The following is a 144,179-nucleotide window of genomic DNA, read 5'->3' as shown; positions in this document are numbered from 1 at the left end:
AAGGGATGGTTTGACCATAAATGTTCCAGAGCTCATAACCTGCTCATGAAGGCTCTCAAAAATAAACCTAGGGATAAACTGCAAGTGGCGTTGCTCAGGAAGGGGTATAAATCCATAATACAGGTACGCAAAAAAAGAAATTAAGAAAGAGGCCTGGGTAGCACTGATGGAAAAGGCAACAATGAGGGATAGCTCTAAGTTTTGGGCAATTGTTAACAACCCGTTGTTTACCGGCACTGAGAACTCCTTGCTAGAAGTTAACATCTCAGAGAAGGACTAGTTAAGTCATTTTGAAACAATCTATGGGAGTAACCACAAGACCATAATTGTAGGTTTAAATGTTGTGACCCTTTTCACGACTTTGCACGTATCTGCATGGAGCAGCCCCACATCGATCGACAGTGCGTCTATGTTCCACTCCAATGCTGTTCTAGAATCCGCGGTAGCCTCCTGCATGGCTGCATGGGTTTGCTCATCCTCCCGTTCCGGGGCCTCCACTCCCAGCTGCCGTTGGTGTAGGCTCTTGCGATAGGTCCCTGTGGGGTGGTGTACAAAGTAATGGTGTTGACCTGGTACCCTTGGCTGACTTATCTTCCCATCATCTTGAGATGTCCGGGTCAAAGAAGAGATCCCCGCCCTCAAAACGTCCTGGTACAGACTATATAGCACTATTCAGAGCCACACTCTGTGAGCCAACCATCTGCCACAACACAGAGTGAGTCGAGCAACAGGCACAAGTCGAGCAGTCCATGCCCCATTCTCAGTCAGCGCCACCACTCTCTGGAAGCCTCAGCCTGTTCAGCTACCCCGGTGGCCCACGTGCACCCAGATTTTCAGGATTCAATGGTTCAGTCCAGTAGGAGGACCCTCAGCCAGGGACACTACTTCACCTTTTAGGGTAACCGCCGCAGCACACTGCTCCAATGCGGCCTACTCCAGCCCTTTGGCCCCAGTGCCCCTCAGTCCAGTCCAGGGCCAACCATAGAGCATCAGACATTCCTCATTTCCCATTCTCATTGCCAGGATGCCGCTTCACTCTAGGTGGAGGCCGTCCTCATTCTCAACCAGGCTGTTCATCAAGCCATAGCCCTCCATGCAGCGTTAATATGCGGACTCAGTGCAATTCATTGGCCCCACCTCACCTCAATGCAGGCATTACAGGTTGACCGGCCAATCACTGCTGCCCTCTCTGAGCTGCTCTTTGGCCATGGCCATGTTGTCAGTTACAGCACCGCTCACACCACCATCAACTGCCATGCTGCTGCAGCTGACCCCACCTCCTCTAGGACTGTCACGGGCCACAGCCAAACTTAAGCTTCCATTTCTCATCTGGACACACAGGTGCCCACCTGTGTGCATCAGGCCACTCTCACTAGGCCCAGGAAGGCCCTCAGGCTCCCTTGGAGGTGTGATCGCCAGCAGTCTCTTGCAGCGCCCGGACTCCCACTCAGGGTGCTCGAATGCCTCCAGGGGACAAAGTTCCGTTCAGCGGGTCACTAGCCAAATAGTAAGGATGATCATGGCTATGCAGTATAGGACAATAACTAAGGGCAGCACAGTGCTCTAAGAGTGTGTCTGATTGGCCATCTTGCCTGGCCATGCCCCAGGCTTGAGAGGATACAATTACAGATATATTTGCACCATGAATTTCTAAAGTGTAGCCAAAGCTGGATACGAGCACACAACCTTCAAAAATGAAGGTTCCAAAATGAACAAGGGACGTTGTGGCTCTAATCACTCATTTCAGATCTGCAGACTCAATGGTTCTAATTGGCTGGCTACTAGATAAAAAATGTTTGGCTGCCACCAATAAAGAAAGCGGGATTCAATGAACTTTCCCTGAAAAAATGAAGAGCCACAGGGGTAGCTTACAGTGAGCCACTGACTCATGTTGGACTGACCCAAGGGAACCCTTAGTACTACAATTAAAACAAATATTTTTTGATGCATGGTTTGTTAACCCAAACACCCATTTTAAGGTTCATGAATGTAGAACCTTGGTCTGTAACCCCCCCAAAAATAATAAAAAGCATAGCAAATGAGAATAGTAAATTGGTGATATAATCTTAACAAAAGAGAGGGGGACCTCTATGTATGAATGGCTGTGCACAGGTCCTGGAGCCTAGCTTTGCTGTGCATGGTTAAAGGTAAGGCACAGCAGGAGTTCGGTACCCACTGTAGGTTAAAGACATGTGTGCAGCATGAGATGGCCTCTTATCCAAGATGGGTGCAGGGCTAGGCCCTGTGGCTAATCACTGTTGTGTATAGCTGAAGGCACGTGTGGCAGGGTTCGGCTACCTACAAATGTTAGTTGGCTTTGGAAGATAGGTGGAGATTCTTGCCAAAGTTAAAAGCACTTTAACAAAGGATATTTAGTTAATATTTGGAAATATATATTAATTTAACCATAACTCCAATTAACTGTATTTTTCAGTGAGTACATATACTCCTAGCTACACAAAGCAAACATAACCTCAGAGTACGATGTATGAGCCTACAAGTCAACTTACCTACTACAAGACAAAAAAATTAGAGGTGTAGGTAGTATTTGGCTGTACATAGTGAGCATGGCAATCACATTAACATTCATGAGTCTGAAGGCCTGACTTGAGACCAAACCTTATGCCACACCCGGCACCAGGGGAAATACTAGGGTAAGCTCAACCTTAGGTTGTGAAAAGTGAGCATCAGCATCAAACACAATCCATGAACCTTGAAAGTACATCCTGTGGCCAGACCTTATGCCCAATGTACCATAAGCCATTAGGGTTACTATGGCCATCAAATCGACATTGGTGAGCCTAAAAGCCTAAAAGCCTAGTTGGCGACAATTGAATTGTGGGTAAAATCACCACATAGATTCTAGAGGTTTTTGATACAGAGACTAAGGCATGCAAGTTTCTTGAAACCTGCGCATTTCCAATCCAGGTGTACAGCTAGACCCAAACGTTTTACCATATTGATGCCCGGGTTTCATAAAGGGGATAGGTTCAAGGTCTGGTCAGGGTCCAATTGTTGTCCCAGGGAAGTAAAACAATGTGTAGGGGAGCAATATGGAAGCCATCTTGCGGTCAGGCAGGGGACTGTACTGTGCACTGGTACACTGGTGGCCATCCTAAGGTTAGGCATCAGGGCGTTAAAGTCAATATCCAGGACAGCGGCCTCCAGAAAATAACAAATCCAGCGTGTACACACCATCACATGCACAGACATGCACAGGCACACACTCTCATATGCACACGGACGCACACAGACAAGCACATAGCTAGAAACATCCAAGAACATAAGCACACACAAAATCCCATGCTCTAATACAAAAACACCCAAATACATGCACACACAAACACCATCACATGCACAGACATGCACAAGCACACACAAATGCGCTCACTCTCATATACACGCAGACACGCACAAACAGAAACTATCAACTAAAAACCCTCCACAATCACACATACAATCACATGCTCCAGAACAAAAATACCCAAGGACGTACACACAAATACATGCACACACACACACCATCACACGCACAGATATGCACAAGCACACACCAAATGTGCGTGCACACTCTCATAAGCGAATAGAGGGCGCACATACAGAAACATCCACAAGCACACATACAATCACATGCTCTAATACAGTAACACCCAAATACATGTCCACACCATCACACGCACAGACATGCACAAGCACACACAAATCTGAACATAGTCTTTCATACATGCACAGGCGCACACACACACGTGCGTCCGCACACACACCCTCATACACACACAGACTCCTGAGGCGTAGCGGGGACCACACATGCACAGCCGGCTTGGATGCAGTCCATCCACACAAAAACGATTCCCCAAAGATCAGGAGGTTCAAGCTTCCAGGTGGCAGGTAGACATCAAAAGAGCTCAATAGACTCCAGCCGCATGTTACTTACTGCACCCACAGGCCCTCTAGCAGCATCCCACAACACATTCACTTCCACTATCTGGGAAGTTGCAGCTCAAAGGCTAGGGTAGAAGTGGCTAGAAGAAGCAGTTCTGCCTTGCAGGTGATATCAATGAGCAGATCGACGCACTCACAGCCGCGGGTAGCCAGCCAGGATCCCGCAGTATCAGCACCAAGCCCAGTTTTGTGGGGAAATTAAAACTGGTACACTTTTCCCCAGGTTGCAAATGTAGTGTGGTGCGCGTACAGTCCCAGGCCCCAGAATAGATGAACGCGTGGCCATCAATTCCAGATCACCTCCCTGGAGCCAGCAGTGCAGCGCAACAGCCCCCTCCACCTCCAAGCGCCTGCCAGCAATTCACACGAGGCCGACAGAGCAGGGGAACAGGGGCCAGCCAGGGCAGGAAGATCAGTCCTCTCGTCACCGTGCCGCAACCAGGTTTTCCCCAGGGTGAGGGAGCTTCAAGCGGCGATGAAAAGCAGGCGCATACAAGCCGCGCAGGCAGGCGGCGGGCCACGACCCAGACCCCCGGCACACACCCACCTCCGCAGCCGTGGGTCAAAGCTTGGGCTGCACCCACCTACCTTAGCCCACTGCAGGCGCAGATGCACATCGACCTCCGGGGCCAGGAATCACCAACAGGCCTCTCAGTCTCCCACAGCCGTGGCAAGGACTTCAGGCCAGCAGCACCAGGGCAGCGAGCAGGCCGCAGTGAGGAGCAGTCGCGTCACCATCCCAACAGCAACAGGTTACCCTCTCCCATTTACATGTAGCAACGGCAGCGCGGAGGGCTGGCAGCAGTTAGTAGTACAGGGTCCAGGCGCAGGTGACACAGGATCGCCGCTACCTCTCTCCTAGCACCAAGTAGTGGTCTGGCTTCTCCCACATCAAGCTTAGGCCACCATCTTACACTCGTATGAGGCTGAGCACACTACGTCAGTTTTTAAGGCGTCACAGCGCTCGCCAGGCTCGCTTTCAGGAACAATCTGTAGTAAAGATGACACAGCATTCCTGTCTGCCAAAAAGGAACTTGGATGCCTCCAAATATTGGGCAGTTGGGGATCAGCCGGCCAGAGCTGCACTAAAGTGCCCACACAGACCCTAAACACTCAGTATGCATTTGGGTTGCTAGCCTGCACTCCAGTGACACAGAAAAAGGGGCTGATCCAAACTATGGATTTAAAAAAACACGGTAAGCTGCCACCATTGCTCTATATGGTTAACTCACACAGGGACAGTAGTCCACTGTCAGTAAAAAACATGGTTGATGCACCTTCCCAGTATCAGTGAGTCCTGTAATGGACAGGGCTAGGCCTCTGCGCACACACTAGGTTACTGTTAGGCAAGGTCTGAAATAAAACATTAAAAAAAAGGATACTAGATCCAGTCGGGCAGGGGATTGAGGTAATTGAAATTTTTATGGTCAAGTATGTCCCCTATCGTGTACCCCAACGGCTCCATGTACGTGCTTCAAGTACATGTAATTTCCCTCCATGACCGAATATGAAGACGCAAATACATTTGCGTCCAACGTTAACATGTCCTCTTTCAGATCCACCATGAATGGATCGATAATTCAGTTCCTAACCATACCATGCCAACGTCTTTACATGGTACACTTTTACGTTTCTCCTGGCTCTGCCGAGCTAGGCCCTGATTTCTGTCTCCGAGCCCTTTCTGCTTTCCTGCCTCTGAAAGCTGCAGCATGGACACGTATCCCTGACCTCTGCCTTACTTCCTGCCAAGCGAAGCGGTGCCTGGCTCAAACTGGCCTTCCTGCCAAAACCGTATTTTGCCTTCAAGTTATCTGTTCAGCCTCCTCGAAAATACATTCCTGTCTAGTGATTTAGGTAAACATCTCCCCGGCTGCAGAGCAAAGAGCAAGCCTTCCTGTCTCCATGCAAGTAATTTACAGTTCCCGTTGCCATAGTAGGCCCATGGCCCCTGCACGTAGACACGCAGACATATATGCACGCACTAGTATTCAGTATAGATTAGCCTCTGCCCGAGAGACCTTTTACTCCAGATAATACGTCCTCCAAACATAAGATACCAGATATGCTATAGGTCCAGGTCGTTCTGACATCCCAGACTTCTGTCTCTTCTACTAGTGTTAAAGTTCTCCCCAGTTACACATCTATGTCACGTCATGCTAGTTGCGCGCGCATCCGCACTTTCTGCTGATTCTGCAACTTTCTCTATGCACCCACCCACATGTAACGATTCTTGTGATGTTTCTCTGACATGTACATTATATGCCTCCGTGTACGCCTATTACACGCCTTCTTTCACGCCCCTTGTTACGCACATGTGTTCTTATCTTCTTCTCTTCACCTGTTACGCCTACTGTATTGGATTCAATGATGTTACTTTACTATATATAATGTGTTCTGTTAATAAAACGTTGACTGTCCCTTCCCGAACCCTAGTGGTGACGGAACATGATCTCCAGCCTCGAGGTTTATCCCCATTAAACCCGTATGACTCAGATACCATGGACTCTGCCTCTCATTTTTATGAGCTGTCTTGTAATGATAATTATACGGAAAAATTGACTAGGTGAAAATATTTACCACATAATTTGGCGCCCGAACAGGAACCCCTCCCCCACCCCACGCGCCGGCGATGCGTCGCAGGCCTTGTCCCCTGCCACAGCTGTGACGGACACCTATGCGCATCTGCAGGTTTTCCTGTATCTCCCTCAGGCCTACGGAGGTGACGGAGACTGCGGTCGACATCCAGACGAGGCGGTGAGGAGTGCGGAGGATCCCGACCAGAGCCCAGCCGAGAGTAGCAGTGTCCGAGGTATCCAGAGGCCCACCTGTTCCGAAGCACCGAGGCGCATGAGTAGTAGCAGTAGCGGTCCAGTCCAGAGTCCAGTCCAGTCCGAGGCCTTCAAGTTCAAGTTCAAGTATTGCTCCCGGTGAGTACCGTTGCTAGGGAAGCATCTAGACGGGTGCATTAGGTTGTGTCCGGTAAAGACAGGTCTGGGTACACAGTCCTGGTCCGTACGTGTTCACTTAGGTGAGCGCGGTATGACGTGTCTCTTTATGGGACCGTTCTGTACTGTTTAGCAGTGCATCTAGTAATTCAGGGATTCAGTGTTTCAGTATTCAAGCCTTCAAGCATCATTTCACGTGATCCCAAGTATTGTGTTTTATGTACTAGACAGTATCTATTCGAAATGTTTTGATGTGTTTTATGTCGTGGTATGAATGACTGTTTGCTTTTCATTACTGTGTCTATCGTGTTCGAGTCAAAGTCATAATGCCGTTATTCACAAAATTGCGTCAGATAGGAACTAGGAAAGGGATACTCGAAGAAGCAGTGCCTGTCCCGCCTAGGGACACTCCAGGATATTTTATGTATCACAAGCATGGCTTAGACGCTGTGTTGTATTTAGATTTATGGGTGGATTATACTAAGAATCTGGAAGAGAAGTATAGATGGCCTGTTTCAGGAACATGGGATGCTGAATGCATCATGAGAGTAGAAGAAGCATTATGGAAAAAGAAAGCCAGACAATCTCAGAAAGATGCCATAGAATTGTGGCGTAAAGAATCGCATAGAAGAACAGAAAAAGAATTCAGAAAAGCAGAGAGAGTTAGAGAAGAGTCCGAAAAAGCCAAAGAAAAAGAGTTACTAGAAGAAGAACAGGTCAGATCAGAACAATTAGACCGCCAAAGAAATGCACTTATTACAGGCATGTATCCAGTTCTTGCCGAGGGCCTGCCCAGGGCGACCCCGGAAGTACCCAGTAACCTGCCACCACCATTGGTTCCGACTAAAGTACGTCACCATAAGACCGCAGCAGATATTTTCCTTTCTTCCTATTTGGATGATGTAGCTCCCGCATATACCCATGTACCCGTACAACCCACTAATAATAATCTGCCACAGCATATTCCTGCTGATCAAGTCACGACCCCTCCACGTCAGCAAATTCCCGCATCTGGTATCACTTCCTCTACTGTTACCCCAACTAATCCTTTTTCGACAGATGCAGCCCAAGGTTCAATACCCCTTCAGCCAGGTTATGCCCATGCTTCCGCCTCAGGAGGTGCCACAGGAGGTCCCTATCACACCCCGCCACAATTACAGCGACTGACAATGAGAGAATTAGCTACATTGCGTACCCCGAAAGCGACCCCTTCCGAAACGCTTAAACAATATCTTACAGATTGTAGGTATGATTCAGTACCTGGCAAGACAGGACCCATGATGTTAGCCTCGTTACGTTTAAGACGTGTTGCAGATTACCTGGTTACACTACCAGGAATGCCCGAACAATTAGACAGGATATATCGTTTTATTCAAACGGGAGAAGGCCCTGAATGTATTCGTGAAGCCATGGCATATCAGAAAGTTGATACACAAGCTTTAATATTACGGTTCTTGATTAATTGTTTGATAAGGGAACGAGATCGACCAGGTTTTGATCAAGAAGAAATGAATGTATTGACTAAATGGAGTCAGAATATTGCAGATTGTAAGCATGACAGAGAGAAATGTATAGATGCCATGTCTAGAAAAATCCGTAAAGCAATAGTGGCAATGCATGCCCGACGGGAGGCTGATAGGCCTCTCGAGTCAGACGATAAAGAATCCTCAGAGGAGGAGGAGTCAGAGAATCCAGCAGCATCTCAAGATATAATAGCGTATGTATGTAGAACAAAACTTCCTAAACAGTATTCTTTAAATAGTCCTTTTGACAGACCCATTCGTCCAGAAAGCAAGAAACGTTACCTTTCCCCGATACCAGAGCTATGTTCTTTTGAACATATTTTCCAAGTTACTGACAAAATCCTGAAAGAAAGAATAGGTTATCATGAACTCACTACCTTACGCGATCAAGAACTAGCCCGGTCAGCGGTCCAATGGGCTGAGGATGACAGTATATATAAAGATGATCTAGTAGTGCAAACGTTTTTAAGTCTTACTCCAGAAGAACAGCGATTAGCTGGTATATACATGACCCAACATCTCATTATCCAGTATGAAAACCAACAGTCTGATCCAGGTCTGCTATATAATTTACTGCAAGACTTACTCCTGAGAAGATGGAGAGGTCTAGGTACCGATTTAATTGATATCATTCTAGAACAACGTCACAAATATAGTACGTTCCAGACTCCACGTCACGTTTCAGTCCCACCCCCAGCAAGACAACCATATCACCTAGACAGACAGAATCCCTTACGAGAAGTACATCCAATTCGCAAGCCAGATGATACGCTTGGACGTGTATTTGTATACACTCCCTTAACTAAAATGGAATTATTAGAAATGAAGAAAATTGTACCTTGTCACGATAAAGACCCTGCAGGGTTTCACCGTGAATTAAAAGACATGTTACTGATGGGGGATTACACATATACCGACATTCTTAAAATGTTAAAAGTATTGTTGCCAGCAGGGATCTATGAAAAACTGAAAGAGAAAGATTGGGAGGTGGGAGATAAAAAGATTAATTGGACCGAATTAGAGGACGAAGAAAAAGGACGTACCCCAGGTTTAGGTCTTGGGGATAAAACTAAAGCATTACCAGGATTATTAGTACAAGTCTTGCCTAGATTATTGACAGTTAAAAAGGAAGATTGGGATGCAATTTCAGCCTGCAAGCAGAAACCAGACGAAGACACTAGTGATTTTTATTCTAGATTTGAGAAATGTTTTATTATTAATAGTGGCCTGAAAACAAGTAGCGAGTCATTTCCACATCTTTTTGTAACCAAATTAGTTGAGAATTCCTTATCCCAGGTTAAGAACAGAGTATTGAAAGTCGAAAGTACATGGCAAGCAAATACGCCTTCCCAAATGTTACAAATGTTACAGTACCACCAGAATAGAATCAGAGAGGAGCACGATCATGAACAAAGGCGCATGAAAGATACCAAAATGAAAGTATTAGTTGCCCAGTCTGTTCCAGCAGATGGTCAGAAGAGGGGTAACATGCAGAATACACAGACTAGTCGTCCTACAGGTCCTGTTAAAGGAAATTGCAATTATTGCAAACAGCCAGGTCATTTTATTAGTGATTGTGCCGTTCTGAAACACAATATTGCTACAGGCAAAACTAAAGAAAGACCACGTCAGCCTAGGCCAGAATATGTTCAACAGAATATTCATCAGAATCTGCAACCTGCTCCACAACATGCACAGCAACAGACAGTAGCTGTTCCGCAATCTCAACCCATTGCCGCAACACAACACATCACACAACAGATGTACCAGTATGCACAATCCGAGTATCCAGATTACCAACAGTATTCATGAAATAGCCTAGAGAGGGAAGTAGGTTTGCCTCTCATCGAGATTCCTGTAGATCAAGAGGGTCCTTATGTACATAGTCAGGTATTAGGAAAAGACAGAAAGTTTTTGATTGACACAGGGGCAAGCAGAACTACCATTAGTCATGACGAGGTTCCAGGGGCACCCCTCTCAGGCTCACAGAATGTTTCCCTTGGATTTTCAGGAAAACCTATTGTTAATGAAGTGTCGAAACCAGTTCCCCTTGCAGTTGGTCCATTGTCCCGTACTACAGATTTATTGCTTACGAAGTCATGTCCAGAGAACCTGCTAGGCATTAAAACGCTGAAGGCTCTAGGAGCTGTAATTTGTTGTTCTCCGGAAGGAGTGAGATTGTTTTTGCGTGATTTTAAGGGTCACTATGTGTTGAGAGATTTTGATCCCCGATTACAGAATGTACCACAGCATTTATGGGCACAAGGTCCGACTGATGTAGGTTGTATGCATGTTACACCATATCGTGTTACACTCAAGCCAGGAGTTGTTCTGCCCAGAATCCGACAATACAAATTGCCACCTGAGGCTGTAGTAGCCTTATTGAAAATCATTGACGAGCTCATTGCTCAAGGAGTAGTTGTAGAAACCGACTCCAATATTTGTAATTCTCCAATCATTCCGATTCTTAAACGTACTGATCCAAATGCACCTCCTGTATATCGTCTAGTGATTGACCTCAGAGAGCTTAACAAATGTATCATACCCCAGTTTCCAGTAGTTCCAGATATTTCATCCCTATTGACAGCCATTGATTCTGAAGCGGTGTTCTTTACTGTAATCGATCTCAAGAATGCCTTCTTTAGTGTTCCCATTGATCCGGAAAGCCAGTACCTTTTCGGATTCAGTTTAAATGGCCGAAGCTTTAAATTTGCACGTGCACCTCAAGGGTTCACGGAAAGTCCGAGTATCTATAGCCAAGCCTTGAAAAGACAACTTGACAGTTTCCACATGCCTGCTAACACTGCCCTACTTCAGTACGTCGATGATCTATTGATCACCGCCCGAAGTGAACAAGAATGTGAACATGCATCTCTGACAGTCCTATATTTTCTGGCCGACAGGGGACACAAAGTGTCTCCTTCGAAGCTGCAATTCTGTGTTCAGCAAGTTGTGTACCTTGGTCACTTGCTGTCCAAGAGGGGGAGACAGCTTACACCTGATCGCATCCAGTTAATTGTACATATGTCACAACCCAAGACACAAAAGGAAGTACGGGCCTTTATAGGCCTCACCTCTTACTGTAGACAATGGACCCCTCAGTATGCATATCTAGCCAAGCCCCTTATACAGTTGACAACCCAGGAGGCAGCGACATCGACTGTCCTCCCTTGGACTCAGGAACATACACAAGCTTTTGACGACTTGAAGAAAGCCCTATGTCAGCACCTGTTTTAGCGACACCATGTTACAGCAAACCTTTTACACTTTTTGTCACAGAACGCGAAGGTACTGCATTGTCAGTACTCACCCAAGATCAAGCAGGTTCACACAAACCATGTGCTTATTTTTGCATATCTAGCCAAGCCCCTTATACAGTTGACAACCCAGGAGGCAGCGACATCGACTGTCCTCCCTTGGACTCAGGAACATACACAAGCTTTTGACGACTTGAAGAAAGCCCTATGTCAAGCACCTGTTTTAGCGACACCATGTTACAGCAAACCTTTTACACTTTTTGTCACAGAACGCGAAGGTACTGCATTGTCGGTACTCACCGAAGATCAAGCCGGTTCACACAAACCATGTGCTTATTTTTCCAGTACATTAGATCCAGTAGCCCAGGCTCTGCCTGCGTGCTTGAAATCAGTTGCAGCAACAGCTCTAGCAATCAGACAAAGTGATTCCATAGTATTAGGACACCAATTGACAGTACAAGTTCCACATTCCGTGGAAGTTCTTTTAAACCGTACACAGACTCAGCACTTGACTATAGCACGACTGACAGGTTATGAATTGACGTTATTCCAGCCACACATAGAAATCAGACGTTGCAACACACTGAATCCTGCTACACTTTTACCGTTAAGTACAACAGACCCTATGTCACATGACTGTGTGGAAGTCATTAACACTATGACAAAGCCCAGACAAGACTTGACAGATATCGCATTACCAGATCCAGACCTGACACTTTATGTGGATGGTTCATGTATGAGAACAAGTACAGGAGAGTTAGTGGCCGCGTATGCAGTGACCACTGAAACTGAAATCATAGAAACACATCGTATTGACACCCTGTCTGCCCAAGCAGCAGAGCTCATCGCTCTGACCCAAGCTTGTATTCGAGCCAAGAACCTGAAAGTTAACATATACACAGATTCCCGTTATGCATTCGGAGTTGTATACGACTTCGGAGTCCTCTGGCAAGAGAGAGGTTTCTTAACTTCACACGGGGCCAAGATACAGCACGGTCCCCTCATTCAAGCTCTGTTAGAAGCAATACATTTGCCTACCGCCATAGCCATCATGAAGTGCAAAGCACATACGAAAGTCACAGATACCATTTCCCAGGGTAACGACCTGGCAGACCGAACAGCCAAACATACAGCTCAGACTCATACTCAGATTGATATGACAAAGACAGTAGTTCCAACACATTGCATGACAGTTAGGGATCCCGCACTAGATGTAATTGACATACAGACACATGCCACTCCAGACGAAATCATGAAATGGACAGAATTAGGAGGGATCCAGACAGAACAGGGATGGATGACGAAGGGAAAAGCCACATGGTTTCTCCCCGACTCTATGGTCCAAGTTATCATTAACACAGCACATAGTCCTGCACATTTAGGAGAAAAGGCCATGTTAGACAGTATTCAAAACCTCTGGTTCAACAAACATTTACGAGCAGCAGCAAAACAGAAAGTGCGTACTTGCATGATCTGTTGTCAGTTCAACCCAGGTAAAGGCATTCCCGTAGAGCAAGGTGGATTTCATCCTCCTGATCACCCTTTCGAAGTCCTCCAGATGGATTATATCCAGATGGACCGTTGTCGAGGATTCAAGTACGTCCTCGTAGTTGTATGCGCACTTTCCCGATGGACAGAAGCATATCCAGTCCCAGATTACACTGCCCCGACCACTGCCAAGCAGTTGGTTCGTGAATTTTTCCCGAGGTATGGTTTGCCTCGTGTCGTGTATTCAGATAACGGACAGCCATTCTCGTCCGAGCTCATGAAGCAGGTTTCCCTTTTGTTAAGTTACCAATGGAAATTACACTGTGTTCGGCATCCCGAAGCAGCTGGATTAGTAGAAAGACACAATCAGACTCTGAAAACACGTCTTGCCAAGATCTGTGCAGAAAAAGGAGTAGACTGGATAATGGCCCTTCCAGTTGCTCTCTTCTATATGCGAATGGTAGCTCATTCTAGGACAGGGCTATCCCCGTATGAGGTGGTTTTTGGCCGGCCACCGAATATGTGGGGGACGCCTCTGCCCCGTAAATTAACTGATGTTGACAGTAATATGCTGACAGATTACCTTGCTTCCTTGATGTCTGCACTACAATCATGTCGTTCACAGGTCGCAGCAGCCTTTCCAGACAACACCGAGGTGAAGCCACCAAGATCGTCCCTGGTGATTTTGTGTATATACGTAATTTGACCTGTCGAGCCCTCTGAAGCCCCGTTGGAAGGAGCCAAAGATCGTTTTGATGACCACAAGGACTGCAGTGAAACTCGAAGGGAAGAAAAATTGGCTCCACTCGAGCCATGTGAAAAAGTGCTATGGACTTCCGCCAAAAACTGATTCCCAGGACTGCCACATTCCAATCGTTGATACTAAACTCCCCCTGGTAGAGAAAACTCCGTCCCAGGAGTACCGATCAAAGTTGAGGTCTAGTAAGTCAGACAGTTTAATTGTTTAAGTCCCCCCCTGGGTGAAGCGGTTAGACAGGTTCCTGACATGTATAAGATAGACCCCAATAGTGAGAGAGATAGACAGGAGATTAAGAAACAGAAATATTGCAAGAATCTCCGAAGTAGATGTATTGTTACTTTAATTGTCATGTTTTTTCTGAGTCTTACGATTATATGCCTAAGCTATGTGTTACACGTATATCTTCCTATACAAGCACATTCTTCTTTCAATGACACTGCAGATCACACCTTTAGTGATCTGCCCCCGCATGAACTTTCTTATCGACTTGCACTGCGTAACAATTCCTTCATCCGTATGTTACATCATTCCCATCAGACCAGCAATGCCACTAATTGCTGGGTATGTGGCCGACTCCCTCCCTACCAGAATATGATGGGAGCCTTGCCTCTTTTTCCTTACCCATTTACACATAATGGTTCATGTGGGGCATGGTTTACATTGATGTCCTCGTTAGATAGTAAGTCCAAAGTTTCCCAAGGTAATTGGATATGGGGAGACCTGAATACAGTTATGAATAAGGCATGTTTCCCTGACAAGGAGGGTCTTCCCCAAATGACAGGTACCGATCTAGAAAATGAAGTATATGGATTAGGCAATTTTACACTTAGCCTCATGATTTTGAATGTTCAGTCAGAAACTAGTTCGAACTTACCCTCGATATCAGTTTTACCAGTGAAGGGTGACCTATGCGTTAGAAAGAAAGGTTCAGTACATTTAGGCCACAGCGATTGTAATACAGTTATTGACTTTAGTGATAAAGGCAAGTCTACATTCAAAGCTTCCCGACATTCCTATTTCATTTGTGGCCATACAGCTTATATAAGTTTGCCTCCAGACTGGGATGGTACTTGTTACATTGCATTCCTACTGCCACCTGTATTTCTAGCCCCACCTGATTACCATAGAAATTCACATCTCGTTAATATTAGACCCAAGAGAGATCTCCCGATTGTCGATTACACTGAAACCACATGGGAACAATACACAGATTTCAATAAAGGATTCTTCCCTTATTTAGGCACTGTCTCAAATAGTAAACTGATACGTAAATTGACCAGAACCCTTGAAGCAGTAGTGAATGAAACTACTTTTGCCCTAGGAAACTTAACAGACGAACAGTCTGCTATGAGACTTGTCGTTCTTCAAAATCGTCTCGTCCTTGACGTCATCCTGGCAGATAGGGGCGGGGCTTGTAGAGTCATCGGATCCAGTTGTTGTGTTTTCATTCCAAATAACGCACCGTCCGTATATAGAGCCATAACTCGGCTCCACAAGATTGCAAGTCAGATACACCAGAATCCAGGCACCTGGACTTGGTCCGGTTGGCTCTGGAGCACCATATCAGCCTGGGAATGGAAAGTCCTATCCTTCCTTGGAATAGCCCTCCTCATAGTATTTAGTTGTTGTCTGTGTCTACAATGTGGGCCAGCGATTTTTGGCTTGTGCGCTACATCATGTATTCCCCATCCAAGTCCACATTCTCATGCCCGAATGAACAAAGATGAGCAAATGATGTTATATGAACAGATAGATGGACTCATGAAGATTGATATATCATGAAGGGTCCGTAGGGGACAAGGAGGGAATGAGGTAATTGACATTTTTATGGTCAAGTATGTCCCCTATCGTGTACCCCAACGGCTCCATGTACGTGCTTCAAGTACATGTAATTTCCCTCCATGACCGAATATGAAGACGCAAATACATTTGCGTCCAACGTTAACATGTCCTCTTTCAGATCCACCATGAATGGATCGATAATTCAGTTCCTAACCATACCATGCCAACGTCTTTACATGGTACACTTTTACGTTTCTCCTGGCTCTGCCGAGCTAGGCCCTGATTTCTGTCTCCGAGCCCTTTCTGCTTTCCTGCCTCTGAAAGCTGCAGCATGGACACGTATCCCTGACCTCTGCCTTACTTCCTGCCAAGCGAAGCGGTGCCTGGCTCAAACTGGCCTGCCTGCCAAAACCGTATTTTGCCTTCAAGTTATCTGTTCAGCCTCCTCGAAAATACATTCCTGTCTAGTGATTTAGGTAAACATCTCCCCGGCTGCAGAGCAAAGAGCAAGCCTTCCTGTCTCCATGCAAGCAATTTACAGTTCCCGTTGCCATAGTAGGCCCATGGCCCCTGCACGTAGACACGCAGACATATATGCCTGCACTAGTATTCAGTATAGATTAGCCTCTGCCCGAGAGACCTTTTACTCCAGATAATTTGTCCTCCTAACATAAGATACCAGATATGCTATAGGTCCAGGTCGTTCTGACATCCCAGACTTCTGTCTCTTCTACTAGTGTTAAAGTTCTCCCCAGTTACACATCTATGTCACGTCATGCTAGTTGCGCGCGCATCCGCACTTTCTGCTGATTCTGCAACTTTCTCTATGCACCCACCCACATGTGACGATTCTTGTGATGTTTCTCTGACATGTACATTATACGCCTCCGTGTACGCCTATTACACGCCTTCTTTCACGCCCCTTGTTACGCACATGTGTTCTTATCTTCTTCTCTTCACCTGTTACGCCTACTGTATTGGATTCAATGATGTTACTTTACTATATATAATGTGTTCTGTTAATAAAACGTTGACTGTCCCTTCCCGAACCATAGTGGTGATGGAACATGATCTCCAGCCTCGAGGTTTATCCCCATTAAACCCGTATGACTCAGATACCACGGACTCTGCCTCTCATTTTTATGAGCTGTCTTGTAATGATAATTATACGGAAAAATTGACTAGGTGAAAATATTTACCACAGGATCATGACTGTACACCAGCATGGGACATTCCTATCCGAACAGCTTTATTACTATCATGCTGCCATTAGGGGCCAGAAACGTGTTGGCTTGGTTGACTCCTACTGGGCAAGATCTTTTTGTGGACTACTACTGAAGGGGGTGTTCTTCTCAGCAACTTCTAAATTTAGACTACATCAATATCCTAGTCTGTCTAAGTTTGATGCAACTCTGGAGATTATATAACTAACTTTGTAATTCTAAAACGATTTAAGATTTTACCTAAAACAGGGTTCTCCAAAGTCGGTTCTGATGGGCCGGATCCACGCCACATTTTTAGCATATCCCCATTTAGATAAATGTAGTTATCTTTTACCCGTTATGCGCTGATGACGGAACCGATCCGCCATCAGCCTCGGTAGGGCTGTGCTGATGACGGACCGGGTCCGTCATGGCCCGCTCGCCGCACCTGCGCGGCGCGGATTCCGCACCTGCGCTGGGCGTTCTATTGAGCGGGCGGGGCCATGACGGAACCGCTCCGTCATAAGCACAGCGGTACCGAGGCTGATGACGGAGCGGTTCCGTCAACAGCAGGAGAGTGCCGCACGGCCCCCCCTAGGGCTGAGGCGGAATTGCTGCCGCAGCGAAGGGGTTAAAATGTGGCATTGATTCCACCCCCAGGCCAGAATTTGGAGAACTATGACCTAAAAAACACACCAACATGCTAAGCAGCAGCTTTGCTGAGTAACTACTATATTATTTTCCCATCTAAATTACTACATGCTCAGAGGACTCCCCACACAATCTCAACCTAGAAGGATGGAGGATGATTTAAGGCATATATGTACACCGAAGAAAAATACACTGTTCTGCAGCAGTGGCGTAGCTTGGCCTTTGGCTGCACCTGCGTGTTCCCGCCGGGGGAGGGGGTGCTGGCAATTCTTGCGGTCGCTCCCAAAACTCATGTTACCTGAGGCGGACCATACCCAACCCCGCCCCCTCCCCCCTCCACCCTCCCTCTTTCCCAGCTACTGCTACGCCACTGTTCTGCAGGTTACATTGTTGAAAACTTGGCAGGACCGCTAAACCTTCTGAAAGCGGAACCTGAATACAGCTAATTTAGTAGCACAAGAGGGGTACAAAGTTCCCCAATGGGAAATATAAGACACAAGAGTGCGTGCAACATAGAGGAAGGTAAAAGGGAAAAGGGCATTTCCCTTTTTGGAACTAAAACCCTCACACACCTAGCAAGCTAGATGTCATGCTTCATCATATGGGTTCTGCTCCTCGTCAGACTGGCGCTGCATTGTCTGACGGGCACCCGTAAAGGGGCTCTTTATCAGAGATCTTTTGTTGCGGCCATATGGTGCATGCGGGTGAGAGGGCGAGTGAAAGTGTAGTCGTGAAGTAGTGGTGAATTAAAAAAGGTCGGTCAGTCCACAGGGAACTTTATTAGAGTGGCTGACACCCTTGGTTAAAAGGGGTGGGAGGGGAGATATGTACTGGAAAAGTTACCAGCAGGGCATCTACGACCCTCTGGTCAGGTCAACATGTTTCTTGCCGTCATGGCAATTTTTCAGGACCTAAGTGCTCAGTACTACACAGTGAAAATGAATGTAAATTACAACCTTATTGCAGAAGGTCAATAAGATGGCAGGCCAGCAGGTCCTGCTGTAGCAATGCGACCCTAAGTGAATCCCTAAGGTGCCTCGCAGTCTGCTCCCGTGGGACCTGCACCAATGTGTCTGATACCTGATACGCGTGCACGGTCTCAACCGTCACAACCTAGCCCCATGAGCCTGGTCTGGGCGCCAGAGCGACTGCTAATTTAGGTAATTATTACTAATACACCGAGTAATAATTTATGGAAAATAAAATCCAGTCAGTATTAACATCTGAGTGGTGAGAGGCTGGGTGTGCCAAATTCGTGTTACCTCTTCTGTGGTGTTGTGCATTGCCATTTTTTTGCCCAACAGCCCCCCGAGCAGAAGAAAAATTCATGTCCCTGCTATCACTGCACCTCCTCAGCCACATCTCATAGTCTCCTTCCTGTGTCAGAAAGATATCTCTCTGTACCACCTAAAATCAACTAACGGTTCAGCTGGATGTCATCGAGAGCAGCACATATTTAGTTCTGACAGTCAAGGTTTTTCAGTAGCATTATTACTGAGTTTAATAAGAATAATCTGTGGTTTAATTAGAAGTAAAACATGGATTAAATGCTTTGGGTATTCAAGACAGTACCACCATAACGCTATTTGGCAAATCAAAAGAAGTGGCGTTTTTACAATGAAAATCGATGGTAGAATCAGCATGATGATACTGCTAGTGAAGTTTTGAAGTATGTTGATATGAAGATATCGTATTTATAGTCTGAATTGAAAGTGCCGATACAATCAAAATAGGGTCTAGAATCTATTTTACTCCCTAACCAAGATAGTGCATGTTCTTTGAAAGTGGGAGAAGCGATTTCCTCTTTCAAGAGAGCTGCTGGACTTTTAATGGGAACTATTCAATGAGACTCCATGCTTTGAATAAAAGCGAGGAAGACTTTCATAGAATGACTGCGACATTTTACATTGGACAATGCTAACAATTAGTAGAGCAGCCTGAGGTATATTGGTATGCAAGCTACACTTTATTACAGAGCTGCTGCATTTTAATTGGGGCGGCATGACCTCCTCTCTCAGCATGCCCTCAGTGAAGCAGTGCCTGACCTTCACAGCAGCCCTTCAGTGGGGAAGTTGGAGCTCTTCCCATTAGGAACCAGGGGCCTTATTTTCAAGAAAGTGATGCAGCGCGGCACTCCAAGCCATTTGGCTGCGCCGCGTCACTTTCAAATCACAGGGATGCATCATATTTACAACAATGTCTCATATCCCTTTGCTTTCCCCTGCGCTGGCACACAATTGGCTGCCATGCGCCAACGCAGGCACCCTTGCGTCATGGTGCAAGGGTGACTGCGTTTTAGGGGTGCAGGAAGGACACTTTTCTGAACAAAAACAATTGTATGAGGTGTTTTCCTCTTTCTATGCGTGCTGCAGAATGCAGCACGCATAGAACGAGGAGAAATAGAATTATTTTTCCTCGTTGTGCCTCCGTAGTCCTCCCCTGGGGAGGAGTAGGATTTTGATGCTTTCCCAAGTTTAAGAAATGTTGTAAATCTGGAAATGCCTCAGAATCCATGGGTGTTGGGTGGGAACACCCAATGCACGTCTCTTTCAGGCAAAGTGCTGCTTGAAAAGGGGGTGTATTTACAAGGCCATGAAAAGCCACTCCGGCATTACATGGCTTTGTAAATATGGAGCACCAACCCTGCGCCACCAGTGTGTCAAAAAAGTGATGATCCGGCGGCGCAAGGGGCTTGGAAATATGCCCCAATGTTTTATTCTGCCATTTTCAGCAGTACTGCAATACTTGTAGTGGGACATTACAATCCTCTCTTAGCGGTGTGACTGAAATTTGTTTCAACAATATGGGTAATGTCCAAAAGGGATGCTTTATATGTAAGAGCACACTACATAACATCCCAGTATGGCAGCTATTCACTAAGCGGACAGTGTCACAGCTTCTAAGCATTCTCTTGATGAATACATAAACATCCCAGGAGGAATCCCATTCTTTTCAAGATGCTCAGCAGAGTTGCTGTACCTTTAATGGTTCAATAGTGAAAGTTTTTGCCTTCTTAACAATATTTATTGGGCATGGAGATTTCTCTCTGTAAATATCTGAGCAGGTGTTATGGGTAATGGTATGGTCTATGCAAAGCACCATCACAGCCAGCCTATCTCACTTAGTTCAGTTACAGGAGTGGCGGCCGGCTCAGCTAAGCATGGTGGGGTTGGAGGTTTGGGGCAAGACAGGGCAGGGTATGGCAGGGGGGAAGCCGACAGACAACAGAATAGGTAATATTTATTTAATAATAACTATTGCATCCTCTGTCCACTATCCACTCCGACCCCGCACTCCCCCACCGTCTCACCGCGTTTACCTATGCCGGCTGCCGCTGAGTTACAGCATAGGTAGGAGCGATGTAGGCTTCATACAGGAACAGCGAATCTAGCACAGACAGCAGAAGTATCTGCTTACGTCACAAACTTAGAACATGTGCAGCAGCTATGCATGCATCAGACACACACAGCAAATACGGTGCAGGGACCAACAGTGCCAGAGACCGACCTGGGGGGTGACCACCAGGTAGCAGCAGGATAAGTTCAACTCCATGACAAGTGTAAATAGCTGATCATGTCCAGTTACTTTCTTTGCTCTTGTCTCACATTTCACATGTTTGTTACGCCTTTGATTGCAGATTTACATATACAACAATACACATGGAATGGAAAGAATGGTCCACAGGAGCTGTCTTGACATTTCTGAAGCATTTGCAAACCATGCAGCAGACTATATATTTGGGTAGCAGTTAGCCTAAAAGGAGCATTTTTGTTTTCTTAATACATTTTGGCATTGTTTAACGAATCTGCATGACACTTCCTAAAAATAAGTTCATCTGCCATAGTGCCTTCATGAAGTTTCATGACGATCTGTCAAGCGGGGACTAAGTAACGGGTCTTAGGGTCCCAAAAGTAACCTTTCACATGTTAACCCCTATGTGAAATTTGGCTCTCCGACATAGAAAAATCATGGCTGAAAATGGACCGTGTTCTTTCACTGAGAGGGACTTCCGCCCGTCGCGTTGTGAGCCAGTTCGTAATATTGGCAGAATTAGACGATAATAAAAGATCAAGGAAGACGTGTTTGAATCAATATCCCGCAAAGATATCTATATCATTGTTCTTGGAATAAAAGATACCAGAACAAGACGAGGAACGCTAGAAAGTGTTTTTGGACTGCATATAACACTGCCAAGGTCGAATATTCAGACCAGTGTGTTAAAAGGGTCATTGCTATATGCAAAGTTTGTTGTCCTGAAGATGGTCTGAAGGAGTCACACGATAGAAGACCGAAACGTTGACTACACAGTCCATTTCCCTACGTATTAATGTATTCTAAGTGACTCTTTTATTGATGAAGACATATATCACTTTTCTGATTTTATTAGGAAGGGATTTTTTTACAGATGATATATAGGTTACAATGTTTTGTACCTTTTTCATTTTGTAAGCATTGAAATCAACCTTAATTGTTTATTGTCCCCTATCAATTTTTGAAACATAAATAAGAAAGATAATATCAAAAGATAATCCCATGTTTGTTGTTGTGGATTTGATTCTCACTGCATTGTTTGCCTGAAATGGTAGAAATTAATTTAGGATGTTTCACAATTTATTCAGATTGGTTCAAAATTGAGAGATATTGAATCTTATTAATTTTAATCTGACAGAAAAATCATTTTTTGAACAAAACCCCTTGTAGGCACCCTATACCTGATATTATTAACATTGCCCAAGCCTCCAAGGGTATATTGGGTTCTCCCACCTTATCATAGCGTTAGTAGGCTTGAAGCACTTATTGTGCCACCCACTTAACTAGCCCTTTAAACATGTCTCAGGCCTGCCACTGCAGAGCCTGTGTGTGCAGTTTTAAACTGTAATTTCAATGTTGCAAGTTCACATACTTGCTAGGCCCAAAACCTTCCTTTTTTATTACAGATAGGTCACAGCTACCCTAGGCCATGGATAGCCCATGGGCAGGGTGCAGTGTATTTAAAATGCAGGACATGTGCTTTTAAGGTTTACATGTCCAAGTGGTGAAATAGTCTTAAACTTGTTTTTTACTAGTCAAAGGTCTATGAGGCATATGTATGAAGAAACCATTTTGCGATTCTCAAATTGCGATTTTTAGAGAATCGCAATTAGAGACTTGTAAAATGCAATATAAATAGGATTTGCTAAAAATGTTGCGAATTCTACATATTCCTTATTTGCGAATCGCAAATTGAGATTCGCAAATAAGGAATACCTTCCCATTTATTCCTATGGGCTAGGAGGATCATAGGAATGAATAGGAAGACATTCTCAATTTGAGAATGCAATTTCAAGGGTGCCAGGGTGTCAAAAAGACACCCTGTTGCACCCCTGAAATGTGCATGTGTGCACATGTGGCACACATACATGCCCTAAGGGCATATATGTGCGCCACATGGCACTTTGAAAAATGCAAAAAAGTGCATTTTTCAAAGAAATCGCAAATTACCACCAACTTGAAGTTGGTGGTAATTTGCAATTCCTTAAGGTCAAATTGCACTTTTTCTGTGCTTCTTACATTGCATTTAAGGAGTTGCAACTTGTGATTCCTTAAATGCAATCACAAAATAGGGAACCACAAATTTTGCGATTCCTTATTGTGCGAGGCAGTTTTTCTTTCATACATACGACTAAGCCCAATTGCGATTGCAAACGCTGAAATTCTGCGAATTTTGGCATTTGCGATCGTAATTTGGAATGATACATATGCCCTATCTCTCCCATAGGGTAACATTGGAATTGCCTTGTTACATTTTAGAAGTGTAGTTTTCAATTGGAAAGAGATAGGAAATCCAACTTTGGTGTCTCTGATCTTACATTTGAAAAACACAACTGATGGTGAAGTTAATTTTTAAATTGCAGTTCTGAAAATACAACTTTTAGCAAGTTGAAAAAAGAACAAATGAAGGATGGAATGCTGAACAATTTCAGACAATTACCCCCAGTCAGAGATCTGGGCCTAAATCCATCAGTTTTTTATTCACAATGCCACCCCAGTTTGGACCTAGCCATATGCAAATTAGTCTTGACACTGCTTTCCATGGGAACAATCCAGCCTGAACTGTCAGGCCTGGTCCTTCCTGAACCGGAAACAAGCATATGATCGGTTTCGGGGTATCACTCCTCATCAGCCAGAATAGCTTGAATCTAGTTGCATGGAAAACACAGCACCCATGTCTCTGCACACCCGTCCCACTTGGGGTGAGGATTACGAAAAGAATAATTAAAGATGAAATGCTGAACAATGCCAAACACTCACCCCAGTCAGAGATCTGGGCCTTTAGAATGGTGGCATTTTCTTACTCAAACTATTTGGTGCCTTCTGCCTGTCTGTGGAATACACTTCTGAAGTAGGTGAGAACTGGCTTCCTGCATTCCCTCTAGATAGTCACACACAAAGCAAGGGTAGGTGTTACTGTATAGCCATCTGCATGTTCATGGGTCATCCTGAAAAGGAGCGGACACTTTTCGCCTGAAAGGGCTGTGTCTTGTCCACAGACAAATTATTGAATACCCTCCTGGAGTGAGCCAGTGCTGGAAAGGCAGGGTCTTGTGCATTTCAAAGCATCTCTTTGAAGTCTCCCTACTTCAAATCCCAACTGGGTATAATTATTGGGTCTCTAACTCCACTAACTCAGAACACTGCTGGAACTGCGGACCTTCTGCAAGGAAGGATGGCTGTGCTGTAGGAGGGCCTGCCACTTTGCTGAACTGCTCTGCTGTACTGGCCTACTGCTTCTTGCCTGGGAGTGAGAAGGACTGAAACTGCATTTCTACATCCCAGAACCCAAGACCTCTTCAAGTGCTTGTTGGCTTGCCTCCTATTTCTTAAGTCTCAATGATATTAAAAACTTCACTTTCATCCTCAACTCAGCACCTGGACTTTACTTGTTGTAAATCTTGCTCTGCCAAGTAGTACCAACCCATTCCAGGTCCCTTAGAAGTGAGTCTAACATGCTACATCTGCCAAAACCTGCTCATCAATGCCATTGCACTGATTGGAACCGATGCATCTCCTGCTGCGTGATCCGGGTTGACACATCACTGCTGTTGCAGTGACAAGATTGGCGCATCACACTTTCAGTTATTTGATGTCATCAGTGATGTCACTAAACAGGTCATGCGTGATGTAATATGTGAGATTATAAGCAGTGCATTGTGGGGATGTAAGTTATAGTTAGCCCAGGTAACCATAACTGCTGAATTTCTATCGTTTTGTAAGATTGAAATCGGAGCCTAACTATAACGTCCCTGTAACCTTTGTTTTTTCAGTGAAGAAAAAAATATATATATATTTAATTCTATATATCGAAAGATGTAGATATATATATATATATATATATACAGACACATATGTATCTATATATTGGACTAATGAAAGGGCACTATTTGGAGTATTAGTGAAAGGAATACATAAGATAAATGTGGAAATAACTCTTCTATATCTATTGTTTTGGCAGGTATATTTTATGTTAAGAGAGTACGCAGTTTGGATTGAGAAGGCTGCTAAGCCGAAACCCGTCTCCTTGAGTTAGTGACTTCAGTACTGCTTGATTCATCATGTGAAGGATGCTTGTGCTGTTTGATGGAATAACAGGATTTGATTTGACTGAAGCTTCGAGTGCAGGCTTTCTCCTATGCTTGGAGAAGTGTGTGGACATTTAAATGATGCTGGCGGTAGCATCTTTACCTGCATCATCTGCAGTCTGGTGCTAGCCAGCATAACTACGACTTACCTATGGATATATATATATAGAGATGTCATCAGTGATGTCACTGACCATGTCATGAATGATGTAATATGTGACATCATCAGCAGTGGATTGCGGGCGCGCGAGTTATAGTGAGTCCAAATAACTATAACGTGGGAATTTCAATGGTTTTGTATGAGTAAAATGTTCAGCTAACTATAACTGGTGTTAAACCTATGGTTTTTTCATTGAATTTCAAAGGTTTTTTAAAAGCTAATTCCTAACTGTAATGAATTTGTAACCTATGGTTTTTAAAGTGAATTATTAAGTTTTTTTAATAGCTATTTTTTATAGCTATTAAATATTATAATTTTTATACAATTATTTAACTAATGTCTATTTTTATAAAATTAACTTTTCAATGTATTTTTCCTCTGTTTTTTATTTTATACCCCGGAGCGCTCAGGGTACGCGCACCCGTAAACACACCTGTAAACATAGCGAGAGCGCTATTCCCGCGTGCGAAAAAAAATATAAGTATGTATTTAAAGTAAATAATAATGCAAGACATTCAGTGGCATACTCATAAAAGTACTAATTTTCATTTTTAATATCCGTATTTCACCTTTAAACGCATTTAATAAAATCTAGCAAAACGTCATTCTGACGCGCCGCGTAAGCGCCCCCGGAAGCGTTCCTGGAAGCGTCTACATACGTGCCGCGTAAGCGCCCCGGGGCGCGAAGCGTAAGCGCGCGTCAAGTCATGTGACCTTAAAACAACACTTTTGATTGGTTAATACATTTTTTTCACAAGTAGGGAAACACCCCACCTATTTCCCTGACAACCTCTTTGCTTTTGCTGAGACAACACCTCTTGATGTTCCTGCAAAAACAAAACTTCTACCATCATGTCTGGTTCCCAGAACCCTTCCCAGGACCAGTTCTCAGACACTTCCGATGGATTCCTGCCTGAGGTCCCCCCACCGAGAAAAGTGAAGGACCACTTCATTTGGAAGTTTTTCTCTTTTCCAGAGGGGGAGAAAAAATGCAATGCAGCAAAAGTCACGTGTAAAATTTGTGACACTGTACTCTCACGTGGAGATCACACCCTGAAATATAGTTTTGGAAATGCAACATTAATCAGGCATGTTGAGAGGAGGCACCCGATTAATTATGCACGGGAGAGCACCAGAGCCCTAGCTCGCAATCTACCACAAGAAGGCCCCTCCACTTCCACCGGAGCTTCCACATCATTAGTGAGAGGAAGACCAGAACTGATGATTCCAAATATTCAACCTGTTTTTGGTGACATTACAATTCGTTGTAAGCAGTGTGACCAACTGCTCTGTTATAGGGAGCAGAGCATTCAAATAATTGTGAGAACCAGGGAAGAACACTGCTGCGCCCCTCGGCCCTAATTTTCCCCTTTTTTTTGCTCCTGTTGAGCAGTTTGGCTTTCCCTAGTTTTGTTTTTGTTCTCCAAAAAATACAAAAACATTTTTGAAACGTTCGGAAAAATTAAAAAAAAAAAAAAAAACTAAAAAAGAAGAAAAAAAACAGTTCTTTTTAGAACTACCTCCAATTCTCCAAAAAGAGCTATATTCTTTACATATTCTCAAGGAGTGAGTGAAGTGGAGTACGGTGAGAGAGGAAAGGAAAATGAGTGAGGGAGCGAAGGAAGGGAAGAGAAGCAGGGGGACTGAAAGAAGATGTAAATCCTTTCAGCCGTTCGGGCTGTAGACGTGTCTAAATGTCCTATGGAAAATTGCATGGGGAAAACACACATGAAAGTATTGAAATTTAGAACCAATTAAAATGTTACTTTGGTTTTGAATTTGTGTGTGATGAAGTTTGATTGGTTATGTACATGAATACATATGAAAAAGGAGAGGGAAACATGGCCATTTTGTGATACTACTGTCTGAGGTACATTTGTGAAGAATTTTTGGTGTTCAATTTCTGGTGTTTGATTTACACAGTACTAACTCTTCTCCTACTTTCAAAAAGGTGAGTTGTTAATTTGTAAGGGGAACTATGTTGTACACTTTAAGATAATTTGAAAAATGTTTTCTGTTAGTGTTTTACAGTCCTTATGTTATAATTATGGATTAAGATAGGCTTCATCACATGCAGTGCTTTATATTTCTAGTTCCTGCCTGGTACTATACACTGCCCAGTTAATTTTAAAGAACAAAATACTTGATAAAGCTAGTTTCATATTATGTATTACTAAAAACGATAAATGAAAGTGATTACTTTTTTCTGCAATTTACGGCAAGAAATTTCAAAATAAAATGGATCACAATGAAGAGACCATGGGAATTTCTTTTGAATTTTCCACTACATTTATTGAAATTCTAAATGTCCTGGATATTGACAGCACCAATAATGAAATATTTTCACAAGGAGGAGATGACATGAATGATTTTTTTGATCAGTCTCTTGACGGCGAATTTATCGAATGTTTGGAGACCATAGAGTTCCGACAATCATCATTGCAGACTATTCATGAGGAGATTCTTGATGATATGATTGAAGAGGAAATTCCTGATGAGGACATGTTACAAGTTCTTTTAAATTATGAAAATTCAGAACAATAAATTAATATTTAGAAATTAAAAATTGTTTGACATATTATTCATTTTTATTTCTAATTTATGAGGTAGTAGCGAAGTGATTGTAGTATAATGTGAGACTTATAGTATAGAGTGCAACATTTTTATGTTACATAGTAAGTTTACTCATATTTACTTCCCTTCTCCCACTATATTTTCTCCAATGTGTATTTGACATCTCTTCTTCATCCCCTGCCTCCTTTCTCTCACTGTCTGTCTCTGATGCACCCTATCGCCGCCATTTTGTGTAGTTACAGAAGAGAGTGAAATATAATAGTTCATAACGTGAAAAGGGGGCAGGGTAGAGTGCCCCTCACCCCTTAGACCTTCTCAGGGGGTCCCAAAAGGATCTGTTTCTGCTTTCCTGAGAGACTATGGTATGAGTTCCATATACCACAATAACTTGCATTACAACATGCAAGATATCTACAGAGGAGATATGTACATTTTGCAGATGAGGGAAACAGAGCCTTTCTCTTGAATTTTAGACTCTGCATCGGTACCTAGTTGTAGGTACTTAAATCACACACATAACACAACAGCTCTTTTTAGAGCTACCCTACCTCTAAGCAATCCAAATTCTTATTTTACACTATTTTCTTTCACTGTTTTTCCCTGTGGTACGCTCTGGGTACGCGTACCTGGAAGCGTACATGGGAACGCACCCAGCGCTTACCCCGTGAAAATAAAAATAAAAGGTTTTTTGCACCACAGGGTCCTTCTAGGCTACCCTCAGAAAACCTAGGGGTCAAGGGGTGTCTACCCTACCCCCTTATAATCATTTCCCCCCTTTTTTTTCACCTCTTGTGTCTCGATTCTACCGAGACACAAGATGGCGGACTCTCCTGACTGTTTGGAATGTTGACAGACACCCGAGAGCCAATCCGCTTTCCGCTCGCGCACTTCTGTGTCGCGCCTGGTGCGCTCCCCGGTACGCGTACCGGTAAGCTCTCGAAGCGCGCATGTAGATATATATGTGTTTTTGAAGTTAATTTTCGTAAAAACCACTGGAGCAATTTTCACCAAATATAGAAAAGGCATTTCTGCGTACGAGTCCCTACAATTTTGCCAAGTTTGGTGTAATTCCGTTCAGCCGTTAGGGCTGTAGCTGTGTCTAATCGTCCTATGGAAATGAACATGGGGAAAACATGTTTTGGGACCCCCCTTTTTTCTCGGCCTCCTCATGACGAATCCCCCCAAAACTTCCAGGGGAGGAGTGGAGCGGAGCTGGCCTAAATTTTGGAAAATTACACACAAATTCCTCAACCGGCGCCAAAGTTATTCCCAATAGAATGTTGCGGATTTCCTATGGTAGCTAGGTCCTAACTATAACTACCTACCGGCGACCGCCAGTAGGTAATATATATATATATATATATATATATATATATTTATATATATATATATATATATATATTTATATATATATATATATATATATATATATATATATATATATATATATATATATATATATATATATATATATATATATATATATTCACTGAAAAAAACCATAGGTTTCACACATGTTATAGTTAGCTGGACATTTCACTCATACAAAACCATTGAAATTCCCCTGTTCTAGTTAGTTCAGGGAACTATAACTCGCGCGCCTGCAATGCACTGCTGATGATGTCACATATTACATCACTCATGACATGGTCAGTGACATCACTGATGACATCTCAAATGACATCACTGATGACATCATCCAGTGAATGTGTGTCATTCTGAAAAATAAATATTTTTTATATATGTATATCTAAAGGTTGACGGAAGAATAAATGGATAAATAAGAGTTTTTTTTTGTAAAATTGATTGTATGATGGACTTATTAATTGTATCTTATTGAATACATGTATTAACGAGTAATGCTTAAATATTTAAATATCTGTATCGGTGTCTCACTTTGTGGTTAAGTGGCTGCATGGGTTGGTGAGTAGCTACATGAGTGTGTATATGGGTTTTTAGTTTGTTTTTTGAGTATCAATATGAATGTCTGTATGGTTCGGTGAGGGATATTACTTAGTGTATAGATGCATGAATGAGTGACTCACTGTTTGTATGTTTTTTGAAGACAGCATGTGTGCAGGACTGTATGGGTGGATGAGTGTGTGTATGGGTGTGTTCATGAGTGAATGCCTGTCTCAATAGTGTCTTTATTAGTAAGTACATATGTTTTAAACTAGTATATGTGAGTATTGATGTATGTAAGTGAGTATATGTGAGAGTGAGAGAGTAAGAGTTTTGTAAGGGAGGAAATGGAATTGAGTAAAGTGTCTGTGAGGGCTCATCAGCTCCTAATCAATTCCAACGATATTGAATTATACCTGAAAATAGTCAACAACTTTAATCACCGTTTTCTCCTAACTAGGTTTAGGTTGAATAAAATCCATCTGCTCCTTACCACACGACCAAGTTGGACTAAAACAAAAGATCTAGACATTTGTCCTTGTGATGGTTTCCTTATAATGGACACTGCACATTTTATGATTTTCTGTAAATATTTTGCGGAGCTACGGAAAAAGTTCATTATACCTTTGATCAAATACGAAGGGTTCAGACAAGTTAAACCAGCCCTTATGTACCTCCAGTTATTGTCGAATACTTGGGACATTTTTAATGTGTCATGTTTCTTAACAATAGCTATGAGACTTGGTAAAAAAATGAATTAGCCTAGTTGTAAATAGCACATATTTTAGGGTTCTTAACATTTATATTTTTTATGTTTAGGTTTGATTTTAACTATGTACTATGATCTCGATGTCTGATGTGTGTATACTTTTATGGTTTTTGATATGAACCGAATAACGTACTCTTGACTGACTGGGTGGATGAGTGTGTGTATGGGTGTGTTCATGAGTGAATGCCTGTCTCAATAGTGTCTTTATTAGTAAGTACATATGTTTTAAACTGGTATGTGTGAGTATTGATGTATGTAAGTGAGTATATGTGAGAGGTGAGAGATTGGAAGAGTTCCTGTATAAATAAGTATGTGTTTCTATAAGTGATTGTTTAAGAGAGTAAGTATGTGTACGTTTCTGTAGAAGTAAGTGTAGTGACGTGTGTATAGCTGTCTATGCAAGTAAATGGATTTTTGATAGTTTATTTGCATGTGTGAGTATGTGTGTGAGTAACTCTATGGATGAGTATCGGTGTGTAACAGGATGTATAGGTGTATGAGCACATATGATGAGTGAGTACATGTATGAGTGACTATATAGAACTGTTGGTGAATGAGTGGATGTGTATGTAGATTTTGGAATTACTGAATAGGTTGTTGTAACTGGTATTGGTATCTCCATTGTTTTGAAATTTCTAGTTTCTATTTTTGAATGTGTGTATCAAAGGTTATATTACGCTGAGAGGAGGTCTGCCACTCTTACACAAGGATGATGTTATCAGTGATCTCATCAGTGATGTCATTTGATATGTCATCAGCGATGTCATGAGTGATGTCACTGACCATGTCATGAGTGATGTAATATGTGATGTCATCATCCGTGCATTGCGGGCGCGTGAGTTATAGTTAGCTGAACTAAATGCTAATTCCTACTATAACGTGGCTGAAACCTATGGTTTTTTCAGTGAATTTTTAAGGTTTTTTAAATGCTAATTCCTAACCATAACACCAGGTACCTCCAGTATGCGTCAGCGAGTTGCGTTCAAGAGAGGTGTTCAAAGGGCACGTCCCCTTTTTACAACACTGCAACACAGCTCCGTGGCGCTTACTAGAGGTACCTGTTGGACTAGTTGGCCCCTGGGGGACCTCTGGTTTGAAGAGGAATTAATTCCCCAACGTAAAACGCGCCACAGGGCATGTTTGCACACATATCACCTCAAGCCCCGCCCCCTACCTTCACCACTGTGCAAGCACGCCCGTAGTGTGTTCTAAATTGGGGATTAAGTCCCCTTGCATACTGGGGGTCCATGGGGGCCAACTAGCCCACCAGGAACCTCCAGTGTGCGCCAGGGGGCTGCGTTGCATAGAGGTGTAAAAAGGGGCATGGCCTCATTGCACCTCCCTGCAATTCATCCCCCTGGCACATTTGCAGAGGAGGAACTAACTCCCCATGCATACTGGGGGTCCCTGGGGGCCAACTAGGCCACCAGGAACCTCCAGTATGCGCCAGGGGGCTGCGTTGCAGAGAGGTGTAATGAGGCCACGCCCCTTTTTACACCTCTCTGCAATGCAGCCCCCTGGCGCATTTGCACAGAGGGAACTAATTCCCCTTGCATACTGGGGGTCCCTGTGGGCCAAGTAGCTCACCAGGAACCTCCAGTATGCGCCAAGGGCTGCATTGCAGAGAGGTGTAATGAGGCCACGCCCCTTTTTACACCTCTCTGATACGCAGCCCCCAGGCACATTTGCAGAGGAGGAACTAACTCCCCTTGCATAATGGGGGCCCCTGGGGGCCAACCAGCCCACCAGGAGCCTCCAGTATGCGCCAGGGGGCTGCATTGCAGAGAGGTATAATGAGGCCACGCCCCTTTTTATACCTCTCTGCAACGCAGCCCCTGGTGCGTTTGCAGAGGGGGAACTAATTCCCCTTGCATACTGTAGGTCCCTGGGGTCAACTAGCCCACCAGGAACCTTCAGTATGCGCTCGGGAAGGTACAGAGTACTGTACAGAGTACCATACAGAGTACTATACTTTGTACCCAGTGATTTTTTGAAAAAATAAAATACAATTTTGGCCTTGGGGGTCCTTGGGGGACCCCCTGAACAGGCCTAGGGGGGTCAGGGTGTTTCTACCCTGCCCCCTTTGTGTGTTTTGCACGTTTATTTCACTGCTTTCTTGTGCCTCGGTTCTACTGTGGCGCCAAAGTTATTCCAAATAGAATGTTATGGATTTCCTGGAAACTAGGTCCTAACTATAACTACCTACTGGCATCCGCCAGTAGGATATATATATATATATATATATATATATATATATATATATATATATATATCCTACTGGCGGTCGCCAGTAGGTAGTTATAGTTAGGATTTTTTTCAATGCAACATCTCAAAATTCTATTTGGAATAACTTTGGCACCGGTTGACGAATCTGCCTGAAAATTTCCTCAAATTTGCCTCGTCAAGCTCCGGTCCTTCCCTGAAAGTTTGGGGGAGATTCGTCAAGCGGGGTCCGAGATAAAAAGGGGGGTCCCAAAACGCATTTTCCCCATGTTAATTTCCATAGGGCGGTCAAACTCACTTTTAGCCCGAACGGCTGAATGGATTTACACCAAACTTGGCAAAATTGTAGGGACTGGTAGCCCGATGTGCCTTTGCTATGTCTCAAGATATGTTCTCCAGTGGATTTTGAGTAATGTAGGTTAAAAAAAATATATATATCTATAGGCGCGCCCCGGTACGCGCACCGGGGAGCGCACCGGGCGTGCAACGCGACTTGCGCACGGAAAGCTGATTGGTTCACGGGTGTCTGTAAACATTCGAAACAGTCCGGAGTGGCCGCCATCTTGTGTCTCGGTAGGATCGAGACACAAGAGGTGGCATAAAAAAAAGGGGGAAATGACTATAAGGGGGCAGGGTAGACCCCCCCTGACCCCCTAGGTTTGATGTGGGGGCTATAATAGGGTCCCGCGGGGCAAAAAAAACATTTTTTTTTTCGATTTGCGCGGGGGGCGCCCGGTACGCGCACCGGGGAGCGGACCGGGGAGCGAAGCATGGGGAAAATCCAGGGCCTTATTTATGAAGGCCTTGCAACAGTTTTGCGCCGCCGGTGCGTCACTTTTTGTGACGCACCAGCGGTGTAAAAAATGCGCCTTGTTGCACCATATTTAAAAAGTGATGCATCTAGGTAGATGCGTCACTTTTTAAACCCCTGCGCCAGATTATACCTGCGTCAGGTATAATGTATGCAGAAAGTACGCAAAAAGCCTCGTAATAGTGACGCAGTGAAATCTATGATATTTCACTGCGTCACTTTTAGGACGCTGTTGCCTCAAAATCTTGCGCATGCCTCACAGCAGGCGTAAGACTGACGCAAGCCCTTTCACATGGGGCTTTCCCCATGTGAAAGGACGGATTACTGGAGTTGCATCACTTTTGTGACACACTCCAGCAATGCGTCACTTTTGCGCTTACAGATACGTCAGAAATACTGACGTATCTGTAACTCCTTGTGACATGATGCGTCATACATTAAATATGACGCATCAGGAATGTCGTAAGGAGTGCGCAGTGAAAAGTGACGCAACGCGTCACTTTTCATAAATGAGGCCCCCAGTTTATTCACTGTGTCACCTCTACGACCCTTTCTTGCGTCAATACGTCCCTTTTGCATACATTACACCTGACGTAGGAATAATGTGGCGCAGGGGCTTACAAAGTGACACAACTACCTAGATGCGTCACTTTGTAAATATGACTGAATAAGGTGCATTTTTTACAGCACTGGTGCGTCACAAAAAGTGACGCTCCGGTGGCGTTAAAGTGACGCATGGCCTCATAAATGAGGCCTTCAGTCTTCTACGCATGCGTCATATTAAATTTATGACGTATTATGTTGGAAGTTCTTACAGATACGTCAGTATTTCAGACGTATCTGTAAGCGCAAAAGTGATGCATTGCTGGAGTGTGTCTCAAAAATGAAGCAACTCCAGCAATGCATTCTTTCACATGGGGCCAAGCCCCATGTGAAAGGGCCTGCCCGCCTGCTGTGAAACAGGCGTAATATTTGGAAGCAACAGCGTCATAAAAGTGACGCAGTGATATCTCATAGATTTCACTGTGTCACCTCTACGACCCTTTCTTGCGTCAATACGTCCCTTTTGCATACATTACACCTGACGTAGGTATAATGTGGCGCAGGGGCTAACAAAGTGACACATCTACCTAGATGCGTCACTTTGTAAATATGACTGAATAAGGTGCATTATTTACAGCACTGGTGCGTCACAAAAAGTGACGCACCGGTGGCGTTAAAGTGACGCATGGCCTCATAAATGAGGCCTTTAGTCTTCTACTCATGCGTCATATTAAATTTATGACGTATTATGTTGGAAGTTCTTACAGATACGTCAGTATTTCGGACGTATCTGTAAGGGCAAAAGTGATGCATTGCTGGAGTGTGTCTCAAAAATGATGCAACTCCAGCAAAGCATCCTTTCACATGGGGCCAGGCCCCATGTGAAAGGGCCTGCACGTCTGCTGTGAAACAGGCATAATATTTGGACGCAACAGCGTCATAAGTGACGCAGTGATATCTCATAGATTTCACTGCGTCACCTCTACGACCCTTTCTTGTGTCAATACGTCCCTTTTGCATACATTACACCTGACGTAGGAATAATGTGGCGCAGGGGCTTACAAAGTGACGCATCTACCTAGATGCGCCACTTTGTAAATATGACTGAATAAGGTGCATTTTTTACTGTACTGATGCGTCACAAAAAGTGACGCTCTGGTGGCGTTAAAGTGACGCATGGCCTCATAAATGAGGCCTTCAGTCTTCAACTCCAGCAATGCATCTTTTCTTACCCTTTCACACCCCCGTTCCTTTTCAACATTTTCTTTGAATATCCACATTCCCCATATTCACTCTTCTTCTCCTTACTTTCCTTCCCAACACTCACCTTCTTTCAGTCCCCCTACTTCACTTCCTTTCTCCTCTCATACCTTTCTGTTCTTTCTTACTCCTTTTCCTTTCCATTATCAATGCACTCCACTTCACTTACTCTTTTTCATTTTTTTAAGAATATAGCTCTTTGATGAGAATTGGAGGTAGTTCTGAAAATAACTTTTTTTTCTTCTTTTTTTTAAGAACAGAAACAAAAACAGGGAATGGAAACTGCTCAACAGGAGCAGAAAAAACAAAAAAAATTAGGGCTGGGAACGGCAGTGATGGTTCTCCAATGCACGAACCATGAGCAGGACACTTTGCTCCCCATTGGTAAGGAGTTGATCGCAGTATCTGCATTTCAGGACACCTTTGTTGAATGCAGGTTGTATATTAGGAACCAGCTCCTGCGATCGCCCCCTTCCAGAAGTAGTTGCTCCTCCGGTGGATGTAGAGGCCCCATCACTGGGAACCTCTTGTGCCAGAGCCCTGACATGTTCCCGGGCAAAATTCTGGGGTTGCCTCCTCTCCACATGGCGTATCATTGTGAAGTTCCCAAAAGAATATTTTTTTTTGGGGTCACCCCGTGACAGGACTTTTTTGCAGATCCTGCACTCCACTTTTGGAGCATTCACCTTCTTCTGGTCAGCTGGTATTGAAAAAAATTTCCAAATGAAATGCTCCTTCACCTTTGGCTGAGGAGGCTCTTCATCGATGAATTCATGCTCATCATCACTGCTGGATGGTCTGGCAGCCATGATTAACCCAGAAAGATGTAAGAGCAAAAGGCAGGTCTTTCAGTCACAAAAGTGAAAGAAGAAGTGAAGGAAATGGGTGGAGATTTCATTCTTTGTAAAAAAAAACTGTTAGCAACCAATGAAAAGTGTTATTTTAAGGTCACATGACTTGACGCGCTGACGCTGCCCACACCAGAGCGCTTCCGGATGCGCATACGCGGCGCGAACGTAGGCGCTTCCGGGGCGCACACGCGGCGCGAACGTAGGCGCATACGCGGCACGAACGTAGGCGCTTCCGGGGCGCATACGCGGCGCGAACGTAGGCGCTTCGGGGGGCGCTTACGCAGCGCGCCGAAGTGACGTTTTGATAGTTTCACGGAAATGCAAAATCATTTTCATTTCCTTATTAAAAAAAAACTGCTTTTATATGTATGGTAATAAATGTCTTGTGTTATTATTTACTTTTCGTTCATATTTTTTTTCACGAACGAAAGTAGCGCTCTGGGTGCGCTTTCCGGAGAGCTTACCGGAGCGCGCACCCAGAGCGCTCCAGGAAAAAATGATTAAAAAAAATAAAAAATAATAATAATTAATACTTACACAAAACAGCAAATTTATAAAAAAATCTGAGGTTAGAAACTCGATATAGAAAGGAATTAGCATTTAAAAAACCTATGAAATTCACTGAAAAAACCATAGATTTCACACCAGCTATAGTTGGGAATTAGCATTTAAAAAACCTATTAAATTCACTGAAAAAACCATAGGTTTCACACCAGTTATAGTTAGCTGGAAATTTTACTGACATAAAACCATTGAAATTCCACGTTATAGTTAGTTGGACTCACTATAACTTGCGCGCCTGCAATGCACTGCTGATGACGTCACATATTACATCACTCATGACATGGTCAGTGACATCACTCATGACATCACTGATGACACCATCCTTGTGACAGAGTGACAGACCTCCTTTCAGTGTAATGTAAACCTTGAAACACATATTCAAAAATAGAAATTAACATTTTCAAAAAAATGGAGATACCCATACCAGTTACTACAAACAATTCAGTAATTCCACCATCTATATACACATCCACTCATTCACCAACAGTTCTATATAGTCACTCATACATATACTCACTCATTATATGTAGTGATACACCTATACCTCCTGTTGCACACCAACAGTCATCCAAAAGTTACTCACACACATACTCACACATGCAAATAAACTATTGAACATCCATTTATTTGCATATAGAACTATACACACACTACCACTTTACTTCTATGGAAATTTACACATACTTACTCTCTTAAACAATCACTTATAGAAACACATACTTATTTAAACAGGAACTCTTACAATCTCTCGCTCTGACATATACTCACTTATATACATCAATATTCACATATACTAGATTAAAACATATGTAGTTACTGATAAAGACACTAGTGAGACAGTCATTCACTCACTAACACACACATATACACACTCCTCCACCCACACAGTCCTGCACATATGCGGTCTTCAAAACACATACAAACAGTGAGTCAGTCACCAACCCATGCAGCCACTTATACACAAAGTGAAACACTGATACATATATTTCAATATTTAAAAGTTACTCGCTAATATATGTATTCACTAAGATAGATTTAATAAGGCAGTTAACAAATCATTTTTTTAGAAATGTCAGGGCGGCGGGGATCGGGGGTACCGCGTTGGTTTGGTTATCCTCCTTCCTGAGGGACCGCACCCAGGCTGTTCGCCTGGGTGACTTCACTGCAGACTTCCGTGACGTTCAGTGCGGGGTTCCCCAAGGTTCCTCCCTTTCCCCCCTCTTATTCAATCTCTACATCTCCCCTCTTATCTTTTCATTGCAACAAATGGAGGTCACCGTATTTAATTATGCGGATGACCTCCAGCTTGTGTTCAACCTCTCCTCTTCCCCCGATTCTGTCTCCAACTTTCAAACTATCATGATGCATATCCGAGACTGGATGAACCACAACCATCTTAAGCTCAACCCAGATAAGACCGAGCTGGTGTTGACGGGTGGTTCATCCAGCCCCTGGTCCCCCATTTTCTGGCCCCCTTCCCTTGGTGCCCCACCTGTTCCCTCCACCTCGGTTAAAACCCTTGGCATCAAGCTCAACTCACAACTTACCCTTCACTCCCAGGTGAGTTCTGTGGTTTCTTCCTCCTTCCTGGCTCTTCGCACCATTCGCAAGGTGTCCCGTTTTTTTTCTTCTGATGCACTAAAACTTATCACCCTTGCCATGGTCGTATCCCGCCTGGATTATGGCAACGCCCTATATGCAGGTATCCCTGCATATAGCCTTCGGCGTTTGCAGCAGATCCAGAACCAGGCGGCACGCCTGGTGTTCAAACTCCCTAAATCCTCCCATACCACTCCCCTTTTGAAAGCTTTACATTGGCTTCCCGTCTGGGCCCGTGTCCAGTTTAAGCTTGCATCTATCACCTTCCAAGCACGACTGGGCACGGCGCCAGCTTTCATCTCTTCAGAGATCATCCCCTACGTTCCATCTAGGGAACTAAGGTCATCTTCCCAATCCTTCCTCACTGTCCCACGGTTTCGAAGAAAGAAATGGGGAGGCTCGAAGTTTGCGACCCTCGCCCCGACTTTTTGGAACTCTCTGCCTGCAGAACTCAGAGCTTCAACCTCATATCTGTTATTTCGAAAACAACTCAAGGCACACCTTTTTGCCAAATCCTTTAATTAATTCCTTAGTCTCTCTTTTTTCGCCTACCCCGGGACTTCTTCTCTGACCTCTTTCAGTTATTAGCGCCAAGAAACCGCTGGTGTACGTGCGCTGTACAAATAATTTTTAAATAAAAATAGAAATAGAAATAGAAATTTAGACACTTACTTAAACATTTATTCTTCCATCGACCTTTTTCATATACATATATAAAACATATTTATTATTCAGAAAGACACACATTCACTGGATGGTGTCATCAGTGATGTCATGAGTGATGTCACTGACCATGTCATGAGTGATGTAATATGTGACGTCATCAGCAGTGCATTGCAGGCGCGCAAGTTATAGTGAGTCCAACTAACTATAACGTGGAATTTCAATAGTTTTATGTCAGTAAAATTTCCAGCAAACTATAACTGGTGTGAAACCTATGGTTTTTTCAGTGAATATATATATATATATATATATATATATATATATATATATATATATATATATATATATATATATATATATATATATATATATATATATATATATATAATTACCTAATGGCAGTTGCCAGTAGGTGGTTATAGTTAGGATCATGTTTCCAGAGAGTAAGCGCGTTTTTACATGCCTATATCTTTGTGGGCCTGGGTGAGGTTCTACTACCATGGAACTTCGTGAAGTGCCCAGCGAAGTGTCCTGCACTGTATAAATTAGTGCGAATGGCACCATGTGTATCGTAAGAAGGAACTCTTCTTTCTGCCACTTAAGTAGATGTTTTACTCGAGCGGCAGTTGCTCAACGCAAATGGAACTTTTCTCAAAGCAAGCAGTACCCAGCGGTAGTCACCATCCACGACTGCCCACTTTGAGAAATATCGCCGCAACGTGGTCGGAGTAAGATTTTTGCTAACTTATTGTTGGCAAGCATGAGTAAGGTAAAAACTCTGCTTCATTGAGTTTTTAAGAACTCCCCGCATGGTGGGAAAAACTCTGCAAATTCCGCAAGTGGAATTTCACACCGTAGCTTATATCTTTGCTGCTGCTTGGCAAATCTGCAGTAAAATTTCCCCAAAAAAGTGCGCCTGTGATTTTAGTTGTGCATGAAAAGTTCTGGGGCGATCTGTAAAGTGGGGACTGAGATAAATAGGGGGATATAAATGTATGTTTCCAATGTTAATTTCCATTAAAATGTTTAGACATGACTTTAACCCTAGCTACTAGGCTGATACACCGAATTTTGCAGAAAGCTAGCTCTGTGTTCAGAAAGAGTGCTTTTTGTTATTTGGTCTAAATCTGTTCAGTAGTTTTAGAGATATTTAAAGAAATCCAAATTTGTATATCTGGGGACATGAAGGTTCCATGAACCCTCACAATCTTGTGCTGAGATCTGCAACCAGGAAGTGATTGCAGCCATCTTGGGGCTCTGCTTCAGACAAGTCCCTGAAAAATTATTTAAAAAAATAAATAAAAGGAGGCAGGGCAAGAATACCCTGACCCCTTAGGTCTGGTCTTGTGGTTCCAGAGGGAAACTGCCAGGGCAACAAAGCACTAAAATATATGTATATTTTGCCATAAATCTCGCCAGATCTGCAACTCATGTGAATTTAACAAAGTGTGGGCTCCCTAGCTTATTTTGAAAACAGCCACCTGTTGGGCCAGGTCCTAGGGGCATTGTTTAAAAAAAAAAGGAGGGGGTGCTTAGGGCCCCCCTCCTGAGCCTCTTGGAGCCCTGGGAACTTCCTCCTCCCCAGGGCTTTATCAATAAAAAAAGGAGGGGGACTGGGTGGACCCCCTCCATCTGCTCTTCAGTGGGAACCCAGGGACACATTGCCAGGCCATGGAGAATGGGGTCCCCATGTTCCAAAAACAGTCCAGCGAAGTGTGGCCCCCTCCCCTATTCAGTTAAGGCCGGGCCTTGGGTGATGGGGCCTCCAGAGCTGAAACTCCCCAGGGCGGGGCCACGCAGCCCTTCTCCCCCATTAAGTTGTGGCTGGGCCTCGGTTAATGGGGTCTCTGGGGCCATATTAGCCTTGATGTTCATTTCACAGAAATGTAACCTAAACAGGAAGCACTTCAGCAGGTGTCCCTGTTGAAGCTTCCATCTGTAAAGGGCATATGACCCTATTTCCTGGGTTTGACGGAGGCAAAGCAAGTGTGTTTTCTCAGGATTTCCATTTTGAAAAACAATCTGACATCCTTTGTGGAGCTGATTGCATCGTTGATCTATTGGAGCACAATCTGTAGTGACCTCGACAAGTGCGTTCTTTGTTGTCCTGCCCTTGTGAGAGCAGACTCCATGGTTCTCCCTTTAAATTGTTAGGAGTATGCAAATGTGGAAATCACTTGGATGCTTCCCTGTTTGGCTTCACCCACCTTAGTAGTATCCAAACGTCCTCCTGCCTTTCGTCAAGATGATGGCCAGCTTAACAAGTGTCCTCCCCAGTGGGTTACCCACCAATTTTGGTGAAGGGTTTTTGATGCCGAGAAATAAGAGGTCGCCACCACCAAACAAAGAAGCAATTACTTCATATAGTCAAGAAGGACTTTTGTTTGGTGGAGATTTGTGTATTTGTAGTCGCATTGTCTTCTCTATATAAGGATTCATTTGTTCACATATTTGGGGAAAAACACGCACCAGGAACAATCACAGTGCCAAAACGCATACAAGGTCACTGGTGACAATTCTTTGTGCCCCATTACACAACTTTAGTGTAGAATACGTACTAGACATAGAAAGAAATACTGATGGGTAAATATATAGTGTAAAACTGTGAACTTTTGTTGGATAAAAGGCCAGGTGTGGTTCCTTTGTGGCAGAGTCACTCAACAGCTACTGACACACACACACACACTCACTCACTCACTCACTCACTCACTCACTCACTCACTCACTCACACACACTCTTACAGACCCATACGGCAAATCACAGACCCATTCAGACATTTATTCGCCCACTCATAGACCCATTCAGACACATACACCACGCAGACATTCATCCACCCATTCACAGACCCACTAACGCACACACCCAGCGAGACACTTGTGCTGCCACTCCCATACCCATACAGACTCTCACACACTCATTGAGACTTTTTGTTGTGTGAGTACTTGTATTGGTCTGTGATTGGGTATGCGAGTGTCTGAGTGGGTGTATGAGAGGTTTTATAGGAGTGTGAGTGGGTGTGTGAATGCTTCTGTGGATGAAGCCATCAGTGATATCAACAGTGTTGTCATTTGAGATGTCTTCAATGATGTCACTGACCACGTCATGAATGATGGAACGGGAGGTCATAAGCAATGCATTGCAGAGGCAAAAATGATATTTAGCTCATCTAACTATAACTGCTGAAATTGAATGTTTTTTTTAAAAAACAGATTATTGGGGTTTTTTAAACAGTCATACAATAATAAAAATAGACTTCTGATTACAATTATAATGAATCAAAATCCTTTGGCGTAAGAGTCCATTGCTTCCTGTTATGGGCTGGAAAAATGTTTCAGTGGAACTATTACCATCCCCAGCAATACCCTACGTGGTGGTAAACCATTGTAGTACTTTATTAGTCCACAGAGTTCGTAACCATTAGACCTTGCATTCTCTGTTCAACATTAACCCACCAGTTACTAGTCCCCCGCCCTCCCTTCAGGCGTGTCACGTATAATCAACCTTGTATCTTTGGACACCAGGGTTGTTCTATGCTTTGCTCTGCTGTCCACCATAGTGGGTCTATATCGCTGGGCTATCAGTTGGGGGGCAATTGAACCAGTGTGCTTGTGACATTATTTGGTAAGAAGCTGGATTAAGGGTGTGGGATCAATCTGCATTCTCAGGGGCCTCCTCTATTAGGCTGTCTTCCCTCTCCTCATCCGGGTGCTTTAGAAGCTCCACCAATGCTACCCATGCCCTGGCTGTTTCCAGTATTTTCTCACTCCCTGTCCTTTTTTTGCTATTTGTAATATGACTTCCCCCTCGAATTCTGCCCATTTAACCATTTCTTTTCCCGTTCTGGTAATGTTAGAGCCCCATCTCACTTTCCAGTGCCTGGTGATAGCCCTTTTAGCCAACACCAACCCCATAATCCACGAATTTACCAAGTCCCCTTATTCTTGATTGTGTGGGGGAACCAGTGCAGCATACAACTCCCAGGGGTTACTACAATCTCTCTATCGGTCACACTCATCAATACTGCGGTCGCTCCCTCCCAAAACCCTCCCAAGGTTGGTCAGTCCCAGAACATATGCAGGAAATCTGCCCCTTCCAGATTACAATGCGGGCAGGTGGCTGTTTGCGTGTTGAAGTATTTATTAATCTTGCACGGGGTGAGATACGCTATGTGACGTAGAAATGCACTAACTGGAACCTAGCATTCCTAGTGCTCTTCCAGGCTCTCCCCACTAACTCTCCCCAAGCTTTTTCGGGTATTGTCTCGCCCAGATCTGCCTCCCATTTTTTACGCTAATCAGTCAGGGGAAATAGTGTTTCATGTAATATACATCTATAGAGGCATGTGACGGCCTTAAAGGTGCCTGCAACTGTTACCACGCATTGGCACACAGCTGCGTCTGGGGTTCTGTGAGTCGCTCCCGCCAGTGATTCTGTATGGCCGCCATGAGAGCAGAATATAGTAGAAACCCCCTCCCCCCCCCCCACCCCCGGTAAGTCATATCTTTCCTGGAGATCATTAAACTGGACCATAGCTCTCTCTTCATATAATTCTCCTATTGTGGATATTCCATCTCCGCCCAGGACTCTAATCTCCGCCTGTCTCCCCCATGGGGCAATGCCTCACCCATAGTGATTGGGATTTCGGGTGCATAGGGACGCCCACTCCATGCTCGTCGCAAGGCCCTATTCCAGCATTTGCGGACTGTTTTTAATTCGGAGGGCACTGCGTGTCTCTGTATGGGAAGTGCCCGCAGCACCTGAGATAGGAGTCGTAGGCTTGGGGTATCATCTACCTGACAGTCCGCCCCCCTGAGTGGCCCGCCACCCACTTTGTGAACCATTGCAGCTGAGCCGCAAGATAATAAGCCTCAAAATATAGTACCGCTAAACCTCCCTCCGCTCTTGGTCTCATAAGGGTGTTGAGTGCCACCCTTTGTCTGCCCATTCCCCATAAGCACCCCAAAATCATGGATTTGAGCTGAGCACTGAAACTGACTCATTTTGTGTAAGTGAAATGTTTTTTTGTCTTTCAGAGAACATATATATATTTTTCCAGTAAATATGTATATATATATATATATATATATATATATATATATATATATATATATATATATATATATATATTGTGTGTGTTATTAATAATAAGTCTATACTTATATATGCTTACATTTGCCATATTTATGTTGAAATTCTCACTGCAATAATTGTGTAGCTTATTCTTGTGGTCAATATTCTGGTATATATTTCTTTTGATAAATTAAAATGAAACGTATTGCCATAGCACACCACATTAGCTTAAAATAGTGAATTAGTGTGTGCCAATGCTAGGTCTCGAGTAGTCCTTGATTGTTTTTTCGGGGAGAGGTTTGGTAGCACGTGAGCAAAGGAAATGAAAACAACGTCCTGAGGTGAACTCCTGGTCATGCTTTGTGCGGTGATATTACCTGTTCAGTGATGCACTTAAAATATCAGCTTCCTAGGCTCTGCTTCACAAACAAGCATTGGAAAGCCTTTAAACCGTAGAACTATACAGTCCTGGCATGAATACCGAGCTCATTTCAAAAGTGCTGTGCAAGCCTTAGCTCACAGCAGGCGTCTTGTCAAACATCTGGAGATTAATCCTCCATTTTATATCCTATTACTGTGAGCTGTAAGAAGCGTGCAGTTCAGTATTGCATAAGTTGCAGTAAATTTTTAAATTTTACTTCCAAGTTACGGTGGCTTTATACATAATGCATTATGTAGAGATTAACAAGCCTTTGCATTAAAATATATTTCTTGTTCACACTCGTGCTGTCAGAGGTTTGCTTGGTTTCATTTCAAAAACTGCTGTGCTCTTAATTTCTTCTGTAAAAGTTGATGGAATCACTTTGTTATGAGATCTGGGTTTTAAAAATAACCTTTTCCTACATTCTGTTTATGATTGTAGGAAAATTATTATATCTAGCTGAAAATCAAGTTTAAAAAAAAACTATCTTCATGAACCTTATGTACTTTGGTTCACTCGTGTAGATTATCGTGAGATGCGATGCTTGTTCTCAGTACAGCTATATCAGCATGCATGCTTAATTCTTAATTCTTGTTGCCGCCCAATGCCATAGTAATTTAAATGTGAAAAATGTATTTTACTTCGCACTTTTACACTGTAATGGACTTGATTGCCGAAATATTTTTTTTTTTTATTAGAACGTTGTATTCCCTCCGCACCCCAGTACATAATCGGTAGGAGGCCCTGCTTTCCATGGACAGACAGACACCCTTATGACGAGCTTCGTTTCCTCCAAACTCTTGACTTTACCTTCTCCCCTGCCCCTTAATAAGCCCTGCCCCCTACGCGAGTTGTAAAGGGCGTCGAGCCGCCCCTACACTTCTTGTTTTACTTGTGCCTGTCCTTGCACCTGAGTTCTCGGCTTCACCAGGTTCGTCATTGGAGGGCATTATGGGCAGCACAATGACAGAAATGAGAGGGCTTTAGGTTTACACCTCCTCCCTTCTGTGTTCTTACTTGGGGCAGATGGTGCTGGTACTCAAACTGTGTCCCTCCTGCTTCCTTGTCAGAAGTTTCCATGAGTGCAGTGAAGGCATATAGGATTCTGGCCTCCCTCTCACTACCAGATGGGAGGGGGATGGCGTCTATCAGCAAGTGGACACTGCACCTGTTCTACAGCCATGCTACATTGAGGGCTGGTAGTAGATGGTCCCATACAGTTTGTGTGTGATTGATTGTTCCTCTTCAGGTCTGGTGTAGCCCAATAGCCCAGGATCCCAACTTCATGTGCAAACCTGAAGTTAATCTGTAGCGTTCAGGTGTACCCAGCTGTGCCCATCCTTGTTATACTTGTTGAATTATTGTATGATTCATTGCTTCAGATAGGGTTGGTGAGCACCCATGCTGCAGGCGTCCCTTTGGCATGAATATTGAGGCAGTCATTGGGCCAGAATCTTGTGACTGCCTTGTGGTGGTGTGAGACTATGGAAATGCATTCTCAGAAGTGATCCCATACTTCTATTTCTCTGTCCAGGGATGGGGAATGCTGACCGAGAGGATGCTCCTATTGACATAGTCCCAATTTCTAAGATCAGTTAAGGAGTTTGTGGAGGATATTTGGCAGAGGTTGTGTAGAAGCTCAATAGAGCACAACAGGCAAGGCCTCACCTGGCCGACACCTTCTGATTTCTTCTGATGTACAAATTTTCTTCCACCCCATAGGAAAATATGTACAGAGGATGATGTGTTGGATGTGGTTTGTAGTGATCTTCAATTTCACCCAGAGCAACCTGGTCCAAAGGGAACATTGATTCTAGCAGTTCCATTTGTGTACGGTCTCCCTGTAAATTCAGCTGTGCAGGGTGTGATTGGGGAATAGAAGGCCACATAATCTACTTCAGTTCCACAATTCATGGTTTGTCTTTATCACTTGGGGGAGACTGGCTTGTATTTCCCTCAGTCTTTGACTTTGAACCTCCGTTTTGAAGATATGAACAACCGCGCAACAGCTCTTAATAAAGATATGGTCATCTCTGAACCTTTGGATAAGGTGCCCTATACACAGTGTCCTAATGTGTAACACACATTTGTTAAGGTTGCCCAAAATTAGGATTTTTAATATTCACCCCCCTTAGTGGTGGTATGTGTCATTATCTGGTTCAGCTCCACACTAGGTGGGAGCTGCAATGCCAAGCAGGCCCCTCACCTTAAGAGAGGGTGGGGTGAGGGTGTCACTTTTAATTGGAGATCTTTTCACTCTCTCTTTGTGGTATGTACATCAGTGATTCTGTGGGTGATTGTGTGTGATAGGTGAAACATCAGCAAACTTTATAATTGACTCAAAAATCCCACATGCACTTGCTATTTTCTGTGTGGGATTCCTGCCAAGATTAAGAACAAAACAATTTTTATTTTTTGTTGGTCCCTCTAATTTGATCTACATATTTTGGGCCTCAGGGTACCCAAACGAGTCGCGATTTTTCTTCAAGACCTTATTTAGTAATAGGGCTGTGCCCTATTACAGATTCCTATTCAGTATCAGGGCCATGCTTCTGCAGATTTCCAACAGATGGTTGTTCATTTGTTTGTTCTGCTTGTTTCAGGTAGCCAGTGTGCTAGGGATGCCTGGACTTCCTTCTCATTTTGGCCTTGCTTTGTTTCAACATAATCTCTAGCATTGAGACATAGGACTATGTAGAAGCATTCCTTCTAGTAATGGAAAATTTACACAGTTTCATTTCCAACTATCCTTAGATAGCCTTACTCAATCTCCCTCCAATGTCCTACATGTGGAGTCATGTCATAGAAGAGCATTTGTAATTCAATTACAACTTGCACAACTGAGCAGCGCAATTGCTAACCCTCAAGGACCACCAGTGTCTTTCTGGTGTCTGTTTTATGCCATCCACTTGGGATCTTCCTCCAGCAGCAGCTTGAAAGCACCTGTGCTTGCATGGGTTGCATGGTATGTCTTCGTGCAGTGAAGTGGACTGGATGGACAGACCGGCCGCGAGCGCCCTGATAGGGTCTCCTCCTCATCCGCTCACCCAGGGTGAACACTAGTCTTGAACTGGTACTGTCTGTTTGCGATGGGGCCTGATGCGAGTCATCTGTACTGGTGTAGCTGCAGAGTTCTGTGTTCTGATACTTCTTTGCTTCTGTAGGTGTCAGTGCAAAGAAACTAGCTTGCCTCTGAGCTCTAAGCATGGTGAGGTGGAGGTGGGCTGATCCAGAAGCAGATGCTGGTTTGTGACTTATACCCCACACAGCACATCCACACACATTAGCACACTCCCTCTGTTGACCTCCACCAGTTAAGATAATCCTATTACATAGTGGTAGACTTTGAGGCTTTTTAAAGCTTAGCTGGAACTAGGGTGACAGAGATTCACTGCTGATCACTTTGCCACTGCTCTGGTTGTCTTCTGTTTGCTTCAAGCTAACATGGCCATTGCAAATGATAGAGCTGGGCTGAGCAGTACTTGAGTAAACCCCAAAAACGTCCTTCCTCAGCCATGCATAAATCCTGTTTTCTTCTTTCTTGCGTTGGATTTTTTCTTTAAATGTTGTTTTCTAGCATCTTTTGCAGGAGTGGATAGGTTCTGCATCCTCGAGGGATGACATTCTCAGTCTTTTTTGTATTATTGATGCATTTTAACAACTAATGGTTAAACTGACCTTTAAATGGACAAATGACTCAATGTTGAAACCCACTGCAATTGCACTGGCTGCAGCACTTGTATCACCCGGTATTACCAATACTGTGTAAATCGGTAATATTCGGGTGCAGATTTGCAGGACTTACAGACTGTTTATGGAATGGTGAAGACATCTAGAGATTAATTTTATCTCCCCGATCTCCACGTTACCCCATAATTCCGTGCATTTTTGTCATGATAAATTCTACCTAATTTGACATTTTGGATTTCTCCCTAGAAACACTACATGCAAAAACGCCGCTATACTAATTTGAGTGGCAACTCCTTCATAAATCTATATTTAGAAACAACTTGTATCGGGCCAAACAGTATTTTGTCATTTATGTATTTCATTCATTTGTCTAATCCATTTCTGTATACATAAGCTACCGAATTGATGAATGCAAAAATTAGATGGGATTTGCATGAAAAATGCGTTCCAATATTTCCATTGTGGTCTATGTTTCTGATGTAGAATGCTTCTTTTACAGGTAACTGCTTTGAACATGGCCTGGTTTTCGGAAGTCTGGCAGAACTCCCTTTTCTTCAAGCTGATATTGAAGAAGTATTTGAAAGTATGTACTTTTAAAACTTTTTTTAAATCTGAAATTAATTTGTTTATATATAATGCTTCTAATCCACACACAAAAATATATTGGGCCAACACGTTATGCCTCTGATGTCTGCCTAAATTTGTCCAATTCGGAATTGCTTTATCTATGGGTCCTTTTTCTGTAACCACGTCATTCCCATTTAGGTGAATCAACTTTTTGGTGGGAGAAAAGCCTATTTGTAGAAATACTTAGCTGAGCTCTTCAATTTCGCTTGTTTATCAGACCTGGGATTTTATTTTACATATTCTGTATTTTGTGCTCGACCTCTTCTAAGTCTGACTGCATTAGAGAACACATAATATTGTACTTTTTCTACAGTTGCACCCTGTCTTATGCAACAAGAAAACTTTACTGGAACGCTGAAACCAAAGACAAAGCAGTACCATGCTGATATTTTGAAGCGAATAGGCTGCTTACTGAGATCTAAAATATAGAATGAAATGCCACAGTAAAATGTGCCTTCATCTGATAGGCGGTACTCTACACGTTCGTGTTCTTGTTCAGATTACACACGTTCGTTTTTACCCACACCTGCGGGCAATAACGGCTATTAATTACCACCCATGTAGTTATCTGCGCGGTGGAAAAGATAATTAACTGACAATTAACTGGCCTTATTGCCTTGCATGCAAGAAAAGTTAGACTATTAGCACTTCTACCTAAAAGAAGTAAAAAAAAAAAAAAGGGGAGAAGACGATATCGTACATTATCACTACAGACTGGAAATAGGCGCCGCACTCCCTCAATTAAAAAAGTAGAAAAAAGTTCACTTATATTGTTCATCTTTTTTGCGGATTAGATTTCTGATTCAGCAAAATCAGAAGGAGGAGCTCATTCAGCCACGTGTGAAAGGATGCCACTGAAGTTATTTTGCCATCTTTTCGAGCCATAGATGCGACCTTCTCCAAAAGCGTTTTCCAGGGCCCTCGGTATACTGGAGTGAAGTTGAGAGCTGGCAGAATGCTTCTTTAGTGGGCCTGTAACCGTTCTAGCCCCCAAAGGGAGCATTCGGAGTGGCTGGCCAGCTCTCATGGCGACATCAAGGGAAACAACCTTTACAACGCAACTTTTACAACACACTAACATTACAACAAAACTTTTACAACGCTACATTCATTACAACGCATGCCATTACAACGCAACCATTACAACGCATGACACTACAATGCATACCACTACAGCACATGTCATTACAACGCATACCATTACAACGCATAGCATTACAACACATAGTACCCTTACACTATCCAACACTTACCCTACTGTTGCACCCCCTTGAGTTAGAATAGTAATTTTTACCCCTACACTATCCAACACTTACCCTACTAATGCACCCCATGGAGTTAGAATAGTAATTTTTACCCCTACACTATCCAACACTTACCCTACTAATGCACCCCCTGGAGTTAGAATATTAATTTTTACCCCTACACTATCCAACACTTACCCTACTAATGCACCCCCTGGAGTTAGAATAGTAATTTTTACCCCTACACTATCCAACATTTACCCTACTATTGCACCCCCTGGAGTTAGAATAGTAATTTTCACCCCTACACTATCCAACACTTACCCTACTGTTGCACCCCCCTGGAGTTAGAATAGTAAATTTTACCCCTTCACTATACAATACTTACCTTACATGCAATGTAATGGTATGTGTTGTAATGGTATGCATTGTAAAGGTAGTATGCGATGTAATGGAATGCGTTGTAAAGGTAGTTTTTAAAAATTTGTTGTAATGGCATGCGTTGTAATGGAATGCGTTGTAATGGATGTTGCGCTGTAAAAAAATGCGTTGTAAAGGTATGCGTTGTAAAAGTATGCGTTGTAAAGTCATACATCCCGACATCAAGGGTGCTAGTTAATATTAATATCCAAAATACACATTTGCATAATATTAAACAAAGCGATGCACCACTTCTTTTGTCCACAGATTTCAAAGATGTGTGTTAACAGGAAAAGTGTTCTAAACCACAACAAATTATTTCTACAGTGCCAACGATTAAGTGCTATTCTAAACTATAGGAAATACACGAACAATACAGCAAAACATTGTAATTGAATGTTGCATGGAGAAAAGGATTTCCTTGAATATTCAGCTGGTTTGGTTTACTTAAAGGTATTTCGCTGGCATATGGCCTAGTAAAAGTTGGTCATCAGATGCCCACCATGCATTAATGCTACATGTATACTGCATTTTCAAACTAAAAAAAAGTCATTTGCTCCAAAAAATATATTATGAAAAGATAACCGCACTACGTGAGGGGGCAACGTGGTGAAATGTTCTTTATGTAGTAAAATACCTGAACATCCAATAGTTTCGGGCTAGACTTGCAATTAATCAAACGTTTGGTCCAAAGAATAAGACCCCAACTAACTCGTTAAAGGAGAGTATGTACTCATGTACCTGACCTCTTCTCTTTCTGTTTAGTCGTGTGCTCCACGGAATCCCTAGAATCAGAAATTTTTAAAATCTCAAATAATTGGGACTGTTTAGTGAGTTAGCGGTTTTGTTTTCTAAGCATACATGAACCAATACTAGAAAAAAGTCTGAGGTCCTCATAAGAAGTGGGCCAATAATTTACGATCAGTACTGTAACTCCTGGTAATGCACGTCAGTGTTATGAGTTTTTGCATGTTTTTTATCACCCTCATACACTTCGGGTGTGATTAAAAAATAGAAAAATGCATGTTTTTTATCACCCTCATACACTTCGGGTCTGATTAAAAAATAGAAAAAAAATACTCAAAATCTCCAATTAAATTTCGGCTAGGCAAACTCGCCTAATTTCAAGGGAGAACAATGCCTGGAAAATACTGGGATATGAAGCGCAGTAAGCCCCCAAATCTGCTTTTATGTCCTCTGTTAGAAGAGAAACTCAAAAAAGCTACTCTTTGTTGCACTGGATAAACAACGCAGGGTACGGGTATTTATTAGGCATGAGAAATATTGCACCTAAAACAGTTAGATACTACCACTTCTCACATCATGGTGAATTTATACACCACCCGCATCCTCCCATTTCGCTTTGCCTAATTTTTTTGGATGAACTTTATCACTGATATCCTCAATGTTGGGGTTAGAAATTGGGTTACTCGCTGACAGGATTGTGAGCCCTTGTCAAGCAGCAACCACAATTCTCGTCTAGGTAGGGCACCAGCAAACCCCAAATCAACCTTTGCTCACCCTCTGGTAGATTGGCACAGAGAAGTAAAGCTTAACTTGGAGTCAATGTAAAATACTTGTACAACTCTTCAAGCAGTGAAAACACCACACAAAAAGGCCCCACACCAGGTTAGGAAATACGGCTTAATTTAATAAATAACACCAAAACAACAAAAATGTAATCAGTAGAACTGAAGTTATGAATTTTTAATATATAAACTTTAAAATAGCACCTAAAAGCAGAAAGCACCAAGCACCTCTATCTGGTCGAGCTGGACCAGGCTCAAAGTCAAAAGTTCAGGCTGGCCTCGATGCAGAGAGGGTAGGATTCAGTCCCAAATTAGTCCTGCTGAAGTTCTACCTTCACAAGTTTTGTGCCAAAAGTCCTATTCTCATTGGAGAGGGTCACAAGGAGCAAGGAGAGTCATGCAGCCGGTAGTCAAAGTGGTGCGAAGGGCTGGCCAGGTATCGCGGGTGGGCTGGAGCTCCAAGTTGGCAGTACCCCATGGACTGTCAATGCTGCTAAGTTTAGAGATGAGCTAGAGACTGCTCGCGCTGGACTTCTGTGCCAGAGGCATGGTCTCCGTGCCAACAGTCCCACTTAGCAATCACAAAGAGCTCAAAAGCTTGATTTAAGAACCAGCTAAGACACACCAAGGTTCCTGGATCTGAGGAGCATCACTAGGGGGTCAGGAACTTGCTGCAGGTGGCAGCTGGATGGGGAGCCTTTTATGTCCCTGAGGCTCACATCTGGAGGCCAGCAGACTAGCTTTTTGAGTCACTCTGGGGTCCTGGGTTTAAAATGAAGTTGCTGATCCACTTCTTCCCCAGACAAGAGGGCAGCAGGTCAGTGCAGCAGGGTAGCAGTCCAGTAGAGTGGCAGACCTTGTAGCAGCCTAGCAATCATTTTTCCTGGCAGATATCCACGGTTCAAAAAATGTACTGAAGTTTGTGTCTGAGGTCCTTTTATACACAGTTGTGCCTTTGAAGTAGGGAGAAGCTTCTAGAGGCAGGACCTTGAAGCGCACAGATGCCCGCCTTCCTGTCCCTGGATCCAGACTAACTACAGGGGTATACAGCCCTTTGTGTGAATGCAGGGCACAGCCTATCCAAGTGTAAGTGGGGCTGTGCCCAGCTCCTCCATCCCATCCTGCCAGTTATGGCCCATCAAGCCTAAGCTCCCGTTGTGTGTGGCTGTCTATGAGTAATACACAAAGCCCAACTGTCACCCGTACCCAGGCATGTGACCCAGAGACAGGCTGCAGGCACCGAATGGATAAGGCAAACAAATGGCAACTTTCTAAAAGTGGCATTTTCAGAATTGCAATTTAAAATGAGACTGCACCATAAGTTAGGATTTTAAACTGTGATTCCAGAGACACCAAATGTGAACTGGTTACCTCTTCCCATTTTTAAATTACACTTTTGAAATGTAATGAGGCAACTTCAATGTTATCCTATGGGAGAGATAGTAGTGAAAAATGAACGTTAGTTATTTTTTTACCATGACATGTAAAAGTTAAAACTTTTGTCCTACATTTTAATTACATTACACCCTGCCCTAGGGCTTACTTTATGTATTTAAAAAGGAAGGGTTGGGTCTGGCAAAAGGTTTATTCTGCTAGGTTGAAAAGGCAGTTTAAACTGCACGCAAAGGCTCTGCATTGGCATGCCTGAGACATGTTTAAAGTGCTACTTAGGTCGGTGACCCAATCAGTGCTGCAGGCCCACTGGCAGCATGAAATGTACAGGCCCTGGGCACATGTTGATCACTTTATTAGGGACTTATGGTAACATTGGCTTATACCCATTTCACATTATTAATTTTCTCATGTTTTAAGCAGAGAGCACCAGCACTTTATCACTGGTTAGCAGTGCACAGAGTCCTAATGCCAATCAAAAACAAAGTCAGCAAAAACCGGTCTGATGGCAAAAAGTTCAGGGGAAAGCACACCAACGATTCCAGGTCTAACATGTGCCCGCGTCCTCTCCCAAACTGAAAGTGGAGAAAGCTACCCAACCCCTTAGGAGTTCTCTCCTTTAAGGCAGAAGAGCCTGGAGATACCGTCCGTATTAGCGTTGTCTGCTCCAGGACGGTGTCAAAGCTCTCATTCTACCCCAAGTGACTTGCCAGGGGTACATCATGAGCCAACTCCAGTAGGAAGGTCCTGTACAACTGCAGGACCACAGACACATGGTTACTCCAGGTTCAGGAACCTTAGGCTCACTATACAGGAGACTGTTCTACCGGGCAATCAGGTGATTATCAGAGGTGTCACCAGCTGCTTGGGCCTCAGCCTGTTGACGAAGGATCCAAATAGTAGAACATTTCCTCTGTGCCATGCAGAGCTCCTCCGTGGTGGGACCGCCTTCCTGCTGACAGTTGGCCAGCTCAGGTAGGTTCCCCATGGCATCACCATCTTCCCATGTAGCCTCCGGGGCATCCCCCTGAGGTTTAGCCTCCTCCCGGACTGTGTGAATTTCAGGAGTGGGTTTTATGCTTCCCTTACCCTTCTTCTTCCTCTTTTTGCTAGGCACCTGGTCCATTCTTCCAGGGTCTTCTGACTACTCTCTCGGGCAACCATGAACCGTGGGGTCAGGAACACCCATTCAGGCAACCCTAACATCTCCAAGTGGTACCAGAGCTCCACCTCCTTCCAGATGGTGTTCTCTAGGACAGTGTCATGCAGACCAACCACAGACCTTGATGGACTCACATCTACCCCCAAGGAACCTGAGACCTCCCTCCCCAGGAAAAAGGAACCTGCGCCACTGGGTAGTAATGCTAAGGGCAGCCCGCCTCAACAACTTGGTGGAATGCATTAGGGACTACCTTCTCTGGGATCACCAGATGACATCTGGTGGTTGTCATACTGGCTCCAGTGTCTCTCAGAGCCTCCAACATTTGCCCATTGATGGTGACCAACTGCCTGAATTTCCTAGTGATGCTAGGCATTTGAGTACTTTGTGCCATCTCTCTGTCAACCCGGGGCACTAGGGTAACCGCTAATCTCTCCCCCACACTATCTGGTGCATTTTTCTTCCCAGGCACTACTCTAACCAGTGACTTCACACCAATTGGGGTCTGTGCCCACTTGGGACACTTGGCATCCCCCTTCAAGTGCCCTTCCTGTTGGCACTCCTATCACTTTGGGGATGCCTTCCATGATGACTTAAGATCAGGGAACCATCTATTTTTCGCTTCAGGTGGGGATTTGGAGTCCTGAACCTTGGAGGTAGTTTGGGGCCCTTTTAAGAACTCCTTGTTTTTATATTTATACCCCCTTATTTCTTCTGATAGGGACCTCGGCCAATCCTGAGGTGATCGTCCCCTCTCTTGGAAACTCTGGTACTGACTCTGACGTCTGCCTCCTTAGCAAGCTTCCTGTGGTCAGAGCGCTTACTGTCAATCAGGTGTTGGAACAAATCTACTAAACAAAGAATAAATCTGTGCTCATTTGCAATCACATTATATAGGCCCTGATAATACTTTACTTCACTGTCCTTCACCCAAACATCCGAAGTCATGTGAAAGGAATCCACATGATCCAACCAGGTCTGTGGGGCCAGCTTCTAACTGTTCCTAAAATTCTGTCTGGACTTCTCTAGGGTCTAACCATACTTCCTGAAAAGGGCTTCTTTCATGGGGGATAACTCATTCTGTCCCCCTTCTCTGCAGCTAGTAGGGTGTCTCTCTCTTCACTAGGGCTATACCTCCACAAACTAGCCTCCCAATCTCATTGCCTCAAACCACTTATCAATATTATCTCCCACAAAAAGTCAAACCCCAGACCTTTAGGAATTTGGACCCTCTTATCTCCAGAGGGTATGCTGTACCATCACTACTGGACTCTGCCTGCCTTGCCTTGATGTTCATCCATAAGGCTCCTCTCATGAGCATGGCCTTCTTTTCCTCCAAGGCCCTTCCTTCCTTTTTCTACTCAATCCTGAGTTTGGCCATCTCCAGCCTGCATCCTATTTCTCTGCTTTCCTTTCAACCCATTCCTCTGATGATGGGTTTCAAGAGGACTCACTACTTCCTTCACTGAGAGGATCTCCAATCCCTAGGGGTAAGTCATCACCCTCTTCAGCAGGCGGATTCCAAGCCCCTCCTGCAGGTACTGCTCTGATCCCTCCAAATCCTTCTCTCCTTCCTGGTCCTCTGTAATGGCAGGCAACAAGCGGGCCTCTGCTCATGCCATCATGGACTTTTGGAACTCCACCTTCTTGGTACTCCTCTTGGTGGGCAACTGCCTCTCCTGGCAAAACTCCTTGAGCTCCGCCACAATGTAACTCTCTAGGTTGGCAAGCTCAAGCTCCATCTTTATCAGTTAAGGTCACAGACATAATCAGTCAGGCAGAGTAGGAATGAATTTTAAACAAAAAGACCAATTGGGTAGAATTTAAAACTCAAACTGGTATTGTATATGGGATGATAGTGTACACCTAATCACTGTGTGGCACTGCACAAACATAAGCCCTTTCATCACCGCTGATTATCAATTTTAGAATTTTGGGTTACTAGTTGACTGGGTGTGAGCTTTGGTCAAGCAGCAACCACAATCCTAGTTAGGCTAAGGCACAAGCAAACCCCATATTAACTTGCACTCAGCCTCCAAGTAGCTTGGCACAGAGCAGCCAGGCTTAACTCAGCGCCAATGTGTAAAGTGTTTGTGCAACATTTCTAACAGTATAACAGTGAACATACTAGGCAAAAAGGTCCCACACCAGGTAAGAACACTAGAGCTTAATTTTATAAATAGAACAAGACCAAAATAACAAAAATTCAATCAGTAGAACTGAAGTTATGAATTTTTAAATAATATACTGTCAAACATCGCCTAATAGGAGAACGCCCCATTACGGCTATCTGGTCTCGCTGGAATAGGTCTAAGTCAGAATTTCAGGCCAACCGTGATAGAGAATGGGTCGGATACAGTCCCAGATTAGTCCAGCTGAAGTGTTAATCTTCCCAAGTTTTGTGACTAGAGTCCTGTTCACATTTGAAAGAGTCGCAAGGAAAAGATAGCAGGTGGCAGCCGGTATGGTGTGAAGGGCCAGCTAGGCATTCTGGACGAGAGGGCTGGGGTTTCGATTGGGCAGTCCACAGCAGGCTTTCAATGCTGCTGTGCGAAGAGACAGGCGGATTGTCGCTTATGCTTGATTTCGATGTTGGTGTCGTGGTCTGAGTGCAAACAGGCCAATTCGCCATTACAAAGACCCCAAAAGCCACACCAAAGACCTGAGAGGCACCACTTGGGGTCAGAATCACGCTGCTGCGGGGCCCAGGAGCTGAATGGGTAGCCTTTTATGTACCTGAGCCTCAGATAAGGAGGCCAGCAGACTAGAACTTTGAGTCATTCTTGGGTCCTGGAATCAAGATGGGCTCCAGGTCCAGTTCTTCTTACCCAGGTAAGAGCTAAGCAGTTCAGCAGAGTGCCGGACCTTGTAGCAGCCCAGCAGGTCTTCTTCCTGACAGATCATCCACAGCTACAGAAGTGTACTGAAGAGTTGGTGTATGAGGTCCTTCTTGTATACACAGTTGTGCCTTTGAAGTGAGAAGAACTGTCTTGAGGCATGCCTTTGAACTACACTGATGCCCTGTCTTGCTGGCCCTCTTCCAGACTAACTACATGGGGTATGCAGCATTTGTGTAGCTGCGGGCACAATCCATTCAAGTGTAAGTAGGGCTGTGCCCAGATCCTCCCTCCCATCCTGCCAGTGAAGGCCCATCCAGTCACACCTAAACTCTCATTGTGTGTGGCTGTATTGGAGGAATGCATACAGCCCATACTGTAACCCACATGCAGTCATGTGACTTAGAGGAAGGCTGCAGGCACCAAATGGCTAGGGCAAGAAATGCCAACTTGCGAAAAGTGAAATTTTTGGAATTGCAATTTGAAATCCAACTTCACAAATTCACATTTTAAACTGTAATATATATATATATATATATATATATATATATATATATATATATATATATATATATATATATATATATATATACACTACCTGTACCCGGCCATACGTTGCTGTGGCTCAGTCTGGTTAAATGGAAGTGAAAAATAAGAGTAGGCGCTCGTTTCTAATATGTTTAATTTCACAATGCTTGTGGGTATACAATATGTTTTTGTCCATCCTAATATATGTAGACTACTGTCTATATGTTTCACTTGTATTTGTTGCGCAGCAACCAAATCAATAGGGTCTGTTCGGGTTGCAAAGTGAACCAACTCCTCCCTCCACCCACTTATGTGAACTCAGGCCCTGCCCCCTCCCTTCACCACTGTGCAAACGCGCCCCATGGCGTGTTTTAAGTTGGGGAATTACTTCCCTTTGAATCCTGAGGTCCCTGTGGTCCAACTAGCCCACCAGGTACCTCCAGTAAGTGCCACAAGGCTGCATTGCACAGAGGTGTAAAACGGGGCATGGCCTCAGAACACCTCTCTGCAATGCAGCCCCCTGGTGCATACTGGAGGTTCCTCGTGGACTAGTTGGCCCCCAGGGACCTACAGTATTCAAGGGGAATTCTTTCCCCCCTCTGCAAAAGCACCAGGGGGCGTGTTTGCAGAGTGGTGAAAGGAGGGGGCGTGCGCGATTCCGATCTTTTTTTCATTCAATTTTTTATAGAAGGTGGGCTGTGTAGCCTCCTACTATTTCATTTTTTTGGGCCCTGGGACCCCATCCCCCAGGGCCTGCCCCCAATTAAAAAAAAAAATCGGGAAAGGGGCAGCGTGGCCCCCCCCTTCCAAGGCCATAGTCTGCCCCGGGGACCTCATCCCCCGGGGCATGGGCCGTTTTTAAAAAAATATATCTTTTTATTAGGCGAGGGGCTGCCTTGCCCCCTCCTGTGGCCACTTTTGGCCCCGGAGACCCCATCCCCCAGGGCCGTCATTTTCTTTTTTTTTGAGGGGGTCCGCGTGGCCCCCCTCCCGGGCCACTTGTAGCCCCGGGGACGCCATGCCCCGGGGCTGGCCCACTCCGTTGGGGACCGTTGGGGACCCTGTGTCCTGCGGGAGCCGGCATTGATTTTCTACATGGGGAGCAGCTAACATGCCGCTCCCATGTAGAAAAGCAATCGTCTTTGGTTTTTGGAAGAGAGAGCATGTTTCCTGCTCTCTCTTCCAAAAACCAAACAGTTTGCCATGGTAGGGCGGGAGCCACGAGGCTCCCACCCTACCATAGCAAACTACAGTGTCCCGGGGGTAGGCACCCCGGGACACTGCAGGAGGTGGCCCTGGGGGGGTGGCGGTCCCCAGGGCCACCACAAGGCTCCAGGAGGGGGGCCGCACGACCCCCCTCCCAACATTTAAAAGCCCCGGGGGTGGTGGTGCCCAGGGCTGGGGGTCCGTCACGGACACCCCAATTAAAAAATGTATTGCCCCGGGGAGGTGGTCCACAGGGCATGTGGGGGGGCTTGAGGTTTTTTTTATTTAAAAAAAAAAGAAGCCCTGGAGGGTGGCGGTCCCTGGGGCTGTGGGGGGCCGGGAGCCACCCTGCATACGTACTGTTAAAGCCCCGGGGTGGCGGTCACCTGGGCTGGGGGGCCTCTCTGGCCCCCCATTATAATAAATCACATTGCCCCCTGGACTTGGCCCCCCGGGTGCTAATTACCACAAAAGCGGGCTTCAGGTTTTTCTTTTCACTGGAAACGTGTATCCTACGCGCTTCCCATGATTGTTTTTTTTAAAAAAATGTTTTTTTTGGCCTTGGGAGTCCTTGTGGGACCCCCTGAGTAGGCCTAGGGGCTCAGGGTGTTTCTACCCTGCCCCCTTTGACCCTTTTGTACACTTGTTTTTCAGTTTTTTGTGCCTCGGTTCTACCGAGACACAAGATGGTCGCCAACACTTCCTGGTTAGGAGTGTTGACAGACAGTTGAAAGCCAATTAGTATGCAGCTTGTGCTCGTAAGAGTAGGCAGAGGATACCCGTACTCTATGCGCCCATAGATATATCTATGATTTTACTATTGATTTTCTCAGGAACTACTGCACAGATTTACACCATTTAACAAAAAGCATGATCTGTGAACCCAAACTCTACCTTTTTGCCAAATTTGGTGTAATTCCGTTCAGCAGTTCGGGCTATAGCCGTGTCTAAAGGTCCCTATGGAAAATTGCATGGGGAAAACACGTTTTGGGACCCCCTTTTTTTCTCAGGCCCCGCTTGACGAATCACCCCGAAACTTTCAGGATAGAAGTGGAGCGGAACACCCCATCTTCTTGGAGAATTTCGCGAATATTCGTCAACCGTCGCAGTCATTCCAAATAGAATTTTGTGGATTTGCTATGGAAACTAGTTGCCAACTATAACTACCTACTGGCGACCGCCAGTGGGATATATATATATATATTACCTACTGGCGGTCGCCAGTAGGTATATATAGTTAGGATTTTTTCTCTATGGGATTTTTGAAAATTCTATGTCTAATAACTTTGGCGTTTGTGGACAGGATTGGCTGAAATTTTCAGGAAAATGGAACATTTTGTTTCTGAGCAGCCCCTGACAATTTGGCGGAGTTTCATCAAGGGGGGGCCGAGAAAAAAGGGGGGTCCCAAAACGCGTTTTTCCCATGTTAATTTCCATAGGGCGGTTGGCCTCACTTTTAGCTCGAACGGCTGAATGGATTTGCACGAAACTTGGCAAAATTGTAGGGACTGTTAGCCGGATGTGCCTTTGCTAGGTCTCAATATATGTGCTCCAGTGGATTTTGAGTAATTTAGGTTCAAAAAAAGATATATATCTGGGCGGAGCCTAACCACACATCTGATCTGATTGGCTGTCAGCACTTCATCCAAGAAGTGTTGGCAGCCATCTTGGGACCAATATACATGATAGCACCTCATTAAAAAGCATTGTAGTTTATAGAGGGTTTTAGGACTTTAGTTACATTATAAATCATTTGTTGATGGTACCATACTCGTTTTAGGAATTGTGGTGGGTTCTAAGGTGATTTTACCATGTGAAAAAACCTTCTGCTGTGATATCATGAATATTGTTTGAAAGAAAACTAATATCTCATGATTTTCCCACAGTGGTTTGGAAGGGGATCTATAAGCTAAACTGAAAGCATATTTTCTGTAAATTCACATTATCTTTCTCAGTCATGTGAAAATGAAGTCTGACATTCTCAGTAAAACATGTACATCCAACAAGGACAGAGACTGTCAGTTGATTCCTTTGTGTTCTACTGCAGCCTCCTAGAGTGTTCTAAAGAACAACTAGAGCGCTAACAGTCCTACTTATTACAAAGGTATGGCACACCTGAAGCCATCTTGATTGGAATAAAGTGGTAACTCTTAAAACATTTAATTTAAAAAGAAACAACATGAGGGGGTATATTTTACCATAGAAAGTATGATTAGTGCTGCAGAATGAAAAATTAGGGCACATTTTGAGTGACTTCTCAAATCCTTTTCTATTTCATTAAAACATTCTGACATGCAGTCTCCCAAAATGGCCACCAGAGACAAAAGAGCCCAAATGTAGCCCAAATATCACCCAGATGTAGCCCAAGTATAGCCCAATGACAGAATGTCCCAGAGTGTTCTAAAGAACAACTAGAGCGCTAACAGTCCTACTTATTACAAAGGTATAGCACACCTGGAGCCATCGTGATGGGAATAAAGTGGTAACTCTTAAGACATTTAATTTAAAAAGGAACAAAATGAGGGGGTATATTATGCAATAGAAGGTATTATTAGTGCTGCAGAAAGAAAAATTAGGGCACATTTTGAGTGACTTTTCAAATCCTCTTCTATTTCATTAAAAAATTCTGACATGCAGTCTCCCAAAATGGCCACCAGAGACAAAAGAGCCAAAATGTAGCCCAAATATCACCTAGATGTAGCCCAAGTATAGCCCAATGACAGAATGTCCCAGAGTGTTCTAAAGAACAACTAGAGCGCTAACAGTCCTACTTATTACAAAGGTATGGCACACCTGAAGCCATCTTGATTGGAATAAAGTGGTAACTCTTAAAACATTTAATTTAAAAAGGAACAAAATGAGGGGGTATATTTTGCCATATGAATTATGATTAGTGCTGCAGAAAGAAAAATTAGGGCACATTTTGAGTGACTTCTCAAACCCTCTTCAATTTCATTAAAAAATTCTGACATAGTCTCCCAAGATGGCCACCAGAGACAAAAGAGCCTAAATGTAGCCCAAATATCACCCAGATATACCCCAAGTATAGCCCAATGACAGAATGTCCCAGAGTGTTCTAAAGAACAACTAGAGCGCTAACAGTCTTACTTATGACAAAAGTATGGCACACCAGAAGCCATCTTGATTGGAATGAAGTGGTAAGTCTGAAAACACTCAATTTAAAAAGGAACAACATGAGGGGGTTAATTTTGCCATAGAAAGTATGATTAGTGCTTCAGAAAGAAAAATTAGGGATCATTTTGAGTGACTTCTCAAATCCTCTTCTATTTCATTAAAAAAATTCTGACATGCAGACTGAAACATGCACTTTGAATACCAGCAGCAGACGTCCCTGGTGAGCAGTAGCATTACTACAGTGATCTAATGTGCAACTAGAGTGCTAACATTCAGAATTTATGGCAAATGTGTGACACATCTGAATGCCTTCTTGATGGAACCAAAGTAAACAAGCATTGAAAATGCAATAGATCTCGCCCTCGTTTAAGTTAAAGCCATTCTGTTTGTAATGAGGTGGCTTTTTAGCTTTGCTTTTATTAGTGTTTTTTCAACTTTCATGTAAATAACGCACCGTTTTCACCAAATCGACTTTGCCCAAGCACACCCTTCCCTTCGGCCAACATAACCCAAAAATTCGGCACACCTGCCGATCCACTCTCCCTACAGCTCACCCAAGCCCCGTCCCTCTAGCGCAACTGGAACACCCCAAATTCACCTTCTCCATGTGCACCAAAAACTCCCATTGAATAACATGGCAATTCGCTACTCCGCACAAAAATTGCTCTTTAAAGCACTTCCACTGCTCCGATCCGCTTCAAACTTGGCTGGACACTAGTTCCAGCGATTCCCTAACATCTCACCAAAAATCAGCCCAATCCATCCACTGGAACGGGGACGAATTTCAACCCGAATACGCGCCCCCTGCAAACACAAAAAAAAGCCATAAAACGGCCAAATCTCGACCAAAAACCGCCAAAATCCCTCAAAACCTTGCCAACACCAATACGCACGAAACTGAACCGGCCCCTCAGCCCTAGGCTCCGGGAACCCTACTTAATTGACCCAAAAGCCCTAAAAAAGCAACATAATACACACGAAAACGCCCTAACAACCCTAAAATGCATATAAGTATATGTATGCATGCATTTATGTTTGTATTTATATAGATATACCGATGATATATGTTTATATATGTATGTATATATATATATATATATATTCACTGAAAAAACCATAGGCTATAGACCATATATAGTTAGGAATTAGCATTTACAAAACCTTGAAAATTCACTGAAAAAACCATAGGTTATAGACCATATATAGTTAGGAATTAGCATTTACAAAACCTTGAAAATTCACTGAAAAAACCATAGGTTATAGACCATATATAGTTAGGAATTCGCATTTACAAAACCTTATTTTACTCACACAAAACCATTGAAATTCCATATATAGTTAGTTGCACTAACTATATATCGCGCACCCGCAATCCACTGCTGATGATGTCACATATTACATCATTCATGACATGGTCAGTGACATCACTGATGACATCACTGATGACATCTCAAATGACATCACTGATGACATCACTGATGACAACATCCAGTGACTCTATGTTTCTGTAAAGTTAAAATATGTCTTACATATTGAAGAATGAGTGGATGTATAAGTGTCTGGATGAAGGATTTAGTAGGTGCATGACTGACTGTATGAGTGAGTGATTAAATGTGTCTCACTGAGTGCATGGGTTAGTGACTAAACTGTCTTAATTTGTGCATCATTATGTCTGTTGTTCTGTAAACTGTTGCATGTGTTGATAAGTAGCTATATGAGTAACTATATGGGCTATTGATTGGTTGCCCAAGTATTTGTATGGGAGACTGAGTGTGTGTGTGGGTGGCTGGGAGGTGTATGACTCTGTGCATAGATGTGTGAGCAGTTGATTCACTAGATGTATGGTTTCAAAAGTGCATGTGGAAACAGCTGTATGGGCGGTTGACTGTGTGCATGAGTGTATTGGTGAGTGAATGGATATCTCAGTGCTACATGTCAAAGTAAGTACATATGTAAAACACAGTACATGTGAGAGTTGACATATATAAATAACTGTGCATAAGAGCCAGTGAATGTGTGAGTGGCTGTATGGATCATTGTGAACTTGTATCAGGGAATGTATAAGAGAGTAAATATGTGTTAGTATATGTTTGAATAAGTAAAGTTTGTATAACTGTATAGTTGAGGAAATGGAGGTGTGATTGATTCTTTGCATGACTGACTAGGTGTGTGAGTAACTCCATGGATGAGTGACAGTCTGTGAGTGTCTGTTTACACTGATTGTATCTAAGGTTATATTAGAGTCTGAAGAGGTTCATCGTATTATCACATGAATGATATCATCAGTGATGTGATCAGTAATGTCAAATGAGATGTCATCAGTGATGTCATCAGTGATGTCATTTGAGATGTCATCAGTGATGTCATTTGAGATGTCATCAGTGATGTCATCAGTGATGTCACTGACCATGTCATGAATGATGTAATATGTGACATCATCAGCAGTGGATTGCGGGTGCGCGATATATAGTTAGTGCAACTAACTATATATGGAATTTCAATGGTTTTGTGTGAGTAAAATAAGGTTTTGTAAATGCGAATTCCTAACTATATATGGTCTATAACCTATGGTTTTTTCAGTGAATATATATATATATATATATTGGGTATGTAGTAACTGGTATTGGTGTGTAAATGGTTTCAAATATGGTAGTCTGTATTTTACAGTGAGTGATCAAAGGTTATAATAGTGTGGGATGAGGTGTATCAGGTTGTCACATGGATGATGTCATCAGTGATGTCACTGACCATGTAATGAATTATGTAAAATGTGACATCATCAGCAGTGGATTACGGGCGCGCGAGTTATAGTTAGCAGCACTAACTATAACGGAGGAATTCCAATGGTTTTGTACGAGTGAAATGTCCAGCTAACTAGAACACCCATAAAACCTATGGTTTTTTTCAGTGAATTTCAAAGGTTTTTTAAATGCGAATTCCTAACTATTATGGGCTTGAAACCTATTTTTTTTCAGTGAATTTCTAAGGTTTTTTTCAATGATAAGTTTTAAATGTATTAATTGTTATATTTACTTTTTTTCATATTTTTACAATTTTTTTTAAATCTATTTATTTTTAGATATCTTATTTTTTGAATTACGTTACATATTTTTAATAAAAATAAAAATCTTTTTTCAAATATTTAAAATCAATTTTTTTTATTCTATATTTTTTAAAATATATTTATATTATTTTCTTTATTGTTTTTTTCTCCAAATTGTTTGTGTGCGTCGCGCACCCGAAGCATACCATTCTCGATCACTGCGCGGAAGCTAGCCGCCATGTTAAGATTGTTGTGTCGGATCCGTGTAGGGTGTGCGACGGGTATGCATTTTCCTGCACGATCTCTATGCGACTGGTATGCGACATGTGCGTATTACGTTCGCTCAGTTCCGCGTGATGTCATATTTGTGTTGGACTCGGTGGGTGCGCGACTCCCGTGACATTTTTTAATGTCTAAAAACATATATATATTTAATATAAATGTTAGGGCTAGACATTATCTGATCTGATCATAAAAATTATATACTTTTAATAAACTTATATTAAGATTAAATACAATTTTGAGAAGTCGCGTTGGGTGTGTGCTGTGTGTATGCACCCTATGCGGATCCCATGTGACAAGAAAAAAAGAGATTTGATTGGTTCATAACATTTGCTATTCTAACTATTGAAGGACCCCACCCATTTCAATCACTCTTCTTAGACCTTCCTTGGGAGAAGACCTGTGCTAAGAAGAACCACATCTTTTTTTGGATTGCAGACCAGGTTTTGCTTTCACTTAAAAAATGGCTTCACAGCAGCATGAATCTTCAGAATCTGAACAGTCCAACGAAGAATGATTTGTACCAGAACCACCGCGTCCCCAAAAGTATGTCTCCATCGTCTGGAAATGTTTTACTTTTCCAGAGGGGCTTAAAAAAGTAAATGCAACCAAAATAACTTGCAAAATTTGCAAAGCAGTATTATCACGTGGAGACCCCAACAAAAAATATTCGTGTGGCACAGCAAGCATTCTGAAACACTTCCAATGTTTGCATCCAGTGAACCTATCCAAAGAGGAGTGCTGAAGACTGCAGGAGAGTCTGCCACCACCACCACATGTTCCGAGCACTTCCGGGGCATCCACTTTTAGCTCAAATCTAGACATACGTCCCCAATTGGCTAACACAAAAATACACTGTGTGAAATGCAATAGATTGCTATGCTACGGGGAGCGGTCTGCCGATTTAGTTTTCAGGGCACTTGTTAACCATCACTGTTAAGTTTTTTATTTTCCCCTGAAGTTCATTGTTTTGCTTGTCCCGTTGACTTTTTTTCCTTTAACAATAAAAAAATAAAAAATCCAAAAATTCCCAAAAATATAAAACTACAAAAAATTTAAAAATAAGTTATTTTCAGAACTAACTAGTCTGGTTATAAAAAGAGCTACAATTGTATGCTAGTGTGTGAAAGTTTAGATGAATGTATGTGTAGTACATAATTGACTGAAAGAATGCATTTGTGCTGTATGGTGAATTTATAAGTGCAGAACTATAAGGAAGTGCTGCAGCATGACACTGTAAGCTCTTTAGCTACAGTGTGCTGTGGTACTTTTGAAGCATAGGGATGCAACATATGTACATAAATATGTTGCAAGTCTATGCTTCCCTCTGCACTGCTGCTTAAACTGCAGCCATGTGGTGACACAGGCACACTTGCACCATGGTGCAAGGATATCTGTGTTGTGTGGAGTTTGTTTTTGTGCAGGAAGACACAACGTCCTGCACAAAAACAATCATTGAAGGCATTTTTGTCCTTCAATGTATGCAGTGCATTGTAGCATATTGTGAATGTTGTGCATTGTAGCATATTTTGAAAGAGAAAAATTAGGAGAAATGAAAACAATTCTCCTTGTTGTGCCTTGCTACACCAATTGGAGGATGGCGCAGCATTCACACACATGCCCAGATTTATGATTTATGAAAAATTTGAAGATGTCTTGTTCCATGAGTGTTCTGTGCAAACACGCACAGCAACCCCTATAGAACGCCCTTTCAACCCAAAGGTGTGTGTATGATGAGATCTTATTTACATGGAGAAGATAGGTACACAGAGTACCTTTTCCTGTCTCTGTAAATATATAGGAATGTCTTGCGCTATAACCATGTTACAAAAAGTGACATATTGTTAGCACAGAATGCTTCTACATTTGACAAATAAGTGCTTAGGTAATGGCAGACTGTTACAATAACAACATATTGCTAGTTCATTGTTTGAAAAATTGCATGAGAGTGACAGGAGGTAAGCACAGAGTTATGTCTCCAAAGATGCTCAAAGAAGAATGATTGAAATGATTTCAGTCCTTCAATATGTACAATGGGAAATGTTATGAACGAATCAAATCAAATCTTTTTTTTTTCAGGTCACACAATATCCTATGACAAGGAGATTCCAAAACTAGGTATACACTGGGTGTTTTGAAGACTGTATTAATACTTTTTAGCTTCTTGCAGATCTACTGGCACAGTATATAAAGAAATTAACTTGTACTAGGGTTAATGTCTAGGCTAATCCATACCTATATGAGTAATAAGTAGAGTAATTTCAGTACTGCAAAGAGAGAACAAGGTAAATTTATAAGTACTTAGGTTTCGGCAAAGTAATAGGACATGTTTATAGAGTTCTGAAGGGAAGGGATGCGGGCTCATGTAACATGTCCAAACACATTCTGTGACATGTTTTACCTTAAAGAATTTACTCTTTTAATCCTCAAACTCCCTGGACCCTAGTAGCCCACTATGTCTCTCTATTGAACACCATATAGCTGCGTTGAAGAGAGGTGCTCTGAAGCTATGTCCCATTTTATACCTCGCTGCAATGCAACTCTCTGAAACTTAATGCACATATCTGGTGGGTTAGTTGGCCCCCAGTGACACTCAGTGTTCATGTTAACTTTATCATGTAACTTAAAACACCCACAGAGTATCTTTCCACACATATCTACTCCATCCATCTCCCCTTTCTTCACCTGTATGTAAACACAAGCCATTGTGCATTTTAATACTTAGTTAAACTTACCTTCACAGTAATAGAAATAAAAAACGCGACACATTTTTTTCAGTTTTTTATATTCTACGTTTCTGAAAATTTGATATTTTAGAATTAGGATCTGTGAAAGAGAAAAAAAGTTAGTTATAATCTATAATAATATATTTTTTACAATACAGCATACTTTTAACATTTTACAAATTATTTTCTGTGCCTTTTTTGCTGTTTGCTGTACAGATTTAAGTACTCGCTTTCGCATTGAGGCAAGACCTAGACTCACACAAATAATTCTTCTAAATTTGGAGTATAGACTTGCAGATGATTATCGATCTGAACATTCATACGCTCCGATTTCTCGATGGGCTAACATCTTCAATTTGAAACTGTATAATTTCTTACTTTGACTCTTCTCGTGAGAAAACTCTTCCTACATTTCTTTCAATTTCGTCTTTTCTGATTTTGTAAAGTAGGAAGTTGCGTATCGAGCAACAGCAATGGAATTGTCCGCAACTTACTGATTATCCATGTTAGCATTCCACATTGACAGAATAACCAGATTGTACTCATTTATGTATTTTGATTCTTTGCTTCTTCTCAAATTGTAGGTATTTTTTGGTTACTTTCTTGTAATGGTATGTCACATAGCTGACATAAAACTGTTCACTCTTGCTTTGGATATTACAGGACGTGGAAATGCAAAACGACATTTGGTATAGAACTTATCCTTAGTCTTGTACTTTCGTTGACAGTATTTTCCACATCGATGGCTTTAGAATCGTAGGACTTGTTGTCTTAAATTGTTTTCTTCTGTGCTTTTGGGTATAGAACATGTAGCATACTCTTCAATAAAAGACAAAACAGTATCATCCGAATCTGTTCCGAATTTGGTGGTATCCTTGATCCATAACAGCATATGTATATGAGGAGCACCCCTTGCTTGATACTCCTTTCTCCACAACGTCTCCAAGAGGAGGATTCTTTTTATTGCAGATAAAAGACATAATAAATTCAAATCTATGATTGAAATACCCGCATCCATTAACTGGATCCAAAGAGCACCATTCTCCAGATGTCTTGTATTCAATATTTTTTATATTCAAATTTGCCTCTCGAAGAAATTCAAGTAAATCATCCCAAGCGTATTCTGCACAGCTTAGGGTAAGGATCCATGTAGGACTTCCTAAGTTCCGTAGCATACATTTAAGTTCTCCATGACAATGGTACCAATACTCATTAGTGCCACGCTGACATACCATCAGATTAATCAGCTGAGATTCTAAATGATCATCTCTCTGATGTACTTTAGCCATAAATTCCTTTGCAGAAACATTTTGTTGATGTTCTCCTGTTTTCAATATGTGATTGACTGCATATGAAAGTCCAGACAAGTCACTTTCAAACAAAAGATGAAATATATATGGAATACATTGTCGAAACCTTGGATCTTCTGCATACAATCTTGTTGTATGATATTCAGATGAAGGAATCTGCACAGGTCGTTCATCATATCATGCTCCTTTTCCTGTTGGGAACAACTGCGGAAAACAACGAGCTTCCAAGCTTCTTCCCATTCACTCACTGGACTTCCCTTTTTTTCATTTGGAATAACTCCATACTATTCCCCATCACTTCTTTTGAAGGAAGTGGAGGGAAACAACCGTTACATCGCAACTTTTACAACACACTTCTATTACAACGCAACTTTTACAAGGCTGGATCCATTACATCGCATGCCTTTACAACGCATGACATTACATAGCAGATGCTATTACAACGCATGCCATTACAATGTAATTATAGGTAAGTATATAATTTGTTTTAATTGTATTTAATATCATTTTATTAATTTAATTAATATTAATAATAAAAATATAAATTTATGTTTTTTTATATTATACATTAAATATATTGATTTGAGTAATTTTATAAAATAAGTATGAGTATAGGAGTATATGTTTTGGGGTACTGAGGTATATGTTTTGGGGTGTTTGGGTATTTTTAGGTTTCAGGGCTGGGTTTGGGTTTTGGGGTACAGGGGTATTTTTAGGTTTCAGGGCTGGGTTGGGGTTTTGGGGTACAGGGGTATTTTTAGGTTTCAGGGCTGGGTTTGGGTTTTGGGGTACAGGGGTATTTTTAGGTTTCAGGGCTGGGTTTGGGTTTTGGGGTACAGGGGTATTTTTAGGTTTCAGGGCTGGGTTTGGGTTTTGGGGTACAGGGGTATTTTTAGGTTTTAGGGCTGGGTTTGGGTTTTGGGGTACAGGGGTATTTTTAGGTTTTAGGGCTGGGTTTGGGTTTTGGGGTACAGGGGTATTTTTAGGTTTTAGGGCTGGGTTTGGGTTTTGGGGTACAGGGGTATTTTTAGGGTTCAGGGCTAGGTTTGGGTTAAGGGGTACAGGGGTATTTATAGGGTTCAGATTTTTTAAAAAAACGACTTTAAATAAATTAAATTAATTAAATTAATTAAATTAAATTAAATTAATTAAATTATATTAATTACAATTTTTAAATTAATTAGATAAAATTAATTAAATTATTAAAATAAATTATTTACAATTTTAAAAGTAATTAATTTAAATTAATTAAATTAAATTAATTACAATTTTTAAATTAATTAAATTAAATTCATAGAATTAAATTAATTAAATTACATTAATTTCAATTTAAAAATTATTTAAATTATATTATTTAAATTAATTAAATTAACTTAATTACATTTTTTAAATAAAGATATACTTACCTATACTTACGTTGTAATGGCATGCATTGTAATAGCATCTGCTATGTAATGACATGCGTTGTAAAGGCATGCATTGTAATGGATCCTGCGTTGTAAAAATCGTGTTGTAATGGTATGCGATGTAAAATTATGCGTTGTAACGCCATACATCCATGAAGTGGATGTACACTGTAATGTTCATAGATTTCTTCACTTCTGGACATGTCCGCTTTTTCTATTTGTCAACTTGACGTTTCAGTATTTTCTGCTAAAACTATTTCTTCTTCTCCCACATACACATTTCTATAGTACTCATTGTTTATTATCAGATACAATGTTGCCTTTTGCACTTTCCTAACATTCACTATCTCTTGCCAGATTTTCTTATTCTTAGTAGGAATGCCATTAACTAGAATAACTAGTGGTTCATTTTCTACACTCTCTACACCAATAGGGTCAGATTTTTCTTTAAATCTAGAGGTAAATATACAACTCTTACTTTTAATCCTCTCTGTAAATCTAATGGAGGCAATTTACCTGTTTTAGGCTCCATACGAACAATAGCCTGAAATGGGTGCACACATTGAATGAGAATAGACTCCTGGGTATTTAAATCTATCAGTTCTGGAGGAATAGCAACCAACTCTAGATTATTATGAACCGCTCTAGCAGGCATTTTATTCTCCTCTAAATTGTTAAAGCAATATTTGCAAATACGCTGGACAGAACCCGAATCAAAACAATTCTCTACCAACAAATACGTTGCAAATTCCTTCCACTTATCATTATTTTCTCGTTCACTTTTGAAATTCAGATCAACAGTCGTAGTCTGATTTTTATAGTGAGTTCGCAGGCAACAACTACAAGAATAATTTGGCCTTTTACCTGAAATCACCTTAATCTTTGTAATTTGATCTTCAACATTTTTTGTACTACTATGTTCAACATTCTCTTCAACATTTTCTTCTATTAATGTATTAGTTTCTGCACTCTCTTCATCAGGACCAAAATAACAAAACTCAATTTCATCACAAACCTTCTTCACATCGGATACTGACCCATGCAAAAGAGCACTGTTCAACTAATTTAACATTAGTGCTGGACTTTTTGCATAATACAATCTTCTGACTAATGTCCGCATTTCAGTATGATGTACTGCCATCATCCTGAAATGGTGAAACACACTTTGACATACTTTCCTAGAAAGACAAGCCAGAAAATGACCTTGCAAACCAGTATTTTTTCTCACTCTGCAAGGGTCTAGTCCTTGCAATATCTTAATCTTTTGTTTAACAGATTTTTTACTATATGCTCATAAGATATCGCGTAAAATATCAATAGATTCTTGTTGTACACTACAAATACTACTGCAATCCCAAGTGTATACTGGGGCTTCAGGACGTCTGCCTAGAACTTCATCAGCTATCACTTCTTCTGCATTTCTGGTTACCAGTTTCTCTTTCTCAATTGGACAACCATTTCTAACCTCATAAGCTCGACCACTGGTATCAACTGCATGCAACAAATCATTGGTCTAAAAATAAAAATAACTCTCTTGATTTAAAGAAAGGCTCAGAACTTGAACTGTGTTTCCATTCACCCCAAAAAAATCACAAATATGTGTTCGGTTAATTAAATTTTTACTCTTGGCCTTCATTAAATGGATTGGTTTATCTAGTGATCAAATTCTGCTTAAAACTATAATAAATAGTTTCCTTTTTACTTCAAAAGCCTTTTCAATAATGGATTAAATATGCTTCTTTTTATAAAATAGTGCTCTTTTTCTATATTTTTTCATATCTTTCAGCAAATTAAGAACCACTCTATTGTATTTTTTTTAACGTATTTCTTTGTACTGATTTTGCCTTCTTTTACCATACTTCGAATCTTTTGCATGTAAATTTTCTCTTTTTCTTTTCCTGTTATTGATTTTCTTTTGCCTAGTCGAATCATTGTCATTAGTTTCCACATTCCGCACACTGTTTAAAGGCTTTGAAAGTTTTTTAACCTCATCACTGCAGCGCGAATTCCGCCGCAGTGCTGAACATTCCTATCCCGGGCCTGGTCATGATGGCTCCCGGCCCTCATCAGCATGCGCCCACCGTGACTCATGACGGCCGGGAGCCGTCGTGAGCATCGAAGAGGTTAATGGATTCCTTGGTTGTCTTACCGGAAGACTTCTCCTTTTTAGCCACACGATGTTGGTCATCCAATACTTGTTGTTGAGTTTTCTTTAAATAATTGTCCTTTTTTCTGTCCTTTTATCTTTATTGATTTTTTCAGGCATGAGAACTATATTTTAATGATGATAAACAATAGCTGTAAAAAATAAATATAAATAAATGTATTTTAATAAATGTATAAAATATACTGTTCTATTACTATATAAACACTTTCTATATAAAAACCATTTAACCACTTTCTTTTGTAATCACTAATTCAAATTGTAATTCAAGGTGTAAAAATAACTGTGTAGATGATTACACGTCTGCATGTGTAATGGACAAGGATTTGTACCAGTGTGAATGATTAGTACATGGTGCTGAAAGGGTCACCATGGGAATGTAAGAGTAGTGACGGTATTTGCTGGAGTGTGTGGATACTGAGTGGGAAATTGTAAGCCTAAAATGCAAGCGTAAAGGTGGTTAGAGCACTACATGCTTAGTGCATAGGACTTTAAAGCAGTCCATGTCCTAAGGCCTGGCTTCCTGCATGAGTACATGGATAGTGACTGAATGGTTAGAGTAGTAGAAGGAGAGACACTGGTCGAATTTACAATTGGTTGAGTTTTACTTCAGTAAATGGATTAGTACATGGTGCTGAAAGAGTCACTATGGGATTGCAAGAGCAGTGACGGGGTGTTTGCTGGAGTGTATGGATACTGACTGGGGAATTGTAGGCCTGAAACAGAAGCGTAAAGGCGGTTAAAGCCCTATATGCTTGGTGCATAGGACTTTAACGCAGTCCATGTATTTTATACCAGTCCAAGTGCTAAGGCACTGCATCACTGTATGAGTACTTATGTACTGATTCAAACATTACAGTACTACAAGGAGAGACACTTGGTGAATTTATAATTGGTTAAGTTTTACTTTAGTGAATGGATTAGTACATGGTGCTGAAAGGGTCACTATGGGATTGTAAGAGCAGTGACAGGGTGTTTGCTGGAGTGTATGGATACTGACTGGGGAATTGTAGGCCTGAAACACAAGTAAAAAGGTTGTTAGACCACTACTTGCATAGTGCATAGGAGTTTAAAGCAATCCATGTCATAAGGCCTGGTTTGCTGCAAATTAATAACTCACCTTTCAAATTGATTTGTAGATTAAGAAGTATGTCAGTCACACACCAGATTTTCCTATTCAGAATCTCTGTATTGTACTGGTTTCAGGAAAACCAAAGAATGGCAAACTTTCCCTCTCATTCTGCACACATATACATGTAAATATCAAATCCCATTGCTTCTCACAATAATTCAAAAGCAAACAGACATTTCTATTGGTTACACACTTCAACCCTTTCCAATTGACATAAGTTTGAACCCTAACCCCAATCTGCTTACTGCCTGTTACCATAGTAACAGTTCATAGAACACTCAACTGAGCACACAGGTCACAAGTTCAGCACACAATGTTTCTGATCCAAACAGCATTTGTGCTTGATTTTTCAAAATATCAGCTTATCCTATGTAATGTCCCTTCCATTGTTAACCAATAAGAAAAATGCTTTTAAAAAACAGAAACATACACCCTACTTTTCAGTCTATAATGTTTTTAAAAAGCCAATAATTTATTTTCTTTTTTCAAAACTGCATCTTATCCACCATTTTAGAAAAATCTTACTTTTCAAACTGCCATTTCATTTAAAGAGACCATCTGAGTGCATCCAGACCTTCTTTCAAGATGCTTAGAGTGTGGATTGTGGGACACAGCTATATTTTCTGGAGCCAAAGGTATGTAGAAAATAGAGGCATTGGCAAAGACCTAGCTTTGCCAAATGTAGACATTAAATGGATTATACAGAGAGGGTTAAAGTGGCACCAATTTATGCCGTTGGTTAAATCCTTTTTGCATCTCCAACACCCTGATCTTATAATTGTGCATTGTGGTGGCAATGGCCTAGGCACTTTGACTGGGTTAGGTCTGGAAATACTTATGAAGGACACCTTTGGAGAATTAATGCATCTTTTTCCCCAAACTGCCTTTGTCTACTCCAACATATGCCAAAGGCAGAAATAGAACTGGTCCAACCAAATTTGTCCACAGATTGAGAAAGCTAGGAAACATGTCAATAAAACGGTTTCTGCTTTTCTCCGAGATTATAGGATAGGGTCCATTTACCACAGCAATCTGCATTTCAATATGGATGGCATATATAGGAGAGATGGTGTACGTTTTACAGATGAGGGTAATGGAGCCTTCCTCATGAACAGTAGACTCTGCAAAGGTACTTACTTGTAGGTACCAAAATCTCTCAATAAACACAACAGCTCTTTTTTAGAGCCACCCAAGATCTATACACATAAGCTTCATATATATCTAAAAACTATTACTTTTTTTTGCTTGGAGTCACGCACCCGATTTGACAAGATCGTGCACCCAACGCGCTGGAGTCGCGCACCCTGCACGTTAGGAATCGTGCACACTAGGGTGCCGCGCTGAGCACCGTACTGGGTATGCGACTCCTAATTTTACAGTAAAAAACCGTGGGGGGAGCCCCAATGCCCCCACGGTCCCAGCCGGCTCCCCGCGTCCTTCGGGAGCTGGCATTGCTTTTCAACATGGGGAGCTGGTAACATGCAGCTCACCATGTTGAAAAGCAATATGGTTTGCACTTTGAAAGAGAGAGCAGGTTTCCCTGCTCTCTCTTTCAAAATCCAAACCAAGTTTGCTATGACAGGGCAGGAGCCTCAGCTCCCACCCTGCCAAAGCAAACAGCAGTGTCCCGGGGGTGGGTACCACGGGACACTGCAGGAGCCGGCCCTGCAGGGTGGCGGTCCCCAGGGCCCTCTGATTCCAGGAGGGGGGCCATGTGGCCCCCTCCTGCAATATACAAAGCCCCAGGAGGTGGTGGTCCCTGGGGCTTGGGGGACCATTGAGCCCCCCCAACCATTTTTTACAAAGCCCCCGGGTAGCAGTCCCAGGGGCTATGGGGGGCCTTTGATCCCCCACCCAAGTATTTTGCTAGGGGGTTGCCATTGAGCCCCCCCAACATTTATTTGTAGCAAAAGGGGGGTGGTGGTCCCCAGGGCTGGGGGGCCCCTCTGGGCCCCCCCAACTTTTAATATTTTTGCCCCTGGGATTTTGCCACCGTGGACTAATTATTAAAAAAGCGCAGGAACCCGCGCTTCATTTTAGTTTTGTTTTACAGCAGGATCAGCTCACCCTACGCATATTTTGCCATTTTAAAAAGAGAAAAAAGAGAATTTTTGGGCCCTGGGAGTCTAGAGGGTCACGGTATTTCTACCCTGCCCCCTTTATACGTTTTGCATACTTGTTTGACTGATTTCTACAGCCTCGTTTCTACTGAGGCACAAAATGGCTGTCAACACTTCCTGGTTTGGAGTGTTGACAGACAGTTGACAGCCAATTGCCATGCAGCTCCTGATCGTAAGGGTGCGCTTAGGGTGCGCTCAGGATGCGCGGATCCACCGCGGCCATAGATATATATGTGATTTTGAACTTGATTTTCTCAGGAACTAGTGAACTGATTTACACTATTTAAGCAAAAGGCATGACTCTGAACCAAGGTATACCTTTCTGCCAAATTTGGTGTAATTCCGTTGAGCAGTTTGGGCTGTAGCTGCGACTAAAGGTCCCTATGGAAATTGAATGGGGAAAACACATTTTGGGACCCCCTTTTTTCTCAGCCCCCGCTTTACGAATCACCCCGAGACTTTCAGGATAGGAGCGGACCAGAGAGGGCCAGGAGTATTAAAAATTTTGCAAAGATTCGTCAACCGACACTAAAGTTATTCCAAATAGAATGTTGCGGAATTCCTATGTATAATAGGTCCTAACTATAACTACCTACTGCGACCGCCAGTAGGTAATATATATATAAACACATTATATATATATATATATATATCTCCAACGAACAGGAACCTACTTTCGACCAAGGCCACAGGAAGCATGAAGATCAGCTCATTTTTATTGACACTCAACAGCTTTCTGTAATAATTACAGTCCAGGAACCGCATCAAAGATAAAACGCCGGACGCGTTTCACGCAATAAAATCCCTTCTTCAGTGGTGTTGATGCTAACAGAGAATGAAAGCGCCCTTGAATATTCACAGTTTTTAACCGCCTCCAGTGGGCGGGGCCGCTACTGCGGCATCTTGGTATTTGTAGTGCCAGTCTATTATCCCAAGTGGGTGCGCCATCAGTTCTCTTTCTTTTCCGCATTGTAAAACCCCAGTGGGTTGATGAGATATCTTGGCATATGTTAAAACTTGCTTTCTAGTTGCCGAGTTTCGAGCAAAAGCGGGCAGTTCCCTGTAAACGCCCGCTTTATCTTCCTTCCATGCTTCAAACAACAGCGTAATGTCGAAGCGGACCCGCATAGCGGTGGGCCTTGAGTCGCGACCAGGAAGGAAGATAAAGCGGGCGTTTACAGGGAACTGCCCGCTTTTGTTTGAAACTCTGCAACTAGAAAGCAAGTTTTAACATATGCCAAGATATCTCATCAACCCACTGGGGTTTTACAATGCGGAAATGAAAGAGAACTGATGGCGCACCCACTTGGGATAATAGGCTGGCACCACAAATACCAAGATGCCGCAGTAGCGGCCCCGCCCACTGGAGGCGGTTAAAAACTGTGCATATTCAAGAGCGCTTTCATTCTCTGTTAGCATCAACGCCACTGAAGAAGGGATTTTATTGCCTGAAACGCGTCCGGCGTTTTATCTTTGATGCGGTTCCTGGACTGTGATTATTACAGCAAGCTGTTGAGTGTCAATAAAAACGAGCTGATCTTCATGCTTCCTGTGGCCTTGGTCGAAAGTAGGTTCCTGTTCGTTGGATTATTTAGCGGCTTTCCTGGTCGCGACTCAAGGCCCACCGGTATGCGGGTCCGCTTCGACATTACGCTGTTGTTTGAAGCATGGAAGGAAGATAAAGCGGGCGTTTACAGGGAACTGCCCGCTTTTGCTCGAGACTCGGCAACTAGAAAGCAAGTTTTAACATATGCCAAGATATCTCATCAACCCACTGGGGTTTTACAATGCGGAAAAGAAAGAGAACTGATGGCGCACCCACTTGGGATAATAGACTGGCACTACAAATACCAAGATGCCGCAGTAGCGGCCCCGCCCACTGGAGGTGGTTAAAAACTGTGCATATTCAAGAGCGCTTTCATTCTCTGTTAGCATCAACGCCGCTGAAGAAGGGATTTTATTGCCTGAAACGCGTCCGGCGTTTTATCTTTGATGCGGTTCCTGGACTGTGATTATTACAGCAAGCTGTTGAGTGTCAATAAAAACGAGCTGATCTTCATGCTTCCTGTGGCCTTGGTCGAAAGTAGGTTCCTGTTCGTTGGATATATATATATATATATTCACTGAAAAAACCATAGGTTATAGACCATATATAGTTAGGGATTAGCATTTAAAAAACCTTATTTTATTTGCACAAAACCATTGAAATTCCATATATAGTTAGTTGCACTAACTATATATCGCGGACCCGCAATCCACTGCTAATGATGTCACATATTACATCATTCATGACATGGTCAGTGACATCACTGATGACATCACTGATGACATCTCAAATGACATCACTGATGACATCTCAAATGACATCACTGATGACATCACTGACATCTCATTTGACATTACTGATTACATCACTGATGATATCATTTATGTGATAATACATCTTCAGACTCTAATATAACCTTAGATACACTCAGTGTAAACAGGCACTCACAGACTGTCACACATCCATGGAGTTACCCACACACCTAGTCAGTCATGCAAAGAATCAATCACACCTCCATTTCCTCAACTATACAGTTATACACACCTTACTTATTCAAACATATACTAACACATATTTACTCTCTTATACAATCCTTGATACAAGTTCACAATGATTCATACAGCCACTCTCACATTCACTGGCTCTTATGTTCAGTTATTTATATATGTCAACTCTCACATGGAGTGTGTTTTACATATGTACTTACTTTGACATGTAGAACTGAGATATCCATTCACTCACCAATATACTCATGCACACAGTCAACTGTCCATACAGCTGTTTCTACATGCACTTTTGAACCCATACACCTAGGGAATCAACTGCTCACACATCTATGCACAGAGTTATACACCTCCCAGCCACCCACACACATACTCAGTCTCCCATACAAATACTTGGGCAACCATTCAATAACCCATATAGTTACTGATATAGCTACTGATTTAAACATGCAGCAGTTTACAGAAGAACATAAATAATGATTGCCAAATTAAGACACTTTAATCACTAACCCATGCACTCAGTGAGACACATTTAATCATTCTCTCATACAGTCAGTCATGCACCTACTAAATCCTTCATCCAGACACTTATACATCCACTCATTCTTCAATATGTAAGACATATTTTAACTTTACAGAAACATACAGTCACTGGGTGTTGTCATCAGTGATGTCATCAGTGATGTCATTTGAGATGTCATCAGTGATGTCATCAGTGATGTCACTGACCATGTCATGAATGATGTAATATGTGACATCATTAGCAGTGGATTGCGGGTCCGCGATATATAGTTAGTGCAACTAACTATATATGGAATTTCAATGGTTTTGTGCAAATAAAATAAGGTTTTTTAAATGCTAATCCCTAACTATATATGGTCTATAACCTATGGTTTTTTCAGTGAATTTTCAAGGTTTTGTAAATGCAAATTCCTAACTATATATGGTCTATAACCTATGTTTTTTCTGTGAATTTCATTGGTTTTTTAAAAGCTAATATCTATAGCTGTAAAATTTATTCTTTATTAAGTGACGTATCACGTAGCCCGTGAGACGCCTAATGATGCATCGCATAACCGTGACGTATCGTCTCTGCAGCGCAAACCAAACCCAAAACGTAAGCGCGCCAGAACACGCTTAAAGATATATATATATTTTTTTAACCTTAATTAGACAAAATCCACACGTGCACATATCACAAACGTTCAAAAAACACAATATGTCGGACTACCGTTACGCTGCCGGTTAGCTGCCCGGTTAACGTACCAGGAAGCACCTTTACCGCGAAAAATCGCAATTTTTTTTTTCACCCCCCAGGGAACTTTAATAGCCCCCTCATCAATCCTAGGGGTTCAGGAGGGGTTTGCCTTACCCCTTTCATTCATTTACACCTTTTTTTTTTCCACCTCTTGTCTCTCGATCCCACAGAGAGACAAGATGCGGCCGCTCCAGACTGTTTACAATGATAACAGCCAATCAGCTTCTCCTCAGACTCCCGTTACACTGCCGGTTAGCTGCCCGGTTCGCTGCCCGGTTAGCTGCCCGGTTCGCGTACCAAGACACGTCTCTACGGCGAAAAAAATCAGAATTTTTTTTTTTTTTTTGGGCCCAGCGTGGCTCTATAATATCCCCTCATCAATCCAAGGGGGTCAGAAGGGGTCTACCTTGCCCTCTTTCCTTCATTTCCCCCTTTGTTTTGGCCTCCTCTTGTCTCTCGATCCTACCGAGAGACAAGATGGCGGCCGCTCCGGACTGTTTACAATGTTGACAGCCAATCAGCTACTCGTCAGACTCCCGTTACACTGCCGGTTAGCTTCCCGGTTAGCTGCCCGGTTAGCTGCCCGGTTCGCGTACCAAGACGCGTCTCTACGGCGAAAAAATCGGAATTTTTTTTGGGCCCAGCGTGGCTCTATAATATCCCCTCATCAATCCTAGGGGGTCAGAAGGGGTCTACCTTGCCCCCTTTCCTTCATTTCCCCCTTTGTTTTGGCCTCCTCTTGTCTCTCGATCCTACCGAGAGACAAGATGGCGGCCGCACCGGACTGTTTAGAATGTTGACAGACACCGGAGAGCCAATCAGCTTCGCTTCGCAAAGTTCCGATACGCGAAAAGTACGCGAACCGGAGCGCTGCCCGGAGCGCTGTTACAGATATATATCTTGTTTTAAACGTTAATTTCTCAAAATTCACTGAAGCACATATATTGAGACCTAGCAAAGGCACATCGGGCTAACAGTCCCTACAATTTTGCCAAGTTTCGTGGAAATCCATTCAGCCGTTCGGGCTAAAAGTGAGTCCAACCGCCCTATGGAAATTAACATGGGAAAAACGCGTTTTGGGACCCCCCTTTTTTCTCGGCCCCCCCTTGACGAACCCCCCCCAAATTTCCAGGAGCTGCTCAGAAACAAAATGTGCCATTTTCCTGAAAATTTCAGCCAATTCCGTCCACAAACGCCAAAGTTATTAGGCATAGAATTTTCAAAAGTTCCATAGAGAAAAAATCCTAACTATATATACCTACTGGCTATCGCCAGTAGGTTATATATATATATATATATATATATATATATATATATATATATATATATATATAACAGCAAATCTTCCTCCAAAAGAACGAAGCAGGAGCCCAAGGTGAACAGGTAAGACAAGCTTTATTGGAAACAAGGCAGTCCCAGTGGCGGCAGATGCATTTCGGCATGACGCCGCCTTCAGCGCCCAACACCAGAAGCCCTCATCAGTGTAAGTTCATTCCTGCTATTTAAAGTATGTTGCTGGCGTGATCCGCTCCTCCCCCTGGCAATCAGGCACACCTGTTGTAGTCCGTTTGAGTTTCAGGACTGCAACTCCCAAGAAGCCTTATGTTCACGGCAACACGAGTTGGTGAATAGTGCAGGGTGTACCGGTAATCATGACTGCGGACACAGAGCAGGATGCGATGAGAAAGCCTTCCACTGCCCCAGAACCAACGTGGCCATCCTTGAGTCCCCTTATACCGCCACAGCTACACAAACAGCGAGTCCCATATGCAGGGACCAAAATGCGGGAGACACAACTGTCAAAAACGAGGTGCGATACCTCACTGCTAGGGGCCCCTGGAAGCAAAGCGAGTACTGGACTGTCCCTATCTGGAAACTGTAAAAGCCGTGAAGCAAGAGCCAGCAGTAGTCCAGACCCCGAGTGTGGCGGGGCTCCTGTACTGTGCAACTGGCATGCACAGAATACATGACAGCAAATCTTCCTCCAAAAGAACGAAGCAGGAGCCCAAGGCGAACAGGTAAGACAAGCCTTATTGGAAACAAGGCAGTCCCAGTGGCGGCAGATGCATTTCGGCATGACGCCTTCTTCAGCGCCCAACACCGGAAGCCCTCATCAGTGTAAGTTCATTCCTCCTATTTAAAGTATGTTGCTGGCGTGCTCCGCTCCTCCCCCTGGCAATCAGGCACACCTGTTGTAGTCCGTTTGAGTTTCAGGACTGCAACTCCCAAGAAGCCTTATGTTCACGGCAACTTGAGTCGGTGAATAGTGAAGGGTGTTCAGGTAATCTTGACTGCAGACACAGAGCAGGATGCGATGAGAAAGCCTTACACTGCCCCAGAACCAACGTGGCCATCCTCGAGTCCCCTTATACCGCCACAGCTTCACAAACGGCGAGTCCCATATGCAGGGACCAAAATGCGGGAAGCACAACTGTTCAAAACGAGGTGCAATACCTCACTGCTCTAGGGTGAACAGCAAAACACACAAGATGATGGACGGAGTGTTGCACAATGGCAAAACATTCACCCCCAGTCACAGATCCGGGTTTAATCCATCATTATTTTGCTCACCAAGCCACCCCGGTTAAGACATGGCCATATGCAAATCAGTCAGCTTCAGCCAGGATAGCTTGACTCCAGTGGCGTAGTGAGCAGGGGACCCACGTCCATCATCTTGCTCACTAAGCCACTGGAGTCAAGCTATCCTGGCCGAAGATGGCTGATAGTCAGAAACCGGTCCTAGGATGCTTGATTCCGGTCCAGGGAAGACATGGCTTAGCAGTTCGGGCTGGACTGTTCCCATGCGGCATGGGGTCAAGACTGATTTGCATATGGCCATGTCTGAACTGGGGTGGCTCGGTGAGCAAAATGACGATGGATTAAACGCAGATCTGTGACTGGGATGAATATTTTGCCATTGTGCAACATTCCGTCCATCATCTTGTGTGTTTTGCTGCCCACCCTATGTGGGAAGGGTATGCCCAGACGTGGGTCCCTTGCTCACTAAGCCACTGGAGTCAAGCTATCCTGCTTAAAGACGGCTGATAGCCAGAAACCGGTCCTAGGATGCTTGATTCCGGTCCAGGGAAGATATGGCTTGGTAGTTCGGGCTGGACTGTTCCCATGAGGCACACGGTCAAGACTGATTTGCATATGGCCATGTCTGAACTGGGGTGGATCGGTGAGCAAAATAATGATGGATTAAACCCAGATCTGTGACTGGGGGTGAATGTTTTGCCATTGTACAACATTCCGTCCATCATCTTGTGTGTTTTGAAATTCAAAAATAAAACATATCGATCTGGTGGCTTAGGAGGATTCGCAAATCCTCCCAAGCGCGAGCTTCATTCTGCTTGGCTGCCAACACTCCAAACCAAAATGTGTTGGCAGCCATTTTGTGACTCAGTAGAACAGAAAAGGTAAAAAAAGGTTATCAATTAAGGAAAGGGGGCAGGGTAGAAACACCCTGACCCCCTAAACTTGGTCAGGGGTCCCACAGGGCCCACAGGTCCTCAAAAAACCTTTAACATTTTTTACAGAATTCACAGTGGGTGAGCAAAACCCTCCGGAAAAAAACAAAAAACGAAGTGCAGTCTCCCGCGCTTTGTTTTATTCAGCCCCCGGGTGGGCCAGGTCTCAGGGGCAATATCTTATTAATTAGAAGGGGCCCCCAGAGGGCATTCTGCCGCCCCAGGGACCGCCACCTCCCCCAGGCTTCATCAATGTGGGGGGGTCTCGTGGGCCCCCCAAACCCCAGGGACTGCGACCTCCCTGGAGCTTCACTAAAATAAGGGCGGGGGCCTCGTGGGCCCCCCCAAGCCCCGGGGACTATCTCCTCCCAGGGGCTTTTGGAAATTAGTGTAGGGGGGCTTGAGCCCCCCACAATGCCCCAGGGACCACCACCTCCCCGCGACAATGTACATGTGGGTGGGGGACCATGCAGCCCTCCTCCTGGAGCCCTCACTGGCCCTGGGGACCACCATCTCGCTAGGCCGGCTCCAGCATTGTCCATGGGTGCCCACCCCAGGACATTGCAGTCTGTAATCGCAGGGTGGGAGCATTGCTCCTGGCCTGCATTCAAAACTCTGCTTTGCTTCGTGGAAGGGGGGGCAGGAAACCTGCTTTTGTTTCCACGAAGCAAATCAGAATTGCTTTTGGACCAAGGGAGCTACATGTTTGCAGCTCCCCTTGTCCAAAAGCAATGCTGGCATCTGCAGGATGGGGGGGAGACGGCTGGGACCACGGGGCATTGGGGCTCCATGCACAGTCCCCAAAGTAAGACCAGGCCCCAGGGGTTAGGGTCCCCGGGGCCAATAGTGGCCCAGGAAAGGGGGAGATATATATAATAGAATAAAAAAAATGAGGCACAGCCCCTGGGGATGGGGTGCCCAGGGCTGAAAAAGGACTCAGGTTTTTTTCTTTTTAATGGATCAGGCCCTGGGATATAGGGTCCCCGGGGCCCCCTACCTGCACCACTATGCAAATGCACATCCTGGATTGGGGGATTAAGTCCCATTGAATCCAAAGGGTCCCGAGGGGCCAACTAGCCCACCAGGTACATCCAGTAAGCCCCACACAGTGGGATTGCTGAGAGGTGATGCAAGGCCATGCCCCTTTTTACACCACTTTGCAAATGCGCCTCTTGGCGCACTGCTGGTGGGGCAATGAGGTCACCTTGTGTCCTGATGACCTCAGGACTGAAGTGGACGTTCTAACCCAAGCAGCAGTGCGCCAGCAGGAGTGATTCCAGAGTGGTGTAAAAATGGTGCATGGCCTCGGACCACTCTCAGCAATCCAGCTGTGTGGGGCACACTGGAGATACCTGGTGGACTAGTTGGCCCCCAGAGACTCTCCGGAGACCAGGGCATTTCATCCCCCAACCAAGAGCGCGCCAGGAGGTACTTTTTTGTAGAGTGGTGGAGAAAGGGGGCATGGCCTGTGTCCACCTTTTTATTGGATTTATTTTAAGAGTTTTATATAGCGCTGGCTAGACCAGGAGGTATCAGAGCGCTTTACATGAGGTTCTACAAAATTACAAGATTACATCAGTTCCAATTTACATCAGTTGCTAGATAAACAATTACAAAAGCATAGGAAACGAGATAAGTGAAGTGTTGAAGGGAAGAGGGGAAGGGTAAAGGGGTGGGAGGGAGATACGGGAGAAAGACGAAGGAAAGTCTGCCCAAAGTCCGGCTGGGTAGTTGACGGTCGAGGGGGAAGTCCCAAAACCCATCTCCTCTAAAGCTATCAGGTAGCTCCATCGGGCTTTGGTCAAATAGCTAGGTCTCAATAGGAAACATTTAAAGAACATGGAGGGCAAAATAAATGGAGTGTAGAGGGGAGGGGACAGGGAAGGTGAGAAAGGGATGATAGGGGAAGAGACAACAAGGAGAGACAACATTAAGTCTGTCTAAAGGCCAACTGGGTAGGTGATGTCCCCGGCCCATCTTCCCTATAGCTAAACCAGGTAGCTCCATCGGGCATCAGACAAAATAGTTCAGTCTCAATACATTGAGAGAGGAGAGAAGGAGAGACATAAATAGAGGGAGGATGTGGGAAGAGACAACAGGAGAGACGAAAGGAAGTCTGGCTAAAGACCGTCTGGGTATGTGACGTCCAAGTTGGGGTCCCCATACTGTCTCCCCAGTAGCTAAACCAGGTAGCTCCATCGGGCATCAGACAAAATAGCTAGATATCAAATGACAAGGGAAAATTCACAGGTAAACAGGGTGGGGACTAGGGCCAGGATAGGTGAGGGCAGAGGTCAGTAGCAGGAAAGTGGAGAGGAGTAGAGCGAGGAGAGGTGGGGGGTAGGTAGTTCGGTAAAAGTTGCATGGTTACAAACAGTTACTGGAGCATGGTGATGCATACTCAAAAAAGACAAACAAATAGCAATGTTACAAAGGTACATGAGAACTATTTCCAAGGTCCAGCTGGGTAGGTGACGGCCAAGGGGGTGACCCAGAGTCGATCTCCTCTATAGCTGTCTAGGCAGGTCCACCGGACATCAACCTTGTTGATCAGTCTCTTTGCGCTTAGGAGTTCGTGTAAAAATTTAGTTTGGACATTGATGCTTCAGGAGAGCCCCTTCTTCCCTCACAGGCCCCCCTACCCATCGCTTGCCTATGCTGAAGGCACATCCTGTAAGGAGCATGGCAGCCAGTGTGACTGATAGATTAAAGCCTGGTGATGAAGGTAAGGCGCAACCCAGCTTGAGGTGTCAGAGGAAGAGGACATCGGGCACAGCCTTACTGCCAGAGTAAACGAGGGCAAAACCTTCAGATATGCTGCAAATCAAGATACCAGCATTCACATAGGCGCAGAGATCTTGACAAAGACTATTCTTTACAATTAGATAGTCGTTCTGCAAAATGCTTCATCTAAAAAGCAGAACCTTGACCACAAGCACAGAGCACACACCAGATAAACATTGTTCGGCATGTTCCCTGCTATAACAGCAATCCACATGAATACTGCCAACCACCACTAATTTGTATGTGCTGCCCAAATGAATTGCCATCCGCTTCATATTCGGCACAATTCAAACTCTCCGCCTCGCTGGTTAATGGTGCCCAGAGCACAGCGCTTCTCACCCGTTAATAACCTCTCACGTGGGGCATATTTTTTACAACACACTAGTGCGCTGTGCAATCCTCCAAATAATGTTATGTCATTGTGCCCCAGTGCATATCAGGATAATACCATGCAGCTCTCAACAGCATTCTTTAGACTGTCCGCCCGCCATTGCAGCAGCTGCGTGGTACAGCTCAATCCATCGTACCCCACTCGTACTTGCCCCGTTGTGTTACCGGGTCTGTTCATTTACCATCGGAGCTGCCGAGGTTCCATGCGGCTGTGCAGATGGGCATCCCGGGCACTCACGGCATTGCAACCAGTTGTTTTAGCGCAGTCTGTTTTTCTCCCGAACCTCGTAGTGGGGTGTATCCCGGGAGAGCGCCGCCATCTTGCTCCTGCCCAAAGCGTCACCCGGCTCGCACTATTTCTTCCGTTTGTCAGTCTTCTGCACGCTGATACTCAATTCTGTTGCTTACACCTTGCGCCCATCACCTTCCGATCGCCATAAACGCTATTTAGTGAAGGTTACATGGCCCCAGGACGCCGATATAGGGCTAATTATCTCCTGCCTGGCGGAGCTGTCTAAGAGAGCAGAGAGCAGCCATCCCAGTGTTAAGGGTCAGCAGTCCCACTGTGTGGGGCTTACTGGAGGGAACAGGTAGGCTAGTTGGCCCCTAACAACCCCCAGCAGCGAAAGGCACTTAAATCCCCATGGAAGAGCATGCCAGGGACCGTGTTTGCAGACTGGTGGGCAAAGGCTGTGTGGCCTACTGTGAGAACTTACCATTGGTGCTGTGTAGGACTTACTGGAGGTAATCGGAGGAGTAGTTGGCCCACAAGGTTGTCCGTGGGGGCCAATTGCCCCTCCTGTTATCTCCAGTAAATCCCACACAGTGGGATTGCTAAGAGGTCTTCGGAGGCCATGCCCCCCTTTCTTTACCGCTCTGCAAATGTGCCTCCCGGCCCGCTTTGGGTTGGGGGATAAAGTTCACTTTTCTCCTGAGGGCCAAAAAGCCCTCCTGCTACCTCCTATAACTCCTACACAGCGGAATTCCTGAGCGCTGGTTGGAGGCCCAGCCCCCTTTCTCCACCACTCTGCAAATGTGACTACCAGTTGAAGAAACATTTGCAATGTAATAGGTCTCGCATTTGTGAGAGTTAGAGCTATCGGCGTTGTACATGTAAAAGTTTTTTACTAATGTTTTTTGGAGTGGAGTGGATGTATGTTGTGTGTAGTGAAATGATGTGGTATGTTGTTCACTAAAATTATGTGGAAAGAAAGTATGTGGTATTTAGTGTATAGGAATTATGTAGAGTGGGTTTATGTGTTATGGAAAGTAATTATGTGGTATGGTAGTCTGTGTTGTGGAGTGGTTTAGTCATCCTCATTTGCATAGAAGCTAAACTATAAACTCAATGTGTCAAAAAAAGAAGGGACCACTGACAAGCACATCTGGACATGTCAGAGTTATGAGCACAGCCACTGGAATTATGCAACCATTTTGCTGCACCAACTTTCACAATATTACATATTTTACGCATTTTCCACATAATCCATAATGCTGCATAATCTGCAGATTTGAACAAAAAGTACAAGCCACTTTTACTTCTTTCTTAGTCTCTTGCCTCTTTCTGCATTTCTTTTGCTTCTTTCTGCACCTTTCTTTCTTTTTCTACACTTCTCTTCCCTATTCCTGCACCCCTCCTGACACTTTCTGCACTTCTGTTGCTTCTTTCTGTACCTCGCTTGCTTCTTTATGCACCCCTCTTGCCTCTATCTGTGCCATTCTTGCCTCTTTCTGCATCCCTCTTCCCTCTTGCTGCACCAATCCTGCCTCTTTCTGCACCTCTGTTCCTTCTTTCGGCTCCTCTGTTCCTTCTATCTGCACTTCTCTTGTTTCTTTCTTCCCCTCTCGCTTCTTTCTGCACCCTTCTCTTGTCGCTTTATCCATCCCTCTTCCCCTTTTCGGCATCTCTGTTGCTTATTTCTGCACTTCTCTTGTCTCTTTCTCCACCCCTCTTGCCTCTTTCTGTAACTCTGTTCCTTCTTTCTGCACTTTTTTTGTTTCTTTCATTCTGCACTTTTGTTTTGGCACCTCTTGCCTCTTTCTGCACCCCACTTGTCACTTTCTCCACCAGTGCCCCCTTTTTCCATCTGTCGCTCTTCTGCACTTCTCTTGCCTATTTCTCCACCCCTCATCCCTCTTTCTGTACCTCTGTTGCTTCTTTATGCACTTCTCTTGCTTCTTTCTGCACCTCTGTCCCTTCTTTCTGTAACCCTTGTTCTTCTTTCTGTACCCCTCCTCCTTCTTTCTGCACCCCTCTTGCCTCTTTCTGCACCACTGTTCCCTCTTTCTGTACTTCTTTTCTTTCTGCAACTCTCTTGCTTCTTTCTGCACCCCTTCCCTTTTCTGCACCCTTCTTGCATCTTTCTGCACCTCTGTACTTTCTTGCTGCACTTCTTTTGTTTCTTTCTGCACATCTCTTGTTTCTTACTTCACCCCATGTGCCTCTTTCTGCACCCCTCTTCCCTCTTTTTGCACCCCTCTTATGTCTTTCTGTACCTCTGTTGCTTCTTTCTGCACTCCTCTTGCATCTTTCTTCACGCCTCATGCCTCTTTCACACCCCCTTCCCTCTTTGTGGACCCCTCATGCCTCGTTCTACATCGCTGTTCTTTCTTTCTGCACTTTACTTTCTTCAACTCTCACTTCTTTCTGCACCCCTTTTGCCTCTTTCTGCACCCCTTTTGCCTCTTTCTGCACCTCTGTTGCCTCTTTTTGCACCTCTGTTCCTTCTTTCTGCACTTCTGTTTCTTTCTGCATGTCTCTTGTTTCTTTCTGCACCCTTCATGCCTCTTTCTGCACCCCTCTTCCCTCTTTTTGCACCCTTCTTGACTCTTTCTGCACCTATGTCTTTTTTCTGCCCTCCTCTTGCTTCTTTCTACACCTCTTGCTTCTTCCTGCACCACTTTTGCTTCTTTCTGCACCCCTCTTCCCTTTTCTGCACCTTTCTTGACTCTTTCTGCATCCCTTTTGCCTCTTCCTGTCCCTCTTGCCTCTTTCTGCACATCTGTTCCTTCTTTCTGCACTTCTTTTGTTTTTCTGCAGCTCTTTCTTTTCTTTCTGTATCCCTCTTGCCTCTTTATCCACCCTACTTCCCTCTTTCTGCATCTCTGCTGCTTCTTTCTGCACCTCTCTTGCTTCTTTCGGTACCCCTCATATCTCTTTCTGTACCCCTTTTCCCTTTTTCTGCTCCCCTCTTGCCTCTTTCTGCAACTCTGTTCCTTCTTTCTGTACTTCTTTTGATTCTATCTGTAACTCTCTTGCTTCTGTCTGTATCCCTCATGCATCTTTCTCTACCCCATTCCCCCTTTCGGTATCTGTTGCTTCTTTCTGAACCTCTCTTTCTTCTTTCTGCACCCCTCGTTCATTTTTGCATCCTTCTCCCCTCTTTCTGCAATCCTCTTCCCCCTTTTTTCATCTGTTGTTTCTTTCTGCACTTCGCTTGCCTCTTTCTCCGCCACACATCTGCCTTTCTGCACCTTTGTTGCTTCTTTCTGCACTTCTCTTGCTTCTTTCTGTACTTCTCGTGCTTCTCTATGCACTTCTCTTGCTTCTTTCTGCACCCCTTTTACCTCTTTCTCCACCCCTGTTCCCTTTTTCTGTACCCTTCTTGCCTCTTTATGCACATCTGCTCCTTCTTTCTGCATTTCTTATGTTAATTTCTGCACATCTCTTGCTTCTTTCTGTACTCAAATGGGAAGTGCAAGCTGTCAAGTTTAAAGGTCTGCCAGCTCTTGTGACTGAGGTATATGTCTACTTGTATATGTTTTCTTACATGTTATGCATCTGAAGGTGGTAGCTTAAAAAGTGAATTGCTTCTTCCAACGGTTGTGAAATGTTCTCAGTTCTGCTCTGTCATTCAGTTGCACAGGCAGACATGTATTATGTATATAGGTGTTATACGCCCCTCAAATATACTATTGAATACCCATCTACCCTGTATTATGAGCAGAAAGAAATACATACACCTTTTTGTAAGCATATTTACAGAGTATGCTGTTTAAAACACAGGTATTGAAGTATTTCCATGTTTACTTTTATGTCACTTGGTAAAAGCAGAGACACATATGCATACCTTCACAAACTTGGTCAAACTTACAACACTGGTATGCTTAGGATTGTTGTTTTATATTTGGTAGGTAGGCCTAACATTCTGAGCATTTGACTAATAGTGAACCTTCAAGAGAAAAGTGAGGTTTAAGACATTTTGGGGAAAGGATTAGTGAGTAGGCTACTTTGTATGAGTCTGTTGTAAGGGACAGTCAAAGCAGGCCTCTTTCTGCACATCTGTTGGTTCTTTCTGCACTTCTCTTGCTACACCTTTCTTCATCTTTCTGGACTTCCATTGCCTCTTTCTGTACTTCTCTTGTTTCTTTCTGCACCTTTCTGCACATGTCCTACCTATATAGGCATATTTAAAAATTAGTATTTAAATAAACCTTAGAAATTCACTGAAAATATAAGAGGTTTCAGGGACATTATAGTTGGGAATTAGCATTTAGAGTACCTTTGAAACTCACAGAAAAAACATAGGAATCAGGGACGTTATAGTTAGTAATTAGCATTTAAAAAACCTTAGAAATTCCTTGAAAAAAACACGGGTTTCAGGGACATGATGGTTAGTTGGACATTTCACTCGTACAAAACCAGAGAAATTCGGCTGATATAGTTAGTTGAGATAACTATAACTTGAGCCCCTGCAATGCAGTGCTGATGATGTCACATAATAAATCACTCATGACATGGTCATTGACGTCACTGATGACATCACTTACATCTCAAATGGCATCACTGATGAAATCATCCACATGATGTACCTCCTCACACCCTAATATAACCTTTCATACACCCACTCTAAAATACAGACTACCATTCTCGACACCTTAGAGACACCAATACCAGTTGGTACAAACCCACTCACTGATTCATAGGTCTACACACATCCACTCACTCACCAATATAGTCACTCATCAATACACCCTCTGATATATGCACTCATACACCCATACAGACACTCACATACTGCAACTAATCCCCAAAATTCTTAGTCTGCTGCACCCCTAATTCACATGAACCCAAGTTTGAAACACCAACAGCAGTGATTGGAAATGTTTGAAGTCCACTTGTGTAAAGTGTTGGAATATTGTATGCCAACCACTTAGTGCATATCTGCATTTTCCGGAAGTCGGGTCCTCTCAGCCCCCTGTGATTCAGTTTGAAAGCTTCTATCCATTCTTTGTGTGTCCAGTTTACCCTGGTTTCTTTGAACCATTTATTTTTTGTAGCTTGACACTCATTTTCAAAGTTATTCCCAGTGCTTAATTTCAGCCGGTAGTTGCTGGTGGAGGTGCCAGCAGTTATTTTCCAGGATTTGCACTTTATTTTCGGTATCGGATGTTTATAGAGGAAAAATTTTAAAAAGACGGAGGAAGAGAAACGTGGAAAAAGTGTCACAAAGGAGTAAGTAGAAACCTGAAGAGTGACCTAAAGAGGAAGGAGGTGTCTGCTAGTGGATTAAAGAGGCAAGGACTATGCAGCTTTGGTATTTCTTGCGTGCACATTTTATTACACTGGCCACATATTTCAAAGCAGAGCTTCGGACACTGGCACTCTTTCATTTATAAATTAAGCACTGGTTGTTCCATGAAGCCTGCAGTGTGTCCATTGACCCCTCTTTTTCTGGCCTTTAGAGTTATATAGACCCTGGACTCCTTCCTTTGTGGATTCAATGGAAACTTCATGTATTTATGAAGTGTAGTAGCAATTTGAAGGTAAGGGAGTTTATTCTGAGTCCATGCCGACAGTGTTTAAAGTTAAGCGGTTCCCAATGGATTACTTCATCATTGATCCAATCCATTACTTTGTCAAGATAAGGTTCTTTCCATCTGTTTATCTCTTTGTAAGCCTGATGAGCATGTACACAAGTGGGGTTGCTGCATGAACAGCAGCAATCTTTAAACCTTGATAAAGCAGCTTTTATTTTATCTTGAAAGTAGTGTAAGTATGGTATCTTACCAATTTAAGATTGGCTAGCGTTGGGGATGGGGGATATAGGTAGGGAAAATTCACAATCTTCATGCTTTTTATTAAGAAAGTATCAAAAGTCTTAGAACAATTTGAATGATAGAATCTAGTGTTTCTTAATAAAAACGCAACAAAATAATGTCTTAAAATCAGGGAGATTTTTCTTCATCCCAATCTGAGATTCAGGTTTGTTACAAATATGTTTGTTGATGTGAGAGTTTATTTTATGGAAAAACGTATCAGTAAAATCACTTGGGATTGTTGTGAAAAGGAAGTTGAGAAGATGTAGTATCTACATTTTTTCGCCATTGCTACTCTGCCAATGATGGAAATTGGTAACTTATCCCACCTTTCTAACATATTTTGGATCTTACAAATGAGAGCGAAATAGTTATCAATATATAAATCATTGTAGTTCTCAAACTCTTTTTTTTTTTTTGAGGATAAATACTCTGCAAGTATTGTATAGAAATAACATTCGTATTTAGAGCAGAATTACTGTTGCGGGATATTGGCCCGATACCCTGACAGTTGAAAATGCATGATATGGTGAATAAATTATTGAAGTTTCTAGTTTCTGGATGAATGAATAATACCAAATCATAAGCGTATAATTTGAGTTTGCGGCCCCAAGGAATTGCTGCTATTAATTCAGTCACTTTTTTCAGCAAACTAGCAAGTAATTCTTTAAACATTCCAAAATTAGGTTGAGTCGGTACACCCCTGTCTGATACCTCTGGTTATCTTTATTGGATACGTAACTCTGCTATTCAAGAATAAAGACAAATGTGACTTCTCTTATATCAAAGAAATGTTTCTATTGCGCTTTCCACACAAGCTGATTGCCTTCAGAGCTTTAAGAAAATATGTCCAGCTCACCAGGTCACATGCCTTCTCTGGCTTATAAACAATATTGCTGCAGGGATCTTATTTGCTGTGAAATAGTCTGGGGTTTCCACTAAATAATGGGATTTGGAATGCAACAAGCAGGTATACATGTGTTCTGATCCTTACTTCTTAAAATAGTTATCACACTAGTAATTCTTGCTGCTATGATCTTCATAAAAGTTTTACAATCTACATCTATCAAAGTAATGCTTGAATAGATTTTACATCTTTTGAGTTTCTTTCTGTGGAAAGCAGGAAACATTTTGCAAACCGCTTTAACCTTTGTTTTTCTCATTTATATATATATATCTATATAGATAAATCGCTATATAGATATATATTTTTCCCAACACCGTCACTCTTAGTAAGGACTTCCTACCCTCATAGGGCGGTCTCTGCATACTGAACGGACACCCGGAAACATCAAAAACACACTGATCCACCACCAGCAGAGAAAATGCCATATATCTGATGTTGGTGCATAGAATGTGTGTTATTTCATTCCAATATTGCAGGGTGCCACAGACCCAAAGCATTTAGGCTCCTATCTAGAACCTTGAACACATGGATGGGCATTGCTGTTAACACCACACATGTATAGTGAAACATGTGCTTACATTAACAACATAGAAGACATACGATTATGTCCCACATAGTCTTTCTTCTATTTTACGTATTTAGTCATTTCTTGTTATGGAAAAAACATGGTCTACCATTGACAAGAATCTGAGGGCCAAAACATTGTGACTTGTAAATCGGCAACATATAGATGACATTTTACTAATTCCATAATGTATAATATCAATGAAACTAAAATAAATATCTAATTTACTTTAAAAACATTTGAACCCTTTAATCAATGACAGTCCTCCTCTTCAACACTGTGCGGTGCTAATGACAATTTAGCCTTAATGGGCTTTTAATCATTCATTAAGTTCACATTTCATATGTGCATTACTTTCATCAACCCCATAAGTTGCATATGTCAATAAAGCCCTAGTGGGAATTCAATCATTTATCAAAGGTATATTTCTGTATATTTCATAGCAGTTATAGCAGTCGCCAGTAGGTAGTAGTTATAATTCGGACCTATTTTTCATAGGAAATATGCAACTTTCTATTCCCAATAACTTTAGTGCCGGTTTACGAATCTTCGTGAAATTTTCAAAACTTTTGCCCAGCTCCGGTCCGCTCCAATCCTGAAAGTCTCGGGGTGATTCGTCAAGCGGGGGACATGGAAAAAGGGGGGTCCCAAAACATGTTTTCCCCCTGCAATTTTCCGTAGGAACCTTTAGTCGCAGCTACAGCCCGAACTGCTCAACGGAATTACACCAAATTTGGCAAAGAGGTAGCCCTTGGTTGAGAGTTGTGCCTTTTTGTTAAATGGTGTAAATCCGTTCATTAGTTGCTGAGAAAATTAAAAGTAAAATCATATATATATATATATATCTATGGGCGCGGTGGATCCGCGCACCCTCCGCACACCCTCCCGAGCACGAGCTTCATGCTAATTGGCTGTCAACACTCCAAATCAGGAAGTGTTGGCAGCCATCTTTTGCCTCAGTAGAACTGAGGCACCAAAAAGCAGAGAAAAAAATGTGCAAAACGCAAAAAGGGGGCAGGGTAGAAACACCCGACCCCCTAAGCCTGCTTAGGGGGTCCCACAAGGACCCCCAGGGCCCTAATTCTTTAATTCGTTTTAAAAAAATCAGCAAAATCTGCGCAGGGTGCGTGGATCCTGTTGATTAAAAAAAAAAAAACGAAGTCTGGGCTCCCGCGCTTCCTTGGTAATTAGCCCCCGGGGGGGACAAATACCGGGGGCAATACTGATTATGTAAAGGGGGGAAGCCCCAGGGACCGCCACCCCGGGGCTTTTTTAAAAATATGTGCGGGGGCTCTCAGGCCCCCCCAGCCCCAGGGACCGCCACCCCTGTGGCTTATTTAAATTAGGTGTGGGGGGCTCTCAGGCCCCCCCAGCCCGGGGACCGCCACCCTGGGGCTTCTTTAAATTAGGTGCGGGGGGCTTAAGGCCCCTCCAGCCCTGGGGGCCGCCACCCCCGGGGCTTCTTTAAATTAGATGTGGGGGGCTTTCAGGCCCCCCAGCCCTGGGGACCACCACCCCCGGGGCTTCTTTAAATTGGGTGCGGGGGCTCTCAGGCCCCTCCAGCCCCGGGGACCGCCACCCCCAGGCTTCTTCAAATTAGTTGCGAGGGGCTCTCAGGACCCCCAGCCCCAGAGACTGCCACCCCGGGGCTTTAAGAAAAGAATGGCGGGGCTCACGCCACCTCCCACAGCCCAGGGGACCGCCACCCCCGGGGCTTTAAAAAAAAAATACCCTGTGTGGGGGACTCAAGCCCGGGGACCTCTACCTCCCCGGGGCTCTAAATATTTGAAATTGGGGGGTCCGTGACGGACCCCCAGCCCTGAGGAACCCTGGTGCTTTTTAGGTTGTGGGAGGGGGGCTGCGCGGCCCCCCTCCTGGAGCCTTGTTGTGGCCCTGGTGACCACCACCCCCCAGGGCCGGCTCCTGAATTGTCCCGGGTTGCCTACCCCTGGGACACTGTAGTTTGCTATGGCAGGGTGGGAGCCTCGCGCCTCCCATAGCAAACTTGGTATGAATTTTGAAAGAGAGCATGGAAACCTGCTCTCCCTTTTAAAATTCAAACCAAATTGCTTTTCCACACAGGCTCTCTGGTGCATACTGAAGGTACCTGGTGGGATATTTGGCCCACAGGGTCCCTCAGGATTGAGGAGGAAAAAATTCCCCAACTTAAATCACGCCACAGGGTGTGTTTGCAGACATGTCACCTCAGGCCATGCCCCCTTCCTTCACCACTGTGCAAACGTGCCCGTGGCGCGTTTTAAGTTGGGGGATTAACTCTCTTTCAAATCTGAGGGTCCCTGAGGGCCAACTAGCCCAACAGGTATCTCTAGTATGCACCAGGGAGCTGCATTGCAGACGGTGTTCAGAGGCCATGCCCCTTTTTACACCTCCCTGGAACGCAGCTCTATGGTGCTTACTGGAAGTACCTAGTGGGCTAATTTGCCTCGAGGGACCATCAGGATTCAGGGAGTTAATCTCCCAACTTAAAATGGCTTCAGAGCGTGTTTACACAGTGGGGAAGGGAGAGGACGGGGCCTGAGGTGACGTGTTCAAAACGCCCTATTATTTTACAGTACAAGGGAAACCCAAAGGAGCAATAGGTGAGGAACCTTGGGTGCATATATTGTTTCAAGGAACATTGGTCCCTAACAATTAATTGATAACTTGGAATGAATATAGATCACCTTTGGGTTTCCCTTGTACTGTAAAATAATATGTTGCGCAATCGCTGGATTGCAAGGGTCTAGCGCCCCTACCACTTTCCTCTCAAGTGGGTTCACGTCTTATCGTTCCTAATTTTACTGTATTGTGTGTTGCCCTCACTTCCCCTCCCTTAATTGTCATGTCTGAGCACACACCCCTTTATAACGAGGATGATATTCAGAGAGTCTTAGCTGGCCCGTCACTTCTTTCAGAAAGTACAGACGCCCCTGCACCCGCAAACAGCACATTGGGAGAGCAATTAGAGAAAAGCAAGAAAAAATTTGTCAGATTGGAACTTATGATAAGGTTGCTCACGGAATATCTCAGAACAAAGATAATTCCATTAGGCTTACAAATACGCAATATACCTGGGGTTTTTACCGATAATCCTAAATATACTACAGGATTCAGCCACATCAGCACCACTTGTTCCAGGCACTGGATGGTCCTTGGAATTGATATCGCAACTGATGAACTCAAGAAAACTACTCTTGAGATACAGGATCTAGAGAAACAAATTAAAGACCAAATCCCGCCCACAGAGGGTAAGAAACTCCTAGAGGAGGTTCAAAAGACTATTGACGAATTTAACAGGATTGAACAAAATAAAAAAACTAATAAAGTAAAAAAAGACATCAAAGCATTCACCTTAGAAAGAGCTTATCCCTATCTCGCCAAAGAATATTACACTAATAGAGCCTACAGTGGTCCTCGAACCCAACGTCCATGGGGGCGTTTCAATAGAAGGCAGAATATTGTAGGATTTTCTGACAGTTTAGTTGATTCATCAGACAGCTCAGAGCATAGTGAGGGACAGAACACTCCCCGTAGACAGCCTTTTTTAGAGCGGGCCAAACAGAACAACCCAAAAGGGGACGAGGAAAACAGCCACAACGATGGCCGAACCAACCAGGGGAGCGTTTTACACGCCGTCAGTATTACCATTGGTAATACCTGTTAACACTGGAGAAACAACTTCATCAGCCAACCCTTTGGCTAGTATGCAGATTGCTGCAATTGACCTAACTTTAGATATCACACCCAATACCAATGATGTGGTATCCACTACTAATATGCTTCCTATTTTCAACCTTACTAAGCATTGTCTATCCCCTTACGAACTATCTATTCTTAACAAAGGACTCTCATTTGTGCCCACCATTCGCCCCAACTTCCTTGAACTTCAAACTGAACTACTGCGATTTTTTAGAAAGATTAGATTACATGCTTTCTTTCTTCTTAATCCACCCACTACCAACTACATTGCGAATACTCCATTTAGACCTCCGTCCACCTTTTCCCCGACTGGGAATATGATACCTGGTGAGGTTATAACATTTGAAAAATTGGTATTGAAAGATTTAACAGAACTGGAGAATAGCCGTATCTTCATCCCTTATAATATTTCTTTAGCAGAAAAATCAGCATTGGCGGATCTTAAAGGCAACAATTCCATAATCATTAAACCAGCCGATAAGGGCGGGGGAATTGTTATGCAAGAAAAGGATAAATATCAGACAGAGATCCTACGTCAACTAGGTAACACTGCCCACTACAATAGGCTGCCTAAAAATCCTACCAAAGAAATACAAGAACTGATAACAAGAGACACCACTGAGGCCCTGAATACAGGTTATCTCACCAAAAATGAATTTCAGTTTCTTAACTCAAAATCCCCAAGAACCCCTGTGATTTACACCTTACCAAAGGTCCATAAAGACAATGAAAATCCCCCTGGTAGACCTATTGTCTCAGGGTGCGGGTCTGTCCTTGAGCCCCTTGGTCATTATGTCAATTATTTCATAAAGGAATTTGTACCTGGCACGCAATGCTACATACAGGATAGCAGGGCTATGATCAACCTGGTTGAGGAATACCCTTTTGACTCCACATCCGAGACACTTTGTACCTTGGATGTGGAGTCTCTTTACACCAATATTTCCCAGGTAGACTCCTTGTTGGTAATACAAAAGGTGTTGGACACACGCCCTCGCCCCCATGCAGTACCCACCTTCTTTATACTGCAACTACTAGAGATTTGCCTCACCAAGAATTTCTTTCTGTTTAATGACCAATACTACGGCCAGGTGAGAGGGACCTCTATGGGAGCTATTTTCGCCCCCAACCTGGCTATTCTGTATACGGACTACCTTGAATGTCACCACATCCTGTCCCCTATAAATCCCTTCCACAGTGGTATTGTCCTGTGGAAGAGGTATATAGACGACATTTTCCTCATCTGGCGTGACTCTCATGATCTCCTTTACCAATTCCAACACTGGTTGAATAATAATTGTAATGGTCTCCAGTTCACTCTATCCACCAATCATCAACAAATCCCCTTCCTTGACCTTAACATCCTAAATGACAACGGCAAACTGGTCACCAGCCTTTACCGCAAACCAACTGAGCGCAATACCTTGCTTAGCTACCACAGCCATCACCCGCGGGCTTTAAGGGACTCCCTTCCCTACTCACAATTTCTCTGTATTAGAAGAAATTGTTTTCACAAAAAAGACTATTTTAGTGAGGCCGGGGTCCTGAGCAATAAATTACTGGTTCGAGGGTACCCTAAAAGACTAAGGGCCCGATGTAGGTGGCCAATACCGGTCGGAAACGGCCGAATTCGGCCGTTTCCGACCAGTATTTGGCCTTTTGAGATGTGGGGGACCTTTTTTTGTCCGATTCGGTATTTTACCAATTCGGTAAAATTACCGAATCGGAAAAATACAGAATCGGCAAGTTTACCGATTTTTAAAATTCGGTATGTAGGTGGGACTACTTTCAGTCCCACAGGCCCTTCAGATTCGGTATTTTAACCCCCAATCCAATTGGGTGTTAAAATACCGAATCCAGGTGTGCATGCACATGTGTGCATGCACACCTATGCCATGTGACAGACAGACATGCCCTTAGGGCATGTCTGTGTGCCACATGGCACACAAGCCAGTATTGGGGGTGCTAGAGGGTGTCAAAGTGACACCCCCTGCACCCTTGCAGAAATCGGTAATTACCAAATCGGTAAATACCGATTCGGTAATGCCCATTGATTCCTATGGGCTTCAATGCCCATAGGAATCAATGGGCATTACCGATTCGGTATTTACCGAATCGGTAAATACCGATTCCTTCCGAATCGGTAATTTTTAAAATAAAATTACCTACATCTGCCCTTCTCTTTTTTACCACTTCTTAAATACCGATTCGGTATGAATCGGTATTTATGAAGTGATAAAAAAGATTTACCTACATCGGGCCCTAAACGTGCCTGGTACTGCCCCAGAGAGACCTTACTAGAACGAAAAGAGAAAAAAGAACAGAGCCGACTAGTTTATGTCACCACTTTTACACCAGTCTCTAGTGCCATCAAAAAAAGCATCGTAAGCCATTGGCCAACACTCAATGTCGGTCCCTTGAACCTTGAACGCCCGCTCTTTGCATTTAAAAAATCCAAAAATATAAAATAACATCTTGTCAGGGCTGCCTTTCCCTCGGAAAATAAACAGGGTACCATTGATGAAGCATGGGGGCTTCCTCGGCTCACTGGTCATGCAAAATGTGGGTCCTGCAGTGTATGTGACTGTACGATTGAAGGGAAGGATTTTATCTTTGGTTAAATTACGTTTAAAAGACAACACTTCACCAACTGTAATAGTGCCAATGTAATCTATGCAATCTTTTGTCCCTGCGATCTGATTTATATAGGACAGACTACCCAAAAGGCACGCTTCCGGATTGGCCAACATAAAAGCAGAATTCGGTGCAAGACACCAAATGCACCTCTTGTGGAACATTTCGTGTAGAAGGATCATAATGAAATGGACCTAAAATGGACAATCATTGATGTGGTGAAAAGCCCACCAAGAGGAGGAGATCTGAGTGGACTTTTGAATAAAGAGGAGTTGAAATGGATACTTCGGACTAAAAGTATCCACTCTGCCCTTACCTGTCTGGAAGATTGGACTTCCTTATTGTAACCCCTGACCTTGATCTGAACCTTCTGATTGGATTAGCCGTTCCAACACCAGTTCGTTTCTGGGCACCTTGCGCCCAGTACTGTATAATTGTAATTAATTCCCTAATGCGTCCAGTACTATATAAATGTAATTGATTCCCTAATGGAGTCCACTGCATGATTCAAATACCAACGTCTGGGCACTTACGTATTTCGTCCTCACCCTTTACTATACAGAAATGCACAATTTAAGATGGCCGCCGAAACTCTAGACCCTATGTCTCCACCTGACATGCGTGCCTTTTGTTATTCACTTGACCGCCCAGGACTCCTTATGTAGACTCCTCTTAATTCCAATGGAGGTTGTTGTGTTGCTTTAATATTAGCATCTGGGCCAAAATTATTGTACTCTCACTCCCCGTTGCACAGAAATGCTTGTTCCAAGATGGCCCCCGCAATTCCACCCTTGCCTCACGTGACACCTATGACATGACCGTTCGGTGACTCTTACTGAAGACTCTCCCGAGTCCTACAGTCCACACGAGCATTGACTCCTTGCAGCACCCGGAACCCCATTGAGGATCGGCACGGACTACCATTCTCGGTAAGCACAGCCCCGCACTTCGGCCCCTGTACGCAAGCTTTTGCTAACCGCGGCTTGTACCAGCTTACCAACTAGTACCTTTGTTTCTCTCCTACAGGGACCATTGTGTTTCCCCTCCCTTAGCAGACCTGCTGTTGCGGTAAGCAAATTATGTTGTTCCCGCAATTAATGTATAATTTTTTCAAGCCATCACCTCCTTCATGTTGGAATTCTTTATTACAGGTCTTGCGTAAATTAATTCAACATTGGCGATATCGCCTAGTTTAAATATCGCTAGGGTAAGCTCATTATTGGCATAATATAATTCCGTTTCACTCACATAGGAGGACCTTTTTTCACTGTAAGCGCACGGGTCCTCTTTTTGCCGGTGGTTCTAATCCCACATTACGGCCCACGTTCTATCCATCTGGTTGATTTAAAAAAATCCCGCCTATTTTACCACACTGCTGGTTGCCCACCGATGGCCGGATTCGTTCTCTAGCTGCCCCTCAGGGGTTCCACGAATTAGTAGCTGCTCACTTGTTCCGTACGGTCCGACCTTGCTGTAGCATCTTGATACATGCATGTACTGAGTTGGATGCCCCTTACAGGCCGATCTTGCGGTAACAAATTGTTGCATGCACAGACTGAATTGGAATGTGTACTCCTGTAATGGGTTGTACTATCAGACAAGACCTTTTATGTTTTGTGGTTCTTAAATAAGACTGTGTCTATCTCTTGTATCCTTTTTCCCCCCCTACCCTCCCCGTTTTTTCCTATGGTTACTGTTCCTATTGTTTCATTATTGTCTATGTTTTAACTTAAATGGTTGGGCATGATTTTGGTTTTTAGAATGATAAGGCATGAATTTTGATTGTCCTGATGATGATCCCGTAATACCCTAAGGGGATCGAAACGTCGTCGACACTTTACACTGGATGATTTGATTTGATTACTATTTAAATCACAACAGTGTACCTGTGCAAATATTTGTCTGCCAAAAATTTTGGAATGTATGCAGACTGCTCGCTCTTGCCTCATTCATGTTCATTTGTGTCACAATTGTCTCTTATACAGTAGTAGGACACAGGCTGTGTCCCACTTTCTGATATTGTATTTAATTGATTGACAAATTCTACAATTGTGTTATTAAACTCTGACCGGCTGGACAGTTTATATAGACTTTAATTGCTGATCTATATTCATTCCAAGTTATCAATTAATTGTTAGGGACCAATGTTCCTTGAAACAACAAATACGCCCTATGGCACATTTTAAGTTGGGGAAATAATTCCTCTTCAATCCTGAGGGCCAATGGGGGCCAACTAGTCCACCAGGTGCTCCCAGTAAGCGCTAATGCGCTGCGTTGCAGAGAGGTGGTCCAGGCTGTGCCCATTTTCTCTGCAACGCAGCTCTGTGGTGCTAACTAGAGATACCTGATGGGCTAGTTGTACCCAAGGGACACTCCGGATTCAAGGGGACTTTATCCCCCAAATTAAAACGGCCACAGGGCGTGTTTGCACAGGTCAGCTCATCCCCCCTCCCTTCACCAGTGTGCATAAAGAGGTAGTTTAAACCCCCCTGCCTTATTATATACTAGGGGCTTACAGAGGAGGTCATGCTAATAACCGGGGTACCCCAACGCATAGTGTTCCCTAGTGTATGTAGGTTGTATGTGTATGTTGTAAGTTACCACCAGTACTCATCTGAAAAGGTTGAGGGTACAGGATAATTTTGCAACAAAACCTCTTTCTGCTCCTCTGTTTGTTCTTTCTGCACGTGTTCCTTCTTCCTGCACTTTTCTTTGTCTTTGAGGACTTCTGTTGATTTTGTTTTTCATTTCTTTTTCTTCTTTCTTCACATGTGCTACCTCTGTTGACATAGTTAGAAACTAGCATTTAAAAAAGCTTTAAATTTCACTTAAAAAACCATAGGTTTCTGTTACATTAAAGTTAGAAATTAGCATTTAAAAACCTTTGAAATTCACTGAAAAAACCATAGGTTTCAGGCACGTTAAAGTTTGGAATTAGCATTTAATAAACCTTAGAAATTCACAGAAAAAAACAAAGGTTTAAGTGGGGTTCCAGTTAGCAAGACATTTCACTCATACAAAACCATTGAAATTCCCCTGTTATAGTTAGTTCAGCTAACTATAACTCGCGCGCCCGCAATGCACTTCTGACGACGTCACATATTACATCACTCATGATATTGTCAGTGATATCACTATTGACATCCCTGATGACATCTCAAATGACATCACTGATGACAGCATCCTTGTGATAGTGGCAGACCTCCTCTCACCCTAATATAACCTTTGATACACACATTCAAAAATAGAAACTAACATTTAAAAAAAAAATGGACATACCAATATCAGTTACAACAAACTTTTCAGTAATTCCAAGATCTACACACACATCCTCTCATTCACCAACAGTCCTATATAGTCACTCATACATGTACTCACTCATCATATGTACTCGTACGCCTATACATCCTGTTACATACCGCCACTCATTCATAGTTACTCACACACATAGTCACTCATGCTAATAAAGAATCAAACATCCATGTACTGGCATATACAGTTATACACACACCAGTACACTTAAATCTACAGAAACGTACACATACTTACTCTCTTAAACAATCACTTCTAGAAACACATACTTATTTATACAGGAACTCTTCCAATCTCTCACTCTCATATATACTCACTTATATACACCAATACTCACATATACTAGTTTAAAACATATGTAGTTACCCATAAAGCTACTTTTGAGACAGTCATTCACTCACTAACATACCCATACACACACTCCTCCACCCATACAGTCCTGCACACATGCTGTCTTCAAGACATAGAAACAGTTAGTCACTCATTCATGCTTCTATGCACTACATAATACCCCCCACTGAACCATACAGATACTCAGACACTCATACTGATACTCAAAAAACCAACTAATAACCTATACAGACACTCATGTAGCTACTCACCAACCCATGCAGCCACTCATACACAAAGTGAGAGACTGATACAGATATTTATATATTTAAACATTACTCACAAACCTATGTATTCACTAAGATACACTTAATCAGCCAGTTATACAATCAATTTTACAAAAAAATCATCCATTTAGATAATTATATACACATTTATTCTTCCATCGACCTTCAGATATACATATATAAAACATATTACATTTTCTGAAAAACACACATTCACTGAATGATGTCATCAGGGATGTCATGAGTGATGTCACTGACCATGTCATGTGTTATGTAATATATGACGTCCTCAGCAGTGCATTGCAGGCGCGCGAGTTACAGTTAGCTGAACTAACTACAACGGGGGAATTTCAATGGTTTTGCATGAGTGAAATGTCTTGCTAACTCTAACACCCCTGAAACCTATGTTTTTTCTGTGAATATATATATATATATAATATATTCCGCTTATGAAATCTGGCTTCTCCGCGTTATCTTTTAACGCAGAATTCTGGCCAAATTTTGCCAATAGCTGCATGGTGGAATTACTTTCCTGCAAAGCTCCATAAATGGAAGCTGGCGAGTGCAATTTGATGTCTCCTAGTGCGATTTTCTAACTCTGGCTGTAGTGCCATCTCGGTCAGAGGGCTCCTTCTGGAGCAGATTTGCTGTTACTCAAACAGATTTTCTACAGCAGCAAAAGGAACTTGATAGTCGCTTGCTCTTATGCACCTCATGGTGTAGTTCACACTGAGGTCTACCTTTTAGAGCAAGCAGCTGTAGAGCAAGCAGGGTAATGCTAATATTTTCCGCCCATAGGTGGAACTCCGTTAAATCTTGCGAAGTTTTTATGCAACTCCATGAATTCCCCTCACCAATAGCTAGCACACTTTTAAAATTTTGATTTTATCATTCTAACATGGCCATCTGCCAAGTAACAGCAGCAAATTAATAATACCTGCCATACATCACAATGCGTGTGCATAAGTTCAACAATTAGCCACACAAATGTTACATGTCTAAAGCAATATTAAGGTCATGCCATTAACATAAAAATTCTTTAATTCTTTCTACCTTTAGGAACCTCACCAGGGTATGGTCCATGGCAGGCGTGTGTCATTTACCCTCCAGAGCCTGCAAGATCCCATGTATTCGGAGAAGGTCCCCATATTCTCCAGCAGAGGGCCATTAAAGTTGACAGCTCGGCTTTAGGCCAGTTCGAAACATACCACAGCCACCATACCATCTGGTGTGCTTTTAGCCTTCCAGCTCATCACTATATTTCATTTAGCGACCATCAAAGAAAATTCCAAGGTTACATTTTTTTGCTATTCACTATTTCAGTGTGTTTGAATTGACCTCTATTTACAGGTTTACATGCCCCTCCCCCGCCGAAGTAGGGGGTGGAGCCCGATAGAACAAGATTTACAAGTGTAAAATTAATGCTAATATTTTTTACACAGAGGCGTAGGTCTCCACCACCGGCACAGATTACCCTGTGATAAATTGTAGAGAAATGTAATAAAATTGAATAATTATACAAATATATTTAAAATATTTTAATATAAGATACACATTTAGATTAAATTAATCAGCTCTAAACCTAAAGGTTACAGCATATTAGCTCATCAAATTAAATTTGTAATAATTATATAAAATATTTGCACAGTAAGTAAAAGAAATCTCACCCTCACTATCATTTTTACATTTCATTAATACATTTTATGAGAAATTGTTTAATTGTAATTCTCTGTGCAGTTTGAGATGTATTCTTAAATACAAATATAAATATTAATGTATTTAATCAAAAGAATGTTAAATGGATTTTTACTCAACAGTGAAATATATATATATATTTTTATTTTAAATGCATTTTAATGTTATTTCCATGGGGTTGTTATATTTAGTCCCTATCTCCATTATTTTCTAAGGGAGTGCATTGCAGTACCTATGAGTGGCCCTGTATGTTGATAGGCACATTGCAAGCCTGTGCTGGAGTACATTTACAACAGTTTTGGGTCCTTTTCAGGCTGTAATAAATGTAGAAGTGCATAGCAATAGGCTTACCGTTTTGTGTGTGAGCTTATATATTTGCATTTCTCTCCCCAAGCTTCTCCTTTATCTCTCTAATTCTCTCCAATGTAGGAGAAAGTATTTCCCATTTTCCAGACATTCTCCCAGGTTCCTTCCTCATTTACTACTTAAACGTAAATCTACGTGTGCCGAGACCTCCGCAACCGTTGTGGAGAATAATGCATAGAAAATATAGGAGAAGCAAAGGTCGCCAGATCCATGTTTTGCAATAGCATTTTGTAAATACTTGTCTAATTCAATTGAAGTGCTACTAAACATAATACAAAGTGGGGTGTGAGGCCACGGTGTGTTTAATGATTAATATAGTGATCTATTCTTGATGTATAACTTTAAACATGAATGCTCTTGATTTATGCATATGAGTAGAGCCAAATGGTGTGAGTTGTTGCATTCTTTTAGGTTTTTTACACTGTTTAATTTAGTAGCCATATGGATTGGTAAATGTAATGCACTAGGAACCTGTTTTGTCTGTTTATGCAAAACACATGCATATTGATTAGGAAATTCTGTTTTCCCATTTAGTTTCTTATAAAAAAGATACCAAGCCCAGGAAGAAAGGAAGATGGCTGTGGAGGAGGAGGAAGAGAAAATCTCGATTGTCACAAATGCTGAAGAAACTCGTGTTGGAAGAACAAGGACCAAGAAGGGAAGACAAAAGTCTGAGACAGAATTCAGAAAGGATAGAAAAAGCAAGTCCTAATTACCAGGAAATGCCTGAATTTATGGAGAAAGTAAAATGCATAGTGCCTCTTAATCAAATGTCACAGGCGCATGAAGTTAGAGCAAATTCAGAAGGAGTGAATCAGGAGCAGGCCAAATATGAGGCAGAACAAAATGTGATATTGTCTCTTGAGCAATTCTCTACAGATAAAGCACCAAAAATTGTTGACGATCTTGGCAAAGCTCAAGGATTGACAGAGGAGAGGAAGCAACAGAAGAACAATAAAGAGCATGAAGTGCAGCCAGAAAACCACAAAGGGCCAGGAGAGCAGGAGAACCCTAATGACCCAGAGGAGCAGCCGGAGAACCACAAAGGGCTAGAGGAAGAGCAGCTGAACCTCAGAGGGCCAGAGGAGCCGCAGGAAAACCTTAAGGAACAAGAGGAGCAGAAGGAGAACTGCAAAAGAGTAGAGAAACAGCCAGACAGTACTAGAGAAAATGAAGCCAAAAAAAAGCGACCTAATTACTTTGTATCCATTCCAATTACAAATGATCAGGTATTAATTATTTTATGAAAGTGTTGAGATAAAATAACTAATCAACTCACAAATGGTTTTAAGTATCTACTTGAGCGTGGAAAAAGGAATGGGTAAAAGGAATAGGAAAAGTTCCTTGGAGTTTCAAATTGTCTTATTACTCATAGTTCACTTGCATATCGTTAGGATATTGGTTATCTTCTTCAGTGTTGTATCCATTCACATGGTGGTTGTAATATATTGTTGTATGGCTTTGATCGTATCTCAAAGAGGAAGATACCTAATTAGCAGATTACCTTTAAAACTGAGCCATAGGAAGATGAGAAGCTAAGTTGCTTTTTCTGCTATTCATAGTTGTGACTTGCTTATCACACCAGATGGCACCTGTGCAAAATGAAGAGTGCAGAGCAGTGTTGAGTTAATGCTCAGGCCTTTTGTCATTGATCTCAGGTTTGATGACAGTGAGTACACACAGCCTCGTCACTGGAGATGATCCGTCTGCAAAAGGCCATATGAAGATTCTCGATGAGGTTGAAGGCTGCATTGAGGCAGAAATACCAATCCTTGAACTAAAAGTCTTGGAGAATTCACGGTGTCCATGACAAAAGCCCAGTGTTAACACATTGATAGTTCTGCGTGAACCACCAACACTTATGCCCTTCCAATTCCTTCCGGCAAATGAGATTGTGAACATGCTTGGCACCACAAGAACGTTATGCACCTTTAGTCTGATCAGTCCTTTCAGGAGGTTGCTCTTAAGCTTGGTGCAAATAAGAAAATGGTATTTGGAACCCATGGTTTCTTTACCTGTTCTGGGTCACGCAAACTGAGGTGAAGAATTCCAGTCCCTCTCTTCAGTGGTTGGTTAATGTCCTTCTTGCGAGGCTAGAAGACTTCTATGTCACCTATTTAGACACTGCTAACTGAAACGACCCCCTGGCCTACCTGAGGGCTGCTAGAGAGCAAAGCTCACAAACAGATAAGCAAGTGACAGATGGGACAAAACTTAGTGGTGTATCTTGTGCACAAGCTGGGTCAACCTTATTTAGACTGGCAGATTTCAAGTTGGGGTGGGGGGCCTTGTAAGACTCACTAGGTGTTAACTCAAGCAACCTTCTATATAATAGACTGGCTGCTTGATATCCAAGAAGCCACCTTAGCAGGGCATTTAACTTGCACAATATTTCAGGGTTAAAAAGACTCAAACGTTGGCTTTCTTCAGATGCCCTCTCCTACCTTCATAGCAGAACGAGTTGGTGATTGGAAAAATAGGTTTACACAATCATATGGACATTTCAGAGGTTCTATAATTATCTGTTTGATGCAACCTGCACCACACAAACAGACCTAAAGCCCTTTAGGTAGCTAATGCTAAAAAATGGTGACAACCCGAAGTCACTTCAGGTGCTCGTATCTTCGCGTGGTCTAGACTTCACAGTACAATTCAAAGCCAAATTATCACACATGAATACTTATAAGCTTTTACAAATATTTACCTCATCAGATGACAGAATTTCCTAGACAGGATTAGTTACAACCATGCTTGGTAAATGGAAGAAAGGCTTGAAGTTGAAAAAAACCTTGTGCAAATACTATATGCCAGTCTGCTCCTCCTTTTATCACTTTAATGATCTCAATATGATTTCCTGTTTCTCACATGCATTCTCCAGATGAATTACATTCCTGCTCATGAGTGCAGTGCTAGACTATGGGCAAAAGGGTTACACCAAACAGGTGGTACTTTTAACATGGATGACAACTGTCCCTCATTACAAGGTCCTGAAAGGACTAGTAAATGGTAATTGATCTGTAATCATGGGTTCAGATATTTTACTATACCACATAACACCTTAGGTCTAGGGATCGGGTAAAAGAGTGAGCGGAGGAGACCAAGTAAGCAGAATGTATGTCAAAGGGTTAGGGTATCAACCACCTCAGGGAAAGAGGAGAAAGCTGTGTTGCCCAGAACCCATCATTCACAATATGTGAGTTATCATCATTTGGGTTTGGCCTCCTCTTGATGCGGGTCCACAGTCTAGGAAAATGACTGGAAAACCCTCAGCTGTTTATCAATCAGAGGATGGCTAGCCCGACCGAGCATACCATGAAACCCATAGCCATAGACTCTTGCCAAGTGAAGAGGGTTAAGAACCAAAAATAACAAGTGCAGCGCTAAACAATACGAAAAAAGTGTGTTAAAAATGACTAAGGGAACTCCGTAACAACTTTATTCTCCGAGTGCCCCTGTCATAGTTAAAAAGCAGACCGCTAACTGTTGAATTCAAAAGTTAGACGATGAGGAAGGTCGACATGTTTCTGCCCTCACTAGGATCTACAAGTATCGGGGCATTCTTCAGGACCAATTAGCTAGAAAATATATGTTTTAGCGTTCCATCTAAGTGGCTGTAAGGGTCAATGTGGCTTTCGTCAGGACCTAGGGATAAAACATGCATGCATGCTACGGCATGCAAAATGAGGGTTTGTACTTACGAACCCATTCAGTTATGGAGACAGTCACCTCTTGCGATCAATACTGTAAAAACAAGATTATGAGAAACCGATAATAATCATTATTGCAATGTAGGTAGACATATAAAGGGGACGTGTGCAGCCCTCCTTGAGCCACCCCTAATGCCCTCATATGACAATTTTTCAGAGTAAATTGTATTAATTTATTTGCATTGTCCTAGTTTCAAATTGTAGGTCCAGATTTTTTGGGAAACAATTTGCATATATAACATATCGCATGTGTGTTTTAAAGAAGCAAGACACCAGACAGACACATAATGTAAAAATAAGGATAAGAACAAGCCACGTTTTTCGTGGGCATATATACATTCATTAAACAGTCGACATCTCTTTGCACCTGAACATGCATTGTGTGCCAGTTCACTCGCGTGCAGTATTGTGAATAAATCAACAAAAAACAAACTTGGAATTTTGTTGTTGATTGCTACATGGATCATCCGAGGGGGTGGACCCGCACTATGAAAATCATAAAACTGTGATTACTATTTCCAATGTTTTTAAATTGCAGGACTGCCTTTTTTATCCTTGTAAATGCAGCCAGGCTCCCCCTTTTCTATATATACTCCTCTTACCTTCTCAAGGTGTCTCACTCTCTGGTACACTTATTCATCCTCCTCGTAAGTCCTAAATGTTGCGAGGTCTCAATGATTTTCCCCTTGAGTATTTTTCTCCTTCTGGGCGGCTCGTCGTGGAAGATGCTCATTGAATAATACCAATAGGTTATGTATTACATTGTATGCGCATCTACCTATATTGTGGGCAGTAGCACTGTCTGCTGCATCCTTTCAGGTTAGAGTAATGACCCTGCACATGCCTTCAGTCGCCATAGGAACCTATTTGGGATGTGACACTATACATTTGGGTAAATTGGAACTTGGCATGAGTACACAGTAAGCGTTTCCTATTTGGCGGCGCGTATCCGAAGGGACTACGTCAATGTGGTTTCTAGTGTTTAGATGATGTTTGGATCATGGTCTGCAAGGTAGATATTTTTCATCTCTGTGTGAGTCCTTTTGTATCCTGCTGGCAGTACCCCTAATCTTGTCTTCCCTTTTCTATTTTTAACATTTTTTTTTATTTAAATCCGGCATCAGTAAAAACACAGAACAGAGGAGTGTTATCATGATAAATAATCCACGATCCGGGGGAATACTACGTAAAAGTACAAACATGTTAAAGACATTACGGAGATGGGGGGTACATCAAAAACAGCTGTTCTAGGTGGCACACAGATCTCTCCCCTGTAGGCATTCCACGGTCCCCATAGCAACGCCCACTTAGGGGGGTGACCCCTTGACACAATCAGTTGTTTCACAGAACATACACCAGTCCAAGTTATTCTTCCAGGTCTCAAGGGTGGGAGGCTTTTCCGAACCCCACTGCTGGGCAATGTCCCTTTTCGCTATCATGAAGCTCACTGTAGCCCATTGTGTCTGTGCGGAATTGAGATCCGTAGGTTCCCATATGTTAAGGAGGCATATCCTCACCTCCAGTGGAAAGGAGACCCCCAAGACGTCATGAATAGTGATGTGTATCCTACGCCAGTACTCAGCAACATATCTACACTCCCAGATGATGTGGAGGAATGTCCCAACCAGACCACACTTCCATTTACACAAGTCGGTGTTAGACCGACCCATCCGCACCAGGCGGGGGCCCGTAGTATAAACCCTATGCAGTATTTTAAGTTGGACGAGTCGCAGCCGCGCAGGAATGGCAACTACTTTAGGGGAGGACACAGCCGACTGCCAGTCCTCATCGTCAAGTTCTATTCCGTCTCGCACCCACTTATCCCTCAACTCCCCAAGCAGATCAGCCCTGTGATTAATTAGCTTCTTATAAATCAGGGAGCTAGTCTTGTCGGGGAGGTAACCATCCAAAGTTATGTCCTCAAAGGGTAAGGCCTCTGGAAGATCAGCGTCAAGAGGCAGAACAGCCTGTAAAGAATGCCGAATTTGTGCATAACGAAACAACTCAGAGTTCGTCAGCTCGAATTCAGCCTGCAGTTCTTCAAAGGACTTAATCCTCCCTTTGCCCCAGATGTCCTTGTAGTGGAGATCCCTATAAAGTCCCAATTATCAAATCCTTTCGTATTCCAGAGCTTACCTAGCAGCTCAGAATTAAATAACGTGGTGGCTAGTGTCAATTTGTCCCTCCATCCCAGAGAACTCATGGCATCGTACCAAATACGGACAGCATGCTTAGCGGGCCCTGTCAGACGCAATTTAGTTGGCTTAGAATATAACGCCCTCTTGTAGCTACATCCGGGAAGAAGCCATTTATCCATGGCATAGTCAGTATCCGAGATAGGACCAAACATTCCATGGTTGATCGCAGACAGCTGAGAGGCCCAATAATACCGATTAATGTCCAGGAGGGCAACGCCTCCATCATACCAGGGACGCGTCAGTTTGGCTAAAGCGATATGGGTCTGCCCTCCCACAAGAGACTAAGCTGCAACCCTTCAACCTCACGGAAATAGCTAGCTGGCACCACATCCAGAGTATTCTGAAGTGCATAAAGGAAACGAGGCAAAGCCCCAACAAAGAGAGCGGGAGTTTCTTCCAATTGGCGATATCCCTTCTAAGCCGCTGCAAGGGGGGAAGAAGATTTTGAGCTTATCTGACCGCTGGTTCAAGAGAGCTGAAGATACCCAAGTATTTGAATCTGTCCTTATTAATTTGAATGGGACAGTTTTGCGGAGGGACCGGAAGATCACCTCTCAAAACAAACAACAAAAATTTACTCCAATTAATAGAGAGGCTGGAGTTCTTACTAAAAGAAGCTAGGACGTCACATAGGACAATGAGTGACTTCCGGGGAGAGGTCAAATAGAGCAACATGTCGTCAGCATAAAGAGAGATTCGGTCCTCCCAATCGGGGGACCACTGAATGCCCCGGATGGACGGTTTCTAGTGCAACCAAGCCGCTAGAGGCTCGAGAGCCAACGAGAAAAGGAGGGGAGAGTGTGGGCAACTGTGCCGAGTGCCACGACCGAGATGAAAGGACGCCGATACCCGATTATTGACAACTATCTGGGCAAGCGGCTCCGTATACAGCAAGCGCACCGGGCTGATAAATTCGGGGCCAAATCCAAACTTAGCCAGGACCACCCACAAATAGGACCATCCTACTGTAGCAAAAGCCATCGTTGCATCAAGCGAAACAATTGCGGCTGGTTCCAGCAAAGTGTGGGCCCTGGCTATCACCCCATGCAACGGACGCAAATTTAGAGCTGTGTTTCTGTGGGGGATAAAGCCCGACTTATCTGGGTGGATCAACTTACTAACCACTTTCACCAACCTATAAGAGAGAAGCTTGGCCAAAATTTTAGGTTCAGCATTCAATAAAGAAATGGGCCTATAGGAGGCTCAGTACTTCTTGGGTTTACCCGCCTTATGAATCACCACCACTGAAGCGACGCTCTGATCCCTGGGCAGGATCCCTTTTTCCCTGGCCCCAAAACTATTGACAATACTCTGTGGATCCGTAAGCAAGGTTCTCTCCTCCGTAACCACTTCTGGGACAACTCGGTCCGCCAAGTCCTTTTTGTCCAACCAAGCGATGAGCTTCCCTGCATTATCCCCCAGGTCGTAAAGCCTGCCCTGCTGCTCCCTGCCAAACGCCCTGGCTCTATCTGTAACCAGTGATTTATAATCATACCGCTTGAGGCTCAAAAGATTTAATTTAGCCTGCGTTACCCCCAGCTCCAGTTCCCCTTCCAACCGATTAATCTCAGCTTCCGCATCCAAAACCTCCCTATTCCTTTCCTTTTTTGTTCCAGCTATCAATGACAAAGCCTGACCTCTAATGACTGTCTTAAAGGCCTCCCAGAGGGAGACAGAAGAGGACACCGACCCTTCATTATCCACAAAATAATCATGTAGGGCCTTGATGAGGTCCTTCCGAAGTTTGGGATTACGTAAATACCAGGGATTAATGGGGGCCACCCTACCTACTACTCCCGAAGCAATATTAAACCGGAACCACAACGGAGAATGATCAGAAATGCCCCGGGCGAGATGAACAGCCTCGGTGAGATAAGATGCTCAGGCCGCCGTCACCAAACAATAATCCAGACGGGAGAGGCTGTGGTGTGCACCAGAGTGAAATGTGTATTGCTTCTGACCAGGGTGGAGCAACCTCCACCCATCCACCAAACCCATGGCATCAATAAAGTCCGGTAACCATTGCATGGCTCGCCCTATGTCCCGTGGGGGATGCCTATCCTTGATTCCAGAGACCACGGCGTTGAAATCATCACCTAGGATCAAAAGTCCAACTGGCAACTCAAGCAGAATTTTGCTAAAGTCGGCAAAGGAGGTGCTCTGCATACCCAGGGGTACATAGACAGACAAGAGGGTAAGAACCAGTCCCTCATACTGACCCGCAATCCCGAAATATCTTCCTCTGTCATCTCCCCATGTGGAATCTATCACCAAGGGAAGTGCCTTCCGTATAAGGATGCCTACCCCCCTGAAGCCCGAAGTGAATCCAGCGTGTCTCAGCAGCTTGTACCCCTTTCTCTGCATAGCCCTGCATGTATTACCAACTAAGTGTGTTTCCTGAAGCAACACCACATCTGGCGCTTGACGTTTAAGATACTGAAGAACCACACTGCGTTTAATTTTGTCCCCCAACCCATTCACATTCCAACTCAAAACCTTTAGTTCCCTACCCCCATCATCGTTTGTGAAAAAAAGTTGACAATCCTCTGTATGCAACATATTAAGCAAGTACCACACAATGATGCCACAAACTATCCACCCAACTGGTGAAACAAACCATCCTCCCCAACATCCCCCCGCCCCGCTGCCCTGCCCACTAGGCTTCAAATTGCCCATTGAAAAAGCAGAGTGCCTGTCTCCCTTAACATTCAAAAGAAAGAACGAAAAAGGTACTTAGGAGGATAAGTCTCTAGAGCTCCAGTCAGCGCCCCAAAAAAGAAAACCTCCCTAAGAATGAGTCCGTAGTGAATACAATTATGCAAACATTATACCTCACACCCAAAAGAAGTCCTCCCCTCCCACTTCCCCAACACCCCCCCCACACCTACCAGGCACAGGATCAAACATCCAATCAGGAAAACTAAGCCGCAACACCACCATCGCCCCCATGGTCCGCTCGATCCGGAGGGCCACGAACCTCCAGCCACTCCGACACAGTCTGACTGATCAAAAAACCATACTCTACCATCCGCCTCCACACAAAGACGGGCCGGGAACAGCATAGAGTACTTCATGCCTCTCTCCTGCAGACCACGCTTCACTGACAAAGATTTTTGCTGTTTCTGTACCCTCTGCGTGAAGTCTGGGAAGAAAGCAATAGTGGCGTTTTCATACTTGAGGGGAGCGCTGGCCCTTGAGCATTGAAGAATGGCATCTCTGTCACGGAAATTGAGGACTCTGGCCAACATGGGCCGCGGGGGAGCGGACGGCCGCCAGGGACCCTGTGCGCCCGCTCAACAACGAAAAACGTACTGAGTCCCTTCGGCTGCAGACGTTTGAGAATAAGTTCCTCGGCAAACAAGTCTGGGGTATCCCCCTCCGACTTCTCAGGCACACCCAAGATGCGCAGATTATTTCGGTGGAGGCGGCCTTCATAGTCATCTAACTTGAGGTCAAATGCCACACGGGAATCACACAATTCTCCAACCTCTTTCTGCAACTGAGTGACATCCTCCACAATGCTAGAGTTGGTAAGCTCAACCTGTTTCACTTTTTCATCCAGTTTCCCCATGTTTGCACAAATTAAGTTGATGTCTATGGCCTTTGAGTCCATTTTATTATCAAGTGAGGTCTTAACCCCAGATATAGTGTCCATGACGTCTTTGAGAGATAGTTCAGATTCATCCCCGGTCGATGTCCCCTTCGCCGATTCCTCTGACAACCTTCCTGTAGGCATGTCTTTAGTGACAGTGTACCGATCAACTTTGTTAGATTGGACCGGCTTCGCCCCCCTAGTCCCGGTTTCCTTCACTCGCTCCATGCCCCAATGGTCAGCGTGCAATCCAGGGCCAGCCTAGAACCAGCCAGAGGATAATCCAAACTCAGCAACACAGGACACAGGCACCTCAGGACTGACTGCAGCAGGGACAAACAACACAGCCCCGTGTAGACACGGGCAAAACCGGTTTCAGTGACCCCCAAAGCACTGCCAGTCAGCTGCACCCAGATCACTCCATATACCCAGGAGATCAGCCAGGGGAGGACAGTCACAAAACAAAGGAGGAGGGGGGGCAAGTGGGGAGGGGACACCTCCACAGTCATGTTACCGGCCCAAAGGATCAGCACCCAACGTCACAGCTCCACCTCTGTTTATCCGCTCAAAGCAAAGCCATAGCCCAAGCGAAGGAGGCATCAATCCAATACCTAACAACAAAGAATAGTGGTGGGTCAAAAAACCGGAAATGACTCGCTGTGCAACTGACAGGCTATGTTGATCAACTATATTTGTGACCTAACATTACTCGAGAAGGTACTTCATTCATGTGTTCACTTTTTTATTGACTTAGAAGCAGCGAGGTGTCTATTAAATTTGTTTTCCTCCTGTCTATCTAATTTTAAACAGCACCTTGTCACTTTGTTACACCCTACACTTTTCACTTGCACTGCTTAACAGTAGTCTCCTGTCGCCCATAGTAAGGATATACATCACTGGGTCCAGCTCCAGTCTAACATTCTAATGACTGGTGGAGACCATCTTCCTTCGTGGTATGAAGGCACCCATATGATGAAAAGGGCGCGACAGGTCTAAAACTGATGGGTATTTTTCTTCAAAACATGAATGAAGTTCCTTCTCGAGTAATGTTAGGTCACAAATATAGTTGATCAACATAGCCTGTCAGTTGCACAGCGAGTCATTTCTGTTTTTTTGACCCACCACTATTCTTTGTTGTTAGGTATGTTTAGGGGGCTACAGTTGTGTGTGATCGGTAAATGTTCCCTTGGACCTTCCAATCCCTGTTTTGTTCATCATCAATCCAATACCACCAAGACTCCCCCCTTCCTGAAGACACCGCATCCAGCAGTGCCCGCGTGAGGCTTGCAGCGCAACCCCACACAGCGCGATGTTCCAGATATTCAGTTCTGGTGGAGGGGAAGGAGGCGGCAAGTCCCCACTGACCCAGCAGTCGGCATCAAGAGGCGCCCCGATGGGCACAAACTCAATCCCACAACTGTTCAATCTTCAGGTGCCCCATAATGCACAAAATGGCCGTGATGGCCCGAAAAAGGAGATAGGAAGGGGTGAGGGAGGGGGAGAGAGGTTCGTCTCCACCTAGGTTGCAGAATCCAAAAGAACGATGTCTATGAGGGGCAGAAGGAAAAGGCCTCACCAGATCAGTAAAACGACATCAGGGAGGGGGGAAACCACTCCCTCCCTCGGGGCCCGCTGTGATCGCCAAATGCGGCATCCACCTGGATCGCGGCCGCCGCAGCACTTTCACCACTGCTTTCCCTTTGAAGTGCCCCCACGTTACTAATAGAGCCAGAGTCAATCGTGGGCAGTGAAGGGGCCAGACCACGACCCGATGTGGCACTTCAACCTCCGTAGCGCCACCTTCCGGCCGGACCGGAAGTTCCTTGTTGTCCGGCCGGGGCTCACACTGTGGGTCCCGGCTTACAGGCCTACCTCCAGCCGCCAGCGACCCGTACTTTCCACTACCCTGCAGGGTCAACAAATGCCTCAGAGATGAGCCGCCCCGGCTCCGACACCTGTCCGGTCCCGAGGGAGACACTCTGGACTACAGGATAAGCCCACAGGATAGTTACAGGGCTCATTGACCACGGAGCTCCTAGACTACGTGGCCATCACAGCTCGCACTTGGCCACGCCCCCATGTCTTCCCTTTTCATTCAAATTTCTTTCTTTCGGCAAATCCTTAGCAGTCCATGTGTCTAGATGCCTTCTTAAGCTGAACTTTGATGTTTTTTCCCCCTGTTTAATATCCTCTTTAGTGTCTCACTACATTTGAGTGAATAGTTCATTTATATTGTAGACCACATAATTGTCCTCTTGCTGCAATCTTCCAGGTATAACGTTCCCGGCACTACTCTTGTTTAGTGTTCCTTTATCAAGCATTTCCTGGTGTGCAAGCTCCTTGCTAAACCTTTTTATTTCATTTCGTCGCAAGTATATATCTATTGCAACTCATTCCTTTACAAGATTTGCTCTTTCAGTAGTGGCATTCTTCTTGGCAACAATGTAGTTTTATCCAAAGATTTTGGTTGCTCGCTTTCATTTTTAGTCGATTCGACCAAGGTCACCCACTTTTTTGGTTTGCACCATTGGGTACGCTTATTACTGCAACTCTCTTGGTTTGCACCGTTTTGGACTTGCAAGCAATCTTTAGCCTGATTTTCTCGAAATAAGGGCTTGATTTTCAGACAGTATAGTTTGGAAACCGTGAGCATGGTGTGTCGTTTTGTTTCTGAACTGTGCAGTCTAATATGATGCAGTATCCAAGAGAAATATCAGGTTACATTCATTCACTTTAGACTATGAAGATGCATAAAAACAGGCTTCTGCTCTGAGCTGAGCTGGCCAGCTCAGCTCAGAGCAGAAGCCTGTTTTTATGCATATTGATAGGAACCCAGTTTCTCTAAGGTGAATAGCACACTGCATCTGTAATAAAGAGTAAAAAATGAGGGTAGTTGAAGTATATGATGTGGAACGGTTTCAATATTGAGTGTGCATATATTGCATTGTACGCTTGCATCTTCCAATGATCAAAATCTGCACATACAAGTTTGGTTTGGCTTGGTGGGTGTAGCAGTTCAAGATATCAGTGCATGGGGGCAGGGCTACGCGCCAGCTAAAATACCAGCTTAACATGAACCTCTGTCTCTGCAGCATCAAAAATCTTGCATCCTGTCCTCTGGAAAATCTGCTGGGGAGTCTGAATGGGCATCAAAGACTGTCAGACAGCCACAGACCCATCTGACATCACCAATGAGGGTATCTGAGCCTCTGAGCACTCCTGTGAACTGCTGAAGAAATTTGGGTGTGGGCATGTCTGTTGGCCTGAGAGCTGCTGTGGGTACGGAGGTGATATCCCCTGATTCTTGGGGCGAGATGACTGCCTCATCGGGTGAAGAACAATGAAGAGCAGCACACCCATAGCCCCTAATGTGCGGGAGTAGGCCAAAGGGAGGTCCCAGGATGGGCCAACATGAAGGTAGGAGTGATGCCCCAACCCACCAAATCCCACTGCTACTCCTGCAGGGGACAGTGGGACCCCTCCACTAAAACCTGGTGCCCCCGGGGTTGGTCAGATAATCTTTTCTGGCAGGGCCCCACTTGTACACCACAGGTGCTGTGAGTGACACAGATTGAATGCCCATTCGATTACTCCAGGAAGATTTACCACGGGACACCTTTGTGGAACACTGTGGTGCGTAGCTGGAAAAAATCCATGTTCCCGGAGGGTACACAATGGACAAAAATTACCCCAAAGTGAGCACACTTCTGTTCCAGCAGTAGAGACTGAATGCCTTGCATTCCAGGCCACCCTAACCCATGCCTGGTGCACTGATGGCAGCCACACTGCATCCAGAGCAAGATACCAAGTTGATCCTACTTGAATGAAATCCTGCCTTGTTGACACTGGTACCAAAACTGCCACTTAAATGCACGGTTTGATTTGCTGAAGGACAGATTAGACACACGGGAGGCAGAGACCTGGACCTCGATCCTTGAAGATGAAGACCCCACCACTAAAGCCACAACCCATCTGGAACAAAATCTCCTGAAAGTGATGGCTAAAAATACGGATTTAGAATCATGGGCTCGCAGGAACAACCTTTGTATTGTGCAACACCGAGAAACCACTAACATGGGCAAACTTGAACTTTTCATTGAATCCTTGCTGGCAGACATTTTTGGCTTGGACTACTTTTCAGATCTCCTGGTGGTCGAATGAGCCCACAGATCACTGGTACCCAGATCCAAGGTCAAGTTGCCTACCCAACCGATTATTGTATGGCTCTCAAACTATCAAGATGCAGCCCTGCACTTAGTGAGAGAACAGGCCGTCCCACCTATCAGAGCTCAGACATTTCAATCTATCCTGCTTTTCCCATAGCCATACAGGAGGCCCTGAAGGAAATTCGTGGAAACCCGAAAGATCCTACTGGCCAAGAACGTAAAATATGCCATGCTCTACCTGGCTTGCCTCCGCATCCATTGCGATAATACATAGATCTTTACAAGCCACAAACAGGCTTTGATGTTTGTTAAAAAAACTAAAAGTTTGGACTCTCATCTACCCACACTGCTCAAAGACTACACCACAGCGAAAGTGGAAGCTGGCGTAACAGCCAAGAGGCTGCAGACAATGACTCCACATAAAAAGCCTGCACCTGATTTACACAGCTTATAAAGATAGACTATCACACAGTTAAGCCATGAACAGCAGGGCTGCTCTACTGATCTGCATTTTTTGTTTTTCAGGATCTCCACTGTACACGTAGTGCAGGCTCAGACCACAGAGGACTATGTTAATCATATAATTTGGCACCGGTGGGGACTTCATGATATGGGAGAGGTCAATAGGAACTAGCCCCCCTTCCGAGCACTGTGCACAATGTTTTGTATGTAGGAAATTATGGAAATAAGTGGGGTTGTACTGAAAGTTGGGATAATCGTGTGGGTGGGTGGTACTGGGAAATCTTTTAGTTTTTGTCTTTTATAGGGGGACAACTGTGGCGATTCCACATACAAGAAGACATTGATCATACACAGCTTTTACTATGGCACACATGTCAGAGCCTAACATGGTAGGGATCAAGTTACTTACATGGAACATACGCGGGCTAGGCAACCCTAAAAAAAAAAACCAGATACTGGCCTACATAAATAGACATGGTGTCATATTTGCGTTCGTCTAGGAGATCCACTTGATTCCAACAGTTAAAAAAAGCTTTTGCAGGGTCATGGGATGGAATAACTACTTTGTATCCTACAGTACATATGCTAGAGGAGTAGCCATACTCGTTAAGCATTCACTGAGATGTCAATTGACATTTCAATACGGGACGCTTGGGGGTGGGGGTGGGGAGAATATTTATATATGGAAGGGAAACTAAATGGCCATCACGTCATCTTTCTCAATTCATACTTGCTCAACACTGCTGATATAAGGTTTTTTTAAAGACATTATGCCCGTGTGTCACTAGCGCGCTGCAACCAATATTGTCTGGGTAGGAGATTTCAACCTAACCCTAAACAGGGAGAGCGATAGCAACAACCAAAATCGCAGCGACCACCCGAAATCTGCTAATGTATTATGGCATATGTAGGAGTTCTCCAAAATCAGGAATATGGCATAGCATAGAGCTGCACAACAGAAATATAGCAAAGAGGTCTGTACCCTTCTGAGTCTAAAAAGAATCTACCTAAAACTATAGTGTGACCACCAATTTGAACTCCACAGAACATTTAAGAATATCACATCATGTGTCCTGGTACTTTTCGCCTTCTCATTGTAGACGTAGCAGCTCTCATCTCATGTTCTGAACAACATGCCGTCCTTGGATTCCTCCTGTCTCTAGATATGACAGAAACAATGGTCCTCTCTTTGTTCGTTAGCATCTCTCGTCCTTGTCAAAAGTTCTTCTCCCAAGCCTCACTATCTCCCATACACAAAGTGCCTTTCACTAGCCATGAGATCATATGAACACACCTGTTAAGAATAGAACTTTTCACCTTGAGCAAACTTTCACATTGAAAGTTACATTTTAGAGTCCAACTACTTAAGGCCTTTTGTCAACTTAACGTAGAGAAGCATTTCAATATTACTTTAAATGCATGGTTATGGATATGTATACAGTTAAAATAAAAGAATACTATTCACATTAATGATATTAAAACAAGCAAATATATGGTGCAACATCTACATATATATGGAATAATCAAGACTTGAAAGGGTGGAGTAAAATTTAAGCTGCTCCAAAGTTCCCCGGCGGATTGTACTGCCCACCATAACACCTGCATCGAATTTAAAAAGAGATCAGTGCAGTGCCCAAGATGCCATTTATGGGCGTTTTGCACCTCAGGTGGGAATGCCAGCCAATCTGCCACTACTGTAACATGTCTTAAATGTTATAGCTGTAATAGCAGAAACCACAATTGAATGGACAACGCTGATGGTCCTTTTGTGATGCACGAAACATGTGCCACCACTTACTAGGCGCCTAGTGGGAGTACTATTTTTGTTAGCAAAGAAGCAGTTGACCTGTCGATGGATGAGAAGCCCTTCACATAAGTTGACAGACTGGTTGAAAGACACAGCACTCTGAAGGGAGAAACCTGACTATTTCTTCTGCTATTTTATTCTTTGTGCCCCCTGCTGCATGTTCAAGGGCATGCACATCACTCTGTTGGTCGTGACTTTCATAGTACATGTGGCCCTGTGGTGCCCAGGATGTTGCCTGCTCAAATGTGAAGCCTCTGCTGCCTGTTCCTTGAGGTTGGTGAAGATTTCCTACTGTAGGCTGCACCACCCATCTTCCCTGAAGGAGACGCAATATGTTGGCTCCTGGTACCTGCCGCTGGACCCCACCCCCTACTAAATAGTGAATTTCTCAGTCTGGGATTTTTTGCCTTCTTGTCGCAGCTTGACCAGGCTGGTGAGTTCGCTGCGCTGTTCTTCTTATTCATTGGCTACCTATGGAATTAGTGATGGCTTCAGTACCAGCACTTGAACCTTTTGTTGTGGAAGGCCCCCCCAACTAGTTTGCTGCAGTTACTTTAGACAACGACAGGTGTCGCGCCATGCGCTTGCACTTAGGTGGTGCAACAATTCACAAACTGGTAGAGTTGGTAGAGGAGGATGGCCCACCATTTACAAATGCTACTCTAAAACGAGCCCTCACCGCTTACTTTGAACTGTTTGCGAATCCTGACTTCGAGCAGTTCTTCCTATGCAAGGCTAGAGAGCTTCCTGAGGTGTCAGTGGACACTTTCGGTGCTAGAGTAAAGGACCTGGCAAGTACCTGTACATTGCCCGACACAGACCATTAAATTTGTGCCAGTTAATACCGGGCTGCATATCTGTCAAACGGATAGAAAATATTCTATAGGTCCCAGGTATGCCCATGGCAGATATGCTCATGATGGGGCGATTGAAGGAATAGTTTAAGGTGCGCACCACACACATGGAAGCAGCTCTACAGTGACAAGTAAAACCAGAGCCTGTCAATGTGGTGGCAGCTGTTGGGGCTGAAAAGAAAAAGACCCGCGTCAAGCCTGCTGAAAGTGCTAGGGTGTGTTACAAGTGTGGGGGGTCCTTATCATCCGGGTTTGTGCCCTGCCCAGGGGAAACTATGTTCTGCCTGCCTGCAACAAACTAAACCATTTTGCCAACGTATGCTGTTCCTCTCTACCACCAAGGGCACAACAACCTAAGCAGTAAATGTCATGTGGACCCCCGTAACCCACAATGATGAAGAGGACATGGATGATGATGACATGGAAGGGGTGATACATGTCATACCTGCTATGCTGCTAGTTGAACATCTCCGGAGCATACCAAAGTGCACAGCCCTCTTGTCGGGCCACACATTCCAGCCCTAATTGACACAGGAGCATTTATCAACATTCTTATGCAGTCTGTCCTTAAAACTCTCCCAATACAGCCTGTTATGTGCTCCACTGCCACATGAGTGTTTGGCTATGGCTCATCGACACCACTCACAGTGGCAGGCGTTTTTACGACCGAGATCGCACAGGACTCCTGTTCAATGTGTATGTCATTAAAGCGGGTTCAGGGATGTTGCCAAACTGCCAGACGGCCAGACAACTTCAGTTAGTCTTGTTTGCCTTCAGCATATGCCTAAGAAGTGTGACTGATATGGTGGCTTAATTCTCACCACTACTCCAAAGTATTGGGTGTCTAAAGAACAGTCTCAATCACCTCTACATAGATGAGTCAATACAGCTGCTTACTCTGCGACATTGCCGAGTGGCTTTCTATCTTCGACCGAAGGTGTAGGAGGAATTTTAAAACAACTGGTACGTCATTTAGAGGGTGAAAGGTAGCCCACAAATCCAAACAGCCAGGCTATGTCCAGAATTGCGTGCGTTAACATGCGCCTACCCAACTTGGCCATCCGGCGTGAATGTCACCTGACACCTATGGTGGATGATATTGTAGGAGGAGTGGTTCAAGATCGTTCTCAAAGATGGTTCTTCAAGAGGGATATGATCAACTGCTGCTGAATCCAGAATGAAGGGCCACTACTACCTTCTTCACCCATTTGTGATCCTAAAGCATTACAAATGCCTGAGCTTCGGGGTGTCAAGCGCGACTGACATTTTTCAAGATACCATCAGAGGTATGTTGACTGGTTTTGAGGGGGACACCAACACCAGTGATGATATTCTCATGCATGCCCCAACCATCGAACAGCATCTTGACATGCTGAGGGTGAGGTTTAAGCAATTGCAGGACAATGGCCTCACTCTTCACCGTGAGAAGTGTGCATTCTCCAAAAAGAGATATCGTTCTTCAGATCTCTTTTGTGTGAAAATGAGATCATGCTGGATCCTGCAAAATTTCGAGACATTCAATCAGCACCTGCACCGACCAGCATTACAGGAGTCTGCAGTTTCTTAGGGATGGACATGTATTGTGGCAGATTCAGTCAAAATCTGACCACTCTCACAGCTCCACTTTGAGAACAGACAAAAACGTAAGTTGTCTGGTATTGGGGACCCAGATAGGAGGAGGAATTTCAAGCCACAAATCAAGCTTTATCAGCAAAAACCATGTTTGCCAAGTTTGACCCCTGCCATGAGTCTGAGTTGTCTGTCGATGCTGGCCTGGGAGCAGTACTCTCCCAATAACAGGACAATGCTGAAGGACCTCCTGTGGCTTATGCCAGTCACGCTCTTACTGATACCAAGCAGTGAGATTACCACATTGAGAAATAAGCCACTGTAGTCCATTGAGGATGTTGCCATTTTCATTTTTATCTTTATGGCCATCCGTTTGTAGTGCACACGGGCCATAAACCACTGATACCTTTGTTCACCAGGTCCTCAGCAAAGCCACCTCCCAGAATTGAGAAGGGGATCCTTCAGTTAAAAGAAAACTAATTCACAGGGGTATACTGACTAGGGTCATAAATCCGGCAGGCTATCTCTCCAGGCACTCTAGGCCCGCCAATGTCAGTGAAGAGTCAGATGTTGAGGATGTGGAGAAGTACGTTCAACTGGTGGAAGTGCGGTCAAGACCTCTGCCCATCTCCCTGGAGGACACCGTAACCGCTACCCAGACAGATGACTGTCTTCAGTTAGCTATATCTGCTTTCTGGAAACTCGCACACCTGAACCACAATGCCTCTCGGCGAATGGATGATCCACTTGATGTTGTCATTATATCATGTCAGACATGAACTTGCTGTTTCCCCGGAATGAAGTCTATTATGAGGTCCTTGCTTAGTAATTCCAGCAGCATTGCAAAAACAGGTAGTTGACCTTTTCCACTCTGCCCATCTAGTGGCAGTGAAGACGAAGTCAAGACTTCGAAGTAAGGTCTGGTTCCCTAGTTACGAAGACTGAGTGGAACACACTGTGAAACAGTGTTTTATGTGTCAAGCCGCTGGCTCAGCTGAGCAGAGGGTGCCCTTCTTTACTGTGTATTTCCCCTGTTCCTTGGTACAGAGGGAGTGCTGATTTTGGAATCTACCTGATGGACGACATATGTTGGTAATAATAGATGAGTTTTCAAAGTATCAAGAGGTTGAAATACTTTAGTCGATGACAGCTTACCAGACCACTCCTTGGTCAAGGCCGTACTCGGAACCAAAACTGGCTCAGGCAAAGAGCTTGGCCGGCCCCCCTGGGAGCGGCCGAGCTGTTTGCCATAACCGGTTTCAGACGTTTTTGTTACAGGATCCGATTTTGCAGCAAATGCTGCAAAAACGGTCCTGTGACAAAAACGGCCCCCAGGGGCACAAAATCGGCCTCCACCCTAGCGGCCCACCGAGAATCGCCCTGTGCCCGCTATGGCCAGTTTGGCCCTGACCTTGGTTGTAAAAGGTAATGATAACTCATGGTCTGCTGAATGAACTCAGGACTGAACATGATCCTCCTTTTTTGAGCCAAGAGTTTGTGGAGTACCTTGCCTCAAGAGGCGTGAACCACCGGAAGATCACTCCCGACGGCCACAAGCCAGTGGTGAAGCAGAACTCTCCATGCAAATTTTAAATGAATTCTCGAGAATAGCGCTGGCCAACAGCCATTGCTCGCAGTATGACTTTGTGAGTATTGTCTCACTCTGCATGTCACAACCGGAGTGTTCCCCATTGCTCTGTGCATGAATCGGATGGTGGGAGACACCATTCCTCACGCTGGAGAACTTTTTGCACTCCAATAGAAAGCTGTGGAAGCATTGCAGCAGTGACATGTGCACAACAACAGTATATCAAAGAGAAGTCCAGTCAAGCTGTGGCAGTTTAAAGTCGGCGACATGGTGCTTGTCAAGAACCGACGTCTGGGAAGAAAGTTTGTCGCCATTCGAGATTGAGATGTGGAGAGTGAGTACTGTGAAAGGAATTATGGGGACTGCCCGGAAGCAGGGGGAAACTGTCACGAGGAATGTGACCCATTTCCAACTGTACAGGCAGCCACCGTCTGACCCAGGAAATCCTCACTGTGCGTCTCCCACTGCTGAACTTGGAGGTGAGGATGAGTATGTAGGAATTCAGCATAGTGATGTTTTCTCCTCTCCTCTGCCATCAGAGCTGGGGTTCGACCATCACCACAGGCTGATAGATTCTTCTGTGTCCCAGGTGTGTGGTGGGAGAAATCCTTGTCTGGGGTTTTCTACATCTCATGTTGAGCTGGAAGGCAGGGCATGTGGTCCCAGTCATCAAGGGATGAAGAAATATGACCTGCATCCTAGACCCGTGGCCTCCCAGATTTTTAAAGATTTTGTGCAGGTGAAAAATGAAGCATTGATAACAAACAACGATGCTGTAGCTGAAAATGTTTTTCCAATTACTTTGTGTGCTGATGGCTAAGTCACTTGCAGGAGGTTTGGTGTATACAATGTTGTCATTTGGATGTGAGACAGAGCATCTCCCATTGGTTTTAGTTAGTTTTTTTTGTTTGTTTAGTTTGGGTAAAGGAGGAATGTTATGTTGTGGATGTGTAACATCTCACATAGTGCTGAGAGAGAGGAGATTTCTGTGGGGTAACCCAGTCACCTATGAGCTGTATGGTACGAGTTCATGACGTGCGTGGCATGCTAATAAAAAGGCCCGGGGCACGGACCTCGTGGTCATTGCCACACAGCAAAACTGGTGTCCATGTCACTCATAAAACCCCAAGTGCTTAATGCCTAGGCCTTGACATTCCGACCTAACAGGCACTACCTGATAGTTGATAATGCCAGAAATGACTAATGTACCAGTTTTGATATCCTCTGTATGCAAACTTATTACATGGTCGTCAGTTGCATATCCTACATTATGCATGTCCCATGGACGCATCATTTTACCAGTCCCAGTGACTCGGATATTAATGGTAAGTAAGTAAGTAAATATTTTATTGTATATGGTTAATTAAAACCTTTACAAAATTTGCAAAGAGAATATAACATAAAATCATTAAAATGAAAAATGAATGAAAACGTACATTTACTCTCTGTTTTAAAAGGAAAGACAGAAAAAATAAAAAAAATAAAACAATTTGACATTTGCTGAAATCGGCGTCTTTTGTAATCCTTAATCCTTTGATTTGATACCATTGTTTGCCATTTTTTCAGTTTGCATTATTAGGAGGCTCGCCTTCTGAAGAAATCTGGTGGCCCTACAGGCTGTCTGCAGCTGCTGGCTGTTCAGTGCTAGCATAACTGCCGGCCGACATGATCTAACTTGAAATGAGCGGAATATATGTAAAAGATAGTAGCGTCTCAGAATTGTGAGGGTTGGGCGAATACACAGAAGATGAATCAAAGTTTCTTCTGCATGACCACAGAGTCTGCAAAGTGGTGTTGGCCACGTTTGCTTCCATGCAGGGGTCTGGTCTTTTGAGATGTAAGTTCCCAGCCGTACTCGTAGGAGCATCTGTTGTGTAGATGGTGTAATATGGTTAACTAAGTATGGTTGCGGTATACACCTCTCATATGTTGCAAGTACCATCCAGCCGTGTTTTTTCTTTGCTAGTGCAGCTTTGTCAGTGATCCAAGATTCTAGTTTTGCCGCACCATTGGCTGCTTTTTTGAAGGTCGCAAAGGTGTGACCGGTGTTCCAGGCCTCTTGCATATTAAGTTTTGACAGACTTTCTTCAAGTTTTATTATCCATGCGTATTTTCCTTTTGTTTGTTTATTTATTTCAGTCCAGCAGAGACCCATCTTGAGCTGCTCTTAATTTCCAGCACATTTTTTGTATTGCCGCTTGTCTGGCTTGGTGCTGGTTTAATAGCCCAAATTCAAGGTGTACTTGCGCTTGTGAGGCGAACTTCGGAATTTGAAAAATGTGTTTGAACAGCACTGACTGTTGGAGATTCAGGAAGTTTGCGTCTTTGCCTCTGAATAGTTCTGAGCCGTGCGTGATCAATGGCAAAAATGTTGCTGCGATCACCTTCAACAGATTTGAATTGGAAGGACAATTCAGTTTTGTTTTTAGTAGATTTAAAGCAAAGCGTAGTTTATTGGCCTGAGCTTTTCTGTGCAGTAGTTGATCTTTTAATGTCCATCTTGCGTCGACCAGTACTCCCAGGTACTTATAAGAGGGGCTTTGTTCTACCATATTTCCCTCAATGTGCCATTTGAATTTTTGCCGCCCTGGCCGTGATGCAAAGCAGACGATTTTTGTTTTTTTGTAATTGAGTTGCAGCCCGTGCGTATGGGTAAATTCATACAGCCTTGTGATGGAGCATTGTAATCCCAAGGGGGTCTGGCTGCAAAGAAAGATATCATCGGCGTACTGCATACTCCTTATTTTGTGCTGAGCTAGCTTGGGGGGGTCGCTTTCAATCTCCGCAATGCTCTTATCCAGATCCGCGGTGAAGATATTAAAGAGGGTAGGGGCCAAGACACATCCCTGCTTGAGGCCATTTCGGGTATTAATGGGTATACCTTTGTATTGAGTGGAGCCCATGATGCCCACCCCTGATTGTTGTTTGCATTTTGTTACCTAAACTAATAAAAAATAAAACATTGTCTGCTCATACCGCATTCACCAAGGATGCACAATGATAGGACCCCAATACTACTTCTGCTCACAGAGGGCAGTCCAGAACAAGCGCAGTGGGGGCAGCCAAAAGGAAATGCCTAATGCAGTCAGCCAATAGAAATATTCCTAACTAGCATTGCTGGCTCCAGGTACATGTAAGCCATGGGTAGTAGAGTTCACAATGTTTTTAGGCAATAGCTTGTTGGTAGTAATGTAATTACATCGCCATAGTCCACCCCTTTAAAAAGCATACATGTCAGTACGCCTCCCATGGTTGATGTAGGTAGAGGCTTGCCAGTATCCAGCACCATTCCTCCACCCAAGTGGGGCACACACAATGCAGTCGATGCCCTCCCACTGCTCCAGGCCCGTAGCCAGGAATATTTGGCTGGGGGGGACCTTGCCCCTGCTATGACAACATCAGGAGTAAGTTACAGACAGGTAATATTGCCTTCAAATTGTTAGAAAAAAATCTGCAATATTAATGTGATTTCAAAGCAGGTGACGTATTTTCATTTGCATTTTGTTGATTATAGTCTACACTTCGCTGAGGATTTTTTGTGAAAATGTGCAACGTATTAAGTATTTTAAAGCATGTTAAGTAAGAATTAGGATACTTTTATATTACAATATTACAGGGTGACACAGGATGGTCAGGTTTGCCTCGAGTATTTGGGAACATGAATGTGCAGTGGTGTACATTTGACGTTTGCAAGGTTAGCAGCCCTAGTCAAAATGTTTTAAGCAACTTTGGGAATGCCAATGTATCATGCACTTTGTAATCTGCATAGCACAGTTCACTTGTTGCATATGTGAAGGCAGGCACACGGAGAACTGCAAATTACACGTTTGACTCCGAGAGAAAGACGTCACACTACAAAGCTAGTGTAACCTCAGCCAGTGAAAGACTGCAGCTGCAATGCAAGCTGCACTGCAGGCTAACCAGCATACCATGTGCAAAATCCTGGATAATCTTTGCAAACTCCTGAATAACCTGTGTAAACTCCAGGATAACATTTGCAAACTCCTGGCCAACACGTGCAAACTCCCAGCTAATCCAGGCAAGCTCCTTGATAATCTATGCAAACTCCAGGCTGACCTGTGCATTCTCCTGGATAACCTTGCAAACTGCAGACTAACCTGTGCAAACTCCAGGCTAACCTGTGCAAACTCCTGGTTAACCTGTGCAAACTCCTGGTTAACCTGTGCAAACTGCAGACTAACCAGTGCAAACTGCAGACTAACCTGTGCAAACCCCTATATAACCTGTGCAAACTCTAGGATAATCTGTGCAAACTATAAACTCACCTATGCAGATTCCATGCTAACCTGTACAAACTACTGGGTAACCTGGGAAAACGCAGGAAGAACATTAATCACGGGATTTAACCTTATCTTGACATTTTGAAGTTCCTTGAGAATTGATGTAAGGGTGCTTGCGAACATACAAAAAAACTTGCAAAATGCAAACACGGCACCCCCCGGAACACAATATAGTTGCAAGAAAGATCACCACAGCTCAGTTCGCCCAGAATCCATCTGTTAGACATTCCTTTTGTGTGGTTAACCAGGTCTCAAGCAAACTATCAGGGAGAAATCTAAGCAGAGAAGTTGGAATCTTCAATAATTACCTTGTTAATTTACTTTCATCCTAGGGGCCTCCCGGGCCTGGTCTAAGTGCCTAAATGCAAATTCAGAAACCTACATGTGTCACTGCACCGACCCAAGCCCAAATTATAAATATAATGTGGCTGTTGTGGCACACAAACAGCAAGTATAAATGTAACATGGAAGAACAGCCTTTAGAAATTAGGACCCGGCCATTGGGACCAAGATTTAAAATGCAGTTCATTGAAAAAGTAATGGCAAATGAAAACAAGAGTCTACTGTATGTTTCTTAATTAAATCTATTTGTGTATTTCCAGTTTGTAGGTTCACAAAATAGGGAAGGAGCACTTAAAACATGCCCTGTGTTGGAAATGCTTTCCGTGTTGCTCAATAAACTAATTGATGTGAACACAACACAGTAATTTAAAATGTGGTGAATTCCTTCTCTCCCCAATCATCAAAGGCCCCCTTCAAATAGCAAATGCTTTCAGCCCCTCTCTGACTAGTCTTGTGATCTTGCCAGAAAAATGAGAATTTTGCTTTAATGAAAATATGATGTTTAAACTTTGATTTTGAGCGTCTAAGAAGTGCTACAAAAATGAACTGAGCCAAAGATGAGAGCCTTGTAAAGCAATTAAAACTTACCCATACGAAACGGATGAATATTAAGATCCCTGGTGCAGTCAGTCCAAACATTATTTATCTGTAATTTATGCTTGCTGTTAGGGGAATAAAACAAATCCTGTGCAATTACAGTAGAAATGTTCTAGAAAGGTTTGGCGGGAAGAGAAAAGGTCTGGCTAATTCAACTTTAAATTCCAAGAGCTTGCTCTCATGTCCTCCGCATTTTTTGGTAAAGCTGTCCTCAGACATTTTGGAAATCCATTTGCTGTTATCTGTCATTGAAGTGGGCAATCACTCAATTGTGTTGACATTGACGATGATGAATCATTCCTTCTATGGTGACCAAGGGGCACCCAAAGTACAAATCTTTAGTCAAGTGTGACTACCACCTCTGCTTCCCTGGCTGTGAAAACTGGTCTGTGGCGGCAATATCAGTAGTCAGTGGTGCAGGCCTGTTTGAAGCACTTAACCACTTCGATGCTGATGACGAGCTCAGCTCGTCATCAAGCTTACCTGCCGTATGCTGATGACGAGCTGAGCTCGTCATGTAACGCAGTAATTTTAAAAATGCCGCACACAGCGGGAAAAGCCGCCGCAGCGATGCGGTTAACACCTTAGCAGCTATGGAGCGTCCAGCTCCAGTGCTGAACGTTCCATTGCGCAGGTGCAGTTGGAACATCCAACGGCCGACGGCAGCACTCCCGGGGTAGTGGTGCCGTCGGCCGTTGGACTGGCGCAGCACTTATGAGGTTAAATGGAGGGAAGGCTTACAGTCACTTCATGCATAACGTCTGCAAATCTCCCCAAACTGTGGTCTATTGCCTTCATGTTTGGAGGATGCTTATCGTATATATCTGTGTGTGTGTGCGTGTGTGTGTGTGTGTGTGTGTACCTTGGGGTTGTTAGTGTGCAGTCTTGTGTGATTAGCTGAATAAAAGGTGGAGTCCATTGGAGTCTAGTTGTTTGTTTGGACAAGTAAAATATAGACTTTGTAGTATTTAAATACATTACCATCGACTAGCCCTAAGCCATCTCAATGAATGCTTAATTACCACCAACCTAGAGTCAAGTGCTAAATGGGAGTAATTAGTCATCCAGTTGGAGTATGTTAGCTTTGTGACTCCAGGACAGAAGTGGTAAGCAAATCTCAATATGTAAAATTGAGGGTCAATAACCCCGGGCTAACAGTGAGACGTTACTGCCGAAAGGTTACAAACTCAGATTAACTCCTCACACAGCAGGGTGTCTTCAAGATGGACCACGTTTACTTTGTTCTGAAAAGAGAAGCAAAGAGAATTAGTGGTTTCCCTGTTCTAAAAAGTGAGATCTTGCAAATAGAATCTCAACCCCAACCCTTGTTTATAATTGAAGCGAATTCATCTTGTTTTATGGGCTATTTCCAAAGTACAAAATAGAAAATAATTAATTCTGTGCTCTAAAAAAATATTCTGCCACAATATTTCACCTGTATTTTCCTTCTAATCTTTACTATGAAATTTGCCATAGATTTTGGATAACATTGAAGATGTCCAGGAGCTCATAGTGACAAAGGAAGAAAAACTACTACCAGCTCTAATTCCCGTGGAAAAAGTACATCTAACAGTCATCGTCGCTCACCTTCAGACTGCAGAAGACGTTCAAAAGTAAGAACTGTCTGGTAAATGAATGATTTCTGTAAGAAATATAAAAATTGTGAAAGTATGTTGTGAATTTTTCAATTCAGTTCCACTCTGCTGTTTGACAATGATTTATTTTCATATTGTTAAATGCTCATAGGCTTATGTATTTCTCATTGCATTTTTAAATATATATTTAAGAAGAGTGTTGTAAACACGATATATTAAGTGGATAGAAATATCAATGTGTCGATCACAATCACTGGTTATTGGACCCAGTTCGTTAGTCATTATCCATGAAAGAATTGCAAACACATCCAGGCTTCTGGGTCACCTGTTTATGAAATAGATCATAGATTCCTGAACAGAAAAAAGTGACATAGACTTGCTGAGGACATTGAAAGCCTCCCTGGGTAGGCTGCTCTCACAGGATGGAAATACCCCACTTTTTCCCATACCACCCCCTTTTTGCTTGCCAAATTACAAGCTCCCACCTGAAGAGGACATGTCGGTGGTGTCCGCAGCCTTTGCTTATCTAAAGCATGTGTATTGAAATAAGGTCCCTTTATCAGAATGTGTCTGGAATATGTGCAGTCCCTTTGGCAGAACGACAGATCCAGCCAGTTGTGTAGCTGCAAACATGTAGCTGAAATGAATTTCCTTCTATAGCGCGAACATAGCAAAAATGCAGCAGGGCACTGTAGAGAGCCAAAGACAAGAGTAGAGTCAACAAGTAACTGGAGAAGTAGCTGTAGCTGGTTGGCAGACTGCTGATCTGTAGTGATGCGGTGTATAGAAATTATTTAATTGAACATTTAAACTCTTTGTAACAGAATACGCCTTTAAGCAGGCACTTGTCCATTTAGACACCAGCACTTGAACACACAAAGTTCAGAATGAGAATCTAACACCTTAACCAGTCTGCTACAAGTGACTCTCTTGCAGTGAACAAAGTAGATGAAGGTGCAAAGTTGTATTTCTTTGATAAAACCAAATGTGCTTACAGTGCCCAACAATACAATCACATGCTCACAATTGTCACTTTCTGCATTAATCTGAGCTACATATATGGTACCATGTGTGTGCGTTTTTGTGGGAACACATGACGTGAAGATATTTAAGGCTGGACACCAATTCCCCAGTTTTCCAACTCTTATTTGAGACAATTGTCTTTGTGCTGCTGCTTTTCAGTTTCTATGGCACTGTGGGCAAGAGATTGTGGTGGGTTATAGGCTAGCTACTTTCCTGGGTTTCCCAGGGTATTTAGTATTCAGAAATCTCTGCGTAAAAGAGAGTCCCCTGACAGTCAGCCCCGGGCAAAAACTGCACTGGTTTACTATGAAAACCATGAGGAGATTAATCTTATTCAACCACACTTGATATTTGCACAGTTTGTGGTTACGTGCAATCAAGGACAACCACACCTCAACGGATTCTTCTGAGTTTTGAGTTTTCGAAAATGCTCAGGGTGTCAGGACACCTTTGGGGCTATTTGGGGCCAAATACTTGAGACATACTTCTAGGAATTCTGAGTTGTGTTTATTAAAACAAATGGTTTGATTGTTGCAGAACAGTCTGTGTAAAGAAGGGCGATCTGATTCAGGCAAGTCAAACCCCCCTGGAGCCCCATCGACCTCCAAGCCCAAATAGCGCCATTAACTTCTTGAGCGCATGGCTACCTTCTTCCACAAAAAGCAACATTCATGCCTTTTATATGAGATTTAGGCTTTTCGTGTCCCACAGTACCACACACATGTAAGGAACTATATGTTTGGGTGAAGGGTGGAAATGCTGTTTGGTAGGAATTTAGCTGTTCTGCACAGGTTCCAGATGTTTCTGTTCTAGTAATAGAAGGAAAATGTAAATTTTTCGTTTTTCATTTTTCTTACCCAAGGATTGATGTATGTGTGGGCTTCTAATTACGAAAATGTGGTGGAATCTATGCAAGCCATGTCATCATGCAATACTGTTACTCTGTCTCTAGCATTCAGGAATATCTGTAGTTAGGAGAGTTGCCGGAGGAGGAGGGTTTACTGACCCCAGACCAACAAATTGTACAGACCCCCATGGTAACTGAGGAAATTGAGTTTTTAATCTTCCATTGACTATATTAAAGGGAAGTCTATGTAAGACACTGGTGCAGTCACAGACATTTCATAGGTTTTGCCTGTGTCCATAATTATAAAAAATGATAGGAGTTGATTGATTTTTCGGAGTTCACACCAGCCCTGGGCCAAAATACACCCCCTACCCACCATCCCAAAATATTTCCAAAGCATTGTTGTCAACCGTTACATACTTTCATTTGTGGAGCTTTCCTGGCGCATGCACTGTGTCCTCCCACATATGTGAGTGTTTAATAAGGACATGTCTGGAAATGCACAATGCTAGTACTTTAGCCCTTTCGCACATATTGTGTTGTGGAGCATAGTATCCAATCCTCTAACAATACGATTGCAAGCAAAATATGGATGGTTTTCACTATATAGGTGCAGGCTCAACATGCAGCACAGATATTTAAATCTCATCAATAGAACTCATAACATAAACGGTTAACTTTGTTCATCTGGCATATGGAACTTGTTGGAACTGGCCTCTCTGCAGGGTCACCTCCAAACGTTTTGCTTTTTTACCCTCCACCTTTTGCTGAATTCCGTTTTGGTGGCCTTGGGACTCTGTTTATCATTGCTAACCAGTTCTAAAGTGCCTGTGGCTTAGTTGGCTTATACCCTGATTGGCATATTTAAATTACCTTTAAATCCCTTGTAGAGTGGCATACCATATAATCAGGGCCTTTAAATTAAATAATATCAGTTGGTCTGCAACACTTATTGTGCCACCCACGTAAGGAGCACTTTAAAACATGTTCCAGGCCTGTCATTGCAACATGAATGAAATGTTAAACTGCCATTTTGATCTGCCAAGACTTAAACTCCTCTTTTTGTAGTGTAGTTCCTATATTCACAATAGGCTCTGCGCATTGGAATAATATATCCTATAGATGTGACGTAGGACTTATGTCAACTAGGTCGCTATCGAATATATTACACATAATTGTGAGTGCCAGCTAGCTCAGAGGTCACTAGAAACTTTCTCGAATGAACAAGAAGGGATTAGTTTCTGACAACCGTATAAACATGACAACTTTGTTTCCCCAAGATAAAACTGATCTTCAGAGTCGTGGAAACAATAGATAGATATTTAACTCAGTCATTTGTGCATGCTTCGTTTCACCAGAGGTGCAGAGAAATCGAGAGACAGGCATTTTCAATAAAAGTATTTATTGAACAGTCTTCTTTCTCATGCATAAGAAATGAATTGCTACAATCGTAAGACTGACTGTAAAGTATAATGCGTACAGCAAAAATAGTATTATAAAATAATACTGTAAAAGCATGGTATGGTTTCTAAGCCATAAAATACATACGTAAATAAATAAAGACAACAAGGTACTCAACTGGTGCTTCTAAAATACACCTACCCGATGTACCTAACCTAAGTCTAGTACGAGGGAAGAAGTAAGTGTGGTGTAGCATAAGTTTAGTATTCTTTTTGCCAAGAATCTATCCAAGATTTCTCTTAGGGTCTAATCAGCGCCGTACCTTGGTTTATAATGAAGGAGATCTGGTCTCGCTCTTGTCTCAGGACTTGATTTCCCAACACCCTGCAAGGGGAGCTTGGAAACACTGGAGCTGGATTTCTCGGTAAGAGAAAAGACAGCGTCTATCTCAGTGCATCTGCTGGCTTCCTTTAGCACTTGCTGTAGCGAGATGCATCGGGCAAGTAGATAGCCGAACTGCTCCAAACCACTGTGTGTTTGCTTTTGGCAAGTGTGGGCATATTTATACCTTGAAGGTGCCGTGTTTGACGTAAAGGTGGACATAAAAGAGTCTCAGTTCTTTGAAAACTCCATGAGTTCTTGGACAAATCAATATTCAAGCAAGGGGAAGTCCTTAACTGCTGAAGCCTAGTTTTCCAAGAAATCGTTGTGGATTTTCAGAACTAGTGGAAGTACCCATGCCGTATTTGGACTGCATGAGCTATGTCTAAATATGGTTATGATTTCTATGCCTATATAAGGACATGGTGATTTCTACCTCTATAAGCACATGAATCAGGAAAACTAGGGTCCTAAAATGCTATACATTACCCACTCCACTTTATTATGTTCGACATTACTAAAATGAAGCACTAAAACATATCTAAAGCATGTGTTTATGATCCCACGCAAAAATATATACAATGCTTTTGAAAATGGTTTTACACATAAAATGAGTATTTGTACTGTACGCATTTAAAGGCAATGATTTCAATCCAAGCATAAAGTGTGATATTGGCAATGCTAACTGAATGAATCATACAATTTACAGTTATGAAATGGCTCTAAATACAGAAAAAAGGTCGAGACCATTCCATAGCAGAATATAAATACTGTTTTGGTTTGTTGATAAGTTCAATATTGTGTCTAGGAAGCATTCAAAGAATTCTTGTTCTCTAAAAATAAGCAGATTACCTTGTGCCAAAGTTCATTTTTTTGGAAAAAAGTCAAATCAAATCGTAGAAAAATAGAGTTCCAAACTTAGAAGTTTTTGTTTCAAAAAACGACGGTCGAATTCAAAGTTGATAGAAAGCTGTGTGCTAATTTCAAAAGTTATTCTAAGTGTCAGGAGAAAACATTAAATCATCTATGCTGGCAAAGAAATAGGCTACCACAGTAGGTGAGAGTTTAACCACTTCATTAATTAGATCAATCATACACAGATGAGAAGCATCGCCGTCAGCCGTATTAGCAATGTCCGCAGTAGATGGTACCTGTGTGCCTGTTGGTCCGTGTATCTCACCCTCAGCTGGAATTGCCAGTGAGACCTCAATGAATGCCATAATTAGGATTGATAGCCGTTGGGGACAACACAATGCATGAGCCGTTACCGAACCAAGCGAAGCGTCAACATCCATTGGCAGTGCTGATGGAAGTGTCAGACAAATATCCAACATGCATTCCTCTCCACAAAGCAAGCATCATAGAACAGGTAAGATGCAATCTTGCCAGATAGGTCTGAACGACATGAACCACGTGGTATTCAGATCTCTCAAACGAGCCAAGCGAAGAATCTGTGTTACACGCTCACGATACTGCATTGCCAGAAGAATGTTCTCCATGGTAATCTGGGTCTCGCTGGTGACTGGACTTGCCATATCGAAATAGAAGGAACAAAAATAGTATCCCTGCTACGAGTCTCAAAATGAGAGGCAGGCCACTGAACACAGAGTGCACAAAGTTTGGAAAAATGCCTAGGACTGCTTCAAAGGGTGCTAACAGTCCCGAAAAAATTGTCTTAAATACATGTACAATACCACTGGTATCAGACATGTTTAAGATACAACCTAACATTTCTGAAAAATGTATGGGGCAGTTTGTTGATAATAAGGCATGTATCTTTGCAGAGGACCTTGCAACTTGCAGATCATACGTCTCTCTGGAAGAGGTCAGTGGCACAGTTTTTTGTAAACTAATGGCTTTCATTCTGCTTAAAGTATCAATTCGTATAGAAGAGATGTTCAGTGAAGGCCATAGCGGTGACTCCCCGTCTGTCTTAGTTTTTGGAAACAATACTTGCATACAGCAAGTGACCGTGGCTGACACACTAACTAGATAGGCTATTCCTGGCATCATTCCACAACAGCTGTGATCATTCAACATTATATAGCTCCCATTGGAAAGCTGCCTAAAAATTGGATCTATCACTGCTGCGAGTTACCCTACAGGTGGCAGGATAAGTTGGTCGAAGAACCATCCCAGGCTCCTTGTAAATTAATACCCTGACATAGAGGTGTACCACTCAATGTGATTTTGCAATTCTTTCCACTAAGAAATACCTCCTTTTCCCCACTCCAACATTTGTGTGTGTATGGAAAATCCCAGGTCAACTTTATGTATTCTTTACCCAACCTTTCATACAGACCTGCTGGTAGGTGTTTTAAGCAATACTGAAACTGGAAAATCGTCACTGGTATCGTGATGGTGCCATGCATTATCCATTCCACTACTGGTTTCTCATAAACGGTTAATGGTAATATTTCCAGTTTTTCTATAATACGCACCGTATAGTCTGCTCCCCTCTGTGCCAAAGAGATTTGTTTATCTGTAAGGTTAAATCCAGTAAACTATGACGTGGTGTTGATTAGACGCCAAGGCACATAGCCTGAACGAAGGTTTTGTAACGTCCAGCCTAGCAGCATTATAGAACGCAATTGAGACTGTCCATGTTGTAACATGAGCAAGTCCTGTTCCATTATGTCTATGGCAGAGGATACAATGCTGTCCAAAGTATACATTCTGGATGACAGAGTTGTTAACCCATTGTCAACCTCAGAGAGTGCTTTCTCTAAAGCAATACGATCAATTTCTCGTATTCGTTCTGCAGTTTCCATTTGCGTGACTTTCCATGCTTCATTATAAGCAGCGTAAATACCGGCGTATACGAAACGTTTATGATGTTGTTTGCGAGGTCCTAGTAAGAATTCTCTCAAATCAATGCCATCTTTAAGTAAAGTTAAGTGTTGTTTTATATTTGGGAGTGCAGATTTTTGTAGCCACTCAAGGCACAGTTTTCCTACACTGTAAGTTGTTATTATCCCTGGATGTTGTCTCTAGACATATCTTGGGTCTGGACTAGTTACTGTAAACCCTTGTGTCTTGTTTAGGAATCTATGTTGACAGTTGTGCATGTCTGTGGGCCAGGATTAGTTCTGTTTTGTTTTAAAATATAATTTATGTCTACCTCCTTATCTTTAGTTCCATTACTATCAGGTGTGGGCTTCGGTATGGACGGTTTGTTTAAATCTTTTATCTTAGCTCAGCCAAGACAAGATGTCTGTTGAACAGTGTCATTCAAAAAATTATTTGTTCTGGGATGATGCAGGCTCTAAATAAGGCTTCTAAACCTTGCACCTGCCAGTCTTTTGTGCCCCAGACAGATTTTGTCTCAATGGTGTCTTTCCAAAAATGTCAAAACCTAATGTGGATAAATTTGCTTAATATTAGTCAACACACTTTTCATTTCTGTCTTATTAACATTTTTAAAGTAAAATGTTTCTGGATTTGTGACATTAAAACCTGAGAAGTATGGACATTTTTCATAGGATGTTTTAGAGCTACCGTTTGATGGCGTGGGACAATGTTTCCATTGATTATAAGTTAAAACATTTCTAGTGTTTGCAGATTTGTGCAAATAATGGTGACCATAATGATTAAAACAATACATTTGTTCATAATCTGATGAACCTTCTAAGTATTCATGTTTTGTACATTTTGCTGACATTTCTAAGTCTGCCATCATGTTATTTACAGTCTCAAAGTCCCAATCATCAGAAAATGTGCTGGGTGAAACAAAGTCACTCAAGGAAAACTCAAATTGGTGTGGAATCTTCAACAGCTCTACCGGACCATAAATGTCATAATCAGTTCTGTCCCATCCTATACCACCTGGTAAGGGAACGGCTGTGATGTTTACTGACGACAGGTCTCTTTGTTCATGATGAGATGACTTGTGTGGCTTCAGGAGCAAGTTGATGTTCTTACTTGCTGTGTCCATTTTACTATATTTTCCATCTATCAGCTTTCCTAAACTTAAAACAAGAATGAGCCAAAGCAGGAGAAAAAGTACACCTAACACAATCCAAAATTCAACCCATGGCAAAACCAGATATGTATTTGCAAGCTGGTGAAAAAGTTCTGTTACTTGTTCCTTTAAAGTTTTATTTGCTAGCGATGTTTCTGGCTCACTTGGATCCTCAGAAAAAGTATAAAAATTGATGAAATAGCCAGAGGCAGTTCTATCAATTGTTAGTATTGCATCTGGATTATTTGAAATCGCTGGAGCTGCTTGTTCCTTTGACATATTTGTAAAGTCAGATGCTACATCATTGTAGACAGGAGTTTCTTGACGAACTGTTATTTGGGTTTCAAGAGGCACAAGTCCCATGGCTTTGTTGCATCGTCCTTCTTTTCTCACTGCAGATTCTTCAAAGGTGCTGAGTCTTTCAGTTGGAACCTCCTGGATAGGAGTAAGGTTTGGTTGTCTGCTACACCTTTGGAGTCCACTGGGCCTACTACTTATTATCAGCCACATGGTGTGGTTTCACTAGATCCGTTGATACAAACCGGTTCTCCTTTCTTCCAGCAAGGGGCGGCAGTAACACTGTTCTTGATCCGTGGATTGCTAAGACAGGTACTGGTTTTCTGTAAGAAGGCCCTAATTCCTTCTTATCCGCTATTTTCTCACTGACCAGATCCCCAATCTTTGGAATCCAGACAGATCTTGCTGGGACAGGTGGTTTTTCTTCAGTGGTCGTTGGCTTCTGTATGGTGTTGCCTAGACTACTTCTTGTTTCATTTAAGTCCTGCAAAACAGCCAAACGGTCTTTGATATCAAAGGGTTTTTGTTCTACCACTGAAGTATGACGATTGAGGTTTTCGACTATCATTCTAGTACCAAAAAGGATTTCATATGGAGTGATTCCACCCAGAGAATTTCTTAGCAGATTGTTAAGACTACGTTGGGCACTTATTAGATGTTTGACCCACCCGTCACCCGAGCCTAATACCCTAGCTGTTATAGATTGCACTATGTCACGATTTTCTTTCCACAACCGAATTTCCATCAGGATGGAATGGACTAGAGTACCACAATGCAACGCCCAAGCTGGCCATGGCCTCCTTGTAAGCTCTAGAGCTAAACACAGGACCCTGGTCAGAATGTAGTGTGCCGATTGCGTATGTGCCGATAAAGACTCGCAAATCTTTTATAACAGTTTGAGCATCTGCCGAGCGCTGAGGCCACATCCAAATGAATCTTGAGCATGAATCCACTGCGACCATGATATATTAATAGTTGCCATCCCTTTGTAAGTGACCACAGTGGTCTAGGTAAACACATGCTAATGGTTTATCTGAAATGAAAAGGAGCTTCTGCGCTGGGCGTTTCACTGTTGAAACTTTCATTTTCTGGCAGATTTCACATTCCAAAACATGGTTTTGAGTCTGTTTACTCATGCGCGGCCACCAGTATCTTTGCTTTAAAACGACACTGTGGCAGAAACACCTGCGTGTGCAGAGGCAAGCCCTTCATGTGCTGCTAAGATCAGTCCTAATCTGTGTTCCATGTTTGGAATTACCCTATCCCCCACTCCAGGGTTTCGAGCAAAAGGAACATTATTTGCATCAGTTATATATGAGTACTAGAGTGAAAAACCTTTTGGAAGTGTTTTACCACTGTCTTTTATTTAAGCAGTGACAGCTTGCATTTTTTCGCTGTCTATTTTTGTTTTCTAACGAGTAATTGCAGCTACGGAAGCCGTTTGCACAGCTGCATTCGCAGCTTTATTAGCCAATGAATTCCCTGCAACATGACCGCCATCACGCTGATGACTCAGTGTATGGATTATGTTAGTCTTTTGTAGTTCTTTCTGTAACAGAACTCCTTGTTCCCAAAGCAATTTATGCTTAATTGTGCCACTTTTTGCATCTTTGAAACTGTTTTGTACCCAGTTCTGCACGTATTCATTGTAAGACTGGACGCAGTAATACAAATCGCACACAGTGAGTGTGGGGAATTTGCGATCGGTATTTTCAAGCACCATCTTGAATGCTTGGAGTTCAGCTCACTGAACTGTACAGTCTCCGAGAGATTGAGTTTTTGTGACCATAGGTCTGAATTTACCATTGCGCCAGCGACCTTTAACAATCGCGCACAAACTACTATAAGCTTGTTTTCCCCCAATTGCGGGCTGTGCTGATACGTATGTATACATTATACATCTGTAATGTTCTAGAGGGAGAATCTCAGTGGGCAGAGGACATTCTTGTTCGTATTGTAAAAATGTTTGAGTTTTCAAGTAGGGGTCAAAAACGTATTCAACGTCTGTTGCAGCAAGAGAATTAACCCATTGTATCCACCTTGGATGCAAAGCTTTTGCATTCGGAATGCTCGCTTTTGTCACTGCCTCTAAGGCAGATACAGAAGTAACAACTTTAATGCGTTTACCCTGTGCATGAGCTCTCTCTTTTGCTACTGCAGTTTGAACCACTGTCAGAATTTTTTCTGTTGAAGTGAATTTCATTTCAGCTTGTGTGTACAAGTGTGATTTATAATCTATTGGTACCTTTTCACCTTCATTAAAGGTTAGGCATGTGAATCCGCATCTCCCTGGGATGATTCGGATTACAAGGTTGCGTTCGTTTACTCATGTCTGTAAATGGGTTGTTGCTAACATGTCTGTTTGCACTGAATGCAAAATTTCAGTGTGTTTTTGAGTCCAATTAGTTGATTTGAAATCAGGTTTGATTAATTCGTAGAGAGGTTTAACCCTTTCTGCGAAGTTTAGAATGTAAGTTCTTCCAAAATTCAGGAATCCTAGAACTGACTGTAGGTTTTTCATTGTTTTTGGAGGTTGCAGCAGTGCACATTTTTCTAAAAAGTTTGCTGCCAGGCTTTTGCCTTCACTTGACAGTTCGTATCCTAAGAATAGGACGTTGAGGTGGGCAATTCTTGATTTCTTAAAATTGAATTTGTACCCTTCAGAGGCGAAGCCA

The 144,179-nt window shown here is 43.3% G+C and overlaps 1 protein-coding gene across 1 annotated transcript; it reads left to right on the top strand.

Moving 5' to 3' along the window:
* The first annotated feature begins 48,767 nt into the window (after positions 1-48,767).
* Positions 48,768-108,063, top strand: LOC147723123 (uncharacterized). Its single transcript, XM_086967448.1, has 2 exons — positions 48,768-48,853; positions 107,351-108,063. The coding sequence occupies exon 2, from the start codon at positions 107,434-107,436 to the stop codon at positions 108,061-108,063; it is 630 nt and encodes a 209-aa protein (XP_086823574.1). The 5' UTR covers positions 48,768-48,853; positions 107,351-107,433.
* The last annotated feature ends 36,116 nt before the right edge of the window (positions 108,064-144,179 follow it).

This window comes from Lissotriton vulgaris, chromosome 4_1, assembly GCF_964263255.1.
Source record: "Lissotriton vulgaris chromosome 4_1, aLisVul1.2, whole genome shotgun sequence".
Taxonomy (NCBI): Eukaryota; Metazoa; Chordata; class Amphibia; order Caudata; family Salamandridae; genus Lissotriton; species Lissotriton vulgaris.
The sequence above is the reverse complement of the archived record's forward strand: the minus strand, read 5'-3'. Positions and strand labels throughout refer to the sequence as shown.

Excerpts from the sequence above, each read along its gene's own strand:
- LOC147723123 (XM_086967448.1), top strand. The coding sequence starts at position 107,434 with ATGCTGAAGAAACTCGTGTTGGAAGAACAAGGACCAAGAAGGGAAGAC.